The sequence below is a fragment of the Micromys minutus genome (assembly GCF_963924665.1).
Source record: "Micromys minutus genome assembly, chromosome: 1".
NCBI classification, from domain to species: Eukaryota; Metazoa; Chordata; class Mammalia; order Rodentia; family Muridae; genus Micromys; species Micromys minutus.
The window spans coordinates 215,093,925-215,207,924 of NC_137969.1; the positions used below are offsets into that span (position 1 = coordinate 215,093,925).

At 41.4% G+C, this 114,000-nt stretch overlaps 1 protein-coding gene across 1 annotated transcript; it reads right to left on the reverse strand.

The window, feature by feature from the left end:
• Positions 1–1,234: 1,234 nt before the first annotated feature.
• MAP4K5 (mitogen-activated protein kinase kinase kinase kinase 5) lies at positions 1,235–87,260 on the reverse strand. Its single transcript, XM_080942275.1, has 31 exons — positions 87,001–87,260; positions 68,952–69,009; positions 54,011–54,101; positions 53,527–53,591; positions 52,141–52,196; positions 50,414–50,461; positions 50,286–50,328; positions 49,173–49,245; positions 45,285–45,416; positions 44,020–44,082; positions 42,262–42,343; positions 40,678–40,794; positions 37,244–37,322; positions 31,293–31,351; positions 30,217–30,284; positions 27,805–27,847; positions 27,172–27,325; positions 26,056–26,153; positions 25,500–25,541; positions 24,271–24,355; positions 23,140–23,219; positions 22,710–22,770; positions 18,567–18,681; positions 18,190–18,248; positions 16,555–16,658; positions 16,181–16,358; positions 11,458–11,526; positions 9,597–9,689; positions 6,428–6,498; positions 4,603–4,658; positions 1,235–2,961 (listed from the first exon to the last, which is right to left on the reverse strand). Exons 1-31 carry the CDS (start codon positions 87,106–87,108, stop codon positions 2,874–2,876), a joined length of 2,538 nt encoding a protein of 845 aa, XP_080798401.1. The 5' UTR covers positions 87,109–87,260; the 3' UTR covers positions 1,235–2,873.
• Positions 87,261–114,000: the final 26,740 nt, after the last annotated feature.

The window sequence follows — 114,000 nt, forward strand, 5'->3', positions numbered from 1 at the left end:
TGACCCGCCCCAGCCTCCTGAGTGCTGGTCTCAGTGATCCGCCTCAGCCTCCTGAGTGCTGGCCTCAGTGACCCGCCCCAGCCTCCTGAGTGCTGGCCTCAGTGACCCGCCCCAGCCTCCTGAGTGCTGGCCTCAGTGACCCGCCCCAGCCTCCTGAGTGCTGGACTCAGTGACCCGCCCCAGCCTCCTGAGTGCTGGTCTCAGTGACCCGCCCCAGCCTCCTGAGTGCTGGTCTACAGGTCCGCCTCAGCCTCCTGAGTGCTGGACTCAGTGACCCGCCCCAGCCTCCTGAGTGCTGGACTCAGTGACCCGCCCCAGCCTCCTGAGTGCTGGTCTACAGGTCCGCCTCAGCCTCCTGAGTGCTGGTCTCAGTGATCCGTCTCAGCCTCCTGAGTGCTGGCCTCAGTGACCCGCCTCAGCCTCCTGAGTGCTGGTCTCAGTGATCCGCCCCAGCCTCCTGAGTGCTGGCCTCAGTGATCCGTCTCAGCCTCCTGAGTGCTGGCCTCAGTGACCCGCCCCAGCCTCCTGAGTGCTGGTCTACAGGTCCGCATCAGCACCCTGGCGAACTGAGCAACTGATGTTTTTTTTGTTTTTGTTTTTTTTTTTTTTTGCTTTAACTCTGAGACTGGCTATCGGGCCTCCTGAGCTATTTTCTTACCTTTTTGATTTTTAAATGTTATGAAATTCAAATCTAATTACGTCATCTCCCTGTTCCTTTTAATTTTCTTAATTTTAATTCTTCCATAGTTACATTATTTGCCAATTTATTTCCTGAGAAATTTCCTTGATTTTATATGCTAAAATCTCAACTTGAACTATTCATACTCTTTGTAAAAAGTCTTGCGGTGTCTGCTCACAGGTCACGGTCATGCCATCCTGTGATCTTCCAGCACTTCTGTTATCCTGCCGTGTTGTTCCCTCAAGAGCTCTCCCTCCCCCATGTGGGCGACTCTCAGCTGACCGCACGGGGCAGAGGACTGACTGCAAGCACAGCTTCCGCTTTTACTGCACCGTTTTCTAGCCACGCAGCTTATTAGGAGGAGGCCTGACACCAGGATCCTTCTTAGGTCCTTCCACCTTGTACAGCGTGGTTAGGCCGGCCGATGGGAGTTCTGAGAAGAGGAGGATGCAGTCCGTCTTCCTGCTATCCACTGCATACAGCACTCCTCATGGAGGATCTACTAACACATCCCATAGAAAGAGCCAATGTGCATTCTATTTGACTACTGTGGGGTCAGAGGACAGCACTGTGGAGTCAATTCTTTCTCCCTCCACCTTCACATGGGTGGGTTTTGGGGACCAAGGTCAGGTGGCAGTCAGGTTTGCATGGCAAGAACCTCTATCCAGTGAACACCTTGCTGGCCAGCCCCGATATGTACAGTTTAAAGAACAAATGCTTTATAGTTCATTTGTGTAACATTTTATTACTTGTATATTGCATAGTGAAAGAAGGAGAGTCCAAGGGACTCTCGGTCTGGCTCAAGAACTAACCATATGTCACGGGTAAGTAGCTTAACTTTGTTAAACTCTTATTTCCTCATTTAGAAAGTGGAGATGATCACATGTACTTTATAAAACTGCTGAAGGTGAGATAGGTACATTGTTTTCCTGTCAAGTATCCGGTCAGACTATTTCTAGAGTTTGCTGTTAGCCCCTTGTAACACCCCAGTGCCAACTGCTCTTAATAAATGCATGAAGACAGCTGGTGCCAACAGAACACACCAATTTGGAATACTAAGGATTGTAAAAGAAAAACAAACTAAAAGACAGCCCTATCCTTTTAAAATTTTATACTGTCTTTTTAAAAAATATAAAAACCTCATTTATCTATACTATCCCATCAGAAATTCCAATTTCTTTTAAAATGCTTTTTTTTCCCTTAAGCCTACTCACAATGAATACCTACATATGTGAAAACCCCAAGATTACACGTGCAATTACTTTGCAGTTTCCCCCTTGGCATAATATAAGTAAAATACATAATATGGGCAGTTAAATACTTTTCTCCCAAACATTAGGGATCATGATATATATGAAGATTAATTTCTTATGCAGTATCCCTAATGTAAAAAACAAAATCACAGGTATATTCTACTGCTTGTCAAAAATAAGGTAGTCACATCTAGACATTACACATCCCTGCTAAGGCTTTTTGTCCACCATCAGAATTTCTGCATGAGCCCTTACAACCATCTGTAGTTGAAAACAAATTCCCTTTAAGGCAACCCTGCATGAAACTGTGTCATAAAATATTTTGTTAAATGAAACTGCATGTGCTGGACCCAAACACTGCCAGTAACCCCTAAAGCACTACTCTGTAAAGGTAAACAAATTTTCACACATTATAAAAAATTTCAGCTGCTCTGCAACCTTCCTTTGCTAAAAGTTAGAAACATTACACCACTCCAGCAAGAGATTAATAAATAAGGATTAAATATTCTATCTTACAAAAACATACAGAACGGCCAATGTCAAAGTGAAAAGGCTTGTTTGATAACTTCTTATCAAATTATGTTCACTAAGAAGGAGTAAGACATGGTATAAAATGATAATGCTCACTAAACTCCCTCTCAAGATAATCATGAGTTATTTAAAATACCATGGCACCTTGTTACAAATATTGTTTCTTGGAACTAGAGGACTGTTTGTCTCATAGCTTTCATTAAGCAAACTTGATATACCCACCACACAGTGGCAAGAGATTGACTAGCTGTTTCCAGCTACAGAAAATACTGAATTCTATCCTAATGTACAGTTCATTTGATATAAAACCCACAATTAAAGCAAGTCATACTGCAGTCTGTATTGAATTCCCTTAAAATATCTTGCTTTCAATGGAACATATTCATTCATCTTCTTATCATCTCTGTTGCTTAGTAACTGTTTTCATGTCCAGCCAGGATGTAGAGATTGCTGTGTGCTGTAGGGTTTTCTGTCGGCCTACTTTCCAAAACAACAACCCTAAAAGAAACCAAGGAAAAGCTTAAGTATTCACATGGTACCCACCATAGCTAGTAGTACCAGCTCCTTCCAGACTTACATGAAACTCAGAGACAGCCAAAGCCATTAGTGTGTTCCATGACTTCAAGCAGAGCGGGACAGTTGTTTTATATAGAGCACGGACAGGGTCGGGGATTGTCTCACTTCATTCCAACTGAACCCAAATTTGCTCATTCAGTCAGGCCAACAGCAGCCGTGACAAATGCCTCAGGCGTCTACACCAAGAGCAGGGCTAGAGAATAAACTGGACCCCAAGAGACCTTTGACCCCCCGCAGGGTCTCTGAAAACAAAGAATGGAGTGCTGCCAGCTGCCTGCCCTGCCTTTCCCTTCTTCCAGGAGTGAAGACAGGGAAAACATCAGAGGACAGAAAGAAGGGGGGGATGGATCAAGAGCCACTCCACAGCATTTGAAGGAGGAAGGGTTTAAGAATAGAATAAGGTATAATCCACATAGAGGAGCAAGTCTAGAGGGCAAATGGGGGAGAGTACACGAAAATTGAATATTTTTTGTGTAAATTTTATGCAATAAAAACATGCCTTATACATTGAGGAAATGTAGAAGGAAAAAATAAAATTACCTATCTGCCTAGAATTAGCCACTATTAATAGATAAGCAGGCAAGGGGGCTTACTGAAAAGCCCAACTACCTAAGTTTTATTCTTGGGACCCACGTGGAAGAAAGAACCAGTTCTTGTAAGTTGTTCTCTGATCTCCACATGTGTGCACTAACATGTATGTACACATAGACACTCTAAAACATTAACTACAAAGATGTGTGTGTGTATATAAAAGAACCAAGGGACTGCCTAAAGAAGAAGATGAGCCAAAGAAGTAACAGTTCAAAATAAAATTTTAGAGCAAATTGTGACAGAAGAATAAGACATTACAAAGGACAGTCGGGCAAGGAGAGTCTGGGCAGAGGAGAGGCAAGAAAAGCATCAGCCATGAGGTGTCCACACCACCAGACTCCTCAGTTACAGGCCCATGCTTCACTGGTCAGTTCTTCCACAGCAGAACTTGACTTTCTAGTTCCTGCCGCTGTCTGGTTTCTGGCCACAGCACTTACTGTCATGCCCGTGGCTTACCTTTCTTCTCCATTAAGGAAACCACCATTTTTCAGAAACTCTTTTCTCCTTATTTATTTCCCCCTTCTGAAGAGCCATTAGCTCCATTCTCCTGCTCCTTCCTCACACATCTAACATGAAGGCAATGTTGAATGGGGCTGCCTAATGCCTTACATCAAGAATGCTCTCCAGACTGCGGTGAGCTTTTAATGACACAAAACTAAAACCAACAAGAGACACAGCAGTAAAACACTGTGGAGATAAAGGGATGTGAAGTCTTGTTGCAGTCTAAGGGCGTGAGCACCATTATCTACACATTTTGTCTTAGCTGAGTCTAACTGTCTCTCAAAACACAATTCTCACCCTGAAGACTGGTAACCCAACAAACTGAACATGAATCACTCTCTCAATACAATCATCTCTCTAAGTTGATGAGTCCTCTAAGAGTTTTAACTGTAACCTGACACGGGCTGACAGTTTAGTCAAGAGTTTGTTTGATCCTTGCTACTTTCACATAATTAAATGAATATAACCAACCTGTCTGATCCCAGCAGGCGGAAAACTCTCGTTTCATCTGAAATTTCCTGGGTAACCTGTGGGTGAAAATAACCATCAGTAGTAACGCTATGGCTCTGGTATTGCTTACACACTAATTTAACAACTGCTTAAATATAGCAATGAAAGGGAATAAATAAATTTTCAGAGATGTAATTCCTCAAATCAAATATTATTTAATGAGTTTGTTTTTTGACTGCCTATCTGTAGAAATGGGCCAGTATTTACAGAGGATCTCTGGGTCAGCTGCTCTCTGTAAGAGCTCTGTGTGATAAGCATTTGAATTTTTATTGTTGGGAAAAAACCCTGAGGTGCTTGCTATGGGGGCACCCTGTTGCTCCTCCAGAGCTGCCCCACTGTGCACAAGCTCTTCCCAAAGGGTGGGGACTGTGCTGCAGCCTCCACCCAAGGAAAGTGGCTGCACAAGACTCCTACCCCCTCTTCTCTCAGAGTTGCCTCTCAGGTGCAGTCAGGGAGCTCCCTACTTGACTGAGCCCAGTTGCACAGAAGACAGTTACATACTTGTGTGAATATGCTTTTGATGTCTCGCCTCTTTCTATTCTTATGTATGTGACTACATCACTTGCTTTTTAGAATCTCTTCATAGATGAAGTACCTCCACCTGGGTAGTTATCTTGGTCTGGCTCTTAGGGGAAGTCAAGTTAAGATTGCTATGGTGACTGTGAAAAGTCTGTTAACTGGAACTTGTCATCTATGTGAAAGACACCTGTTAATCTGCAAACAGTGTAGGTGCTGTATACTCTGGGGGGCTAATTTTCATGGCATGAAGATGAAATACTCTAATTCCTGTGGAATGCTACTTTATGGCAGAGGTGTTGTCAAAGGATGAGCTAGAGGTGCAGAGAGTAGTTAAAGTGAGATGCATTACAAGCCAGCTATGTGGCTGGCCATGTGGGTTACAGAAAACCCCTTCCTCGAATGCCTGAGACCCTGGGTTAGAGTTTCCCAAAGATGGACAGACACAGTGAAGAGTGTGTGAGAACAGTGAACAAGCTGGGTGTGTTGGCTGCACACATGGACTCTAGGGAAAGCCTGTCTTGAACACAAATCAGAGGACTACAGATTTCATTAAATATGGGGACCTGGTGACATTTAGCGACCTGGGTCAGTAAGTAAGCCAACACACTAATGACCGCTGGATTATAACATTTTTTCTTAGAAGTGTAACTATTTATTTACATACAAATAAGGGTATAGATAGCTAAGCTAAATTCAAAAGCAAGAAGAGCCCACATTTTCAGGCAGTTTCACAGATTTATGAGCCTTTGGTGAAGAATCAGACAACTGGGAAATGCTTCCATCAGGGTGGGACTGTCCCTCAGGAAGGGAGCCACTCCCACCCCTGCATGTAGGCATTCTGATCATCTTGGCTAAAAGTTATGCTTGAAGACCTTCCAAACCTGAGCTCTGCCATTTAACCAGTCATGTGTCTACGTCACTGGATCATTCTGAGCCTTAAATGTATTAATATTTGTAAACTGCCTGGAACATAATAGGCCTTATATGATATTTATAACAACAGTGGCTATGAAAAAATTCACTGAATTTTGAAAACTGCAGCAATGCTAGCAACTATATTTACAAAATGAAGTTGTACATACATTTATGAGTTCCTCACGGCTACTGGGAATTTAAAACCAAAGTATCAATGTGAACATACAGGAATAAAGAACGCAGGCACACACCAAAGGCACTAAGCAAAGCCATGTGACTCAGAGAGGACATGAAAAAAGCAAACATTTCACCATTAAAAATCTAGTGTAGGAGTCAATCAGTGCAAACTTACCTCATCTGATTTGAAGCTTTTACCCTGCATCCCGTGCTTCCAGAAAGCCAACACGCTGTCTTGAAGGCACACTGAGAAAGATGAGGGGAGATGTAATGGATGTAATATTTTGTTAAGAAAAGATTTACTTTTATTTCTTTTAACCATGTGTATGTTTGTGTGTGTAATGTGTGTATGTAGGTGTCTGAAGGAACCAGGGCAAGGAATCCCCTGGAACTGGGGTTACGACAGGAAACTGGTTGCAGCCTGTACTCGGCAGCCCCGAGCTGTCTTTCTGTCCCCTCCCTAACTTTTTAACAAATAATAATGTAAGGCTTTGCAAGTGCCCGGGGCAAAATCCCACTGTCAAGACCATTGCTGCTCAACATTTTTGTGACTAAGTAGTGTCTAAACTCAAGTAATTAGGTTAAGCAGCCTTCAAAGATGTGTGCTGCAGGCACCCCAACAACATGGGCTGACTGCTGACAAGCTGACAACTGGCAACTGACTTCTCTTCCAAATGCTGTATCTTCCTTTTTAAAAAAAAAAAGATTATTGATTATATACAATGTAGCTGTTTTCAGACACACCAGAAGAGGGTATCAGATCTCATTACAGATGGTTGTGAGTGACCATGTGGTTGCTGGATTTGAATGCAGGACCTCTGGAAGAGCAGTCAGTGCTCTTAACCACTGAGCCATCTCTCCAGCCCCCTCCTTTTAAGTGACTAAAACAATAAAAACATGTAGTGGGTTTTGGAGTATAAAAGAAGTTATTCAAATAGCTATCAAGCAGGTAACTTTTATGTTCATATTTTCATATTATAAAATTAAAAAAAATAAACCCACTTCATAATCCAAAATTTAATCACATGGTGAATATTATGCCTCAGTCAACTGCTAAACAAGTATCTTAGTATTCTGCTGACAATTCTTAACTAGAATTAGAAAACCACGAACATAAATAAACATAATGGTGGAAAAGATTCAAAATTACTTTTCTTTTTCCTTGTGCTAGGGAACACACACATTGAGGTTTGTGTATGCCAGACAAGCTTCTCATCAGAACAATAAGGACATGGTTAGTGCAAGAATGTCGGGGACAAAACTCAGCCCAACAGGGACAGGAGTATTTGACGACGACAGACCACATGCTTCACTAGAAGTGACAAACGAGGAATCTGGTTGTTTGTCTTTTTTTTGAGACATGATGAGAGGGCCTCTGAGAGGACCCTTGTCACCAAGGTTTAAGGTTTACTGAAATGAGGTCATGGCCATCTTAGAGGAGACTTCTGTGCAACAATAAAAATTCTCCAGACAATGGGGCACATGTGACATCGGTACAACTCAGCCACACTCCTTGAGAACACTATGTCCTGGAGCCCAGCATGCAGTGTGTAGAGTGTAAGAGGTAAAGAAGAAACAAGCCTCAAATCCTTTCCTGACTCTTCCTTTGCTGCTTCCAAAGTTAGATTTTCATCACAAGTAAGGGATTTTTCTATCATCTGTTACATAAGAGCACAACATACTTTATTCATTTTGGTGTTAGGATAGTGCCCAGGGTCTTCATATACTACCATTGAGCAAGCGATGACCTGTGCCCTTTACCCACTGTGTTATAAGAAAATTCTAGTTTAATGAGAAGCTCCAGTCAGGATAAAAAACAAAAACAAGGGCTGGAGAGATGACTCAGTGGTTAAGAGCACTCACAGCTCTTCCAGAGGTCCTGAGTTCAATTCCCAGCAACCACATGGTGGCTCACAACCATCTGTAATGAGATCTGATACCCTCTTCTGGTGTGTCTGAAGATGGCTATAGGGCACTTATATATAATAAGTAAATAAATCTAAAAAAGAAAGAAACAAAACAAAACCCCAAAAACAAAAAAATAAAAATTCAGAAAGTTTTTAACTAGTTAGAAACAAAATAAAAGCCATATACAATATAGGTAACTATATAATATACATATATATCTTTTCTAGTACAATAAATATTTAATTTAGATGTATCATATTTTTCTCACAATTTCTATTCCTCCTGGAGAAAATGCTGACATACTAGCAAAAAAGACAGAAATGGAATTAATTTGAATTCCTTTGTTGTTTGAAAGCTTGAAGTCACAGGGAACAATCTCTGCTACCCAAGTGTTGGGGCTTAAAAGCCTACACCACCACACCCAACCTTATAATGCTTTAAAAAAAAAATCAAAAGAGCAGTACAAAGTAAATACTAACAAGGAAGCAAACTAAAATGACACATTATAGTTTTATAAAAAAGATATACTCTTACTTTATGAGTGTAAATTTTGTTGTTGTTATTGGTTTTTTTTTTTTTTTTTTTGGGACTGGGTTTCTCTTTGTAGTTCTGGCTGTCTCTGGATTCGCCTGCCTCTGCCTCCTGAGTGTTGGGATTAAAGGCGTGTGCCAACACTGCCTGGAATGTGTATAAATGTTTTGCTTACAGTCATGTTTGTGCACCACATGTGTACCTGCTGGATGCCCAGGAACTGGTGTGACTGGTGGTTGTGAGCTATATGAGCAGAGAATTGAACCCAGGTCCTCTCCAAGAGCAACAAGTGCTGCTAAGACTGAGCCACTCCTCCTGCCCAGAGGTGTACAGATTTTTATTTTATATGTAAGAGTGCTTTGTCTGCATGCGTGTCTGTGTGTGTATCACATGCGCAGGTCCCTGGAACTGGAGTTACAGTTATAAGCAGCCAGCCTGGCCTTATAGTGGAATTGAACTCTGTGCTCTTATCCTCGGAAGTATCACTTTGGCCCCAAACTTACGATTTATACAGAAACAGATCTAAAACAGCAGCCATCAACAAACAGAAACTAGATCCTAGTGATAAGCAGTTACAGCGTGCCTAACACAATGGTCACTTCACACGAGCACCTTCATGACTTGGAAAGAGTTGGGAAAGAGTAATTTACTTGTGCAACACTGGGAATATTGAGCATATTTAAAAACCAATACCCTGGGAGGGGATGATGATCAAAGAGAATCCTAAGTATGAAACTGACAAAATTAAAACAAAGTGAAGTGAAATTAGTTGAGAACGTAGAAAGCACTCGCCACACGAAGTAGGTGCTGCAGTGAGTGCTGCCGGAGCTTCCCACACCCACACACCCCGGGAGAGCATGGTCAAAGGCCCCACGTATCCAAGGTCAGCAACAGAGGGCACTCACCCACAGACTCAATGCGGAAGTCAAAACTGAGCTCAGATGCCAGCTTCTTACTGGACTTCAGCTTTCCTTGTAGATTTACAATTTTTACAAATTCTTAAAAGAAAAAAAAAGTTAAGACTGGAGATGAAAATTTCTTAAAATAAATATAATGCATTTTTAATGGGTATCAAATAATATAATATCAAATAAGTGCAAAGATTTATCTTGGTTTGGGCATGCCCAGTAACAAATCGCCATTAGTATGTTTTAAAAGACAGTTTCAGTGCCTTTTTCAATAGGTGGGACTTTGCTGTTTTTAAAATTACAAAGCATATACTGAATATTTCCATTTTTTTTTAAACAGTGGCTACTTTAGAGCTGAAGAGATGGCTCAGCGGTTAAGAACACTGCCTGCTCTTCCAGAGGTCCTGAGTTCAATTCCCAGCAACCACATGGTGGCTCACAACCATCTATGATGAGATCTGGGTCACTCTCCTGGTGTGTCTGAAGACAGTGACAGTGTACCCACATACATAAAATAAATACAATCTTTAACAAGCTGTGACCTCTCCTCACACTCCCACTGTTTGTATCTAAAGGCACCAACAGTAATTCCTGGCTCACAGGAGCCGCGGTGTGTCAGGCTCGTGGGCCAGTGCTCCCAGGGCGGTAGGGTCTGGGACAGGGACATGCAAACTCTTCCCCTCTGCTTTCTGATTCCCTCACATTAGCTCAAGGAGACTTTACAAAACACTTCGATTATCCGATGCCCACTCCCAGCCTGAGATTACAAGCCTGTCTCCACTGCTGTCTGCCAAAACTAACTTATAAATCACAAGAGCTGGGAATGTATTTTTTAAAAAAGTTGGTTTATTCAGGGAGCAGGGAGTCTTGTTAATCTCTAAAGGCTGTCACACTGTCTGACATGGAGCTAAAGATGCGTTCACAGACCTATGTGCACAGACCTATGTGCACAGACCTATGTGCATGGACCTATGTGCACGGACCTATGTGCACGGACCTATGTGCACAGACGTATGTGCACAGACCTATGTGCACGGACCTATGTGCAGGGACCTATGTGCAGGGCTTAGCAGAAAAGCCTTAGCCCTCTGGGGATTCTTGTCACAATTATGTGTTATGCTTGTAATACATTTTGTATCTATTAGGATTAAAAAAAATTGATGCCTTACAGGTAACTTTTTAACACTTCCACCTGACAGCTATTTAGAGTCAAACCCCTCACCAAGGGATGGCACAGAGTGAAGTCCTGCGGGCTTTGGGTTGCTCACTCTGCTGTCAGATAATCTTACACATACAGGTAGTTCAGCCACTACAAGCAAGCTCTACAGCCGTGTTCCAAATAAAATCCTCAGGCTGGATCCAGTTCATCCTGTAACACTGACTGCAGAAAGGGAAGGTGGGTCTTAGGAACCGAGCACCTCCTCTGCTAAGCTGTTGTTTCCTGCCTTCCCTGATTACAGCATGCTCCCATAATAACATGTCTCCTGCCTAACTCATCAAGGGTAGCATGTACAAGAGTCAGCCATCTGCGTGCTTTACACCTGACAAGTCTCCAGGAGCTCATGTTAAGTGATTCTATGATCACAGTTTACTGCGGTCCACTCTCGGAATTACAGCGAGGGGACAGTTTATACAGATGCCCTACGAGAGCGCAGTGCTAATGTCTCCCTGTGAGTCAAGCCTAAGATGAAAGTGTAGCGCCTAGGGACAGCAGTTCAGCCTCTTGCAGTGAATTCAGCCTCTTAGTCAATACAACCAGCTCACTTAAAGGGGAGGCTGAATAACAGTTTAATTTCATTAATAAAGTACTTTATCAAGTAGTACACTCAGAATAAATAAACGTCAAAATAATACTCACTGTCTAAACACACCAAAACAGTATCTCTCTCCAACTGTGTCACGTGAATGGAATCCAGCTGTTGGCTGCCTAGGCGGGGAAAGGTTACAGTTAACAACACACTTCGGTAAAGCAGGCTTAGAACCAGCAAAGTCTGAATCTCCCTGTGACTTTGAAATACGGCAAATACTGCATCTTGTTATGCTATTTAAAAAAAAAAAAACTATGTACCTCAGTTTAGGAGAACAAATGTCAGCTCAGCTCTGATATGGGTCCCTGAGCTAAAAATGCAGTACTGCTTTAATTGCAACTTTTGTTCTAGAAAGGTAGGCCACGGTGATGATGATGATGATATGTGGAAGAAACACACACACACACACACACACACACACACACACACACACACACACACACACACACACACACACAATCTGCATTCACAAGAGATGAAAGCTATCAAGTCCAAAGGAAACTCCACTTTCCCGGACCGCAAAGGCAGTTCAAATATCCAGAAATGAGCTCCACGGCATACATATAGGATTTCTGTCAGTCGGTCAGATAGAAGCCAGCATTCCTCAGGAACTTGTGAAACTAGTTCTCAGCTACCAAAAGGAACCATTTCCCTTACCTCTCACCAAGGGACCTGCCATGCGGCTGAGCACATCAAAGCCGGTGCTAACCTCCAGGCTCTCTTGGTGCCTCCAAAGTACTTGTTACAGTCTTCTCGGTCCACGGGGCACCCAGCCCTTCTCACCTTCTCCCTGCCCTAAACTCCCTCCAGCCCCTGGGCTTCCCTCCCTGTAGCTACTCATTCTCCTCCTAACCCTGCTATTCTTGACGGGCTTCTGGCCAGGTTTTCTCTGCCCGCCTCCCTCCACCAATCTCCCCTCTCTTGCAGAGACAGCCCTGGCCATGTCTAGTGTGCTCTTTCTCTCTCTGCTCTGAACTCTTCCAGATGTGTCTATTCCCTCTCTCATATTTGCAATAAAAAGCTTTTCCTTTACCATGGAGCAGTCATGCCCTCAGTTTCTACAGCAGGCACGTGACCTCACAGTAGACAGCCTTGTCGAGACAACCAAGGAAGCATCTCCCAGACAACATACCAGATGTAAGTCTCCTCAGCTAATCTATGTTCACTCACTCACTCAACAAATACCAACAAGCAACCATGCTGAGGGCTAGCCTCGGAGTCAAGGACCATGCTGTAACGTGTTGGAGTTTGCAAGGGAAGGACTCCTAGAACAGAGCTCATTTCAAGGCTGAAGCTTCGCCAGCTAAAGGCTCTTGGCTCAACAACTGCATAGCTGGGGTTGGCTTAGCGATTACTGAGAAAATGAAGCCTAGCGTGGACAAAGGCTGGATTAGAGAGGGTGCCTCTCCTGTGTGTTCAGGAAGTACTTCTGGGCTGTTTTTACTTTAGCTGGGACAATGCTAGAGTGGATATAATATGACAGTAAGGCATAGACCACAACAGAATCTCAAAAACCAACTCAAATTCTGAGATTCCAGAGGACTCAATACACTTCTAGCATAAAGAAATGTAACCACCCACACTCCTTCCTGAAGAAAGGGGGTGTGAATTGCTGTGGGCTAACTATGCGACAATCCCAATGCTGGACATGGGGGTAAAAACCATTTGGGTTTTTGTTCTTGTTATTTCCAATTCTTTTTAGGACAGGCTTTTACTATGTGCCTCCAGAATGCTTGCGTTAAAGGCAGGCACCACCATCACGCCTAATCACATTTTTAATAAACTGATCCAATTCATAAGCCACTTTTTGTGGTACTTGCCTAACCAAGAATCATTTGCATTTCGGCTGCTTATCCTGGGGACAGGAACTTCACAGGAAGCACACACCCAACTACAGACGCCATTAAGGACACAGAGAGGGGTAGGTACAGGTGCAGACAGCTTTCTTTTCTTCCCTTACTGGGAATTACAGCTTGGTCTACACAGTGGGAAGTCACAGTTCAGGGCTTGCCCGCTTGTTCAATTTTCAGTAAATCTGCAAGACACATAATATCAGGCTTGTTGTTTGATACTGACCATGGTGGCATTGTTTCTTTTTAGGTAACCACAACACTGCTACACCCTAAACTCATGTTAGGAAACGAGGGCATCTCTGGGTCGCACTGAGTTTTCACTGTAATATGTGGGATCACAGTCTTTGTGCATGCTAGTCACAGACACTCCAAGTGAGCAACATGCTAATCTTACTCTGAAAGTGCCATTAAGGTGGGGTCAATGTTAGCACTCCCTGTCAGGACACTTGATGCAAGTTAGTCAAAATCAACAAGCGTCCATGCAATCCTTGGAACACAGTGAGGACTGTAACTGCGGCCTGTGATGAAACTGTCACAAGTGAAGTTTGCTTGAATTCTGTTTTAAAGTGGCCTAATGAATCAGGGTTGACAAATGGCAAAATAACACAGCACAACAAACAGGAAAATGAGGATTCCCTCTCAGTTCATATAGTCCATAGACTTAAGCAATTAAGTCTTCAAAGTCCTCACTGGTAACGCTTCTGAAACAGAGACTTGATTGTTGTTAACTAGCTGCCCTGTGGGGCTATAGAATGTCAGAAATCATTTTATCTGCCCACCCACAGCCCCAGACTATCAACCATGCAGACTTCCCGAGGAACCTAATCCTACGTGACTTGCAAGGATCATTGCTTTCAGTGTCTGCAGGTGAGAACACACAGCATCTGTCCTTTGATTACACTTCATTTAACATGTTACCTACATTCCAGTTAGCTTCATTCTTATTCTTCCCTGTAGCGAGGTCCCTGCAGGGAGCTCAAGGTGGCCTGGCTAACTGTCCCCCTATCTTGGCCTCCTAAGTGCAGAGAGGACAGGCATGTGCCATCACGCCCAACGTTTTAATGGTCGAGTAATACACCACAGTGTAGAGGCATCATGTTTTCTTTACCTCTCCAGCTGCCGACATCAATCTAAGGTGATTTGTTACCTATCTTGGTTATTGTGGAGAATGTCAGAGTGAATACGTGTATGCAGCTCTCTTCCCAATATACTGGTTTTATTTTCTCTGGAAAAGAATACCCAATAGAGAAACCACTGGGCGATACAGTTCTTAGTCCAGCCTTAAAGGCTGTATGACCGAGTCCCTGTGCTCAGCCCCTTAGCATCCTCACACAGCTTGCTGCTGTTCTACCTTTGTGGAGACAGCTGTTGGAACAGGCATGAGATGGTATCTCTCAGCAGTTCTGACTTGCACAGCCCTATTAGTGACACTGGGTACTGTTCTCATTCGAAAATGTATTCTGGCCTGATTTTTCCAAACTTAAACTGTAAGAAAAACTTTCCTGTCCTTCCAGAGCATTCACTGAGACACTCATGATCTCATGATAAACTCTCATATTAACCAGCCAATCATAGAAGCTTTTATCCATGTCTGCAGAGCCAGCTACTGAGGGTGAAGGTGGAGAGAAAAGGTGGAGGGTAGGGATAAAAGGGAATGTTCCAGATTGAGATGCTAATAAAAAAATAAGACTATATTACAAAACACATTTAGAAAGCCCAAAGACAAACTGGTAAGACTTGAAATATAAAAAATTATTTATGTGTGTGCATGTTTGCCTATATAGGTGTCTGTGTATCACAGGCGTTGACTGGTGCTCCATGGAACTGAAACTACAGATGGCTGCGAGCTACTTTGGGGATGCTGGGAATCGAACCTGGGTCCTCTACAGGAGCAACCAGTTTTCAACCATGGTACTAGCTCTCCAACCCGTCAACAGCTCAGATTTTTAAATGTCAAGAATATTTAAAACTTCTTTACTGTGATGGTTTTTATATGCTCAGCCCTGGAAGTGGCACTATTAGGAAGTGTGGCCCTGTTAGAGTAGGTGTGGCTTTGTTGGAGTAGGTGTGTCACTGTGGGTGTGGGCTTTAAGACTCTCATCCTAGCTGCCTGGAAGACAGCAATCTGCTAGCGGCCCTCGGATGAAGAACTCTCAGCTTGGATGCTGCCATATTTCTGCCTTGATGATAATGGACTGAACCTCTGAATCTGTAAGCCAGCCCCAATTAAATGTTGTCCTTTACAAGACTTGCCTTGGCGTGGTGTCCACAGCAGTAAAACTCTAAGACATTCAGTAAAATGAACTTATTTAAAATTTCCTTAGGCAAGGGGGTAATGATTCTTGCTGTCAAGCTTGACAATCTGAGTTCAATTCCTAGAACTCACACAGTGGAAGGAGGTATAAACACACACACACACACACACACACACACACACACACACACAAACACACACACACACATACACACACAAACACACACACACACACACACACACACACACACACACAAAAAGAGAAAGAAAAGGCCCTTGGGTAGTCAGAGATCACAAATTATATGTAGAAAATTTCTTATTATTTAAAAATGTAGATAATTTTTTACTTAGAAAATTATGCTTATGTTAGTTTTATCTTTTAAATAATTTATTTGTATCTTATATTCACTGATGTTTTGCCTGCACGTGTGTCTTTATGATCATTGGATCCCCTGCAACAGATGCTACCAACAGGCATGAGCTGCCATGTCGGTGCTGGAAATCGAACCTGGGTCCTCTGAAGGAGCAGCCAGTGCTCTTAATCACTGAGCCATCTCTCCAGCCCCGACGGTATATTTTTATCAGAAGCCCACAATGGTTGAACTTAAGTCTCTGCCTCTGATACAGGTATAAGCATGAATATAACATACTGTGAAAAACACTCACCTGCACCAATTTCTGTAAACCAGGAAGATGCAGAATTCAAGTTGATTGTCTCAAACTGAACTACTTGGTTTGAGTCTGTGCCTTTGCTGATGGCTACACAGACCATGGGGTACTCCTGCTCCGGTGTCACCAGCATCTCAAAAACATTCAGTGGGCTTGGTAAAGGGAAATCAAAATGCTGCAACAAACAAACAAGAGAGACATGGCAATCTCCCGATCACGCTGCGCTGTATAAAGTCAGCTGAAAGGCTGTCCTCATCCTGCCTCGTTCTTAACTCTCAAGGGGCTGTCCCTAATAGTAACTACAGCTTTAGCCGACTGTAGTTATACACAGTGCTTTCTCAGGAAGGAAAATGTAAGAAAACCATATGTACCTTTATCAACATGAATTTCTGCATCGGTTCATACCACTGGAGCAGAACAATTCCAGACTGCAAAGCCCCGCAGAGGTATTTATGTCCCGTGTAAGGGTTTCTAACTGAAAGAAAGAAAGAAAACTCCTGGCCATATACACATCACTGAAGTTCTTTTGGTGAGAAATTATAATCAGGTAAAGTAACAACTGAACTATATTCACCTAAAAAAGCCTGACTTTTCTTTCTATACAGGGTCTCTCTGTGTAGCTCTGCCTGGTCTAGAACTTGCCTGGAACACACAGAGGCCCCTGTCTCTACCTCCCGAGTGCTGGGATTATAGATGTGCACTATTTCACTCAGCTTGTAACTTACTTTTTATTGAAGAAAGACAGTTGCTGGCATGAGGAAATCCCAGCAGCACGTGATATGAATCAACACATGTATTAATCCACCTTGCCAGACCACCCTTGACTCAAATCTACGAACATTCATATTGGTCTGTCTTTCCCCAGTGACTGCCACCAACCGTAACACACCATGATCCTGTGAGCGGCACTTGCTCTAAGTTCTGCAGAACTGCATCAGGGCTTAAGACTATCGGCTTCTAGACCTTTCTGAGCCACAGATCATGGGGTGACAGCAGACATGAATCTCATTAACTCTCTCTAGGAAGCTGATGTCAGGGTATGTCGTCACACACTGTGTCACATGCCAGTCATGCTGGTCTCACAGATGACATTATTTCGTGACAAATCACTTGGCTTGTGTAGGTACAAGGTTAAATCACCCAGTGATACATACGCATGAAGTGACACATGACTGTCTCCAGAGCACCCTGCGGATGAGTATCTTTAGTTCTACAGAGTGTCTTTTCATGAAGATAAATATTGATCAGACAAACAAGTAACTCCTGGACATTAGAAATTCAAGATTCGAAGAGATTGGGTCTAAATCTGATTCTAAGTTCTGTCACTCCCTGTGACACAGTCAGAATCAAGCACTGTTAAGGGTGTGACAGTTCTGCAGCAAGGCATGTGCCTCTGCTTCACACCTACCCTCTATCATTTCTCTTCCAGAAACACCATGTCTTACATTTAACAATGTAACTTAGGTGGGACCATCGACCCCAGATAATTTTAGTATGAGGGGCTGGCCATGCCACAAGGACTTACACTGTGACTTTGGGTGGGGGCTTTGACTCAGTGAGCGCCAGCTAATCACTAGACAGGTTTGAGATTAGCTGTGTGGGCAGTCTCATACTTTCATGATGGATCCCCAGTAAAAAGTCTGAATGCTTGAACCAACACCTGACCGGTAATGTTATGTGAGCTGCCACCCAGCCATAGAACAAGGGACAACAGGATGTCACAGTGCAGCAGCCCCATGCCTGGCAGCCACGCGCTCTGCCTCTTCCTCCTCTTCACACAGCTGATTCAATCTGTGCTCTAATCACAGCCGTGGACTTGTCAGTGACTTCTGGAGCCCTTCCAGCAACCGCTGAATGGGGGGCAATCTGGGGTTTGTGTGGGTGATGCTATCCATAGCCGGGTAAGCTCTGATACTGACTTCTCTGATTTATACTATGAGATTCCTCAAGTCATCTGAAAGATATTGAAAGTTCTAACCATCTAGTTTGAGAAGGCATTTACGTACCTATACAGCATTTGTGGCAGCCTTTTGTATCCGGAATCTTTGTTGTTAAGGCAAATTTTCTGAAAATATAAGACATCATGAATGGATCTGCTGTGGCACCCATATGGCAACATATGAACCACTATCCTGAACTCAAACAGGAAGAGGTTTGAGAAAAAAAATCACCCTGGACTCTGACTGTAGACTATGACTTTATAGAATAAAGATTTCGCTATAAAACTTCCATATATGGCTTTCATGTATAAATATGAATTATTTGTAGTCTGGATGACATGTAAATTTAGAAAAGAAAGCTGTTTCTCTAGACAAGGAACACTGGCAGCCTAAAATGAAGACAGACAGTCTCCCCACAGGAGGGTCTAAATGGTGCGCTGTACCTTGGCAGAATTCGGTCAGGAAACCTGTGGGTCTGAATGTGGGCGGCTAACCCTGGTTTCTTGGCTTGTTCAAACAAAGCAATTAGGTTGTGAGAGTAGAGCTGGAAGGTTTTTCCTGTGAAAAGAAAGGAATTACTTTTACTATAATACATTCTATTAGAAAAAGACAGTTTTCAAGTAAAAGAAAATGCAACTAGCCAGGCATGGTGGTGCAATGCCTTTAGTTCCAGGAATCAGGAGGCAGAGGCAGGTGGATCTCTGTAAGTTCAAGGCCTGCCCAATCTACACGGTGAGTTCCAGGACAGTCAGGGCTACATAGTAAAGCCCTGTCTCAAAAAACAAAACAACACAAAACAAAACTGCCAAAAAGAAAAGGAAGTACAATTACCTTCTAAGGTGACGAATCCAGTAAGGTTCAATGACCAAGCAAAACAGAAAAACATGCAAAAACACAACAAACAGACCTGGTTAGTATTATTTTGAAAGTGATGGGTAAACTTATTTTTAAGCAAGTGGATAATTCTGTTTAGACATGTTTGACAAATAGGTCATCTAGGAAGAAATAAATGTAATCTGTTTGATACTCGTGGAGAAAGAGAAACTGTTAAGCTTTGTGCACACGTGTAACAAGAGCACAGACAAACAGAAAACTGCAATGCAGTGCTTGTCTCTTTGGGACAGATTTATCTATCAGTAACCCATAGAATTACTCTCAGTTCAAACTGTGAATGAATTTTAAATGCACAGATTGTAATAAAAAAGTGAAACAAGGCAGTGCTATGAGCCCTAGCATAGTGATGCACACACACACACACAACACACACCTAGCATAGTGATGCACACACACACACACCTAGCATAGTGATGCACAGACCACACACACACACCTAGCATAGTGATGCACCACACACACCTAGCATAGTTTTGCAGGAAACAGGCAAACATCATCCGAGTCTAACAACACTTACCCCTTTTAGAAACACACCACACAGGCATTTATCCTCACAATTTCTGTTTTCTCAGAAGAGAAACGTTCTGGCCAACCTAGCACCTTTCTTTCCCCTGCACCTTCCTATTCACATGGACTTGCTCTGATACGTATGCTCTGTTTTAGGAGTGATTCTAACTGCATTATAGAAATGAATTACTCAAAAACCATTCTTTGCCTCCCATGTTATTTCATAATTTCACATAATGTGTACCATGTGTGGAAAAAAAAGCTATGTCTAGTGATAAAAGTGGCAGGAGTTACAGAGATATTATTCTACTGACAAAATTTAGACTGCTGTTCAGATGTGCAGAGGGAGGGGCTGGGGAACTGGAAGGCTCAGGCTTGAGAGGCCATGGAAGTTTCCATAGTGACGTTTCCTAGAGTATTCCTAAAGGATGAGGTTCTAGAGATCCTGAGAAAGCACAAGTGACCTGGGCAGTGCACTGGACTAGCTTCAAGGCTTTTCTCATTAGTGGGGACTATGACGGTCACACTGGTCTTGGTGTTGCCTGCTCCAGGAGGCAGCCACTGCCATCAGAGGGGCTGTATTCTTGGCTAAGCTTTCACATTCTCCTTGTCCAGAGAGTACTCAAGGGTTAAAGACAGGCAAGCCCCACACCATCTCAGGCAATGTGAGAGGCTACTGTGGCTCTGTGCTGGTCACCTCATCCCTGCTCCCAGAGGCCTGGCATTATCTCCGCCCCTGTGTCCAAGAAGCTGCTGTTGCTTGGGGGTGTGGATGGTTGTTGCACATCAGCTAGGGGCTGTACTGTCACCCTCGGCAACCTCACCTCTGATGTCATCACCAAGTCTCTCTCAGGAATTCCCTGACCATCTGTGGAAACACACACCCCACTCTGGCTCAGAGAACCCAGGCTCCTTCTGTGGCTCCATAAGGGTTTTTAAATAAGAAAAATAAGTGAATTAAGTTTTCTTAAAAAAAAATTAGAAGTCACTCAAATAGAATTGGGATTGTTTCTTTTCACAAGAGTAATATGTGAATATTTGCTTAAAAAAAAAAAGACAGACCAATCATAATTAAATCTAAAGAGATTAAGTACTCTTGAGAGTAGCAGTTCTCAACTGGTGGATTGCAACCCCTTTGGGGGATTGAATGACCCTTTCACAAGGGCCACCTAAAACCACCGGAAAACACATATATTTACATTATAACAGTAGCAAAATTATAGCTATGAAGTAGCAACAAAAATAATTTATGGTTCAAGGTCACCACAACATGAAAAACAGTATGTGGTAGTTAGAATAGGTATGGTGCTCAAAGATTCATGTGTTTGAATGCTTTGCCCATAGGGAGTGGTACTTATTAGGAGGTATGGTCTTGTAGGAGGAAGTGTGTCACTGTGGAGGTGGGCTCAGAGGTCTCAGAGAGACCTTCAGATGAAGATGTAGAACTCATGGCTCCTCTGGCACCATGCCTGCCTGCATGCTTCCATGCTTCCCTCCATGATGAGAATGGACCCCCAATTAAATGTTAGCCTTTATAAGAGTTACTTTGAACATGATGTCTCTTCACAGAAATAAAACCCTAACTAAGACACTGAAAGGGTCCCAGCATTGGCAAGGTTGAGAACCACTGCTTTAGAGGATCTCTGCTTTTTACAAGCCATTTATACACTAAGATTGTATTTTTCATAAACATTAGCTCAAATACAGATTCCTAAAGAATTTCTATCAGGGAGAAATAATAATTAGAAACCTTGTACTACAAATGAAATCAATCAGTTAGCCTCCAGGTACCTATGTAAGTCTAGTGTGTAAGAAATATTGTGGTGGTTTGACTAAGAATGGGTCCCATAGGCTCATATACTTGAAAGCTTAGTCATTAGGAAGCAGTGCTAATTGAAAGGATTAGAAGGATTGTTTGGTTTGGCCTTATTATCCATGCTAGCCTAGTCTCCTGGTTGTGGTCTGCAGCTTCTGATCTGGTACCTTCCCGTGTGGTACCATGCTCCTTGACACAATGACAATTGACTAAACCTCTGCAATTGTAAGGAAGACCCAAGTTGATTGCTTTCTTTTTATAAGAGTTGTTTTGGGGGCTGGAGAGATGGCTCAGAGGTTAAGAGCACTGACTGTTCTTCTAGAAGTCCTGAGTTCAATTCCCAGCAACCACATGGTGGCTCACAACCATCTGTAATGGGATCCGATGCCCTCTTCTGGTGAGTCTGAAGACAGCTATAGTGAACTCATGTACATTAAATAAAAAAAGTTTTGGTCATGGTGTCTCTTCACAGCTACAGAACAGTGATAAGATACTGGATAAGAAGAACTACAGGACAAAAGTTTAAAGATATGGTAATATATCCGATCCTTTTATTACCACCAGCTACCAAAATACTTCCAAAAATGCTAAACTCAGAATAGGTTGTTCTGGAATCACCATGTTTAGATAAGCATGTGTGCCTGTGTGTGTGCACCTGCGCATGCTGGTGTGTATGATCCGTGTGCTGAGTAGGCTAGAGATCAATGTTGAATGCTGTTCTCTAGTCAATGTCTGTCTGGTTTATGAGACAGGTTCTCTTCCTGGTCTGGCATTCACTTATCAGTCTAGGCTTGCTGATCAGTGAGCCCAGGGATCCTCCTGCCTCTGCCTCCTACTATTGGAATTACACCACACCTGGCTCTTTACATGGAGGCTGGGGCTAGAACACAGGTCCTCATGCTTGCTGGAAAGCACTCTACAGACTGAGCTCTACTGCCCCAGACCCCTGGATGAGAAGAGTTTAAAGCACCAGTCTAAGGGACTTTATACTGAGCCAGAACAACATTTGTATAAGACTTTATAATTCAGCACTGGGCTGTAATTTTACTTAACCCTCACAATAACCTGACGAGATCTTTGTTGTTGCTTTTTATTTTAATACATTTTTTGGTAATTAAGAATACTGAGCCTAAGAGTAGGTGGTTTGCTAAAGCTCATGGAGAAAGGAGGTCACTTGACTCTCTGCTTCTTCCAGCTACAAAGGGAGGCAGAGTGCAGTCAGCAATGGTAGACGTAAGGAAAGGGTCAGCACATCAGTACCATGTTTCCCTCCCTCCAGAAGACTGGATCCTTTCTCAGACAGCAGTCATACAGTATGTACTGAAGTTACATTTCTCTGCCTGCCTCTGGTTTTCACCACCATGCATACCTGATAAGGACATCAGTGTATTATTGATGACGTAGAGCCATGTACATTTCCGTGGAAATAACTGAAGGAAAGAAGAAGATTATTGAACAGTAAGGCATCCACTCTCTCCTCTCACCCTGCCCCCAGAGCCCCCAGAGGGAGGTGTTGCTGGATGTGACTCAGAGGCAGAGCGCCAGCTTCCCATGCACAGGGCCCTGGTTTGACCCCGAGCACCATGCAAAACAAAACACACAGTACTGAAAAGCTTTCTCTGTGAAAATTCCCAAAACTGTAAGAGGAAACACAACAACACTAACTGGAACACAGTACCATGTCACCCCTTTAAATATTTAAACCACAAAAAGCAAGACTACAGCCCATGCAGATGCCAAACTACGATACTTTTGTCCAATTTGCTCAAACTAATTTTTTAAGTTAAAATTCTTATTACCTGTTCCATAGTTGCTTCATGTAGCTCATTGAGATTCAATGTGTAAATACCATCTTCAGTTCCAAAAATAATATACTGATCTATAATAGCAAGTTACCAGAATTTATTACCATTTTCTGAAACCGTTTACTCAGATAAGGGCTATACATATTGGTATTTAGCATGAGTTGGCTACACATTCACAGTCATTTTCTAACATTCGGGCCACCACGTCTCTTCCCCACATTTTAAGAGTAAGTTTCTGCTGTGAAGACACACTCTGATGTTGTTACAGCGGTGCGTTTCTGTAAGTCACTCCAAATTCTCAGACAGCCATCACATATAAACCAGGACAAAGCACTAATAATGAACATATTTCTTGTTCAGGTGTTGGTTTTGAAATACTATTACCACTAAAAAGAACCAGAGTTTCTGGGAGGGAAGACTGATTCTTTCTCTGAGGAAAGACAGGAAAGTAAGGGACTATCCCCACGCTGAAGGACACAGGCACAGACATTCCCCACAAATCCTAGGAAGATGTAAAGTGTCAAAATGAGTCACAGTGATAGATGCACCTTGGACACGTGAACCAGTCCAAAAGGACTGATGTGGAATCTTAAACTGAAGGTTAGATTGGAGAAATTAAAATGGTGGAGGCAGTGAAACAGAAATAAGAATCAGGGTAAGTTTCCTGATTTTTTTTTTTTTTTTTTTTTTTGAGATACCGTCCCAGACTGGTCTTGAATTACAGCTTCCTCATGCAGGCCAACTTGTGCCCCCAAGCTAAGCTATGAGCATAAAACCCCTTTAATCCTAAATATTTTAGCAAGGTTCTTTTGTTGTTAACAACATTCTCCCTGCCTGTGGACCTCAAGGGCTCGCTGTGAATCTTCTCATTCTGATAAACAAAGAACACAACAGACGTGATGGCCCTTTAGCTTCCTCACAAGAACATTTCCTACACACTATTCAACTTAATGGTCTTTAATCAAAGCCTACCAACTCGCTTAGCTTGTCATAGGTCCCTATACCATTTAGTATCTAAGGTGATAATTTTAAAGTTAACAATTTCAATTACTAATTATAACCATCTTCCTACAATAAATATTTTATAGGAGGTATACACACACACACATAATTCAGAAATTGTACCTTTTGTATCAGGGTGTATCCAAGATGTTGCACAATTAATTTTCAAAGGGCAGCCATCAAATACTTTTGAAAAACATGCTCCCATCTTTATAAAGAAAGAAATATGGCTTATTTTATTATGTAATTTTAATATTTCTAGAAAACCATGCAATACCAAACTCTCTGAGGAAAGTTTGTGGTTTTACCTCAAAACAAAATACAAATTTTTAACACAGTTAAATTTTCTTCCCCGAGAGTCATGGTATTCCCTTTCTTTCCATTTTAGAGTCAATGGATCAAATCTACCAATCAACTACATATTTAGTGAGCTGAATGAGCTTTAAGTTAGTACTTCAGGACTAACATTATTAAAGTGAACTAACAGTTCATTTTCTTCAGCATCACTCAGTGGTAGCGCTGCAGAGTAACTCTAGGATTCACGCAGCAGACTAAAGACCGAGTTTGTATCTTCACTGCAGAGACTAAAGACTGAGTTTATGTCTGAGAGCAACTGAATCACTGCAGAGACTAAAGATGGAGTTTATGTCTGAGAGCAACTGAATCACTGCAGGGCACTCATGAGGCATCCTGTTCACATGATGAGCAGCACATCTTCCAGACACATCTCACCGGAAGATGACAAAGCTTGAATCCAAGCTTCCTTTTGTTTTCTATTGTGCATAGCTCAATGTAGGAATGGCTTCAGGGCAGAAGGACATTTACCACAGAGGGAAGGAGGCCCAGCATTAACATCAAAGTAAAATTTAAGCTGGTGTTTACATGTTGGTCTGAGAACCATGGCCAGGATTTATGAATTCTCAATTGTTTTTTGTTCTTGCTTTTCTCCTCTTTCTGCCTGCCCCTCTTCTTCCTCTCTCCCTGAACTTATCCCTCTGCCTCCTCCTCTCCTCCTCCTTCTTCTTGGATATCTGATTGCTCAGATGTAGTTTGGAACTCACCATGTGGGCCAGGCTGACTTTGAACCTATGATCTTCCTGCCTTAGTATTACAGAATGCTAAGATTATATATAGACCTGGTATTACATCCAGCTTGGTCTCCAAATTTTAATCATTCCACTCAAGTTGGGGTGTGTGATTCAGACTCCAGTACATTCATATCTACCCATAACTTCGAGTTTATAAAATTGCTTTAGTGGCTGAATGTACTCGACAGGAAATCTACTTCTACTGCTTCTAAAGAAATTAAAAAAAAAAAATCAGTAAATAGGTCTCATGAAAATAATCCTTACCAGCACTTTTGGGGTGGGTGGAAGGCCATTGATGGTTGGTTTCTGTGGGAAAAAAACCTTTTAAAGTAATTTTTAATCCTGTAAGAAACCCTAGGTTTAAAAATAACACATGAGCCACTTAGTTATTTCTGTTACTAAACATAAAATATTTGTTTTAAAATTATTTATGTATATAGATGTTTTGCCTGCATGTATATGTGTGCACTGTGTGTGTGCCTGCTTCCTGTGGAGGCCTGAAGAGTGTGTCATATCCCTAGGGACTAAAATGACAGATGGGTGAGACCTGTCACGTGGTAGGGGTGGGAACTGAACCCAGGACCTCTGGAAAAGCAGCCAGTGCTCTCAACTGCTGAGCCGTCTCTGTACATGTAAAAGAAACAGTCTTTGTGTTGTCTCCATGGCCCAAAACTTCTGAGCTCTAGTGATTGTTCTTCAGCCTCTGTGAAGCTGGGACAACAGCCCCCACCACCATGTTCAACTCCTGCTACTTGGGTTCTTATCCTTCATAAGAGAAGCTGTGAGTTATAGACGATGTCTGAGTACCCGCTGTACTCACAGGGAAGTCCCGCTTGTCCTTTTTCCGAGGTAACTGTGGAGCTTGTGCTGATCCCTCTGTATTTTCACTGATCAGTTTTGAAATACCGTCACCATTTCCTAAGGGAACCGTGGTTAAAGTTGAACGAGCACACAAAGGACATTCTGTGAAAAATAACCTCTCTTTGCCCCCATTACTTCCCTTCCTCTTGGGTGTTTGTGGGAGCATGTTGGTGTGTGGGAGCTTCTGTCAGATGAGTTAACTGATCGGTGCTGCCCTGCAGACCCTTAGGCTGCGCTGCATTCTTAGTGATGCTCTTAAGTTGTGACAAACACATTGTGAACACAAATAACATCTACCCCACTGACAGAAACTCACCTTTCCCAATGGAAATCAATCTGCGTGCTCAGTCCTAACTTAAGTATCACTCTCACAGCATATTAGACTGCCTCACACATGATCCAGACGCTAGTGTATTTGCCACTCCTTCTTCTCCTAGAATGCCTCAGCACGGGCCCTCCCTCCTGTAAGCTCTCGAAGCCCTTCCGCACCCTCCAGGAGCCCACCTCACTATTCACCTATCCTCATCTCTCTCAGAAACGTCAGGGCTCTGCGAAATAGTTATTATTTTAGGAAACACCACACACCTGTCATTCTTTTCTTCCCTCCATCCTATTAATCTTTTTAAAAATTAATTACAGAGATCGGTCTTACTATGTTGTTTAGACTGATTTCTGCCCCTGGAGTACTGGGGTGATAGGCAAGCATCACCACGTTCAGTCTTTTATAATGTTATATGTATATAGGTAAAACTTCACAGCTTCTACCCTCCTATAGGGCAGAAACACGGGTTCTTCCTCTGGATCCTATAATATTTACTAAGTGACCGAACGAGGTTGAAATGGTCCAAATCTTTTACAGTCCATTTGTGTACAATTAAAACACAGAAATGCAGGTCTGAACTGCAAAAGGACTGACTGAAGGGAAGAGACAGTCTTAGGTCCAGGAAGAGAACAGCCTTCCATCCCATCTATCTGACTCATCTAGATCACGGATGCTGGGAGGCTCTGCACTCCAGGGAGGCTCTGCACTCCAGGGAGGCTCTGCACTCCAGGGAGGCTGGGATGCTGCTCGTACCTATAGAGGATGTCTCCGCTACAGGAACACAACTTGGGCTACTCTGTCTCCTGAGGACTTGAGGTGCTCTAGTTTCCAGATCAGGGCAACGTTTGATGGTTGAGGATTTCTCTTCATCTGGGAGGCTTTCTTCAGGGTAACTGTTTATCCTTGGCTAATGACAAAAGGGTAAGAAAGTATTCTTTAAAAGGTCACAGTAACCTTCAGCAAAGTTCTCAAGTGAGTCACTGCCCAACTCAACTATGAATTTAACACGTGGGATTTAAAATGAGTCCCAACCCCAAATCATAAAACTTTTATAACCAATAAAGTTATGTAAGCAGTTGCCATATATTTAACAAGTAGAAACTGACAAAGACAATGACTTAATAAAGAATGGTTTGACTGAAATGTCAAACTAAAGTAATAAATGGTGGTGATAAATAAATTTTATATCTCTGTGCGGTCAAATGAGCAAATCTCTTTCTTTCTGGCATCTATTAAAGTATTTTATTTCACATAAAATCATCTTTGTAAAGTCCTTTCTATCTTCACCTTCTAAAGAAAATCAATAAACTTGAAAACAAAGTCAATTAAATTATTTTGAAAATGTAATTATATAAAGTTATTGTTTAAAATTCTTCAGCAGCTTACCTTAGGAGGTAGCGGAGGTGGTATTGCACGCTTAGAGGTTGATCTAATCAAAGAAAAAACTCAATTTAGATGGTCATACATGACTTGAACTTACACGACACTATCATACATGCACTGAGAGGTTTACATCCAGAGGCTCTGAGAGACAGACAGTGATGGCGACCTCCGACCTCACATTCTAAGGCTCTGTGAGAACAGCTACTGTGAAGTGGTACAAAGTCTTTTCCACTTCAGTTTGGCTGTCCTTAATGTGTAATTTAAATTAGAGTAAGCTTAGTGGAGAGGGAAATTCAGGCTTTGGGTGCAGCTCAGGGCAAAGCACATGGTTAATATGGACAGATCCCTGGCTGTGTTTCCCAGCAACAAAACAAACAAGCCAACCCTCCACCATCCTGAAGCCTGTGGAGACCTGCTTGGAACAGAACTTCCGAAAGGCAAGTGTGTGTTTGGAAGTGTGCAAGCCCCTTTGCTGGCAACAGGCAGTGTCCCAGACACAAGGGAACATATGGACCGTTTTTATAACTGTCGGTGCTGATGCCTGAGATGAGGTGGGTTTTACTTTGTCAAGAAATGTACTGACTGGAGCAAAGAACAGTGTATGGAACTGGGAGAGGTGACTCGTGCACAGGGACAGTGACACGGGGCACGCCACACTCAGCTACCTTCTTGCTGACCTTTTTGCTAAATGTGTTGTGTACAGAATCCATGTTATGCAGTATCCCTAAAGGATCGAAACTAATGAAAAGTGAATAAACAAAACCAGGTTGTGCAGTTACAAATAATTAAAAAGTAAAATCAAACCTCCCTCCCACCAAAGGTAGCGTATGATGCACATGCCTGCAATCCTAGCACCAAGAGGGCAGAGGCAAGATTGACCAGGGACTCAAGACCAGCCTGGGCTATGTGAGATCCTGCCTTCAAAACAACGACAACACAACAAAAACAACAAACAAACCAAAACCCAAATGTCACAAAAGCACACAAGAACAAACCAGCCAACAATGAGACTCAGAATTCTGGAGCCCATGGATGCATGTGCCGGCACGATTAACCCTCTGTTATGGGGTGTGGGGGAGGGGGCTGAGACCAGTGACAAAGAACACTTGGAAGACCCCCTGCATCAGAACTGTAGCTTAAGAGCTCCAGCTGACCAGCTGGCAGATCAAAGCCAGAGAGACAGTGACATGCTCCTGTATGCTTCCCCAGAGTTTTTCAGTGACGTAGGAACTAAAAGGGTCTTTAGATTCTGGTCACTAAGACTGTTGGCAGGGGTTGGCAAGCTTTTTGTAAGGGAACAGACCTGAAATACTGAACACTTCAGATGGCATATAGCAGGCACAGCTCTACCAATACAGAGTGAAAGCAGTTATAAACAGTACATAAAGTGGTTAATATGGTTGTGTCCCAATAAATCTCGAAACTGACATTAATTTCATGTAATTTTTCCATAACAAAACTTTATTATTTTATTTTTATTCATTCAAAATGCAAATATTCCTTTCAAATGTAAAGTTCTATTTATTAATTTTATGTATATGTAGGCACATGTCCATGTGCCTAAGTCTATGTATTTATACCATATGCGTGCAGTTGTTTGCAGAGGCCAGAAAAGGGCATTGGCTTCTCTGAAAATGGAGCTATAGCAGTTACGAGCTGCCTGATGTGGGTGCTGGTGGGAGGAGGAGAAACAAGTGCTCTTAACTCCTGAGCCATCTTTTCACCTGCTTTCCCTACCTTACATTTCTCCATCCTCTCTGACCCAAATACCATTCTTAATGCATGGGCAGCAGCTAGCTTTGACCCACAGGGTACAGTTTGCCAACCTCAGCTCTACTGGCATAATGTGGGGACCCAGAAGTCTACATTTTCAATGAATTCTCTAGATAACTGAAATGCACAAACATGTAAACAAGTCAGTGACCCACAAGGTCAGCCCCTCAATTCACTGTTGAATAAAGACAGGTCTAGAATATGAAGAAACTACATTAGAAACACAGAACAAGGTTTCCTGACCACCACTACAGTATTATTTTCCCAATGACATTGTTGAATGCATCATCATTACACACAATATATTCAGACTAAATCAAAAACAGGAATGGTGGCATGCCTGCAGCCCTGGCACTTCAGAGGCAGAGGCAGGAGAATGACTGCAAGTTTGAGGCCAACTTGGCCTAACTAGGAAGTGCCAGGCTAGCCAGTGCTACGTAACACGATCCTGTTGCAAAGCAAACAACTGAAAAACAAATAAACAAACCCACCCCCATACAACAGAGACTCTTGAAAAATGTTACTCAACAGTTCATGACATTTTGTCAATCATGCAAGTCAGAGCTCTACACTGGTAACTTTAAGACAAATCTCCATCAAAGCTGTTCACATAATCAAGTTATTGATTAGAAAGCCACATACCTGCCTGTATTTGCACCATCCACAAAAGGATTCCAATGTAATATAAAGTTTGGTTCTGATGACAGCCCCTGTGCAGGTCACAGTTAGAGTGTTACTTCCACACATTAACCAAGTTGGTATCACCCTTTTGGTTTACTAATTACACATCAGCCAAATTATTTGGTTCTAGAAAACCTCGGATGTTGTGGCTGCTAGTTATCATGGTATCTAACTGGCTTTATGCCTCCACAATTTGTTCTATTGTTTGACACATTTAGATCAATGACTCATTATCATCTGATGTAAACTTAAGAACTTCCTCGGATCTACTAAATATAGCTTTCAATCTGACAAGTAAAAACAAAATAACCCACACAAATTTTAATTATTTTCATAACTACTCCATCAGCCAAGACAATTAAACAATTCATTAAATGTGTATAAAAAATGCTGATGCATCCAGAAACAAGCAGTAAGAATGACATTAAAATCCACTAGAAACTGTACTTGTATTGACCAGAAAACAAAAGAAAACAAGAACAAAAAGTAGACATTAAGGAACTAATGTTAACAATTTCCTTTTAGGCCAATTTTAACAATACCTTATTTATTGATTCCAGTACATAAAGGATTAAATATATGTTAATTTCAAAATGATGTCACTTTGGTGTGATGACATATGCCTGTCACCCCAGTACTAGGCAACTGAAGCAGGAGGACCATAGCAACTGAAGGGCAGCCTGAGCTACACAGTGAGTCCCCAACAAACAACAAAGCACACGAAGCTCTAGTAACAAACATGCTGGAACCCACAAGTGTTCCACTAACAGCCACATGTCCAACCCCACAGAGAAGATACTTTACACAGTAAAGCAATGGGAGTGTGATTACTGAACACTCCAGAGCCACTGAGGACAGAGTTCAGTAATTCATGTGCATCCTTCAAAAGACTGGGAGTCTTTTATAGGTTTCTCACACTTCAGAGTGTGAACTGGATTAGTAAAGTTAGTATGTATAAAAAGTAGTTACTTTATTTCTTCAACTATATCTTACTCTATGTTTTCTCAAACATGAAACTGTTTTAAAGCCACAGTTACCATTTCATCCCGGGCTTCTGTTTCTTTTCTCAGAGGAGGTTCAAACTGTAACTTGTCAACTGTAAAATATAGAACAGATATGTCAGTGTGTAAAAATACATACACATGTAAAGTCATCATCTTATGAGGTTAATCTAAGGGATGAAATGTGAATGTTACCACAGAGGAGGCACAGAGGAAAGAGTATTTCTCTTATTCCTACCACACAACACCTTTACATTCATCCAGATAAAGTAACAATCAGAGATTTCGCCTATCTTTTAGGCTTAATCCTTGGCTGGAACTAGGAAATTTAAAAAGCACTTTTGTATGAGAGAAAACCTTTATTGGAAGTAGATGACAAGACAAAACAAAAACCCAAACGTTAAGACTGCAGATGCTGTCGCAGATTAAGCAGCAACTCTGTGGTACAGAAAACCTAGCAACACTGCATAGGTCACCTGCGGAGCACCACCGAGAGCTGTGGGAGCACCACCGAGCTGTAGGAGCAGTGCGTCTCTTCAGCAGCCGCATCCTGCCTACAGATTATTTGATCTCGTCAGACTACTTTCAGAATCATCCCATGTATTCAAAGAGCAATTCCTTTTAGATGAAATAGTTTATAATAGAGGACACTTTTCCTTACCTACTTAAAGCTAGTATAATTTTAAAAATTGCCAGAAACTAATGTGATTAAACGGCCATTTTTTTCAACATTCACACTCATATACAATATTTCTAAATGCAATCTTAGCTAATTGCCGAAAACTTTTGAGTAAGGGCCACTTGTATTCATCCCTAAAAACAAGCCTTGTAAAAAGTAACAGAAACCACTAACATGATTTGCAATGTGGAGCTAAATAGTAAATCATAAGCTTTCCCCCCTCACTCTCGCCTTTTCTTCATTTTATTATTATTATTTTTTTAACACCCTGCCACATAACCCAGGTTGGCCTGGAACTCACTACGTACAGCTTTGGCTGACTTCCAACTCCGGATCTTCTTCCCACCTCAGACTCTTCAGTGCTGGGGGGGTAACAAGTGTGTACAACCATGTGTGGCTTAAAATTTTTGGCCCAAAAGAGGAGGACATTTCATAAAATGCCATCTACTTAAAACAACAATCTAAAACAAAAGCCTCTATTCAATGATTACAATTAACATAACCTAGAGTAGTTTTGAAAAAAGATTTGTTTCATGTGTGGCAGTGTTTTGCCTCCAGACATGTACAGTGTGCACAAGTGTCTGGTGACTTGGGGACTCTGGAACTGGAGTCACAGGCAGCTGTGTGTGTCTGGAAGACAGCTCTGTAAGCAAGGGACAGCCTGCAGTATTAGGACAGACATCTGAGACTCTGCCCAGAAGAACCTTGTATAAACAGTCTAGAGAAACAGGACGGGAACCTTGAAAGGGTCAGCTGGCTGCCAGGTAATTCATTCTTTAAAGGAAGAGGACAAAATTCAGATGCTCAATATGGTGTTAGGTTGTCCAAGATACAAACAAACAAACAAACAAAAGTTAAAAAAATCCTGGATGGCGCTGAAGGTAGAAAACAGGAATCAACGACAGTTGAAGAAAAGAAGAAACAGACAAAGACAATATAGGTGATTAGCAGACAGGATATCATAAGAGGACTTAAGAGAGAGAGACTGGGTGAGCAGTCTCAGCACAGAAACTGAAATTATATGTCTAAGTATGTGTTTCTATGTACACATGTAATCTGTGCATTACTAAAATTTACATATAAAAATAACTGTGCCTGAAATAAAACTCACTGAATGGCTAAGTAGTGGAGTGGACACAGGAGCAAGTTCCTGCCACGTGTGGATGTAAAGGCACATAGAGCAGAGCTGCAGTCGTCCATGAGATCAGCGTGTTCACATGTAACACAAGACTCACACTTGTGCAGAGACCACGCAGACATTTCGAAGGAACAGCAGCCAGCCTGAGATCAGTGTGTTCACAAGACTCACACTTGTGTAGAGCAGAGACCACGCAGACATTTCAAAGGAACAGCAGCCAAACTCGATGGAAAACATGGATCCATACACCCAAGAAGCTTAATGAATCCCAGTCAGACAACAGAACCTGAGTCCAACTGGCATAAAACTGTACACACTGAACGTGGCTCAGCTATGTCCTGTGATAAATCAGAAACCGGAGGCAGGGGCAGCATTTCCTGATGGTTGGTCAGGGTTTAGTTCAGCGAGGAAGTTTAATAGGCTTCACTGTCATTCAGGCAAAGGAAATAAAATACTTTAGACAGTGGAAGTGTAAGAAGTTTGTTAAGTCCACTCAACTTGTTTAAAACTTTCATTTATTTGTCTTAAAAAATAAAAAAACAAGTCAAGGGTTTCATCTTGGCTGGCCCTGAACTCCTGTCATCCGTTTGTCTCAGATTTGTGAATTCTGAGAGTATGTACCACAATATTAATATGGCTGTATCTTGGTCAGAGAGCGGGGAATCTTTGACAACTGGGAGGACAAACACATCCCGTGCCAGGTCAGAAGGAACATTTCTCCCACGGAGACTCTGCATGTGTCACGTTTCATGTAATGAGTACTCTCTCCGAGCGACATGGCTCTCTGAGAAACTGCTCCTTAAGTCAGACTGTCAGGAACCTCCCATGGAGAAGTCTTGCTCATTACCGTGAATCACTGAATTATGTCTGGAAGAGCTAAGTCACTGACTCAGATGCAACCCAGACACTAAGCCTCAAATGAAGACTCCTAAACACAGGGCCCAGCGGCAGGCTTTGGTCCACTTCCAGAGCAGACCCAGCGCTCCCCCTCAACACACACACTGCTTCGCTCTGAGTCACCTCAGTCCCACTGTTTTGTTAGATATGATGCCACATGGTTTCTATGGTACATTTTATATCACTGCAAGGAATTAATAAATATGAATTTGCCGGGCTATTTTTTTATCTTGGTCAGTTTAGTACAGGATCTGTTATGGTTTCGATGTGAAATGTCCATGAAAATCCTGTGTCAAGGCTGGTTGGCAGCTGATGGCTCATAGAGCTGTGACCTCAGAACTGATTAATGCAAGGCTGAGTTCGAAATGGAAAGGCTACTGGGAGATGACAGACAGAGGTGGGGCCTAACTGAAAGCAACGGGTAACTGTCTCTGGCCAGCTCATCTTACTTTTTCTTATTTCTCATCCCATGTGGGTAAGAGCTTTCTTCCATGATGAACCCCAATTATACTGTTCTGCCTCAGTACAGGCCCTGAAGTAATAGAGTCAACTGACCATGGACTGAAACTCAAGAGACCATGAGCCAAACCAAACCTTTCTTCCTTTGTTCACCTCAAATTCTTTGTTATATCAACAGACAGGCTTAGAAATTATTCATGTATACTAAAATATATATAGAAAGAATACGTAGAATGATCATAAGAACCCAATACAAAATCAACAGAAGAATGGGTGAGTTGTAATATATTCATAAATGTAAGATTTCGCTAGTCTGCATTCCTACACAATGGTGTGAGTGAGTTTCACAGATGTGACTGAATTAAAGGGTCTACGGTGTCAAGCTATTTGTCTAAAAGTCAAGAGCAGCTAAAAGGAAGCCTGAGTGACGGGGGTCAGAATACTGACTAGTCTGGATTCAGGCACACGTGGAAGGGTACTCAGTGTGATAGAGCACGGCCAAGTCTGAAACTGCAGCGGTGTTCTGCATAGTGAGCAGTCTGCATGGTGTATGTATATTTAAATTTTACCATGTGCCACATTTAAGACTTGATCATTTACTATATGTAAATTACTAGCTCAACTTAAAAAAAAAAAACTGAAGCAAAAACCAGCTTAGAACTGAAATCTATTGAGCAAGCAAGAACAGAACCATAAAACATTCTGGTGTCTATAAAAGGTTAAGTGTTTAAGTGCTAAGACAGAAGAAAATCATCAGTAAAATGATTCCAAGTTCATCCAAGGCATATCCTATGAAAATATTAGCACCCTGAACACTCATGAAAAATCTAAATCTTGACTATCTCCAAAAACCAAAACCAAAACAACTCCCCCCAAAGGGAGGCTCTTTAGTTAAGACTGAGCATCATAGTGATGTCAACTGGTAATGTATAATTTAGTCACACATCAGTGAAAATAAAGTTTAAAACTAGATAACAAGACTCTACAATTCATTTATATAATAATCAGATATAATTAAAAGAACAACAATGTGTGCCCCTGGACAGTAGATGAAGAGAAGCAGGAGAGAGAGAGAGAGTCCTGACAGACTTTAGCAGAGGAAACTCTCGAAAGAGTGTTGCGCATGGGGATTTAGTAATACAATAAAGAGGTTATCTTGAATCCATGAGCCAAGAGATCTCTAGTTTTAACAAATGGCACTGAGCCAAAGGACTGTAGCAAGCTACCCCACTGCAGCTGTTCCTCGCTTTACTCCTAACTTCCGGTCAACATGGTAAGTGTCTAGAAAGTGGAATTGCAAACTACAAGACATCACAGAACGTGCTTTTTGCAATTTTGGAGTCGGTGATTAAGATCATTGGTTACTCTTGTGCAGGGCCCAGATTTGGTTCCTAGCACCCACGTGGTGGCTCCCAACCATCCCTGCCTCCAGGTTCAGGGGATCCAATGTTCTCTTCTGGTCTCTGCAGGACCCAGTTATATTCATGCTGTACCCACATCCATGAAAGCAAACACTCATGCAGACAAATGAAAAGTGACTAGATTAAAACAAAGAATATAACAAAGTGCACAGGCTAGAAATAAAAGACAAATCAGAAAACATTAACAGAACATTGTATAGCTACACAAGGTAAATACAGTTGTATCAAAGAAGGTCATCTTTGGTAGGAAGCAGCAAGGCTCCGGCAAGATGGCTCAGCAGGCACATAATAAACAAGCTGGGCACTGGCAATAACAAAGACACCAAGTCTAGAGTTATCACTGGCTTATCCATGACATGTCCTGTTAAGCAATGGGTATGGGAAAGCATTCGGTAAAGAACCAGGAAGATTTGGCTTGAAGAAAATAAAAATAAAACGTAGACAACGATTTAATAGTTATTTGTAAGAATTCTAATTGGTTCAAATACTTAATGAAGCATCTTATCTCCTTATAGTTAAAAATCCATTTGTTTTGTTAGTCATGCGTCTCATTTTATAAAGGAAGAAATCGGACACAGTCAGCAAATCCAGATCCAAACTTCTTTCTCTTTTGTTTTTTGAGGCAGGTCTCTCTGTAGAGCTCTGACTGTCCTGGAACTCACTCTGAAGACCATGATGGCCTTGAACTCATAATAGAGATCTGCTAGGCCCAGGCTCCTAAGTGTTGGGAACCAAAGTTGTACACTACCACCACTCAGGCCTTCTAATTTTTTGTTTTAATGCAGCTGAGGAGACAAAGGCAGTTGATTATAAAATTTTTGTCTGTTTATGACTAATTCATTAAATAAAAATAACCAAAATTCTACTTAAAATATTTGTAAAGAGTCATCTTCACATTGATGTAAAATATTTAAAACCCACCCAAATAACTAATAATAGAAGACTATCTTCTACAGTATGAAACAAATATAACTCAACCTGCAACACAGCATGGAGTTATAAAGCCAATGTCAGAAAACAGAAAATGTCTCTTGGTAATGTAACAGTATATTGTTAACCACATAAAACATTCATGGGAAGCAAGAAGTCAGAGAATATTAACAGTGGGATGGCTGTAGGTTATGTGATGATGGGTAATATCAATTCTCTATTTCTTATTTCTTGTAAATTTCCAGCAATGGGCACAATTATCTTCATAATTAAAAATAAAAATTATTTAAAAACAATAACCAGCATAATTCCAGGAAAACTAGAAAAGCAACCTATATTTTCAATATATTCTGAAACAAGCACATAGCCACATGTAGTCTAAGATTTTTATAATCCCCCGCACATAAGAATACCCAGATTGACCCTCCAACTCCGCCAATGGAAATGTATAGCAAACACGTACAGTTTATTTCTGAAGCTGTCCGTTCAGCTCTGGAATTCCTGTTTGTCGATCTAATGGTGTGACGGATGATGGCATGGGGCTGTGAATAGAAGCATAACATACACACTGAAACATTCCAACAACAAATAAGACGCAGATGCTGGACGGGCAGATCCAGGTACCTCACGGTCATGCTGAGGGAAACTAAGAAGGAATCTAAAGTCAGACAAACCTGTCTTCAGAGCTCAGTGTGGGAACACAAAGAGCCTCGGCTGCAGCAGGCGTTGGCTGTGCAGTATTTGGAGATGCATTAGGCACAGGAGGCGATCACATGATGCACCCCAGGAGTGTTAGCAGGAAGTGTGGTTTGGTAATTATTCGACAGCACTGAAATTAGCTAAGCTGAGGGAACTATGTGGACAGACTGCATAAGTCAGATCACAAAAGGCCTTGACTGTCAGATGATAACTCTCAATTTTTATTTGTTGAGCAGAAGGAAGTGTTTGGAGACTTCACTGCAAGGGAGTGAGCACCAGGAACAGGTAGAATTTTTACAGGTGTGTAAGGATGCAGTATTAGGGGGAATTCTGGCTTCAGATAGGTTGAGTATTTTAAGCTATGGAGAAGAGTGCCTGGGGCTCTTCTAGAGGACCCAGTTGATGCTGCAGCACACACAAAGCAGCTCATAACCATCTGTTGCCCTCTCTGGTCTCCACGGGCACCAGACACACGTGATGCACAGATATGCATGTAGGCAGCAAGAACAACAAACGAAGGCCCTGATATGCATTTAAAGAGTGACTACTATAAACTAAATCAGCGATCCATCACTTCCACCTCTTAGCTAAGCTCAGGCTCACCTGAAGCTATGCCTCAGTTCAGCCCATCAGTTACTGACGGCTCTCAAAGTGGCTTGAGCAACAGCTTTTCCTTCCTCCATTTCGAGGTCCTACTGTGCCACAAGACCTCAACCGCTGAAGTGAATGCGCAGATCTGTGTTTGAGATACTGTAGATAGCCGGAAGCATTCCACCCTCAAGGTTCTCAGCTTCAAACTCCACACTATATGCCCACTCTGATTGTCAAGCCCATTCTCACTTCCATCACAGTGCTTTAAAGTCCCTACCCGAATACCAACTGCGCTGATCCGTTACTCTCTTGCTCATCCCTGGTATCGGATCTTCCCTTTTCTCCTTATCTAGCTTGTATCCGATAGTCTAAAATCCTAAGTCATCTCCTGTGACTCACATCTATACAGGCCTACACCCAGCATCTAACTCCTGACTAGACCTTTCCATATGGAAGTCGTTCAGTATAGCAGTAAACTCATCCTTCTCCCCAAACTTGACCTTGCTCATGTTTCCGCCTCAGGAAGTGGTTCTATCCACCAGGGTTTCAAACTGAGATCCGACAGCAATTCTCCTCCCAGCCTTCCATGTCGGCTGAGACTCACTCACTCACTGTTTCACTCTGGCTCTGATTCTGGTGACTCTGAAGTGACTGTCAACTTTGTCCTGCTCACTCTGGGAGTCAGCCCTTTAACAGGCCTTAGTCCACTGCCTTTGCATGGTCAGAGAGACAGTCTGGGGCTTTATGTCCACGACTATTTTCTACTCCAGCCAGACTGAGTTGTCTTTAGTTCCCTAAGTAGTGTACTTTCTCTATTACCGTCAGGTAGTATACTTTCTCTATTACCCTCAAGCTTTCAAAACAGCTTATGATTTCCTCTATTGAAATTACCCATTATTGGCTAGACAGTTGGCTCAGCAGTTAAGAAGACTGGCTGATTTTGCAGAGGATCCAAGTTTAATTCCCAGCACCCATGTGACACCTCATGACTGTCTATAACTCTCCTAGAAGATCTGCCACCCTCTTTTGGGTAAAACATAACCAACCAACAACCAACCAATCAACCCAAACCAACCCAACCCAACCCAACCCAAACCTTATTCTTGCTCTCTTTCTAATTCTCAGTCATCCGTCAAGCTTTTGGCTCTTTCCTGCCGTACCTATGGAATTCCACCAGTGTCCCATTCTATAGGAATTATCAGTTCTATCAATTTTGTGTTGGTGTTTCTGCATTTCCTTTGAGAGTAATCCACTGTCTCTGAGTGCAGGGACAGGGTCAGTCTCACACCACTGTGCCCCACGATATGATAGAAGGTTCTGTATTTCAAGGACTAGAAAGAATGGCATATCACCAAACTAAATCAAACAAACAAACCCAAAACAAAAAAGGACTCAGCAAGGAGGCAGAAGAAGGGAAGCCCAGGGGTGTGTATCTTTACGTAGTTAAAGATTAGTTGGGAGTTAAGTAATATCTAACAGCATTTATGTTGTACGTTTTAAGTTAAAGAATTAAGTCTGTTTGCTGTTTTCAGAAAAACAAGCACATTTAGTCTAATCATAAAGCAGCCCTGATTAGACTAGAACTGACAATGTAACCTAGGCTGGCTGAGCCCTTGGTTTACAAATTGAATGTCCCTATGCCAGGCATAAAATTTCATTAATCTTATTTTTAAAAAGAATTATATTTATTTATGTGTATGTATTCATGCACTACATGTGTATGCATGCATGAGCACCTGGATCGGACTTGGTTCTCCGGCCTTCAAGCTCACTTGACTAACCATTTAGACATCCTGCCTGCCCACGCCTTAGTCATCTTAAGGCTACAAATAGTGGTCTAAGTATTAGTGTGTATAGGGAAATTGTGTGTTGCTGGTTTATTTAATGTTTGCAATTCTAGTAAATTTAACATCAAATAAAATGATATAACAGGACTATAATTACAAGAAACACAGGGGGAACATGGATTGTCTTTTAAAGATTCTATTAGGACTACATTTTTTAAATACTCAAACAAAACATGGTACAGTCAATGAGCAGAAAGTCCCTTATTCCTAATTTACATGTTGTGCTATTACACATTGGTACACTCAAAATAACCCCATCACACTTTCAGAAAAAACACACATAGTAATAAAGCAGCACATGTAAATTATACGAGAAGCAATACATATGAAAAAATACTTTCCCGTTGAGGATTTCAACTTACTCCTTAGAATTACCTATATTCTGTTAATATACATAAATGGGAAAATGAAATGACCAACTCAATTTGTAAGGAGTCTCATGAATGAAAACTTCTATGCACATGTGTTGTGCCTAAACCTTTCCTTCTTGTTCCAAAGTGAGATTTTTAAAGCCTCTATTTCCTAGGCACCAGATGTCACGTCTGTATGTTTTTAGGAAGATCACATCCCACTACATGCTGAGAAGACCCGGGAGAAAGCACCCCAGGAGTTCTAGGCATGTGTGTGAGGGGTTGGGGAGGAGAAGCTCAGAACTCGGATGAGAACAGGATTCAGAAAAGCCTTAGTGAGCGTATAGACTGAGTGTGCACTGTTAACATGTCACATCTCCGATCAAGCATTCGCCTGCACCCATTCTCACCTCAAAGTCATCATCGTCACCTTCGCTGTAGTGAGCATGGTTGTCTGGATTGTTCACCTTATCCAACAGTTCAACCGCGAGGGCCCGAGACAGACCTGACTGCCCCACGAAAGTGTGCTAAGTAAAAACCAAACACAGTAAAACTTCACAAATGTGCCTTCACACATTTTATAGTTTATAAAAAATGCCACTTGTGATTTTTAAATCAGTAACTTGTGAAAAGAGATGAACAGTGGAGTCTAAATTGAGACATGGGGCATGCAGAAGTGGAGGCATCGACTGCCTATGATCACTACGATCACTATGATCACCTATGATCACTATGATCACTATGATCACCTATGATCACTATGATCACTATGATCACTATGATCACCTATGAACACTATGATCACCTATGATCACTATGAACACCTATGAACACTATGATTACCTATGATCACTACAAACACCTATGATCACTACGAACACCTATGATCACTATGAACACCTACAATTACTATGATCACTATGAACACCTATGATCACTATGATCACTATGAGCACCTACGATCACTATGAACACCTATGATCACTATGATCACTATGATCACTATGAACACCTATGATCACTATGATCACTATGATCACTATGATCACTATGATCACCTATGATCACTATGATCACCTATGATCACTATAAATACCTACGATCACTATGATCACTATGAACACCTATGATCACTATGAACACTATGATCACTATGATCACTATGAACACCTATGATCACTATGATCACTATGAACACCTATGATCACTATGAACGACTATGATCACTATGATCACTATGAACACCTATGATCACTATGAACGACTATGATCACTATGATCCCCTTTGATCACTATGATCACAATGATCACTATGATCCCAGCAGACACTTCTGGTGTGAGAACAGAATGTGAACCACTTCTTGATGGATAGTTAATTTAATCTATATTATGCTGTAAATTATAACCAGTTAAATGATGATGTTCATTTATATATTATCCGTATACAAATGAATACTGTGGGATGATTCAAAACAATAAAAGCATGTTATATAATCACATTCACTTAATTCAGATAAATTATAAGGTTTTCTTAGGTTGCTGTACTAACTACTTTCTCATACAAAGGTATTTTACATTACATATATATGTAGAATACATTATAAATTTGCATAAATTAAGAAAGCAACGAATTTTAAATAAGATTTCGTATTCTCATAGGCTAGGGTCATCAAACTGTAGTCTCAGCAAAATCTGGTGTCCTGGCTACTTTTGTAAATAAAATTCTTGGGGGTTAAAAACTACGCCTATGTATGTATACTGCCTATGGGTACTTTAGTGTCACAACGGCAGAACTGAATAGTTGTGACAGAAACCGTACAGTCCATAAATACATATGTAGAGAGAAATATGCAGCATCCGGTCCCTTACAGAAAGTTGGCCGATCCCTGCTGAAGAGATGAATAACAATCCAAGTTTTACAATGTCTACTTTTGCTGTGCTGGCAGGTCTAGCTGCCAGGAGCCTCTGCACCCCTCTGTGACCCAGTGACTTACAGTCAGAAGCCTTTCAGCAGTTGGTCTCTTCTTGGGGTTTTTAGTTAGTGCTATTTTGACAAAATTATGGAATGTCGATGACCTGCAAACGAAAAGAGACAGTGTAAAATATCTCACCTGTGTTGGTTTCCAGCTGTCAGTACACAGTCAACTCAGGAACCGTCAGAAGTGACACACACCATTCTGCTTTTCCCTTAGGCCTCCCACTTCCATCTGGGCCAAAAAAACTAACCACGAAACACAGTATATTCCTTGTGCCTATGTGCAGCCTGTCTTGTCTGAGAACCATGCAGTTACACAGCAACAGTAATAGACAACTTCAAACACCGCTCTACAGACATAAGTTGGTGGGCCATGTCTAATGCATGACTTTAGGTACCCTTTCAAGGTGCTGGAAAAGCCAAATTTCTCACTGCATAATTTACAGAGCACTTTTAAAAAAATTTCTATACTTAGATTTCATGGAAAGTAGAGAGATTATTACAAGACAATTTAAATTCTAAAAAAAAAAAAATAAATTTGGAATCCATAATAAAAAGGCAAAGAAAAAGGAATGATTTTAGCAACCAAAAGGATATCCCAGCTACCTGCTTTGATGAAGCGGGAGAGGGAGAAGCAACAATAAAAATAAAATTAAATTAAGTTAAGAAAGAAAAGAGAAAGAATTCTATTTTCATTACTAATAACAAACAGGCTTCTTTCTGACAGTGTCAAGATTCCACCAGGGGAAAATAGCTTAAGAACCAAGGAGGTTGCCATAGTAACTGGCCAAGACAACACAGCAGATCTCAGCAGAGAAATGCCTCACTGTTCTGCCTGTGGTGACTTGTGAGAGACACTCAAGAGGAACAGTACGAGAGACTGGTAGGGAACCTCTGATGTTAACAGTGTTGCTGGAATCTGACCATGAATTTAGTGTTGATATACAATACTGGCTGTCCCTGAGTGATTAAGGCATTCTTGTTCCAAAACACTAGGAGCTTGGGGCCAGTGTCGGCGCAGAAGGGCACACTACAGGGTGACTTGCCTGTCATTCTTGCCATCACCCTAGGATGACCTTGCTCCTAGATGAAGCTGTAACCCACCCGTAATGATACTTATCGCACTTCAGAATCTACTAGGGGGAGAGGCTACTAGAATCTGAAATCTCACAGTGTAGACTGTCTTATCAGAAAAATAATAAACATACACATTTGGATGCTAACAGACCTTCAAGAAATCTATACACCTATGTAAGAACTATGTTTATGAGATTAGAAAACTTTACTTGCTGGTTTACTTTATAAAATATATATAGATTTTAATTAGAAAAAATTTTACTTTTACCACCTAATATTCATGAACTCTAACAATCGCTGCAGAAGGAAAAAGATTAGGATAAAAACAAGTCCTTTGAGTACTATGGAAGGAAGAACAGAGACCAGAAGGACTGGTTTCAAGTGTCACAACACCTGGGAAACTTTTTCAGACATCACAGTCCAGAAAAGATAATATTTAATTAGTGGAAATAAAAAACACAGGGCAAAAAAGCAAAAAACAAAAAAAAACCCAAAACACGACTTTGCAAACCCTTCCCGTATTCATTTCCCCCCTTCCCTCAGCTTTCACCCCAGGCAGTAGCGCAGTGGAAAGTGGCTGCTCGTGAACTGCAGGGATGATTAGAAAGTAAACCTGGTTCACGGTGAGCCCTGGAGTGGTCATCTAGGACATAAGGAACTCAACTGTCGAATCTGCAGCACTGTGTAATCTGTAACTCACCATTTAGTTTTGTCCTTTAGTTTTGGAGGCTGGAAATTACTTTTTGACATTAAGAAGAGAGCCCTGAAATAGAAATTTCAGTAAAAGGCAATATTAAGACACTTCATCATTGCAATTAACAGAGTGAATATTCTTTTATAAATTTGTATAAAACTTCCTCATGGAAAGGCACCGAAGACATTGCTTTAAACATGGAATTTATTTTTTTTAAGATTTATCTTTATTTATAAGAGTACACTGTAGCTGTCTTCAGACAGACCTTAAGAGGGCATCAGATCCCATTACAGATGGTTGTGAGACACCATGTGGTTGCTGGGAATTGAACTCAGGACCTCTGGAAGAACAGTCAGTGCTCTTAACCACTGAGCCATCTCTCCAGCCAGGACATGACACTGGGGGTCAAATCCTGGTCTTTGTATAAGTTAGATATGCACTTCTGCTGCTGAGATGTGCTTGCAGTCTTTAGCTTTTTTATGTTTTGGGAAGGTTCTGGAATACTTCTGCTAGTTTTTTAAAAGTCTTAAAATGTCAAACAGGCCCTTACTTACAAAACAAGGCCTTACCTCAGTTACCTATAAAACTCATAGTATACTGCAGGCTTATTTACATAATTAGCTTATTACATAGCACTGACATGTAACTTTAAAATTAATTTATAGGTTTAAGCAAAGCCTGGCATTTATAATTATTCTGGCAAATTATATCCATTTCCGGATGTTTCCTTTATTTGGACAATAAATTCTCATTTATTTATTCTCATATAGTACTATATACAGGTTAACCTACAAGCATACTCTATGAATTCACCTTTGAGAGAGGAAGAACTTGCCCCTGAATGTACGCGCAGCACATGTGAGTGAATGTTCAGCCCTGCGCACGTGTGCAGAGGGCTGTCATCCTTTACTCTTCATCTTATTTTGGGGGACAGGGTCTCTCACAGAACCCGGAGCTTTGTTTTGCCTAAAAAGACTGCCCAGGAAAACTCTGGGGATCTGCCTATCCCTGACACTCCAGCACATGGGTTCAGCTATGTGGTGCTCACCCAGCTTTTAAAAGGGTGTTAGGGTTCCAAGCTTAGGTCTATAGTTGTGTGCAGAAAGCAATTTGCACAGTGAGGCATCTCCCCAGACCCCTGAGCAGGTTACATGACGTTATTTCTGAGCCTCTTACTGTACTTTTACTAGAGTGACACATGTGAAAATGAGCTCACAACCCCAGAGCAATCAGAATCTCATCGTCCAGAGCGTTGTAAGTAATGAGAACACCTCATGGGATGAAGGTCAAACATGGGCGGCTGCAGCTCTCCAAGCTCGATGGCAGTTATCCCAACTGCCCAGATGTCACAGAGCTGGTTGTAGCCACCATTCTTCTCCACCGCGGCAACTTCGGGAGCCATCCTAGAGGGAGGTAGCGAGACAGCATTCTTTACTTTTCTAAAAGACAGAAAATACGCTACTCTATGCTTATAGATGAAGGAAGGAAAGAAACCTTACCACCCTGCCCCACACCCCCAATTCATTTTTGGTGGCTAGAGAGATGGCTTAGTGGTTAGGAGCACTGCTTACATAGGGGCTCACCAACACTCCTGCTCCACGGCTTCTGACCTCTGGGCATACATGTGGTGCACTTACACACACACACACACACACACACACACACACACACACACACACACACACACACAGACCTCAAGCAAGAGTCAGCAGGAAGCTGAAGGTAAGGAGCCAGAACATACCAGAGAAAACCGGAGCAAATGCAGGGAGCTGTGGAGAGCAGAGGGGGACAGCGGGACTCACCTGTGACCCTGGGAAGGAGCCATACACTGCCTGCCATTGTTAGGGACAAGTACACAAACAGAACAACTCTTTCTTGGCTACACACATCACCAAGTTTTAGTAGTCCATTTTATTTTACAAAAGTATAAATCTAGTCTGAAATTAAAAAAAAAAAATCTTCACACCCGAGGGCTCGGAGGGTCTGGGAAGTAGAGAGAAAACAGACTGCCAAGGAAGGGTCTACACAGGACCAACCGACTTTTATACAAGTGAATTCAGAATTTCTTGTGAAAATGATGAGGGCCCACTGAAAGACGTACTTATGGAGGCAGCTTAATGGAAACCTCACAGCAACGTGAAGCACAGGGAGAGGAGGTGAGGCGGGCAGAGGAGCCGAGGGAGCCCAGAGAACAGGGTGTGGCAGCAAACACCTGTAACTACCGCCCCGAGGCTGAAGCAGGGGTTCTCTTGAGTTCCAGGGCAACCAGAGCTACAAAGAAGACTGTGTCTCAGTAACCACCACCCCTACCCTTCCACTCCTATACAAAACAAAACAAAACCAAAAAATCCCCAAAACACACAGTGATCATATAAGCTGTAGGTAACACTGTCAGGGACTATATAGTCATATTACATACCCCAAGTTAATATTGCTTTTACACGCACAAAACTATCATATACATTTGTTGAAATGTATAACGTATCTCAACGTAAATGAATATAGTACATGTGTTCTAAGGTGAAGACATAATATACTAAACTTCTTTCTTTCTTGCTGTGCTGGGGAGTGAACCCAGGGACCTAAGCATGTTAGCCAAGTACTACATGGGACTACACTCCCAACCCTTCAAAATACGAATATTAAAAAACACTAACATGAAAATGCATATAGCTATGCAGTGCTGTATGAAAGTCATGGGCATTGGACAAAAGAGAGGAAAACGGTTTCTATTAAGCCCGTTTGATACGTGGAAGGGACTGGGGTGGAGGTGGGGGGCAGCACCTGCAGATACACTCATCCCTCTACCCACTGGAGTTACTGTGTAGCTAACCGGGGTGGCACCTGACTGACGTGCTTCCCAGCTCTGGAGGGCCCTGAGCTTAGCTCCAAGGTGGTTGTGTGTGTACCTCTGAGCAGCAGCAGAACTTAGGGTGAGCACAGGAAAGGTTTTCCTGGGAGGCAGAGCACTCGGGCAGAGGAGTTGCAGATGTGTTTACAAGAGGACAGTCACAGAAAGTATTGAGATCCTATAGGTAATCAGATCTGTCTATACATCCATTGAATTTTTACTTAAATGACACCTCTTAGGGATTCTTCTGTGATTAAGTGGTATGTGTTAACTGAAGAAAACTATGAATATAGGAAAAATATAGAAGAAAACAAGCTGTGCCCTCAATCAAATACAGCTACTGTCTCACACATTTTCAACTGTGCTTTGTACTCAGAGACAGATAATCTTTCCTAAGACTGTACTATGGCATGTGCTAATTTTAACTTCTGATTTTTAAAAAATCATGTGCCTCTGAGCCTGACTGCTAACAATCCATCTTAGCCGGCATCCTATTTAACGCCACTGTGTTCCTCCTCGGAACGGACATGTTCAATTCCCTTAGCGGACTCCAGCCACCATTTTCTCAGTATTGAGGCTCAACACTAAAGCATCACTGGAAAGCACTTTGCATATAAATGCACAAGCCTCTGATAAACTACCACCAGTAAAAACGCTGAGACTAAAGGACAGAGGCAGACAGGGGCTCTTGAAAGCCGTGCTGACAAGGCTCTCTACCAACGAGAGGATGAAAGAGAGATCGAGAAGTGGGAGTTACTCAGTGATTCCAAGTCTTCCAATGTGACTGAAAAGAAAGTGATGTATTTATCTGTGCGCATGCTCACGGGTGGGGGGGGGGCGCATTTCCCACATTTTATGATTGCTTACATGTGTTACTATAATTGCTGCTTGAGGCTTTCTTTTTAGTGGCATATTCAAGATTTGAATAGTTTGGTCAGACCAAGCCGTCCTTCCTTTCACTTGCCTGTTAATTTTGCTCCAGCTGGCAGACATGAAGCTTTACCCTGTCACCGTGGGAACAATCTTTTCCTTTAAAGTATGACGCCTCCCTCCTCTTCCCTTCTTTGCTGTCCTCTGCCTTCTTTTTTGTTTCTGAGTCTCATCTACCCCCAGGCTGGTCTAACTTTCTTTGAGCTGAGGATAAATTTAAAATTCTCCTACACATCTAAGTGCAGAAGAAAATGTGTGTGCCTCCACCCAAAGTTTATGTGGTGATAGGGACCATGAATGCTGGTGAAGTACTCAACCGAGTTATATCTCCAGCCCAACTCATTTGTTGTTAGCTTTATTTTATTTAGAGACAGGGTCTCACTATGTAATGCTGACTAGCCTAAGACTCATTCTGTAGTCCAGGCTGGCCTCACACCCACAGAGCTTGCCTCTGCATCCCAAGAGTGTGGCACCATGTCCAGCCCCCCCCCTTTTTTTTTACTTTTATATTTAACTCTGTCTCTGGAAGAGCAGCCAGTGCTATTAATCACTGAGCCATCTTTCTAGTCTCCTATTTATTTTGGCATTACTTATGAGGTATAGAATTACTTTAAATTATTTTCAAAATAACAAATTATCCAAACCCCACATACAAACAAACCCAACATTTAACACAAACTTTGAATGTTGTCCATTATAGTGTTCATTACTCTATTTTAAATATTAAGCAGTTTTGTTGCTTGTTTTTTTGAGTCAGGGTCTCATAGCCCAGGTTACCCTCAATGAGGATGGCAGTGTTTTTGGAGAAATCTCTGTGGTAGTCACTAGTAGGCTACACTATCCATGTGGAGCTGCAGGACATTAGTGTGGGATGCATAGGCTTGCACAACCGGGAGTACAGTCCTTGATTAAAAGCGAAGATTAGAAGAGGTACTGGAAGTCTTTCTTTAGAAGACTCCATATTCTACATACACCCTTCATGATGCTGGATGCGATGAAGAATCAAAGTTCCCTAGCAAATGAAACCCAGGACAATATCAAGTAGCACACAAGTCTCTTAGCCTTTGATGGTCATTTGAATGGCCAAGAATTAAGGTTCAGATTTGCAAGTGAAGATGTGAGGACAGAGGGGTACACTGTGGGACACACTGATACACTCCAGCTTTCATGATAAGATGTTTTCTGTGCTTTGTTTGTGGGTTTTTTATTTTGGGGAGAGAGGCTGCATGGGCTAAGGCAGATATGAGAAGACAGGAACATGAGCAGTACTGGGATGCATGATGTGAAACTCAGAGAATCAATAAAAAGTTAACGAAAGGATCAGGGTTCGGTGCAAAGCACGAAGAAAGGGCAAGAGGACAGTGGTACCAGGCCTCACCAGTAAGGGGTGCCGATGAAGGACTTCCTCTTTGCAATGGTAGCTGTGATTTTTGCAGCCACACCAAAGTCAGCTGGCGAGGGAAAAGAGCAGAAAATTGGTTGAGTTCTTTTTGACACAACTAGCATTTTTAAGCTTTACCCTTGGCACAGCATCATTAATATATTAGGTATTAATGCCAAGAACTGTGCATAAATTTAGTATTAAGAAAATTTTCATTAAAAGAAAATTTCTTAAAATTTTACTAGAGTGAAAAGTATATTGCATTAGGCTAATTAAATTATTTTAATTAAAAGCACAATGAAGTTAATTTGGGGAAAAATGGCAAAATTAAAACATGCAGAAAACATATACCCACATTCCTTTAATTCTAAAACAGTGCAAGGTTATTACTTTGTTGCTACTTTTAAGAATATTTTCCTATATACATAAAATTTCATATTTGTTGTTAAACACGGTAATTGTGGAAGTTTGAATATGTTTGGTCCAGGAATTGGTACTATTAGTAGGTGTGGCCTTGTTGGAGGAAGTGTGTCACTGTGGGGGTGAACTTTGAGACCCCCTTCCTAGCCTCGTGGGAGCCAGTCTTCTCCTGTCTGCCTTTGGATCAAGATGTAGAACTTTTGGCTCCTCCATGCCCTCGTTTGCCTGGACACTGTCATGTTCCTGCCTTGATGATAATGGACAGAACCTCTGAAGCTGTAAGCCAGCTCTGATTAAATGCTGCTCTTTAAAAGAGTTGCCTTGGTCACGGTGTCTCTTCACAGCAATGAAACCCTAACTTAGACAGTAAAAAAATAACACATTATTTGGTTCATTGTTGTCATTTAATATACTAGATCCACTGATAATTTTTATAAATATTAATAATTTGCTGAAAAGTATTCCATGGGTTTGTATCTTTCTACCGTAAGTAACAGGACTGAAAGCTTTATGAATATGACTTTCTTCACCTATAAGATTTTCTCAAGTTCAGTAGATTTACTCCTTTAGGAATAAAATAGGTATCACAGGTAATAATTATTATGATTATATATTGAATAAAAACCTATTCAAACTTAAACATCATTTAATTTTCTTGGTTAAAAAACTTAAGAACCCAAAATAACATACCTAGTTTTACATCACCATGGTCTGTTAATAAGATATTTGCACCCTAAAAGGAAAGCACAAATACTATTAACTAGCAACATACAAATTCTTTCAAAATTCTGCAATTTAAATATATTAGGTGAACTTACTTTGATATCTCTATGCATTTTGCCTTTAGTATGCAAATAAGCAAGGCCCTGAGTTAAAAAAAAAAAACAAAACATGCATTAGAAAGACAGTATCAACTATCTACCTGAGTTACTGCAAAAGAAAGACTAGACTTTTTGTCTGCGGTGGCCTTCTGTCTGGCTTCTTGAAAACCAGTTTTACATATTTTGCTGAGTTTCTCATACAGCTTAGGGAGACATGGAGATTGCTATCCTCTGTTGCTCCATTTTGAATAAAGGCAGAAGTCTATTCGCTTGACGGGACATTAAAATTGGAACAGATTTGGGAGGTCACTGTTTAAAAAGCCTTGTATACAGGGAACTAGAATCATAAAACATGCTGAAGTCATAGTTACTGGGCCTGACTATAAATCCAAATTGCTGATCTATTGTTTTGGTTTATCATCCTGTTACTTAAAGAAACAATGAACTTCAGAAACTAAAATATAAAGAAAACTAATTTGTCAATAATTCTATGCTATGAGCCCATGATTAGGTTTGTATTTTATTAAACACAATATATTTCTATTTGGCTCGTACTGTGAAAAATTACATTTCTAGTCATTTCTCCCTCTTGTTTACATGGATTTAAAACAAAAAAAGATTAAAAATATTTGAGGAAAAATATCTACCACCAATACACATACAGACATCTTTGTTATCCCTGAACAGCAGTAACGCAATGACTTAATCAACATTTATGGTACACGAACTATTTATTGTAAGTAATCTACTAGTGATCTCAATGATCAAAGGAACATGTGGGTAGGTTATGTGTAAATATTCGCCATTTTATATAAAAGATGAATAGCTACGGATACGTATTCTTGAAGGTCCTGGAAAGAAACCCTCATGGACATGAAGGATAATCACATGTACAGAAGAGAATTAGCCTGCATTTGTCTCACAATAGACTGGGAACATCATGTCTTAGAGCACAAGGAAATGACTGTATAAACTAACTGGAATATTTCTCGGATCTGATCAATCTTGGTTCATTTTAAAATAACAACTACATAGACGTATAGAACATCAACCTCACTTCTAAACAAACTACACAGTCTAGGAAGCACGTGAGAGAAGTAATACTCAATAAATATCAGCTTTGACCCTTCCCCAAGCCTTGGAGCAGATGAACAATATTATTAACACTAATTTTTACCATGAGCAATCTTTAAGAGAACCGGAAAAACAGCATAGAGATGCCGAGTTTCTAGTGAAGATACACTTAGTATATTAAAGTTCTCCCAGGCTCTGAAGTAAAGAAACACAAGCGTGCTCTCATATGCTGATGGAGCTTGCAAAAGGGCGCTCGGCTACCATGACCTGTATTAATGCCATGCAGAACAAGATCTGACAAATGTCCTCCCAATTCTGTAGGAACGTTCTGTTAACACCCATGAAGTGTGAGGGGGAAGGTTAGACACCTTACAACTGACAAGTCTGCAGCCTCGCTCACACTTAAGCAATGCTGAGACATGGCTTTCCGCAGCTTTGGTGGCAATACCTGACCATCTGCACCTCAGCATCCCTGCACGCAGGGTGTCTGCCTGAAGAAATCCTCACCAGTCACTCACGAGGCAAGCGCTAGCTTTACACAACTAAAGCATGGAGTCGATCTGGGAGAGTACTGTCTCATTCCTCAGCTTTTGGACAAACCCCACTTTATAGTTACTAACTATCAAACTGCCCTTAAGCTAGTGTGGTACCTGTAAGGTCTCTCTGCAGACGTAGGCTATTTGCAATTCAGATAATGGTCCAGTAACTAGAAAGAAACAACAACAACAAAAAGCATATTGTTATTGGAGGCTAACATTAAAAACAGTCTAGCTATAAAATGATAAAGCAAGCATATAACTTCTGCATGCATCACTGGACGCCTTCCGACTCAGAGCAGACAGCATTTGCGTAACTACGAAATGAAACAAACACTGGTAATTTTAAAGTCAGTCCTGAAAATTAGAGGTTGATTCCCTGACAGCTCTGGACAGTGAAAATGTAGTGTGTCCAAGTGTAACACTTGGTGGAAGTTGCACGGGCAGGTCTGCAGAGAGCCAGGACTGTAAGCTCAGTCTCACAGTCTCAGGGACAAGGCCAGGAGCACGCTGACCCTGTTGGAGAACTACTTACAGAGGCACAGAGCACTGGGGGAAGATCAGCGTGACACTGATCTTTGTGAGAGAAATACTCAGGCCAGCAGTCATATTCTGTTAAGTACGGTTAGGTTCCCACCCCACTGGTCCCCCAGAGTCTAAAAGCAGAGATCTTCACAGGCCACGGCGCTGCACTAGCACTTTCGTGTTTGCCACGTTAACACATGCTGATGACTTTCAATGTAAAGAGTTTAGCATAGAAATGTTTTCAAGTACTTTGCATAATTCTGAATGAAGGATACGTATCTGCAATAAGTCTAATTAAATAAAAAATATTCCATCAAGATTTATCTTTATTCATTTATTCATTTTAAGCAAATTTTAGCAATTCAAGAAACTGCCAATCACACAAAATTTAAACTGTGGAGGCCCTGAAAAACTATTTCTAAAGCAGGTTATGGAGAAAAGCCAAGTTCAACTGGTTACAAGAATATTAAATATTCTTTCTCTTCAAACTCATAATTTAGTAAGAATTGTTAGAGTAACGAACTGATGCCTTTTTACAACTGCCCTATAACAAAGCTTAGGTAGCTCCCTCGGCACTTGCCTTTCTGCTTTCTCAGAAACTACATCTAAGTAGTATTTATGTACGTTTTAGGCAGAATGTCAGTGTTCAGTCCTGACTGACCTTAAACTCTGGATGTTTCTAACTGTGCCTCAAGCATTTGGGGTAACAAGAACATACACTATGTCCAGGCGGAGAGTAAAACTTACATTGTACAGTTATTTATGAATCTTTTAGTTCAGGCTCAAACAAAATTAGCTGAATAACTAAGAGCAATAATAAGAATTCCTAGTTTTTAAACCTGTCTCTGGGGACAGAAAGAATAATGCTGAAGACTAAACTCTACACAACTCATTTCCCTTGCAAGGCAGAAATGCCAAAGCACAAGCACAGAAGGTCAAAGAGGGCTTTAAGATGGAAAACCGTATTAACAGTACCGTGATAGATATCTTGAAGTGATCCGCCACCGCAGTACTCCATGCAAATCCACAGTTTTTCCCTACTAATATGAGAAAGAGAATTAAATGAGTGTGTAACCCTGACTACTGAAAGGTGTACTCTATAGGCCCATGGGTCTCACTCTCATAGCACACTGGGGTGTGGAGCTCTGCAGAGAGCAACAGGAAATCGGCAGAACAATCAATCCTTCCTCTGCACACACAGGAGCACATCAGTTCAGATTTCTTTCAGTTTGAAGAAGGACAGAATATGACCTGTTTTCCGTTCCCATCACTCACAACTCGTATCAGCAGAGGTGCTAATGTTTACAGAGCAGGGAAGGAAGATGGCAAGAAAACCTACCAGATTTAGAATTTCAGACAATGTTTTCAAACTGCACACATATGGTGGCATTTACACAAGAGGGAGAATGGTAGGAGAGAGAATATAAAAACAGGTTAAATGATGATGCTCTTATGTTACCTGAGGTAGCTCCCAAAGTAGGCTACGATGTTGCAATGTTTACATTCTTTAACCATAAATATCTCTTGTTGAATCAAAGAAAAATCATCACCTGAAAAACAAAGTAAGTTGGTCACCATGCTACTCCAAATATAAAGAAATATGAGAAGACCTGAAGTGAGAATTTCGGTTTCTCTAAAAAACACAGAAATATTATGGGAATATGCTTTCATTTTCATACCAGGTGTGGAATACGGGGCTGCTTCAGACTGTCCCTGGCAGCTGACTATGATTTGCCTCGTGTTTAGCAGGAGCATGATTTTGCTACCAGTGGATAGTTTGTGATTGTGTGACACTTGGAATCCTGGGAACTCTACAGAGGGCATATAAAGCTAGAGCCCTGAGAGTAGTGGTGGTGGTAGTTGTTGGTTGGTTTTGGTTTGTTAGGTAGTTGTTAGCAAAGAAATGAGAAGAAATTAGATATTGTGACAGTGAAGATCAAACTTGCCCCAAGGATCCTGACACCCCTAATCAGCAGGAGGTCGTCTGCCCCTTTCACCTTCATCCTTTTTTCTCTTCTATCTAGTGTTAGGGGCTTGAACGGGAGAAAGAAGGGTGGAGAAGGGGAAAAAGAAGAACTCATAAAGTAGCCAAAGACTGGCAGACTGTATTTTGCAGCTGTTGAAATGAATATTACAGTTATCTGGTGTGCCTATTTGATCTCTGGTAAAGTTTAACTGTTATGATTTTTAAAACTATTTACAGAATATACAAAATATAACCTCATGCATGTTAGGATAGTACTTCCACCGCTGAGCTATAGCCTATCTCTCTATGAGTGAGCTACATTAATGGACGTGGGGTAGCAAAGTCACCCACTTCTTTTACTGGACCAGGGAGAGGGAGGGTAGTGAGAATGTGTGTGCATGCCCGTAGAGTCAGTTCAGAGTCAGTGTTGGGTGTCTTCTTCCATCACCTTCACTTTAGTTCTGAGTACAATCTCTCCATGAACCTGGAGCTTGCTGACTAAGCAAGACCAGCTCCTGAGTCCCAGAGTTACTCATGTCTGTCTCCCAGTACTAGGTTACAGCACACCACCACAACTACCAGCAGCTTTTCATGCGGATGCTAGGGGTTCAAATTCAGGTACCTGCTCTTGGATAATAATTTACCCTCTGAGCCATCTTCCCAGCCCCAATTTCACCCACTACTACTCTAAGTGTACCTCAATGTCCCTTTATGTACAGCAGCATTTGTTTAATAAAATTAGGTTCAGTACTCAATATACATCTACTTACAATCATAACTCCTAGTTGGACTTGTTCTATTTGCATGAACGCACAGTTAGATCTAGATTTCATGTAATAACAACATGTGATGTTTATTGTTTTCTAGGTCTGGCTTATTTTACTTCAATGTTTGCATTTTCAAAAAATTACATTTGAGGGTGTGTGTGTGTGCGTTCTCGGATGTGCGCGCGCGCATGAGCTTGTGAGCACACACGTACACACATGGAGATGAGAAAACAGCTTTGTGGGGTCCGTTCTCTCCACGTAGGCTCCAGGGACTGAGCTCAGGTCATCAGGCTGGCTGCAAGTGAGCTCCACCATCTCCTGGCTCTAGTTCAATGGTTTCTGTCTAGGCCTCTCACCTAGTTGATCAGTCTTATTCTAGTTTAGCCTTACCCAATGTCTATCTCACCATGCTCATTACTGGGCTTTTATGTTGGGTTTTGAAGTATGCAGGCTACTTCTACTCTGGTACAAGTGACTTTAAAGTTGTGTTCTCAAAGTGGGTTTCATCATATACAGGCCATACTAAGGATAAAACTAATTAGCCAAGAGCCACAGAAATCCTTATCTCCAGTTTTAGCAGCCTTCTCATTCCCACCTGAGTATCTTGCAAGTGCTTTGACTTTAATGTGCACTATGGTTCCAATCACTCCTAAAGCCAGCTTCTCACCCTGACGCTTTCATTTATGATAAACACACTTTAAAGGACTCCATTAGCCATCTGCTCATCACCCCAGCCCTTCTAAGATGGTGCTCAACTCTTCAGCACGAGCTACTGTCTGTGCCAAGTCATCTGGCTGCTGAAGGGACCTGGGTGGACCATAGGCCAGGCAGAACTCATCTATACAGCCTAGCACAAGACCGCTTTGGTCTCTTGAAAAGTTGAACCATGAAAAATGAGTCTGTTTTTAGTTATTACCAGTCCCAGTAAAAATGGGATCTAGAATCAAACGCTGTGAATTACTATGACTGCTTCTTCTCAGTTCATCCTGGTGCTCCCCGGATAACCTCTGGTGTGTTCTCCCTGGATAACCTCCGGTGTGTTTTCCCTGGATAACCTCTGGTGTGTGGTCCCTGGATAACCTCCGGTGTGTTCTCCCTGACTCTCGGAACAGAGAAAGCTGGGAGTCATGAGATCACTTGACTGAAACCTGGTCTTTCAGTCTTGGGATTAGAGAATTTAGCCTGAAATCCCAAGAAGAGTGTTCATGTCAGCCAAGAAGGGATCCAAGAGAGATGAAAGCCCTTCATACTGTATTACAGATACTGGGAGCAGATATAATGTGACTAACTAAATGACTAAAAAGCTACAACTGGGCTGAGTCACTTTAAAACTTAACATATTTAATATTTCCATTAGATAGTTATTATTGAAAGCAAGTCTTTCCACTTATTATTTCATCAAATATCAACTAATTTATGCTTTTAAGGTCTATTGTGTATATATCTACTTTGTATATATAACACAGGTTAAAATTATTATCATGATGCTTCTGAATTACACATAAAGCTACTAAACTGTGTCCATCCTCTAAAGGAACCAATAACGGGACTATCACTTTTTACTAATAAAAACTTTTCATGCTTTAGTCTATATTATTGTATCGACATTAATGTAAATGTTTTGTCAATAAAGAGAAACAGTAAGAATGAAATAAAAATTACTTATCAACTTATCAACTAAATAGATACACATTGATCATTAGCATCTTAATGTTTGCTCCCATTTCTATAAGTATGTAATTATGTGATTCTTCCTACCATATCTGTGACTGGGACCCATATTCCATAGCTTAACAGACAATTTTCAGCCAATGATAAAAATAAGTACTGTTCACATCATTAAAAATCACTTTTAAACCTCCCAAATTGGAAAAGAACAAGGTAACAATATGTTCACAAATGACATAACCTTCAAGAGTTTACCAAAGATCATTCAGAATTAGTGGAGCCAGCACACCCGCAGCACAGTAAGCTAGTGTTTTTATACAGGAGCAAGGGTCCACCAGGAAACAATTTTATTTACAATAGTACCAATAAAACAAAACCAAACAAAACAAAAACCCTGGGAATAAAATGAACCTAGGAGCTGAAAATGTGCACAGCTTACTGAACATAATCCCCATAAAAATCCCAACATAATTCTTTCAGAAGCAGCAAAATAACACAAAAACAAAACTCTTGCGATTTCAAGGACCCCTCAACAACCAAAGCAATCTTTAAAAAGAATAAAACTGGAAGACTCAGCGTTTCCAATTTCATAGTGCCCTGAACACTACAATAACCCAAACAGTTCACTACTATCATAAGACAGACACACAGACAAAAGGAACAGAGCCCAGAAATAGCCCTCATGTATGTGGCCAATGGTAGGTTGATGTCAAGGCGATATATGATTGGACAGTAGAGAGTGAGGCAGAGAAAAAGTTCTTGTAAGGTGAGAGAGAAGGAGAAAGCAGAATATTCAACATGGAAGATGAGGAGAACCATATCCGTTTGTGTGGCTCTGAGTAGCCATGGGTAGATATGTATATTTTCTAGGGATGGATTTTTATAGGTCAATTTATCTTATCTAGGTGGGAGGCTTATATCTTTGTCAACTGGTTATAAGCTTATTGTGTGAATGAATTGTGGATTGAGAATTTAACATATAAATCTGTTTAATAAGTTATCGATTGTTGAGTCATGTTTTTACTGGGCTGTGGAGGACAGTATGTGAGAGCAATGGCTGAGAGGCAGCTGGGGCGTGCAGATCTGGCACGGGGCCTGCGGAATGAGATGTGTGTGGGCAAGGCTTGGTAACTAACTGCCTGGAAGACTGAGTGGTAGAGAATGAGACTGGGTGATTAGCTCCACACTGGAGCGACTCCCATGGAGAGACTGTGCCTGGGTCAAAGGAAGCCAGGGTCTGTGTGGGATAAAAGGTTACCACCTTCTTAATATTTACTGCAACAGCAAAAGATAATTTACTTCCTGCTGGGAAAGCTACATGCACACATGTAAAGAGTGAAACTTAAAACAGACCCAAGCAAGCAAACATGAATCAAAGACCTAAATGATCATAACTTAAACTCCTAGATGAAATCCTAGTAACAGACTTGGGACAATGGATTTTGGAATTTGCTAAGTATGATAACATAGCACAGAGAACCAAAGTGAAAGAAGACAAGAATACATCAAACCTAAAAATTCATGTTCCACAAAGGGCCCTGTCAACAGACTAAGCAGCCTGTGGAATGAAAAAATGTATGTGAAAATGATATATACAGTAAAGGGTTAATAATAAATTGTGTGTATGTGTGTGCGTGTCCTAAAACTCAACAATCACAAATGAAATAACCTCGTCAACTAACAGGCAACAGACAACAAATAATAATCATTGGAAGATTCAACAACAACATGAATCAGAGAAACAACTGAAATCGCAGAGAAATATCAGCTAAGCCCACAAGGATGGGCTCTTATTTTGTTTTAAGTAACAGTAGGGATGTAGAGAAGACAGAACCCTGTACATTGCTGCTGTGATCATAAAATGATGCTCTACTACAGAAAACAGTATGGTAACGCCTTAAAATTTAAAAATAAAAATAGAATTACTACATGATCCAATTATTTATCAAGTAGCCAACTTTAATTATGCATCCAAAGAGTACATTCGAAGTCTCAAAGACATGCATGCGAGCCCATGGCTGTAGAAATATCATTCACAGTGCCAAGAGGGGAAGCACTGGAAAACACCATTAAGGTTTCTACATACAATGGAAGCTAGCAGCCTGAAAGTGGGAGTAAAGGACCTGAGAGACAGCTCAGTTTGGTAAAGTACTTTCTGAGTTCAATCCCCAGTATCTAGGTAAAATGTGGGGTCTGAAGTGCAGGCCTGTAATCCCACTATTCAGGAGATAGATACCTCCTGAGGCTGTCCCTGGGGCTGGCTGACCAAGTTAGCAGCAAAGAGCCCCGGGTTCCAGAGAGACCCTATCTCAGAAAGTAAGGTAAGTGGATCCTGAAGAGCATCCTGTGAGGTTGACCTCTGGCTTCTTTATGTATGTGTATACATGTGTACAATGCATACTTGCGCACACACACAAGCACACACACACACACACTTTAATAATTAACTGCTTTCAGAAACCCGATTAAATCCAATGATAAGTACTGCATCTGCTAAGTTTCATATGACTGTGAAAAGAGGCTCAATGCTGGGGATCCGGTCACTCTGGTTAAAGTGGCGCTCAAGAAACATGGCTTTTTTATTGAGCAAAATCAGTGAGAAATATTTATTGCTATAATACCTTAAAAGTTTCCTTCCTTCCTTCCTTCTTTCTTTCCTTTCCCTTTCTTCCTTCCTTCCTTCCTTCCTTTCTTTCCACTACTGTACTAGGGTTTGAAACAAGGACCTCTTGGATTCTAGATAAATGCTCTTTTATTGAGCCACACCTCCAGTCCCTCCCTGCCTTAAAACCTATTTTAGCATGGGGTATGGATAAATTGACCACACTGTGGTGGTTTGAATATGCTTGGTCCATGGGAAGAGGCACTATTAGAAGGTGTGGCCTTGTTAGAGGAAGTGTTTCACAGGGGAGGCGGGGCATATTCATGCATACGTACTCAAGTCTGGCATGTGTGACCCAGACGGTCCTCCTGGCTACCTGTGGAACATATTCTTTTCTTGGCTGCCTTCAGGTCAAGGTGTAGAACTTGCTGCCATGCTTCCTGCCATGATGATAATGGACTAAACCTCTGAGTCTGTGAGCCAGCCCCAACCAAATGTTTGCTTTTTAAGAGTTGCCTTGGCTATGGCGTCTCTTCTCAGCAAACTAAGACACACACCAAGCTTGAACACCTGTAACCTGCACACTTTACACTTGCAATCCTCTACTTTAGCTTTCTTAGCCTAGAAAATCTCTTAAGTTTTAAAGCTACTAATCTATAATCTGACATTGAACATCAACTTAGAATCTCACATTGAAGGCCATGATTTTTATTATAAAGAAAAAAATAATTTTATTTGTGTTCAAATCCAAACTGAGAAACAGAGCGCCTTAAAAATACAATACAGGGGATTACCTATGTTTTTAGGGCACAAAAATTTCTACTTCACCTTTATTCATTTTCTGCTACTTAAAAACATAAAACTTTTGTGTGTGGAGCACATGCACATGTGGACGTGTGCGTACATGCACCCTGCAGAGGTGGAGGCCAGGGGAGGATCTGAACGTCCTATCATTATTCACCTTATTTCTTTGCAGGGCTTTTTCACTGGACCTGGAGTCAGGCTGGTGTACAGCAAGCTCTAAAGAACCTTCTGTCTCCACAGTGCTGGGGTTACAGGTTTGACATGTAGGCTTCTAGCTAGAAACTTTAAAAACATGAATAAACTCTTTAGGAAAGATTTACTCTGTGTATCTGTTCTGTGTATGTGTGCATATGCATGTGTGTGTGCATGTGCACTGTGTATGTGTGCATATGCATGTGTGTGTGCATGTGCAGGTACCCAGGAAGGCCAGAAGAAGCTGTTAGATCTCTGAGTTAGGATTTCTAATGATGTGATAAATATCATGGCCAAAAGCAACATGGGGAGTGCTCAGTAAATAAGAGTGTCTGTGGCACACGCACTAGGACCTAAGCTTCATTCCCAGAACCCGTATCAGAAAGCAGACGTGGTCATGTGCGTGCTTTTACCCACAATGCTGGGTACAGGGCAGAGACAGGATGGCTGGAGCCTCTTCGCTGCCAGTCTATCTCTAGGTTTACTGAAAGACCGTCTCATGGGAATAAGGGAAACAATCAGGGAACATACCTCCATGTACACACACACACACACACACACACACACACACACACACACACACACACACACACACACACACAGAGTTTCAAGGGCAAGAATGTCTCACGTAGCTAGAGCAGCACATCTCTATACCCGTCCTGACCTTTCCCCTCTTACATTCTCTTCTTACACTTCCAGGAAACAGGATTTCCTGGTAGCAAAATTAAAACAAAACTATTGAAAGATATTAGCACATTCCTACTTATTTAGAACACTTTAAGGAAATACACATAACCTTTTATTGTAAAATACTGGATTACTTCATGAATATTCCTAATCGCATTAAAAAGCAAAACCAACAACAACAAAAAATCAAGCAAATGAACAAAAAGTACATCATACTAATTATCCAGGACAATGACTTTCTTAAAATCCATCTTTAGAACCAGGTATAATGGTACCCAGCTTGAATCCCAGCACTCTAGGAGAGGCAAAGAGGATCTGAGTTCAAGGCCAGCCTTATCTACAAAGTAAGTTCCTGGATAGCCAAGGCTATACAGAAAAACCTTGTCTCAAAAACCAAAAACCAAAAAAAAAAAAAAAAAAAAAAAAAAAAAAAAAAAAATCCATCCTTGTAAGCAAGATTCACAACACTTAAGATACCATAAACTGCCTATTTTAAAGACTATCTTTGCCAGGAATGGTGGCATCCTTTAATCCCATCACCTAGGAGGCGGAGGCAGGAGGATCTCTGGGTCCAAGGCTACTGTGGTCTACACAGTGAACTCGGGCCAGCCAGCACCACCTGGTGAAACTGAATAGATTCTGTAGAGCCAGGTGCAGTAATTCACTCTGCTCACTTGGGAGACGGGGGGAGGGGCTACATAGCAAGTTTGATGACAGCCTGGACTCATGGGACCTTGTCTCAATGGCAAACCACAACTAACTACACAGAGAAAGTTTTTCTGGGCTTTTTGTTCCTGCTTTGGCTGCTGGTCACTACCAGCCACAGACCGGTTAAGCAAGCATCAGGCTAAGCTAAGCATTCAACACTAAGACACCCCAGCCTAATTTCCCAGAGCACTTCTGAGGCCTGACCAAAGAACAGAAAATTGCTGTTTAAAGCTCACAACAGTGGCACCAACATTTCAGTGGTGACCACACCTGAGCCAAATCCTATCTCGTGCCAATATCTGTAAGGTGGTGGCTTTATTGATTAATACAGATTCTACTATGAGACAGAAGTAGTCAAATCAATCCTGAAAATAATCATTTTTCTGTATATTAAAAAGATAAGAAGAACATAGGGACAAGGAAGACAGCTGATTTCACTCTAGTGGCCAATAAATGACTTTCTGTGTTTATCTTTACCTTTAAGGCTTATTACTTTTAGCCTTTTTGTAAGTATTAGGAAGAACCTCAAAAGCAATTTGTTTCAGTAAAATATTGACTTAAATATTATAAAACTAAACTGCCAAGGGCAAATTAGAAAGGCTGTTACAAAATTTAAGACTCTAAATTATCCTAAATCCTATTTTTATCTATAAAGGGAAAGTTATTATTAAGTCTCCAGATGGCATTTCATTTACTTAATGATAAAACAAAACAAAACCCTCTTTTTTTTTTTAATACTCTACCAGACAGAGGCTCCGTCTGGTCATACTGGCAAGTAATTACCGTTTCATGTCTAGCCATTTTAAACCAGTTCATCTGCTAAGTCGATACAAGGAGGGGCCTGTGTTTCAGTGGAACGCGTGTGCGTTAAGTTGCTAAATACAGTTAAGAATCTGATTTTGAAATAATGCTGTCTAGAGAATTTCTTAAGAATATCTGGACTGAATCCTCGGCAAATCCATGAACATGTTACTGTGGTTTTGAGTTAACATTCCCAAGTCTGCTACAGAAGTAGGGGAGCCACTGTCTGCTTTGGCTCCCCCGACCATGCTGAAAGAAAAACAGCAGCATTGCTCAAAATTTATCACGGAAAAAAATAACTACAGGATTCAAAAAAATGAACATTCCCTGTGACAAAAAAATTTAGACAACAGTGCTTTGACCTTTTAAGGAAATGAAAGGGGAAAGTGAATAGAGGGACAACCAGGCAGTAAATAAAATAAAATCAAGATGGTGCCGAGGAGGACAGTCCTGGTATGGAATCAGCCAGAAGCAAGTAGGAATGCTGAAGGAGGCAAGTAAGCCACGGTGCATGGTAGACAAAAACACTTACAGAAAGGATGCCTAAGACAGATATGCCTGGAGAGAAAGCAGGCAAGGTACAGACAGGTAAGGGGAGGTACTGTGAATAGCTGGCACTATTTATTTTTCAAGAGTATCCCCCACTCCCGCCATTCTCTGCGTATGCAAGTGTGTTGATCAGAAGAGGATCACAGATGCCCTGGAACTGCAGTTAACAGGTGGGTGTGAGCCGTACAATATGGCTGCTAGGAACTGAACTCAGCTCGATGAAAGCAGTATACACTCTTACCTGAATTCTCACCTGGCATTCTTAAAAACAACAAAGTTCTTAAATGATAAAAGTTGTAAAAGAAAGAACAGAATTTCAGGGGAGGGGGGTATCTTACAAGTTCTCAAAAATCAAAATGTAGTCAGTCCATGAAGAACCTGACTTTAAAGACAAGAACAGACTGCCAATCTCTCCTGTGATGAAGTTACAAGTTCCCAGTAAGGGGAGAGAGACACCTCCAGACCGGCCGTCAGAGGAGAGCGCTACAGCCTCTCCGCCGGACTAACCACTGAGATGACTACGCTTACTCAAGGGCCACAGAAGCGCACGTGCTTTTGTAGGAAGAATATGAGTGTGCGTGAGGAGCGTGCTCACACTGTCCTGTGTGCTGAAATACGGCGGTGGAGACCGAAGGTAATTGCTCTTGTGGATCATACATTGTAGGAGAGAAGCAAATATCCATACAGGAAAAGCATCAAGCAGTCACATGCCATGCAAAGCTGCAACCCCACACAGATGTGTGTGGGTGAAGTTACCACTGCAGACATAACATCTATTAACATTAACATTCTGAATGGCAAGGAGTCTTCTAAACAAAACATCAGATACTGCCATGTTCCCACCTCGATGATAATGGACTGACCCTCTGAACCTGTAGACCAGCCCCAATTAAATGTTGTCCTTGTAAGACTTGCTCATGATGTCTGTTCACAGGAGTAAACCCTAACTAAAACACGCATCAAAGTTAAAGTCAGGGTAAGGACAGCACTGGGAGCAGGAAATAGATGTCTGAGAACAGAACACTGGGAGGATAGACCATTGGGAACACCAGGAGTGGATGTCTGAGGACAGCACTGGGAGCACCAGGAGTGGATGTCTGAGGACAGCAGTGGGAGCACCAGAAATGGATGTCTGAGGACAGCACTAGGAGCACCAGGAGTGGATGTCTGAGGACAGCACTGGGAGCACCAGGAGTGGATGTCTGAGGACAGCACTGGGAGCACCAGGAGTGGATATCTGAGGACAGCACTAGGAGCACCAGGAGTGGATGTCTGAGGACAGAGCACTGGGAACACCAGAAGTGGATATCTGAGGACAGCACTGGGAGCACCAGAAGTACAGAAGTAGATATCTGAGGACAGCATTGGGAGCACCAGAAGTAGATATCTGAGAACAGCACTGGGAGCACCAGAAGTAGATATCTGAGGACAGCACTGGGAGCACCAGAAGTAGATATCTGAGGACAGCACTGGGAGCACCAGAAGTAGATATCTGAGGACAGCACTGGGAGCACCAGAAGTAGATATCTGAGGACAGCACTGGGGGCACCAGGAGTGGATGTCTGAGGACAGCACTGGGAGCACTAGGAGTATTGAGCACAGAGCACAAAAGTTACAAGGGAAACAAGTCACTTGCCAATATGAGCATTAGTGAGCAATCATGGCATCATACATTAATTCCTCTGCTCTGCCTCCCCTGTAAAATACAAATTCAAGTCCTGTGCCCTGTTGTTCTCCTCTCCATCCCTACACTCTGAATGGCTCTCTCATGTACAGCCGTTAGGAAATGACAAGACTGTGACTCTCATGAGCTAACTGAACAATGAAAGACACAGTAGACAACGTCAAAGACAAGGTGAAGTGGGCAGAGCCAATCAATACTTCATCAGCCCTTAATACTAATATGCAATACTGGAAGACCACCTAAAATGTGGAAGCCTGGAGCCAAAGCTCAGAACATGTGTCTATGTAAAAACCATGAGAACCTATAACACGTGTCCATGTAAAAGCCATCAATACCTAGAACGTGAGTCCACAAAAAAACCATCAGAAATGACATTAGTTCTGTAAGACTGCCAGAGACAAAAAAACTGCGTACGGGATTTCAGGATTTCCTCTCCACAGTCAGGCATAATAAGTGGCAGACTGCTGGAGTCCCAACAACTTGAGAAGTTGAGACAGGAGGATTGCCTGAGCCTAAAAGTTTGAGGCCACCTTGGTCAATACTGAGATCCCTGTCTCCAGAAGAAAAAAAAGAAACAAAAAGATTTCATGCTATTACATTTTTAAAAAAGAGAAAATTTGAATAGATAATAAAACGGTATATTACTCAAAACCAGGATGTTACTGAACTTGGAATAGAGAGCAAAAATGACTGTATCAGTATAACTAATACACTTCAAAACTGCCAATAAAGAAACCATGTATATTTATGGTTGAAAAAACTCTTCGGCAATTTGAAAACAATGATAACAACACCGGCCTAGAGCTTGCTGCTGTTTAGAGCAGAAGTGTCCTGAGGGAGAAGGCCTGAGACAGCTGTAAGATTCCAGATGATTTTTAAAGACATAGTTATCTGCCAGGCAGTGGTGGCATACCATTAATCCCAGCACTTGGGAGACTGAGACAGGCAGATGTCAGAGTTCAAGACCAGCCTGGTCCAGGACAGCCTGGACTACACAGAGAAACCCTGTCGCAAAAGGCCAAACAACAACAAAAGCAAAACAACAAAAAACATAATAAAAGGGGAAAGAGAACAGAAAGGAAGATTGTCTCTATGCAGGCAACAAAAACATCAGAAGCTGAGTGAAAAAATAAGGACACACTGAGGACACAAGATATGGGAAGTTACTAAACCCAAAGTGCAGGCAGCATCTAAAAATCAGCCAGAATAACAATAATTAATAATAGCCCAACAGAGGGCAGTCAGGTGACATGTCAGCTACCTGAGAAGCATGGCGGGACGCCTGAGGACACCCAGAGACCCGTCAGCTGCCAAGGATCTGAGAGGAGTCCCGGTGAGGACCCAGTGACAGTGTAGCAGAAGCCAGAGGCCTCGATCCAGACCAATGACTCGCTGCAATGAAGATTTGCAAGGAAAGGTGTGTGGACAAGAGGGCGTGCTGTATGGCACAGACAGAAACAAAAGTATTCTTTTTGTGGGGAGGTTGCAAGAGCAGAGGGCAATGTGGAAGGATGGGGTACATGATGTGAAATTCACAAAGAACCGATGAAAAGGCTTAAGAAATGGTAAAATATTGAGGGGATAGCTCACGGGGCAAAGTGTCTGCTGCACAAGGCTCAGGATCTGAGTTCAGATCCCCAGAACCCTTACAAGGCTAAGTGTGGTTACATGTGTCCACAATTCCTGTGCCTCAGCAAGATGGAAAGCGGGAACAGAAGCTCCCCAGAAGCTCCAGGGAGAGTGCTTTAGTTTATGTGTAGTGAACAGAGACCCAAGGTTGTCCTCTGACCTACTCAGACACACTCAGAGACACACACACACACACACACACACACACACACACACACGGGCAAAGATACAGACGCACACACTCACATACACATAATTCACACAAGCAAACAACGGTGACACACTAGTGTTACATCATCAGTGTTTACTGAAATCTGTTTTCTTTGTGAAGGAGAGTTAAAGATTACTCACTCTTTATGAGTGACCTCTCATAGGAAACCAATGGCTATTACAAAACAAGGAAGTGAGACTTCTAACCTTTCAAAGAGTCTTAATTTATTACCCCACATTTAACCACTAAGCTAAACAACATCGAACATGATACAGTTCTCTTTTTCTCGGTGTGCATACGTGTGTGACTATGCGTGTATGCAGACCAGAGACTGACAGTGGGCATCTTTCCTGATGGCTTGTTGCTTCATACAATGAGGCAGGGCCTCTCATTTGAACTTAGAGTTCAGTGGTCTGGCAGTGTAGCTAGCCAGCCTGCTCTGGGATCTGTTCTCTGCCTCGCTAGTGCTGGAATCGCAGAGAGGCCTCCACACCCACCCAGCATTTGAAGGTGCCGGGAGCCAAACACTAGTCCTTATATTTGCAAGGCAAGTAATTTGCCTAGTGAGGTGTCTCCTTAGCTTTGATCTTGTTTTTTTCCGGAATCATTTTTCTACACTATTTGTAACATGTAGTTTAATGATAAATGAGACCTGCAGATTTTTAAAATGTACTTACTAAGGTGAGTTATAATCAAAAGTAAGCCATGTACAAGTAAATCAGTCAGTACAGGCCTATGCTCTTCCCGTGGGCAGCAAAGATAAATATCTGTGCTTCCTCTTGAGATGCTTACTCAAACAACTCCTCCAGGGAACTTTGTTTGCTGTCCCATCTATTTAGTTGGCGACATTTTGGAGATCAGTCTCTACTTATCATATGGAATAGTAAAGTCACCCTGAAATACCACAATTTGTTACTGTGTCAAGAAAAGGTATGGTGTCATATGGGAAAACTTGGTTTTAAACTGTTCCAAAATAAGTTTTTTTTTTCCAAGAATCATCTTGAAATAATACAAATGATGATCCAAGACTGTATCTGAAATACGAACTTCTCAGATTAGGACTCGATTATGATTATAACCACGTACTGTCCTATATGCCTCAGTTTGTAAACCAGGAAATGAGCAAGCACCAAAGACTCACCTCCCTGGTCTAGTACTACTGTTCCTGTCATCAGACACTTCCAGGAACTGGCCAGATTTTATGTGGTCTTTGCTTTCAAAACAAGTATCTCAGTGTGTTTGAAAATAATCTTCTGAAATGTGAAGTGCTGATCAAGTAAGATCAAATTATATACAGAATATCATTATCTTGAATATTAACTGATCTTTCCTTTACAAAGCCATGGACTCTTCCCTAATTAGTTTTAAATTCATATTTATTAGTAAACTTTGTTCTTTCACATTTTATACATGTAGGCTGGTCATTCTCCCCACACCCCCTTCCCACACACCTGCCACTCCTAACAGCCTTGTCTCCTGCCTATAGTCTTTCTCCAATGTACTAGTTTTGGTTTTATTTAGTGTCCTGCAAAGTGTAAATAGGGCCGTGTGTGTGAGTTTTAGTTGCATTTTTAAAAAATATTTATTTATTAGTGTTTTGTGTGCATATATGGTACATATCAGAAGAGGGCGTTGGATCCTACGTGGTTGCTGGGAATTGAATTCAGGTTCTCTGGAAGAGCAGTCAGTGCTCTTAACTGCTGAGCCACCTCTCTAGCCTTTAATTGCACCCTTTTTTTTTTTTTTTAACAGCTAAAGATGAAGTTAAAATGTACACTATAATTGCAATAAAAATTACATTGTCACTGAAGTTGATGAAACTTAAAATTTTTGAACATGTACATTTCAAATTAAATTCACTTTAGCAACGAAACTGTCACATCAATTGTGACTATATTACAATTTAATGCAGATATAATTTAATATGATCACATTGGAAATATTTTATTGACCTGAAAGAACACAAAGACTTATTTTAGTAAGAAGGGAAAAGGGGCGGGGAGAGATACAGAATATTCATATCTTATAACTATATAAGATGAAAACATATAAAGTATTTTAATACAAACCCATAGCAGGTAGACGGTTTAAACTCGAGCAACATTCACATATACACATACATAAATACATACCAGGCTCCAATTTGATGATTTTTACTGCAGCTAATTCTCCTGTATGTACATTTCTGGCCTAAAAATGAAAATAGAAAAATTCAAGTTTGTTAGCTGTATAACTATTATTAGGTACTATGCTAAAAAATTGCCTATCAACCATGCTTTTAACAAAACAAAACATCACAATCTTTATTTACAGTAAAATAAACATACTTGTTTTCCTATTTAAGAAAAATAAAGACACAAAAATCTTTTTAAAAATTACTTTACTCCCATCTCTTTTAGTATTATTTCCTACAATATTTTTTCTTTATATGTGGCTTATTTTCTCAGTAAATGGAAAGAAAAAAGGATAGTTTATTGGGGAAATAAGCCCGGTATCTAGTGTCTAATACAGTGACTACAGGGAACTATGTGCTGTACATTAGATAGGTTTTATTTCCACAAACAACAAATGTTTCAAGTGACAGACAGGTTCACCCTGACCTACACATATACAATGTATCCACCTGTCAGCCCTAACCTCTTAAATATATAAAATGATCATGTATCAGTTTAAATAATGAACAGGAGCAGGGGCCATGGCACCAGCCTGCAGCCCTGATTACTGGCAGGCAGACATGGATCACCTGAACTCAGGATCTGAGACCAGGCTGGCAGGATAGAGTGATAATAAATGAATAAACAAATACAATTTCCATTCGGCAAAATTACAAAAACAAAACCTTCATGTTCATTTTATACTACAATTATAACCACAAGCCACTAAATTAAAAAAAAACCTGAATGATTCATATGTAAATACCCAGAGAAAGCAATCTTTCCTATGCTTACCCCTCCCCATCTGTACATGTATGTGACTGTGTATGCACGTATGTCATGGAAGATGATCCCATTACTGTCTTCTACAACATCTGCAATGCTGCAATCTTCTACCTATAGAATATAGTTTATATAACTTACTAATTCTGCAATTACTAACAAAGGGATGACTGTACTATAGCTTTGCATCAAATCCTTCATACAAATCCTCAGAAGAAAAACCACTATTTATAATGGTCATGGTCAAACTATACTTAGTGCTACAATGAATATCCCTGCAGATTTTTTAGCATCTATCAGCTTCTCAATAAAGTAGCCTAGACACAGAATTCTAACATAATAAAAATTTATGTCAAAGCTCATCAACACTTAAAGCTGTTGTTCACATAAACTGTTAAAACAGCATAAAAACATTATATTTTTATGATTAATATGAGATCTCATTTTCACTATGACTAGTTGTATTCCATATGTGAAAATTAAATTCAATTACTGATAACCTCTCTGCCTTTATATTAGATTGAAATGTCAACTTGTGGCATAAAAGTAAGTACTATTCAATCAGAGGCAAGAATGACTTGAGTAATTTATGGATGAAGTAAATCACATCACACTGAAGAAATAAGACAAAGATGCAGGAGGAGACTGTGAGAAGAGAATCTTCAGAAAGACCCAGAGGCCGAGAGAGCACAGTGGAAGACAGAAGACAGACAAGCAGCAGAGAAAACAACTGCAATGGTCAACGGTGTCAGTTCCAGTGACACGTGAGGAGCTCACAGTCCTCCTGAGGGGGACTAAGAAAATTCTTCAATTCCCCATTCGTCGTCACGCTCCTCAAACCTTGAACACATTTAGGAAAGATGGGAACAGAGAAGTTTCGTAACTTTCTTAACACTCTCTCTTTTTGACCTTGAATAGAAGAACTACCCATTAACTTCAGATCTTGTAGCTCTTGCTACAGTTCAGCATTTTGATCTGACCCGGTTGTAGGAAGACTGGTTTGCAGCCTGAGTGTGCACATCAGTGAGACATACGGAAACACATGTCAATAAGTAGTTACCAACTCCTGTGAGTCTTACTCAGTGGATTGCACGGGTTTTAGAACAAAGATTCACAATGTGAATGTGAACGATGGCTACTGCACCTGTATTGCTTTATGGTTTTTGAAATCCTTCACATGTTATTTAATTCAATTAATTATAAAAAGAGTCAGCTCAGAAAGTCAAATGACTGTGTGCTGATCACCAGGTAATGAGGTTCTTTTCAGAACAAAGTGTCCCCCTTTCCTTTTCAACTGTAACAAGTACTCGATAAAGTACTTAATTGTGTAATATTTAACAGACGACATTTATTGAAAAACATCCACTAGCATAATAATCATCTTTCACACTGAATTGATTTCTGTGAAGATTTTATTCACTCATTCATTCATTCATTCATTCATTCATTGATGCATGTACAGTGGAGATAAATGCATTCTAGACACGATACATTTCTAGGTCTTTGTGGTAATTTTTAATGTTACAGATTTGATGTATTATAAAGTCTTCTTTTAAAAAATCTTGAAAGTTTAACTTAATCCACAGAAAAGTCTTTTAAATATACTGGAAAACACACACACACACACACACACACACAGAACCAGAAACTTTCCAACATGTGTAAAATTCACCTTGAAGGATGGGATAAAGTCCAGACTGAATTCTTTTCTTATTAGCCTGTAGCAAATTGAGCCTGAGCACACGTGTGCTCCTTTCCTAACTTCCCTCTTCGTCTAGGACGCCCTTTAAACCCTTCCCTAGAATTCTCTAGAAAACAGGAAAGCAACTATGGACAGAGTGGAAGGATAAAGGCAACAGAGGACACCGGAGAAGCACACAAGGCGGCAGTCACAAGGTAAGTCAAGGCTGTGAGGCTCAGGTGAAAAACACAGGTTTAACACAGGAGACACTGCCTGCCGCAATTCCAGCCACAAACTTGCTATTCCAAGTCTTGCTGGTATCTCAAGGCTGGTTAAGCCTATAGTCCTGAACGCTGACATGTGGAAGGTACTCTTATAGATCCCATGAATACAGAGAATACAATATTCTGCCTTGTCACTAGGACATGTTAGAAGACAGAAAATAGACCGAACCACTTTGGTTTTGCTCTTGTTGATTCATTATTATTTTTATTTTCTCAAACTGAAAAACTTTTCTGTCAAAAAGGCTATAAAACTATCATAGGGTAAGATTTTGTTGTAAAAAGTAATTAAAACGTCAGCAAACATGGTACTCCTCTTTCTCATCTTCCTGAGGTAACCACTGTTGACAATTTAGTGTTTTTATTTTCTGTGCATGGATGTTTTGCCTCGTGTATGGCTTGTATGATCCACAGGCCTCGTACTCACAGATTGGAGAAGAGGGATTCAGATCCCTGGAACTAGACTGATATATAGCTGTGAGCTGCCATGTGGGTTCTGGGAATCAAATCCAAGTCCTCTTGAAGAACAGTCAGTGCGCTTGAAGGCTGAGCTAGCTCTCCAGTCTGCACTGGACTGATGCTTAAGAGTGCACATGCAGACATGGACAATGAGCATTTGTCTGTTTCTTACAAAGCTAAACAGTCTTAGCATATGATACAGCAATCTCTGCTCCTAGGCATGTACCAAACTGAACTGAAAACTTACTTCTGCATACAGATGTTTACAGCAGTCAATCCATAATAAAATAAGACATCATGAATGGCACTCAATAGACAAGTGGGTAACTGGTGCATCTACTGGTAATAAAGCCATTAGCACATTAGCACAGCCTTAAACATAGTGTAAACTGCAGAAGTCAACCTGAAGACACCATCAGTATAAATATAACAAGGTATATGTATAATATATCATAAGAGGCAAAGCTTCGGAAATGGGAAAACCGGCTACAACCATAACCACAACCTCCAAACCAAACCCAACCAACCACAACAAAGGCCAAAGGAAAAGATGTTATCAGTGGTTAGCAAGAGAAATAAACAGGTACCATGCAGAGGATTCTGGGGGCAGCCCAAGTTTTCTATACGAGGCTGCAGCATTGGAAGCACATCAGCATGAGCTTTTCAAAAAGCATTCGAAATGCTACGCTGGGAGTAAACCTTCACTTAAACGGAGGGATCCAAACACCACACAAATGCAGAACAGTGAAACAGGTGAGTTTGTATACAGACTAGGGATAGATAAATACATCCTACGCACTGTCTGATCAATTCTGTAACTATGAAAATGCACGAAGATTAAGTCATCTAATAAGACACTTTCAAAAATTATTTTTTAAAGAATATATATGTTCAGATATATCAATTTTTAGTGTATAAATTAATGACATGGTTGCTCCTTGGTATGATTAATGGGAGGTTTTTATAACAGATGAGAAAGAGACAGACAGATACACACACACACACACACATACACAGAGAGAGAGAGAGAGAGAGAGAGAGAGACAGACAGACAGACAGACAGACAGACAGATTCACACACACACGGAGAGACAGACACACAGAGAGAACAGTCAGAGCATATGGAAGAGTTCAGAGCAGAGACAAATCGATGCACCTGGCCAGGGCTGTGTACAGAGGGCAGATTTGCGGGGATAAAGAACATAAGTAGAGAAGCAGGAGCAGAGTGTGGGGGAGTGGGTTAGGAGAATGAGCAGCCCTGGAGAGGAAAGCATGGGAGCTAGAGGGCTGGGCTGGAGGGTGGTCAGGGTAGGGGTCAGAGTAGGGAGGAGGTGAGCAGGGCAGTGGTTAGGGTAGGGAGGAGGTGAGCAGGGTAGTCAGGGTAGGGGTCAGGGTAGGGAGGAGGTGAACAGGGCAGTGGTCAGGGTAGGGAGGAGGTGAGCAGGGCAGTGGTTAGGGTAGGGAGGAGGTGAGCAGGGCAGTGGTCAGGGTAGGGAGGAGGTGAGCAGGGCAGTGGTTAGGGTAGGGAGGAGGTGAGCAGGGTGGTCAGGGTAGGGAGGAGGTGAGCAGGGCAGTGGTCAGGGTAGGGAGGAGGTGAGCAGGGTGGTCAGGGTAGGGAGAAGGTGAGCAGGGCAGTGGTCAGGGTAGGGAGGAGGTGAGCAGGGCAGTGGTCAGGGTAGGGAGGAGGTGAGCAGGGCAGTGGTCAGGGTAGGGAGGAGGTGAGCAGGGCAGTGGTCAGGGTAGGGAGAAGGTGAGCAGGGCAGTGGTTAGGGTAGGGAGGAGGTGAGCAGGGTGGTCAGGGTAGGGAGAAGGTGAGCAGGGCAGTGGTCAGGGTAGGGAGGAGGTGAGCAGGGCAGTGGTCAGGGTAGGGAGAAGGTGAGCAGGGTGGTCAGGGTAGGGAGAAGGTGAGCAGGGCAGTGGTCAGGGTAGGGAGGAGGTGAGCAGGGCAGTGGTCAGGGTAGGGAGGAGGTGAGGACTGGGATACCCACATGGACTGTGAAATGTGTAACAGGTGCTCTGGGTGCTGAAGGAGCTGGGAGGCCAGCATGGGCTTCGATTGCTGACAGGCACCTCAGGTAGCCACAAGTCCCTTGGGCCTGAGGAAAGGAAAATCACTCCTTTTGCTAGAGAACTAGTTTCACAAGTTCCTGAGGAATGCTGGCTTCTATCTGACTGACAGAAATGCTCCTATACCCGGTTGTGCTCATTTCAGGATGTTTGGACTGCCTTCCGGAGCTTGAGGGAATGGCGTTTCATTTGGACCTGACAGGAACCAGTATAAACAAACTGTTTCAACCTAATAACTAAAATGAAAAGTTATGCCCAAGAACTTTTTTTTTCCTCCCCCAGAATGTCTCAGAAAGAAACAGAGCTCTGGAAAATTTGAAAACCACCAGGGAAACTCAGAAAGATGGAATTTAAAAATTCAGCTGCACTGTGTAGAAGCCTGAGTGTATGCAGTTACAGGAGTGAAAGCAGAGCCACAAACGACAGTTCCCGCTGACAGAGTCAAGCAAATGTCAGCTCGCGCTGGGAGACACATTTCTGTCTCCAAAGGAAAGAACTGATGGGCAAATGTTTGGACTCTGTAATTTTCCAGCTGAATTTTTAAAACAGAAAGCAGTACCAGGCTCTTTTATAATGAAAGGCAAAGAGGCTTTGGGGGTGGGGTGGTGGAACGCACATGCTCACACACAGAGACTGTTCAGATTAATTCAAATCAAGTGATCTTCCAGAAACTCGACTATGTAATTTCACAATATAATCAAAGCAGTACTGGGTTTTAGAATATGAATTTTAAAGTCCAACACTGCCCCCCCCCAACTGCTTTTTAAACTAACATACAGAATTGAAGATTTTTGTACTGCTTGCAAGATGAAATAAATCCCCATATCACTCTACAAAGAATCTTAATGTACCCATTCTACTTTATCAGGTTGTCTGGTATACAGGAAGCACTTAGAGCCCAATACAATGTAATTAGGATGGTTAAATGTCTCAGTTTATTCTTACTGATGGATTTGCTCTTCTTCACATTAGGTACCTCATCTTACTCCAAAATAACTTTCTTCTTGAATAGTTTTAACACTACAAAGCTTCATGAAGCTAAATGAAGGCTCTGACTTCACTTCCTTCATTTTTTTTTTAATAACTGGAAAACAGGAGTCTCAATATTCAGTAAGATTCTCTATGTCCAGAAAGTGCTCAGTAGGGTCAGGTTTAAAGACCTCAGATATAAGAACTGGTACAAAAATTAGCAACATAGCATCTCCGAGGTTTAAAAAAAAAAAAAAAAGGAACAGTAGCTGGTTTATACACAAAAGAAGTAGCTAATTGTGCCCTTTTAAAGTTCTATGAGCAGTTCTTTAAGGACATTATTTTTAACAAGTTCATCATACCACATACTATGTGCCAGGCACTGGTACTAGTGATGTAATAAAACCTGTGCTGTCTTCAGGGAGTTTTTACTGGGGTGGGGGGACAAGGGGGGGCTACAAAAGTAGAGGGCAAATACACCACAGTGTATGAAATCCTGAACATTCCGAAGCACACAAGTGCTCTCAGCCCAGGCTCAGTGGACCAGAGAAAAGGTTTCCAAGGGGAAAATAAAGCCAAAATGAGACAACAAAATCCATTTTCTGGGTGATAGGAAAAGGTGCCATTACTGGGTTATGGATGGCAGAGTTCCGTGCAACACTCAAGGACAGGAGACAAGATGGTCAGTTCCAAGAAATCTGTATCTGCCACTAACTGATCATAAGCCCACTAGAGGTAATGGTGAGAGCTAAGGACGGTCTGAGCTTCACACAGACTGTACCACTGTTTTCCTGTTGCCATTACCCACCAACTTCTAGGCTTTTACTCCTACAGCTTAATAAATAACCCAGGCTCTAGCCCCACCTGCCACCACCATTCCTGCAGATTTCAACGTTTAGCTCCACCCTCCCACCACCCCCCAGGCTATTGTGGGGTGTGTTCCCAAGTTCAGTGTATATTATACAGTGCTGCGGACTGAACCCAGATTTGTGTGTGCTAGGCTCTATCCTAAGCCAAAACTTCACCTTTTCTTTTTTTTTTTTTGTCTACTTATTTATTTTGAGATGAGATCTCACTCCGTGGTTCAAGCACGTTTGGAACGCAGTGGCGTCTCAGCTGGCCTTGGACTTGAAGTGATCCCCCAGCCTTTGCCTCCTGAGTCTGAGGATGATCATGTCACACAATGGCCCATCCAGCCTCTCACACATACTTTTGCTTTCCCTCCCTCTCCTCTAATCTGACAATTCCAGAGATTCTTTCACTGTTTCTGACGTGTGTCGACTTCTACACAGTTGGACAGATCTGGACAGGAGGATCCTCTTGGGAGAAGTCTGTACTTGCAGGGCTTCTCCCATTATTAGGCAAATAGACTCAATTCCCTAGCCAAAATCTGAGCACATTTTTTTTTTTAAAAATTTTAATCCAAAACATTTTTTCATATAATATACTAATTATGGCTGCCTTCCCCAACTCTTCTCAGATTCTTCTCCCCACCTCCTCAAACAGACATCCTTTCTTGCCTCCTCTCATTAGAAAACAAGTGTCTAAAAGAAAGAAAGAAAAATAGTATAGTAAGATTAAAAAGGACAAATCTAAATAGGAAAAAAGACCAATGGAACAGAAAAACAAAGATCCAAAGAAAAAGCCCAAGAAACATAGATGCAAAGACACACAGGGAAATCTCCTAAAAACACAAAATCAGGAGCCATAATACCAAAGAAAAGACCCGTTTAGTATGGGGGGGGCTGATAAAGCATTATGAGACAAAATAGCCTCCAAGAATCCCACCAAGTTTGTTGTGTCACTGCTGGTGCATTCCCGGAGAGCCTGTGAGACTATGCTGGAGAGAAAGCAAACGGTCCTCAACTGGAGAGGTTCTTACGAATGGGATGCCCACCTCTCTCAGCACTGGGACCCCATCTAGCGCAGAGCCGGACGACATGTTATCTCCAGTCAACTAAAGCCTTCTACTCAGTCTGCAAGGACACCTATGTGTCTCCAAATAGACTTCTAACTCCTTTCCAGTATAGACTAAGTTTGCTAAAAGGGAGTTGCTTCAGAGGATCATCTAATAACTTCAAAAGAATTCATTCAGTTAGTGTGCACAGGAGCATATGTACAATCCAGTGACCATCTATGACATTGATCCTCTCCTCCAAACACATGGGCCTGAACTCAGTCAGGCTGGTGCAAGTATCTTTACCCAATGAGGATCTTGCTAGCCAAAAGGGCTTAACTTTTTAAAAAGGAATGAGTCAAACATTTTTGGAGACTAATCAAATTCACTAAAACTTTAATTAAATATTAGGCTCTTGCTCTTGTCTTCATGTTCCCTTGTCCCTTCCCCCCTCCCTCCATGTGCTCATGGCCGGCCTCTACTTCTCTCCTCCCCTCCCTCCCTTCTTTCCTCTCTCCCTCTCCCACCCTCTTCCCTCCCCGTGCCCTGAACAAACTCTACTGTACACTTGAGAGAGAAACAAGAAAAAAATGTACAACCACATAAAGAAATCATATACCAAAGTAAATATGTGTATTTACTGAAACTAAAAGTTAGGCATAACTATTTAAGAAACATCCCAAATATGTCTGTATGACCTGCATTTTAATGATTATAATGTCTAGACTGCCATTTATGCCTCTTTGTTCTTTCTTGCTCTTTGTGACTGTGATTAAATATTCTAACCAAACAATCTGGGGAGGAAAAGAATCATTTGGTTTACAACCAGGTTACAATCCACCACTGAAAGACATCTAAGCAGGAACGCGAGGGAGAACTGAAGGAGAAACTATGGAGAACCAATGAGTGATTACTGTTCCCTGGCCTCCACACAGCCACGTTTCTTATACATCCCAAGATCTGACTTGGGTGGGACTGCTTACAGTGGGCCAGACATTCTACAGCAATTGGCAATTAAGAAAATGTCCCACAGACATGTCCACAGGCCAATCTAATCTAAGCAATCCCTCAATTGAGACTCAGATAACTCTAGGCCAGTGGTTCTCAACCCTGCTAAAGCTGTGACCCTTTAATACAGTTCATGTTGTGATGACCCTCAACCATAAAATTATTTCGTCACTACTTTATAACTGTAACTGTTTTGCTACTGTTATGAATCATAAAGTAAATACCTAATATGGAGTATATCTGATATGTGACTCCTAGGTTATGTCAAATTGACAATTAATGAAGACATATGTCCTTAATAAGAATGCTTTTACTATGTAACAATGTCTTTCTACTGGCTAAGAAAACACAAGGTTACTTTCATTTCTTCCTGTATTATAGGTTTCTAAAATGAACCTACAGTACTTAAATGTTTTTTTAAAAAGATGCTAAAGAGAAAGCAGTCTATCTACAGGGCAGGAAAAGAAGGACAACATGAGACTGTTGAGTGCCGCCCATGAACTAGTACCACTGTGGAAATCGCCCAGAGCGGCCCAAGCAGCTCTGCCACAAACTAGGCAGTTATTCGCGAAGAGCATTAATCTAATCACAGTTGTGATCAGAACTCAAAGTGGAGGCAGGAGGACTGAGAGTTTGAGGCCAACAAAGTAGCAAGTAAGACCTGTCCCAAATGTTAAAAAATTACCCATGTATGGGTGAGGAGGAGCCCCTGGTTCACAAGCTCACAGTGGAAGTCTGCTCAGGCCGTCCTGTTTTCATTAGAGACAAACAATACTCTTTGATGCAGAATAAGGATTTTGTTTGTCTAAAATACTTCGTGTCTTGTTTAATTTATAATCCCACTGACAACATGGTCTAGGGGACCCACTAACTTCAGTACAGTATCCATAAATCCAAAGTTCCAAAACAAGGAAGGCAAAAGGCAGCCGGATAGGAAGGGTCTCCCAGCAACAGCCTCACTTGCAAAAGTAAAGAACTGAGCCTAAGCTGAGACTGGAAAGCAGGAGACAGAGAGATGACCACAGAGTAACCAGGAGGAAGCGCCTCTGCAAACGTGCTTATGTGCACAGTCAAACATTAGTCCATAAAACATTCCAGCCCTCAGCAGGGGAGCGAGCCTGCTCACCGCAATGTGTATAGAGCTTCTCATGCACTAGGCAGTGTGTGAAGGGCTGTGTACTTAAAGGTTAACTAATGAATTGAAAGATGCAGTTTATAGAAGGCTGGGATAAAGAAGACAAGCAGGAACTGGGAGACTAGGAGACCTAGATTCAAGTTCTGATAGTGTGCAATCTACAGACAAGGCAGAGACAAGTTTCTTTTTGAGTGAAATAGATTAAAATACATCTGATCCACCTCCTTTATAGGATTGCTGCGAGAACGTACAGTAAGGTTATGCAAACATTAGTCACTCTTAGTCATTTTAATCCGATTTTATTTTTATAAAATTTTGGACGGTGGGGGCTGGTATGATTCGTGTGCTCAAACACCTGTGAGGATAGACCTGGCCCTCGGACATCAGCTGAGAGTCTCCTTGGGAGATAATGACATTCGAGAAAAAGAGAGCTACAGTAGCTATACAGTCTTGCCCTTTCCAAAGGTCACTGATTTCCCCAACTTAACTAGTACCCTGCAAAATCAGGACACAAAAGCCTTCTCAAAGTACTCCGACATGTGCCAACCCTGAAAATGGTCCAGACACGTGAGAAAAGGGCTTGCTCTGGTTTACCTTGTGGGGAAGTTCTCATACTGCTAAGGAAGCCCCCAAAACACAAGTATCACTTTTAACAGGCTTCGTCTTTCTTTTCCTGTGTTCTTGGTCCAAAACCACAATTTAAAGTTTAGAAGTGAAACTTTTTAATTTTTGAAAGCAAAACTGAAAACAGAACAGTTAATCTGTATTAATCTGTATTCTATCTTGCATATCTTCATTAAAACCACTGGAAATACTCAAAGTAACAATACTTCCTAAGAAAGGGAACAGGGTGGTCTGTGCTAGGCTGTGATGACTTCAAAGCTCAGAGCTCACGTCCCCAAGATAGGACCACACTCCCTCACATCTGCCTTGTCTACGGCGAAAGATTTCTTTCATCGCTTTCATATTTCTATGCAAGTAGAAAGACCTTTTGAAATCATTTGCTCCCAGCTATGGCTCAGAGACTCACACCCATCATTGGGTCCATGTTTCCTTTTCAGGCAGTCTTAAAACACTTATTTCTGAACAGTAAAAATAAATACTAAGTAAGATCTTAACCAGATGACTTATAAATAGTAAACAGTTACAACACTTCGTCTCAACAAAGCATATTTATTTTCATAGTAATATACTATTTAACATGGATGAGATTTTTGAAGCACATTCCTTCATCTTTTACAGTTGGCCTTACTTCCAAGATCCTCACTCTGCAAACACCAGTGTGAAGTTAGAGCCTCTAATGCCAGCGTCCCAGGACACTGAGGATGTACTTTAATCACACCCGTGTCAAAACCATTCTCTCCTAACTTCAGGGCTAAGGCCATTAGTGTTCTTGATAGACTTTATTAAGATTTAATGACTAGAGAATACTCAAAAAGCAAGACAAAGAGATAGTGACACATTCTTGCTCACAAAATCAGACTTTAAACACTTATATTAATGACAGTGACTTGTAGTTCTTCTCCCAAGTCATATGATGGCAATCTTTGTCTTGGTTTCAGTGCCTGCCTCTGAGCTTGCAGTTTAGCTGTGGAAACGGGATCTGAGGATTTGATAAAACAGAGAGGTACCTCCCACTCCTCTTATTCAGAGGAGCACCCGGCTGACTCCCTCATTTCCAAGGCTCTGCTCAAATCTAACTCAGTGAAGCTTACCCCAACAGTCTCTGTTAACTCCTTGACCTGCCTCCTGCATCCCTCCTGGCATTCTCCATCCAGTGCACATGGGCTGCCTCTCTCCTGTGGGCTACAGTCCCATGTCCCACGGAGGTAGCAGTCTACTCGCTGTGCTCACTTGATGTGTCCAAGGGCACTGCCCTAAGCAAACAGCCCTTCACCTCGTTCTCCCAGTTCCCATCACGGCTCTCCATCAGTCTGTGAACCTCACTCTACCATCCGAACAGGGAAATGGGCTGGCACTCACTGGAGGAGCTAGCTCTAGCCTTCCGCCATGTGGGTTGATGGGATCAAAGTCAGGTCATCAGGCGTGGCAGCAAGAGTCTTTACTTGCTGAGCCATCTTAACAGTCCCACACCTCTGTGCTTAGCAAACCTGTGACTTTCCAGGACATTGCTTTCTTCTTCAAGATATATGTATTGAGCAGACGCTGTGTACTGGCCCAATGCTAGACTAGCTGATACAGTGGTACACCTAAGGTCACTGTTTTTATGTAGTTTTATTAATAACTACTAATTTCATAAAAACTATTAACAAAATATTTAATAAGTAAAATTATTATTTTATTATTATTGGAAGATCCTCCATGTTTCCTCACTACAATCAGTGCATATGATAGCAGGAGATGGGAGATAGTGGGTCTCAAAACTCCTATGCAAAGAACCTCCTCAGCCCTTCCTTCTGATGCCACCAGTGTATGGGTTTTCTTCTGTCCCCAAGACGACAGTACCCTCAGCTCTCCTAAAAACTTCCTGTGTGAAAGCTTCCTGCCTCATTCCATGTCACGTGCACTCTCCATGCACTTATGATGACTCCTAAACCTGAATCCCCAGTTCAGAGCTCCCAAGGCTCCAGTCCAAGTTCCTCTTACCTAAGCAACACCGTCACTTATGAAATGTCTGAAGGGCAAACAGACCTGAACACAAAATTCACATCCCACAAAATTTGTATTTCCTGTTAACAGCACAAAAAAAAAAAAAAAAAAAAAAAAAGAAAGAAAGAAAGAAAAGAAAAAGAAAAAATCACCTAAGACAAAAACACACCCAAATGTCATCAATTACCTTCTCTTTCAGTTACAGATCATGGGTATTTTTCTTAAAAAAGTCTATTATTTACCAGTACACCAATGAAATTTTCACCTTAAAATACTTCTTCAGACTAAAGAAAAAACCCACACATTTCTTCATGCCAACAACAAGTTCTGCCATCTTGGCTTTTCCTGCCCTCCATTTCCTGGTCTTCTTATGGCAAGGGACCTGGAAGGAAGATGCATACTCTTTAAGACTCACCACTGGCTTGTTGCCAGTGCCAGTCCCTAGACGTTTGCACATACTAGGAAAAAAAAAAAAAAAAAAAAAAAAACCAAGTCTAGTTACTGCCTCTACTTTGGTTAATCTTCCCCAGGTGGCTCCCAAACCCCCAACCCTTAATAAAGACAGAGTTGAGGATTTCTTCCGTATCTGTTATGGCACTTACCAAATTATGACTGCGTGTCTGTTTTCCTGACTAGATTACATGCTCCTATTTGACAATGTATTTGCTTTCTTAGGCCTGTGTCTGGACCACGGCACAGGCTCAGCACCCACTACCACTATATACTAAGCTGCTTCTTTACCATTTGATCTTAGCATATGTTTCAAAGTGCCTAAAACCATTCCAGAATTCTGACGAGAAAAGGGAAGCCTTGAATAAAAGGATTCATTACAGCAGTTCCAGAAGAACTCACAGAAATGGTAAGACACACACACACACACAGATATGACAAAGCTTTCTATGCAAATTATGTCATTTATAATGACAAAAGAATCTTACAAATTAGAAATAACTAATGTCCTGGGGATCCACTACATATGGAGCCACCAAATCCAAGCACTATAGCTGATGCCAAGAAGTGCTTACAGGCAGGAACCAGACAGAGATGCCTCCTCAGTGACTGTTAGATATAGATACATATAGATACAGCTGAGCATGCTTGCAGCTAACCATCAGACTGAACTCGGGGACCCCAATGAGGCTGCTAAAGAAAGAACTGAAGGAGCTCAAAGGGGTTGCAACCTCATGGGAAGAACAACATTATCAACCAACCAAACACTCCAAAACTCCCATGGAGTAAAACACCACCCACTGAGCACACAGGGAGAGACCTATTGATTCAGTTGCATATGTAGCAGAAGATTCCAGTGTCTGGCATCAATGTGAGAAGAGGCTTTTGTTCCAGAGAGGGCATGTTTTCCCAATGTAGGGGAATGACAAGGCAATGGGGTGGAGAGGGTGTTTAGGAGGGAGTGCACCTTTGTGAAGGCAAATGAAGGGGGAGGGAGGATGGGAGTAGGGGGGATAACATCCCAAATGTAAATACAGAGTATCTAATAAAAAAAGAAATAACTAATGTGACACTTAGAGATTCATTCAATGGATCCTTTTAAAAACATTAATTCTAAAAAAACTGTTGGTCACTGTAGCATGTGTGACATCATGGCTGGCATCATAAAACAGTGTAAGTCATTTCAGAAACATTCATTTCAAAACATTTAAGAAATGGCCTGAAAAAAACCTGTATTATTAGCATTATTTCTTACATACATCTGGACAGTTTACTACCACTAATATCATTAAGCAAAATATTTCCTGTTTGCTATAATACAGTTGTAGGTTGTTGTCCTGTAACTAAACATGTCACTCTTCAAAGAGTTGAAAAGAAGTACATGGGTCCCCTGCTCTAGCTTCCATCCTAGAGAAGGTGAAGAGGCTGTGGACTTTCTCTGGACACTAGCCCGGACACAGCTGGTAGAAAATGGCAGAGGCACCCATGCTGCTGCTTGTGAACCATGACAATGACATGAAGCTGCTCTGTGGACAGGAGGTGGGGGGGGGGGATGCTTTATCTAGATTTCCCCTTCCTTTAGCAAGTGTTAAATCTTACAAACAGGATCTGCCCAGCTGGAACTTAGTCTTTCATCCTACCTTCACCTCATTCTTCTCCCTTGTGTTTGTCTCTCCTCCATCTCCGGCTTAGCTCTCAAAGATTCCCTCCATTTCCGGCATCTTTACTTTCCTCACCTTTCAAGCAGAGAACAGCCATTTAAGATGGTGTCTGCACCTCTTGGGAAAGAAGGTTCCTAGGAGACCTGTGTATTTACTGAATGTAAAAACTGCAAAGAATCTCAAGGCCAGGACCTTTTAAAAGTTACTACTTCATAATATAGCTCAGGCATAAAAACAAACTGGGATGGGTAAGAGTTGAAGAGATGTCATTATTTCTCATTAATTAGTTTACTAGTTTGCACCACGGATGGAAAACACTTCTAAAGTGTCCCAGGATTTTCAGTTTTGTAAAAATATAGTTTCTCAAAAATACAATCAGCTTGCTTTAAAAAAAAATTCCAAAGTTTCGTGTTCTAGGCATATTAAGGAGTAAGTATAAACTCAAAAAAATTCCACAGGACTTAGATCACTGATAATAAACATGCTATGAAACAGCTTTTCAGAAATGTTTTCCCAGAGAACTCGAGTTATTGAAATTTTTAATAAAAACAGACATGTAGCCATCGTTAAAAAAAAAAAAAAAAAAAAAACAGAACAGTGCAGGAACACAGAGAATTAAATACAAGCACTGTTGTGATGTCAAAATTAAATGCTCAGACAACTAGGTGATGGAATCACCTAGAGCCCTTTGTCACTTTGTCTACCTCTTAGGAATCATTGAATCCATGCCCTGCTTAATTCTAGGTGTTAAGATACAACAAAATGGGGGGTGGGTGTAAAATCCCTGTCTCTGTGGAGTATTTATATTATTAGTCAAAACAGACAAGTAAAAAAATAAGTAAAGCACTGCTGGCCAGCAGTGAGCACAGTGATGGCAGGTGTGTCTAAAGGGAAGGAAGCAAGGCCTGTCTGGGAAGACGGCACAGAGGAAGTAGCAAGGACAAAGACTCCAAAGTGGGAAGATGCTTCTTGTTAAGGAAAGCCTGCAGGCCAGTGTGGTTAGAGCAGGGTGAGGGAGGGTGGTGGGTAAGGTTAGAGGTCAGGGTGAGGAGGCTGGGGTTCACTAGGACTGAGTAATGTTTTCCTAGACAGCAATGGTGGCAACAGGTGGAAAGTGGGGGAGGGAGGCGATCCCAGGTAATTAGAGCACACCAAAGGGAAGAAAGGCACATGAGCTAAGGCTGTGTGGGACTCAGAGGCTGGCCTAGCCCTCAGGGAGCCCACATACTACTGCTTGTGGTGAAGGGTGGGAGGCTGAGGTGGGTGGGGAGCAGTCAGCCTCGGATCTGTCTGTTGAGTTGTAGAAGTGAGCAGCAGGCCCAGGAAGCAGCTGGGTAAGAAGCAGGCAGGCAGCTGTCCTTTTAATGTAAACACTGCTTTCCCAGGGAAGGATGCGATCCTTCCAGAGGGCTGCTCTGGTTGTTACTCTGTAAAGAAAAACGTAGAGCTCTTGGCAAGAAGAATTTAGAGAATTGTATAATTACCACAAACGGAACTGAACTGGTCTAACTTACAGTGAATCATAAGACAAAGATGATTTAAAATGGGACTAAGAAAGCAATGGGAGTTTCTGTTTTTTAAAGAGCAAGCATTTCCTAAAACGGGCAATGAGCAAATAAACAAGTTCATGCTAACTGCCACTAATTTTACATAAGGAAGGGGTCCCTTATAACTGTGCACTTAGCATCAAAGGTGCTCAAGTCAGAGTCAGGACCTCCTCTCTGCTGCACAGCTCGGTCTCTCAAACAGTGTCTCGTTGGGTCAAAGTGCCTTATCTTAAGAGGTAAAAAGCCAACCCAGAACCCTCACTTCAGAATCAAACACCCCAAGGTAGTACTACTAGCAGAAAGTTACTCAAAAACATGCAGAGGAAAGAGATGTTTTCCTTGCATAGTACCTGTGGATAGTACCTCAGTGGAGTCAAGCGATTATTCATGAAACACAGCCATTAGGGTTCTATGCAGATTGCTGTTGGAACATACTGATTATGAATATATATGATGCAGACAGGAAAATAAGCTTTTTCTTAACACTCATAAGGAACTGCACTAACTCTGCCCTTTTGGAACAAAGAACAAAAGCCATAAAGGAATATTGAACAGTCTCTTCCTCTGAACCCTTCAAAAATTTAGCTAATTTAAGAAACTGGTTTGCTTTGCTATGTCATGTTTTTTTGTTTGTTTTTGTTTTGTAATGGCGGATTAGAAATTTATTGTTATTTGTCTTAATATAAGAGACCAGTAAAACAGATAGCAGCAATTATCCACTCATGATTATGGAATACTATAAATCCCAGAGAGAGGAATTATTGGAGTAGGAAAACCCCATAAGTTATATTCATTATTATCAACAAATACTTAAACTTCTGCCAGGTGAAAAACGTCTTTCTCTAGATTTGTTTAAATTCAATTACACTTTGTTTACTTACTGGGTTTGTGTGAGTCTGTATTTGTGTGTGTACGGGGGTGCGGGTGTCCCTGTGGAGGTCTGGAGACAACTCGCTTCCACCACCGGGAGAATCCGGGGTCCTTTCTAGGGTCCTAAAGGCCTTTACATCCAGAGCCATCTCACCGGTCCCCAAGGACATCTTCCTACAGGCCGTCATGTTTACACACAAATCCTTTTACTCCAGAACCAGATTCCTTACAGTTCACAATTTAGAGCCCGGTTCCACAGGGATTTTTACAGTCAAGTTCACCCAAAACAATAATTTAGAGTGCAACTGTCTAGATTTACAATTTTCTTTCCCATCTACAGCCTTCCGCAAAGCATTTTCCCCACACGCTAACACCAGAACATCCTACAGAGTAACTTCGATACCATAAATACGCCTTAAAACCACAAAAAAAAGCTCAGCCGAGGTTTGGAAAGTGCGGTTAAGTCTGCCGGTCGGTAACTTAAAGAACCGATGGGGAACCCAGGGTGCTCGGAACGGTGCCGCGGGGTACGGGCCGCTTCCTGGCCGGACGCTGTGGTCCGGCGCATCCCGGGGGCGCCCCACGCTTGCAGGCCGGGCCGGGGCCTCACCTTGTACACGTCCCCGTAGGTGCCGCTGCCGACTCTCTGCACCAACTCGTAGTCGTGCTGCGGGTTCCGCCTCAGGATGTCGGCGGCAGGCCTCAGCGGGGCCTCCATCTTCACTGCGCCCAGCCCGGGGCTCTGCCCGCGGCACCCGTATCCCGCTAACGAGGGCGCAAGGCGCTTCCCAACATGGAGCCTCGGCCCGCAGCTGCGCCTGCACCGGCGAGCGCGGGGGCGTCACGGGGCGCGACCCCGGCAGCCTCCGGGCCTCCTTGGCCCCGCCAGGCCCCGCGCCGGCCGTACCCGAAAGGCTGTTCGTTCCTTGCCGAGCGTCGCGTCGGAAACCCCTCGTCTTCTCCGAAACGGCCGTGCGCACGGTCGCTGTCGCCGCCGCCGCACCACGTTCCCCACCCGCGGCTGCGTCACCGGGAGACACGTTCGCGGCCGGCGCGGAGCGAGCCCGGCCCGCCCGAGAGCGCAGGCCGCGGGCCCAGAGTGCCGCCCTGAGGCCCGCCGAGAGCACGACACCCTCGCCGCCGCCGCGCCCCGCCTCCCAGCTGCTTGCGGGGCGCCCAAAGCCTTCGTGCGGCGTCTGACCCGCCCAGGCTCGGCCAGGATTCGTCCAGTAGCCGGCGGGACTAGAGGAGGAGGAGGGCCTGTGCGCAGGCCTCCGGAGCGCTGCCTCCTACTTCCATTCGGTCAAGGTAAACTGAGGCCGCCTGGGCAGGAGGTGGGGGAGTGCCGGGTTAACTAAAGGCCGGCACACCCGACTGCACCGTCCTGTTCCACACACTGTTCCCGGTGGTACCAGTTCTGAGGCTGGACCTGACACCTGCATAACCTGTCTTCCACCGGGGTTTCCCCCAGCCATTTTTGAAAACCCCAGTTCCTACGAAGCTCCTGTGGTTTCTGCGCATCGCCACAATATTGCAACTCTAATGGGACCAGGAGTTCTGGAGATGCTAAAGCAAAGCTAGAGACCTTTGTCTGATTCTGGTTCCAAGACTTCCAAAGTAGGTGATCAGGGACTAGGCATACTTGGCAATACCTCAGTGTCCTTATTATCTGTACCTGGAAGAGAATAGGTTTTGCAATTGACACCCGAGAAATGTTTGTAAACCATTTTACAGCATTGTAAAGAGGATTATAAAATGTAAGAGGCTTTAAAATGCACAAAATATTTGGCAGGAGTTTTGAGACGTGATTTGGTAAATGTTTCCGTCTGTTTTGTAATTTGAGTTACTAACTTGTTCTTAAGGTAGAAATGAAGTCACCAGTCTTATGTATACTGCTAAAATTATTTATAGAGTCCTGCAGAGATTTTCAGTAGAAAAACCAGATAAGGACTGGAAAGATGGCTGCTCCTCAGAGGACCTGGGTTAATTCCTAGCACCCCCATGGCAGCTCGCTTCTGCTTGTTAACTCCAAGTCGGATCCAGAGCGGGTTGGAGGAGGTCAAACGCCCTCTTCTGGCCCGTGTAGGCACCAGGTATGTATGGTGTACAGACCATAAAGACAAAACACAAGATTTAATAAAAATGTAAGAAAAATAGGAAAAACAAGAAAATTTACAACAAATTTCAGATGACATGTGACTCCAGACACAGTCTAATTCTGTTTTGAGAAATACATTTCTTATAGCTAATAAATGAAGAAACTAACACCTTAACAGAATAGAGAATATATGCATGTTCTTGTGTTCCGCACACAAAGAGCACTTATTTAGGGAACATAAGTAAGCCCAGACTAACATGCTCCAGGGACAAAGCCTGTGTGTGTACTGCATTGAAAAAAATGGTTGAAGAACAGTTCCTCTTTCAAAGCTTCTTGGCACTTGCTTTGGTGGGCACATATTTTTGGCTTAGATGACTCAAAATCTCTTCAACTGTTCTATTGGTGTCTTAGTACTTGTTTACTGTCATGGATTCGTGTTGGTCATATAGTCAGACCCACCCTTACACTCTGGGACTAGGAGCATTGTGGAACATTAATGGGTTGAAGGCTCTCCATCACACTGGCTCCAGGATAAAGTCATCTTGGAGGGACATTGACTCTTTGTCTAGTGTGAGATGTATTTGTTCTTATTTATACCTGCATTATCCCATAGAGAGTTAAATACTTATTTTTACACACGATAAAAATGAGAGGAAACTGCATAAGATTTGAAAGGGGGGGAAACAGGAAACCAGAACAATGTAACCAAAAAAAAAAAAAAAAAAAAAAAAAAAAAAAAAAAAAAGGCCAAAGAAGATTTAAGAGTGGATTTTGTTTGTTTGTTTGCTTTTGAGAGAAAGATGAACAAACTGATCAAGAGAGGCACATCTCCTGATGCTAAGACCTCAGAGAAGGTTCGTTTGTGAGCCGTCACGGAAACCTGCGTACCCAGTTTGACACAAAGACAAATAGGCTCTGATAACCCTCCAAGTATATTATTGTAGAAACATACTGTTTAAAATGAATTAGGTAATAAAAAGTTTGAGGTCACAAGTGAAGGTAATTTATGTTGCCAGTAATGGCTGATCCATATGTTCTGACCATTAACCAAACAATGGCTAGCCTGGAGAGACAAGAGTCTGTGGTAGTGGAAAACTGTCTGCTACAGCCATCATTTTACTTGGGCCACAGATGATGTAAACAGGAAGACATTTGCTTTACACTAATGTCAAAGGAATTTTCTAAGATTTTTTTTTCAGAACTAGCTGAGTTAATTTTAACAAAGTCTGTGACATAAGTTGATTGATAAGGAAATTAAAATTCAATTTACTTATAAACTGTGAGTAGACTTCATTTTAAATAATTAAGCATATAATTTCAAGGTCGAAAGTTATATAATAGTAAGTCAGTGTAGCTAACATTGAAAGAACTCTTACAATAGCTCAGTTCCATTAGATGTGAAATAAGAAGAAACATGACTTAATAGGCATTTCATTCAAAACATACACACACATACACACACACAATAATACTCAGCAAGTAAATGTTTTTTAGCTTTTAAAAATTTAATTTTGATACAATTTATCTATTTATTTATTGGGGGAGGGGCAGTGCTAATGCCGTGGTGTGTGTATGTTGGACAACAGCTGTGGGAGTCAACTCTGACTTTCCAGTATGTAGATTAAACTTAGGCTATCAGGTGGAGGCAGCAGCCTATACAGGCCTGTGTTCTCATCAGCCCTAATTTCCAGCTTTTAGTTCTTTTCCATATAACAAACTATAGTGGTTTACTGTAGGTTTGTTATGCTTTTCCCCCTCTTTTAATCTTCTTCACTAAAGTACTAGTTGCGATTGGTGATCTCTACAGTCAACTTTAATTTTAGCCAAGACTAAATAGCAACTAATATCAAGACCACTGAATTTTTTTACATTTTATGTAGCTTAGGTTCAAAATTTATTATCCAAGCAAATCCTATCTAGTTGAAATCCTAAAATTAGACTGCTACATATGGAGGTGTGTGCCTTTAATTCCTGCACTGGGAAGGTAGAGGCAAAGGCTTGTACAACTGCAAGGGCTACACAGTTGTAAACGGAATAATAATTCCAAATCTCTGTCTGTTAAGCTAGGGTACAGGCACTGAAGGGAATGGTCTGGGCCCTGTGTCAGGGCCTGGGTCATTTGAGCAGATAGGAATACGGATAGAAGTCTGGAATGTGCATTAGATTTTCAGGATTGCCCAGATGGAGACCTTATAGCTGGGCTTGGATAAAAGAGTGAGTAACCTTGAAGATGCTGTCGAATCTTACCACATACTTGCCTACAGTTGAAATGTGTATTGACTTGAGCATCTGCCTTCCATGTGGCTTACTTGAAGCTCATACCTACTGATGGCAGTCTTACTATTTTTAAACTTTTTATTCTAAAATGCCATGTCTAAGGAGAGTTATAAGATAAAGGGTTTAATTTACCTACAGTGTTAGAAGGTTAGAGTCCATGCTGATGGCATGAAGGGACAGCTGAGAGTTTACATCTTGATCCACAACAGCCAGACAGAAAAAAATCACATGAGTTGTTTGAAAGATCAAAGCCCAAACCCGGTGACATACCTTCTCCAACAGGGCCGTACCTCTTAATTCTTCCTAAACAGTTTCACTAACTGGGGACAAAGTGGTAACATATATGGACCTATAGGGCGCTATTTTCATTCAAACCACTACAATGGCTTACGGTCTCTATATGGAAGTACCAGAATCTCCCTTATATATTGCAAAGGAAGGACTCTTTAGGTTCAGGAAGATAGAAATGTTGGATTTTGTTTTAGATACAAATTGTATTTCCAAATGCTAAGGTATGGAAGGTTTTAGTCATAGCTGGTAGATCAAGTCATTAATGATTGGTTCATGAGGGCTGTGACCTAAGTGATGGCTTGATTCATTGATAATGTCAAAATCTGAATGAACATTTGGGTATGTTGGAAACTGCAGAAGGTGAGACTTCTTTGGAGGAAACAAGTCACTGGAGACATTCCTTTGAAGAATATTTTTGTGCCCAACCCACTCCTCTGTTTCTCTTCCTAGCTGCTTTGAGGGGAGCAGCTTTGCTTCAGTACTTTCCCTTACCACACAACCAGAAACTATGAGGCCTGTTGACCAACCACAGCTTATAACCTCTAAACGTTAACTTTTAAGTGGTTTCTGTCCAGTGTTTTGTCACAATAATGCAAAGAAGACTGACATATGCTCTACTATGTTCATCCTGCACAGTAATGCTCCAGGCACACCTCCTCCAGGAGGACCTGTAGAATTTATCCAACCAAGACATTAAGTGAAGGAGAACAGAGAGATCCTTCCCAACTTCCCTGGTAACTGTTCTCAGTAGGTTGGATTTGATGTTGCCACAGTAAAACAAGGAGATTCTTGCAGAGGCCAGAAGACATAACTATCAAACACATGCTGGGTACAGTTATTAACTATAGCTATAGTTGATAACCCTCAAGAAGAAGTGATAGTCAAGGTATTTTGACTATAAGAGATTGGGATGGTGGCTTATTGATCCTCAGATCTATGGAATAAATGAAACCACAGTCAACCTAAGTAGCTACCCCCATAGCTACTGGATATATGTGAGTGGAAGGATTCTAGGAATAGTGAGCAGAAAAGGAATGGGAATCTATTATAGTATGATAGAGATGCAAAATATTATCTGACATCTGGTGGTAAGGCAGTTCTTAAATGTGGAATCCCTTAAATAAACTGAGGAATGTGAAATTCTCAGAAAGTCTAGAGGATAATGGCCTGAACAGCATTTCTGCAGTATCATTGTAACACACCAGCATCCCAGTGATCTCAGTAGAGACTGAAGGAAGTCAGATGTAGTCCTTGCTGGGGTGTTGTTCATGAGAGGTCTAGAAGTAAAGCTAAATGATGAGGCTATTTTCCCAGTTCCAAATGTATGTGAGAATGGGCACACCAAACAGGAGACTCATGAGAGGCTTGTGAATGTCAATGGAGGGATGTGAAATTGGAGGACTGATAGGCCTAGTGTGACCCTCGTGCCTACAGGAGAAAATCAAGTTTAAACCTTATTACAGAGAAAATTAGTTTAGTGTAACTGTTAAAGACCTGAAAGACATTAGTGCAATTGTAAAAAGTCTGAGAGATAGGGCTGGAGGGATGGGTCAGAGGATAAGGACACTTGCTGCTCTTTCAGAGCACCATGTTTATTCAGAGGACCCACGGTGAGTCATCATCGCTAACTCCAGTTTCAGAGAACCCAACACTCACTTCTGACCATGCCAGTCACCATAAGTGCAGGCAAAATACACATTTTAAAAAATCTTTTAAAACATTAAATCTGAGAGACAAGAGGTTCAGTAGAATCTTAATCCATTTTCTGTTGTTATAACACCACAGACTGAAAATTCATATCTCTTGGTTTTGAAGGTTAGACAGTCCAATACCAAGATGTTCACATCTGCAGAACAGGCGCTCAGGCCATCTGCCACCAGGAATAGCGGAGATCCAGGGACACAGGCCAGGCGAGAAGGCATTCTAAGTAGCCAAGGAGCAGAGAGATCTCTGCACAGCACTCAGAAAGTGCGCCCCCCCCAGTTGGTTTAGGGAAGCAGGAACCCTGCATTGGGCTGTCTGTTACCCCAGGGAAACCAAGACAACCTGGCAACACCAGAACCCAGCTCTCCCAACACAGCAAACAGTGGAATGCCAAACACTCCAGAAAAAGAAGATTCAGACCTGAAATCATACCTCAAGATGATGATAGAGATCCTTAAACAAGAATGGGAGGAAAAGCATAAAGATTTAGAAGCTTTTAAAGAGGAAACAAGAAAAACACTCAAAGAACTCAAAGAACTAGAAGAAAACAGAACCAAAGAGATGAAGGAATGGAAGAAGGAATTTAAAACGGAAATGGGCACAATAAGGAAAACACTAAAAGAGACAACCCTAGAGGTAGAAAACCTAAAAAGGAAATCAGGAGTCACAGATGCAAGCATTTCCAACAGACTACAAGAGATGGAAGAGAGAATCTCGGGGGCCAATCAGAATCACACCAAACTTCTCAACAGAGACTATGAAAGCTAGAAGATCCTGGACAGACATCATGCAGACCCTAAGAGAACACAAGTGTCAGTCAAAGCTGCTATACCCAGCAAAACTCTCAATCACCATAACAGAGAGACTAAGATATTCCAAGACAAAACTAAATTTACACAGTATCTGACCACAAACCCAGCACTACAACAAATTATAGGTGGAAAACCCAATACAATGAGAGGGACTACATCCTAGTAAAAACAAGAAAACTCCTAAGTAAGAAAACCAAAAGAAGAAAGACACAGAGGCACAATTCTACCTCCAAAAGCAAAAATAGGAAACAGCAACCACTATTCCTTGATATCTGTTAACATAAATGGACTCAATTCCCCAATAAAAAGATATAGGATATCAGACTGGATATATAACATAAACAAAACTCAGCATTTTGCTGCATACAAGAAACTCATCTCAGAGACAAAGACAGACACTATCTCAGAGTAAAAGGTTGGGAAAAAAAACTTCCAAGCAAATGATCCCAAGAAGCAAGCTGGAGTGGCCATTCTAATATTAAATAAAGTAGATTTTCAACCAAAAGTTATCAAAAAAGATAAGGAAGGACACTTTTTCTTCATTACAGGGGAAATTTGTCAGTAGGAACTCTCAATCCTTAACATACATGCTCCAAATACAAAAGCATCCATATTCATAAAAGAAATCTTACTAAAGCTCAAAAAATACATTGCACCCCACACAATAATAGTGAGAGACCTCAATACCCCACACTCAACAATGGACAGATCATGGAAACAGAAACTGAACAAGGACACAGTAAAACTAGCAGAGGTTATGAACCAACTGGAATCAATAGATATCTATAGAACATATCATCCTAAAATAAAAGAATACACCTTCTTCTCAGCACCTCAGGGTACTTTCTCAAAAATTGACGACATGCAGAGGGGAGCCTGGCCTACCTGCCACCTGGATCGGCGGCTCATAGAGGCTGAGCAACTGCGATTGGGAACAGAAAATTAGAACTTCTGTTTCCACCCGGAGGCGACTTCCGGACGCAGAGCGGAGCCTGGCCTACCTGCCAGGCGGAACGGCGGCTCATAGAGGCTGAGCAACTGGTGAGTGGGAGACCAAGACTGCAGGGGAGCAGAGAGATCTCTTCGGAGTGCACACGGAAAGTGCACACCGTAACTTGCCCTGCCCCGCCTTGCCCGATCCAGCGATTGGGAACAGAAAATTAGAACTTCTGTTTCCACCCGGAGGCAACTTCCGGACGCAGAGCAAAGCCTGGCCTACCTGCCACCCGGATCAGCGGCTCATAGAGGCTGAGCAACTGGTGGGTGGGAGACCTGGGCTGCAGGGGAGAAGAAAGATCTCTGTGGAGTACACAAGAAAAGTGCACCCCCTGCCTTGCCCTGCCCTGCCGTGCCTGATCCAGCAAACAGAAACAGAACATTGGAACTTCTGCTCACACCAGACGACTCTGAGGCATAAAACAGGGCTCGACCCATCTGACACCTCAACCAGTGGAGAACCAGGGACACAGACCAGATACAAGGGAAAGGTAAGAACATATCACTGACAACAAAATGGCAAGAGGAAAGAGAAAGAGTATATCCCAAGGGAACCAAGACAATCTAGCAACACCAGAGCCCAGCTCTCCCATAACAGCAAACATCGGAACTCCAAACACTCCAGAAAAAGAAGACACAGACCTGAAATCATGCCTCAAGACGCTGATATAGTTACTTAAACAAGAAAGGGAGGAAAAGCAAAAAGATTCAGAAGCTTTTAAAGAAGAAACAAGAAAAACACTCAAAGAACTCAAAGAACGAGAGGAAAACAGAACCAAAGAAATAAAGGAATGGAAGAGGGAAATTAAAACAGAGATTGACACAATAAAGAAAACACTAAAAGAGATAACCCTAGAGTCAGAACACCAAAAAAAAAAAAAAGAAATCAGGAGTCACAGAAGCAAGCATTTCCAATAGATTACAAGAGATCGAAGAGAGAATCTCGGGGGCAGAAGACAACATTGCAAACATAGACAAAACAGCCAGAGAAGATGCAAAAAACAAAAAGCTCCTAACCCAAAATGTCCAGGAAATCCAAGACACAATGAGAAGACCGAACCTAAGGATAATAGGAATAGAAGAGGGAGAAGAGTATCAACTAAGGGGCACAGTAAATATCTTCAACAAAATCATAGAAGAAAACTTCCCTACCCTCAAGAATGAGATGACCACGAGCATAAAAGAAGCCTTCAGAACTCCAAATAGGTTGGACCAGAAAAGAAATACCTCCCGACACATAATAGTAAAAACATCAAGCGCCCAAAGTAAAGAAAGAATACTAAAAGCAGTAAGGGAAAAAGGTCAGGTAACATATAAAGGCAGACCAATCAGACTCACACCCGATTTCTCAACAGAGACTATGAAAGCTAGAAGAGTCTGGACAGACATCATGCACTCCTTAAGAGAGCACAAGTGCCAGCCCAAGCTGCTATACCCAGCAAAACTATCAATCACCATCGATGGAGAGACGAAGATATTTCAAGACAAATCAAAATTCACACAATATCTGACCACAAACCCAGCACTACAACGAATTATAGGTGGAAAACCCAATACAATGAGGGAAAATACAGCCTAGTAAGAACAAGAAAACTCCTAAACAAGAAAACTAAAAGAAGAAAAAAACACAGACACAACTCAACCCAAAAAAGCAATACTGGCAGGAAACAGAAACAACTATTCCTTGATATCTATTAACATAAATGGTCTCAACTCCCCAATAAAGAGACATAGACTATCAGACTGGATACATAAACAAAATCCAGCCTTTTGCTGCATACAGGAAACTCATCTCAGAGACAAAGACAGACACTATCTCAGAGTAAAAGGGTGGGAAAAAAACTTCCAAGCAAACAGCTCCAAGAAGCAAGCTGGAGTGGCTATTCTAATATTGAATAAAGTAAATTTCCAACCAAAAGTTATCAAAAAAGATAAGGAAGGACACTTTTTACTCATTACCGGGGAAATCTGTCAGGAGGAACTCTCAATCCTTAACATATATGCTCCAAATAAAAAATCACCCACATTCATAAAAGAAACCCTACTAAAGCTCAAAAAATACATTTCACCCCACACAATAATAGTGGGAGACTTTAATACCCCACTCTCACCAATGGACAGATCAGGGAAACAGAAACTGAACAAGGACACTGCAAAACTAGCAGAGACTTTGAACCAACTGGAATTAATAGATATATACAGAACATACTATCCCAAAGTAAAAGAATACACCTTCTTCTCACCACCCCATGGCACCTTCTCGAAAATTGACCACATAATTGGACACAGAACGAGCCTCCATCGATATAAGAAGATTGAAATACTCCCATGCATCCTCTCAGATCACCATGGTCTACGGCTGGTCTTTAACAACAACAAAGACAACAAAAAGCCCACATACACATGGAAACTAAACAATGCTCTGTTAAAGAATAGCAGGGTCAAAGAAGAAATAAAGAAAGAAATTAAGGATTTTCTAGAATTCAATGAAAACGAAAACACAACATACCCAAACCTATGGGATGCAATGAAAGCAGTATTGAGAGGAAAACTCATAGCCCTAAGTGCTTCCAAAAAGAAACTGGAGAGAGCTCACATCAGCAACCTGACAGCATAGCTAAAAGCCCTAAAACAAAAGGAAGCAGATATACCCAAAAAGAGTAGACGGCAAGAAATAATCAAAATTAGGGCAGAAATAGACCAAATAGAAACAAAAAGAACCATTGAAAAAATCAACAAAACCAAGAGTTGGTTTTTTGAGAAAATCAACAAGATTGATAAACCCCTAGCCAGACTAACTAGAGGGCAAAGAGAGAGTATCCAAATTAACAAAATCAGAAAGGAAAGTGGGGACATAACAACTGAAACTGAGGAAATTCAAGAAATCATCAGATCCTACTACAAAAACTTATACTCCACAAAATTGGAAAATCTGGAGGAAATGGATGAATTCCTAGACAGATACAAGGTCCCAAAGTTAAACCAAGACAAAGTAAACCATCTAGATAACCCTATAACACCTAAAGAAATAGAAGAAGTCATCAAAAGCCTCCCAACCAAAAAAAGCCCAGGTCTAGACGGGTTCAGTGCAGAATTTTATCAGACTTTTATTGAGGATATAACACCAATACTCGCCAAACTATTCCAAAAGATAGAAGCAGATGGAATATTACCCAACTCATTTTTTGAGGCTACAATAACCCTCGTACCTAAACCACACAAAGACCCTACAAGGAAAGAGAACTTCAGACCAATCTCACTTATGAACATTGATGCAAAAATACTCAACAAAATGCTTGCAAACCAAATCCAAGAACACATCAAAACCATCATTCATCATGACCAAGTAGGCTTCATCCCTGGGATGCAGGGATGGTTTAACATAAGGAAATCCATCAACATAATCCACCATATAAACAAACTCAAAGACCAAAATCACATGGTCATCTCACTAGATGATGAGAAAGCATTCGACAAAATCCAACACCCCTTCATGTTAAAAGTCCTGGAAAGAACAGGAATCCAAGGCCCATACTTAAACATAATAAAAGCAATATACAGCAAACCAACAGCCAACATCAAACTTAATGGCGAGAAACTTGAAGCAATCCCACTAAAATCAGGGACTCGACAAGGCTGCCCACTCTCCCCCTACCTATTCAACATAGTACTGGAAGTCCTAGCTGGAGCAATTAGACAGCAAAAGGAGATCAAGGGGATACAAATCGGAAAGGAAGAGATGAAAACATCACTCTTTGCCGATGACATGATAGTGTACTTGAGTGACCCCAAAAATTCCACCAGAGAACTCCTACAGCTGATAAACAAGTTCAGCAAAGTGGCTGGATACAAAATTAACTCAAACAAATCAGTAGCCTTCCTGTACTCAAAGGACAAACATGTGGAGAAAGAAATTAGGGAAACCGTACCCTTCACAATCGTTACAAAAAATATGAACTACCTTGGTGTGACTCTAACTAAGCAAGTGAAGGACCTGTATGACAAGAACTTCAAACCTCTAAAGAAAGAAATTGAGGAGGATCTCAGAAAATGGAAAGATCTCCCATGCTCATGGATTGGAAAAATCAACATCTTAAAAATGGCCATCCTACCAAAAGCAATCTACAGATTCAATGCAATCCCCATCAAAATTCCAACCCAGTTCCTCATGGAATTGGAAAGATCAATGTGCAATTTCATATGGAATAACAAAAGACCTAGAATAGCGAAATCCATCCTCAACAACAAAAAAACATCTGCTATATTACAAGGCAATTGTGCTGAAAACTGCATGGTACTGGTACAAAAATAGGCATGTGGATCAATGGAATAGAATAGAAGATCCAGAAATGAGCCCTCATGTATATGGTCACCTGATTTTTGACAAAGGAGCTGTAAACATTCAATGGAAAAAGGACAGCCTATTCAACAAATGGTGCTGGTCCAACTGGCACTCAGCATGCAAAAGAATAAAAATAGACCCGTTCTTATCTCCTTGTACAAAGCTCAAGTGTAAGTGGATCAAAGATCTCCACATTAAACCAGATACACTGAAAGTATTAGATGAGAAAGTAGGGAAAACCTTAGAATACATAGGTACAGGAGAAAATTTTCTGAACAAAACACCAATGGCTCAAGCTCTAAGGTCAAAGATTGACAAATGGGACTTAATGAGATTGCAAAGTTTCTGTAAGGCTAAAGACATCGTCAAGAAAACAAAACGGCAACCAACAGAATGGGAAAAGATCTTTACCAACACTACATCAGAGAGAGGCCTAATATCCAAGGTGTACAAGGAACTCAAAAAGCTAGACACCAGAGAATCAAATAACCCTATTAAAAAATGGGGTACAGAGCTAAATAAAACGTTTTCAGTTGAGGAACACCGAATGGCCGAGAAACACCTGAGGAAGTGCTCGACATCCTTAGCCATCAGGGAAATGCAAATCAAAACAACCCTGAGATACCACCTCACACCAGTCAGATTGGCCAAGATCCAAAACTCAGATGACAGCAGATGCTGGCGAGGCTGCAGAGAAAGAGGAACACTTCTCCACTGTTGGTGTGGTTGCAAACTAATACAACCACTCTGGAAATCTGTCTGGCGATACCTCAGAAAATTGGATATAGTACTACCTGAAGACCCAGCTATTCCACTTCTGGGCATATACCCCAGAGACACTTTAATACACAACAAAGATATATGCACCACAATGTTCATAGCGGCTCTATTTATAATAGCCAGAAGCTGTAAGGAACCCAGATGTCCTTCAGAAGATGAATGGATACAAAAATTGTGGTACATATACACAATGGAATACTACTCAGCCACCAGAAACAATGACTTAACCAAATTCTTAAGAAAATGGCTGCATCTAGAAAATATCATTCTGAGTGAGATAACCCAGTCACAAAAGAACAGACATAATATGCAATCACTGATAGTGGGATGCTAACCCCAGAGGCTTGCACTCCCCCAGAAACAACTCACAGACTGTATGAAGTCCAAGAAATAAAGAAAACAAAAAAATATACATATATTTACAAAACAAGAAGACTTTGACTATTTCCATGTTGCGTTTTGTTTTGCATGTACTTTACGCTTATTGTAACTATTAGGTTTTCAATGCATACTGTCAAGCCCTTGAAAAAAATCAAGTACTGACTAAAAAAATATATTCACATGGTTTTATGTAAAAATTATTTCAATGTCTGAAAAAACAGTACTGACAAAAATGTATAATTTTAAGCAAAAAATGTTTAAAATCTATACATTTATCTTTGTTTTGTAAAATAAAGTCGTTAAAAAAAATTGACCACATAATTTGTCACAAAACGAGCCTCAATAGATATAAGAAGATTGAAATACTGCCATGCATCCTTTCAGATCACCATGGCCTAAGGCTGGTCTATAATAACAACAAAGACAACAAAACGCCCATATACAAATGGAAACTGAACAATGCTCTATTAAACAATACCAGGGTCAAAGAAGAAAGAAAAATAAATTAAGGATTTTCTAGAATTCAATGAAAACGAAAACACAACATACCCAAACCTATGAGATGCAATGAAAGCAGTACTGAGTGGAAAACTCATAGCTCTGAGTGGTTCCAAAGAGAAACTGGAGAGAGCATACACTAGCAACTTCACAGCACATTTGAAAGCTATAGAACAAAAGACAGCAGATACACCCAATAGGAGTAGACTGCAAGAAATAATTAACTTAGGGCAGAAATAGACCAAATAGAAAAAAACAAAAAAAGAACCATTCAAAGAATCAACAAAACCAAGAGCTGGTTCTTTGAGAAAATTAACAAGATTGATAAACCGTTAGCCAGTCTAACTACAGGGCAAAGAGAGAGTATCCAAATTAACAAAATCAGAAATGTAAGTGGAGACATAATAACTGAAACTGAGGAAATTCAAGAAATCATTATATCCTACTATAAAAGCCTATACTCAACAAAGTTGGAAAATCTCAAAGAAATGGATGAATTTCTAGACAGATACCAGATACTAAAGTTAAAACAGGACCAGGTAAACCATCTAAATAATCTCCTAACACCTAAAGAAATAGAAGCAGTCATCAAAAACCTCCCAACCAAAAAAAAAGCCTAGGTCCAGATGGGTTCAATGCAGAATTTTATCAGACATTTATTGATGACCTAATACCAATACTCTCCAAACTATTCCACAAAATAGAATCAGAAGGAACACTACCTAACCCATTTTTGAGGCTACAATAACCCTTGTTCCTAACCCACACAAAGACGCTACAAGGAAAGAGAACTTCAGACCAATCTCACTTATGAACATTGATGCAAAAATACTCAACAAAATCCTTGCAAACCAAATCCAAGAACACATCAAAATGATCATTCTCCATGATCAAATAGGCTTCATCCATGGCATGCAGGGATGGTTTAATATACGGAAATCCATCACTGTAATCCACCATATTACAAAACTCAAAGAAAAAAACCACATGGTCATTTCACTAGATGCTGAGAAAGCATTTGACAAAATTCAACACCCCTTCATCTTAAAAGTCTTGGAAAGAACAGGAATCCAAAAGCCCATACCTAAACATAATAAAAGCAATATACAGCAAACCAACAGCCAACATCAAACTTAAAGGTGGGAAACTTGAAGCTATCCCACTAAAATCAGGGACTCGACAAAGCTGCCCACTCTCCCCCTACCTATTCAACATAGTACTGGAAGTCCTGGCTGGAGCAATTAGACAGCAAAAGGAAATCAAAGGGATACAAATTGGAAAGGAAGAAGTAAAAACACTATTTGCAGATGACATGATAGTGTACTTAAGTGACCCCACAAATTCCACCAGAGAACTCCTACAGCTGATAAACAAGTTCAGCAAAGTGGCTGGATATAAAATTAACTCAAACAAATCAGTAGCCTTTCTATACTCAAAGGACAAACATGTGGAGAAAGAAATTAGGGAAAAGATACCCTTCACAATAGTCACAAAAAATATGAACTACCTTGGTGTGACTCTAACTAAGCAAGTAAAGGACCTTTATGACAAGAACGTCAAACCTCTAAAGAAGGAAATTGAGGTAGATCTCAGAAAATGGAAAGATCTCCCATGCTCATGGATCAGAAGGATCAACATTGTAAAAATGGCCATCTTACCAAAAGCAATCTACAGATTCAATGCAATTCCCATCAAAATTCCAACCCAATTCTTCATTTAATTGGAAAGAGCAATGTGCAATTTTATCTGGAATAACAAAAGACCTAGAATATCGAAATCCATCCTCAATAACAAGAAAACATCTGCAGGAATCACTATCCCTGACCTCAAGCTATATTACAAGGCAATTGTGCTAAAAACTGTATGGTACTGGTACAGAAATAGGCACATGGATCAATGGAATAGAATAGAAGATCCAGAAATGAGCCCTCACATATATGGTCACCTGATTTTTGACAAAGGAGCTGTAAACATTCAATGGAAAAAGGACAGCCTATTCAACAAATGGTGTTGGTCCAACTGGCACTCAGCATGCAAAAGAATGAAAATAGACCCGTTCTTATCTCCTTGTACAAAGCTCAAGTGCAAGTGGATCAAAGATCTCCATATTAAACCAGGTACACTGAAACTATTAGATGAGAAAGTAGGGAAAAATCTTAGAACACATAGGCACAGGAGAAATTTTCCTGAACAGAACACTAATGGCTTGTGCTCTAAGGTCAAAGATTGACAAATGGGACTTAATGAGATTGCAAAGTTTCTGTAAGGCTAAGGACACTGTCAAGAAAACAAAACGGCAGCCAATAAAGTGGGTAAAGATCTTTACCAACCCCACATCAGATAGAGGCCTAATATCCAAGGTATACAAAGAACTCAAGAAGCTAGACACCAGAGAATCAAACAAATTTTAAAAAACTTGGGTACAGAGCTAAACAAAAAGTTCTCAATTGAGGAATATCGAATGGCTGAGAAACATGTAAGGAAGTGCTTGACATCATTAGCCATCAGGGAAATGCAAATCAAAACAACCCTGAGATTCCACCTCACACCAGTCAGATTGGCCAAGATCAAAAATTCAGATGACAGCAGATGCTGGCAAGGATGTGGAGAAAGAGGAACACTTCTCCACTGTTGGTGGGGTTGTAAACTGGTACAACCACTCTGGAAATCAGTCTGGCGATTCCTCAGAAAATTGGACATAGTACTACCTAAAGACCCAATTATTCCACTCCTGGGCATATACCCTAGAGAAGCTCCAACATAAAACAAAGACACATGCACCACAATGTTCATAGCATCTCTATTTATAATAGCCAAAAGCTGGAAAGAACCCAGATGTCCTTTAGTAGATGAATGGATACAAAAATTGTGGTACATTTACACAATGGAGTACTACTCAGCTATCAGAAACAATGACTTTATGGAATTCTTAAGAAAATGGATGCATCTAGAGAATATCATCATGAGTGAGATAACCCAGTCACAAATGAACAGACCTAATATGCAGTCACTGATAATTGGATACTAACCCCAGAAAGCTCTGAACACCCCCAGAAACAACTCACAGACTATATGAAGTTCAAGAAAAAAAGAAAAAGAAAAGAAAAGAAAAAACCATTATGCTTAATCCTTACACACCAAGAAAACTTTGACTAATTCCAGGTTACATCCTGTTTTACATGTACTTCATGCTCATTGTAACTAGTAAGATCTTAATGCACACTATCAAACCTTTAAAAGAAAAACCAAGCACTGATAATAATGAATTTGTATACTTTTATGCAAAAATGTTTAAAATATGTACATTTATCTTTGTTTTTTAAAATAAAGTTGTTCAATAAAAAAATAAACAAAAACAAAAAAAGATGTTCACATCTGATATTGGCATTCTGACTATATTATCAGTTAGGAAAAGGCAACAGGACAGGAACTTACTAATTTGAAATCGGTAGATAAAGGAAACCCTTCACTAAAGAATATAAGAGGGCTCAGCCTTCAGGACCTAATATCCCTTAAAGGGGTCGTGTTATGACACGGTTACAATAGGGATTAAGTTTCCAACATATGAACTTTGATGGACACATTTAAACCATCTCAAATAGACAAATTAGCTTGGAGATGTTTGTGAATTATTACAAAATATTCCCCAGTTTTAGGGCAATACTTGTACAAATAAAGCACTTGCTGAGCAAATGTGACACCCTTAGTTCAGGTCCCCAGCACTCATCTGAAAGCCAAGCATGGTGGCATCAGCTGTAGCTCCTACACTGGAAATACAGAGACAAGCGGACCTTGGGGATTTTCTGGCCATCCAGTCTGGCTGAAACAGTGAGCCTGGGGCTTGGGGAGAAACCTTGCCTCAAAGAAATAAAAAGGTAGAAAAGCATTTGAGGAAGACATTGCCAGTTCCTGGCCTCTACATGCTCACACAAGAGTGAGCACACATAGGGAAGCATATTTGTACATGTGCATACGTGTGTAAACTATATATACACACACACAGTCAATTAAGTGTTTATGCGAATTAATTTGTAATTCTGCATCTAGGACCTTAACTAGAACCAATGCCTGAGCACAGCTGCCAATTTGAAGTCTAAAATGTAGCTTTCTCAGTTCCCGTGAACAAGGATAGTCTGAAGCATTTGCCTTCCTGAGGCTGTGACAGGCTTTTCAGTGCAGAAACACAGTATAATTCTAGACTGACCTTTGTTTCCTTTCTATCAAGAAGAACATTATGGCAGTTTATCTTGATTACATTATAGAAAAATAGGACCAGGGAACAGGAAGTAGCTACCAGCCTACATATTTTAGAAAAACTATCCAGGCAGATGTGATCTCATAATATAGTGATGGATATTAGGGACTTAAGACAGGACATTCATGAGGCTAGGAGTTTGGGACCACACTGGGCAAAGTATTTTAACTCATCCCTTAAAACAAAACCAGATTATCCTTGTGCTAGAGGGTGACATATAAATCCATTAGCACCTTATTGAAATTTAGCCCTCTCAGAGGATGAGTTGATGTGTTTAGCTGTCCTATTTGAATTCTGAAGACAATGTACTACATTCACTGCTCTTTGATCCTTTCCCTCATACCTCACGACTGTCACTTTTTATGGGACTTTGAACAAATAACATGGCAGATGACCCTTGCTATGGCATACATACAGTGTCTTGATACTTACTTAGGTTTTAGGACTCAGCAGACCTGATGGGAAACACAAATATTATACAGAGTCTCTTGTAAACCCAAAACGAGAAGGTCCTACTAGAGGTCCTACCTAGGCTTTTGGAATATGAGCATGCCCTATCTGTGATCTTTACACTACCAAAAGCCAACTCTTGGCACATATTTAACTCCAGACTTTGAGATTCTAAGTGACAATGTGACATAAGCTGGTCTTTAAGAACTGTTTGTTTTCTAGTTTACTGAACTATAAATGCAGACAGCAGAGTTCTGTTGTTGAATGGAACAGTGCATACTGGGAAAGCTTGGCATGATCTGGAAGCACAGGTAGATTTCTAACAAACTTCGATGGCATCTTTCTTTCTCTCGACACCCAGTCCCTCTTTTCTTCTCTTACTTATGCAGGCTCAGGATCAGTTAGCAGAGGAAGTATATATACAGGCCTTGTTTATTAATAATCAGTATTCCGTGTTGGCACTAATGTGAAGAAGTTTGCTGCTGATTTATGGCCCTATTCCACAAAGAGGAATGAAGACAATGAAGAAAAGTTCTCCAGTGGGCACACTGTTGAATAATATATTTCATTGATCTTCTTGTTAGGAAGGTAAGTTGCTCATTGACTTGGAAAGAGGAAGGTTCAACTTAAGGATGTCAGTAGATAAGGTATTATGGATGGGTTATTAGAAATACACAGAATGTAAAATTATTTGTGAACTATACTACGCCCAGACCTGAGGTTATCTACCCTGATAAGTGATTCTTCAAGATGATATGCTCTGTAGATGTAAACTTGCCAGTCTCTGCCCGGTCACTGAACTACTTGCTTAGTTGCCTCATGTGACTACGAGAACTTAAGCTAAGTAGTAGACTCAACAGTAGGGATTTCTGTTTCCAAGTATAATTCAGTTATTTCCATTGTGGAGTGTTTAACCTACTTATGTCAGAGGCCATGGCAGAGACTCAAGTCTGATATTGTCTATATCAGCCTGTCATCTGATAGTAATTTAATTGTACTAGATCTTTTCTATTTTGACGGGAAAGGATTTGCATATATTTTATATTTTACCTAAGCTCTCTATGCTTGTTCAAAATGCTCTTCATGAGACTTAACCAGAGAGCGAAGTCTATTTCTGAGACTTCCTTTGTCAATGCAATTAATCTGAATCTGTTCATGTTAGCCTCAGGCAGATTCTTTGGGCAACGGCAAGAAGCAGCCACATTCTTCACCAAACAAGAGCAGTCTCTCCACTACATATTAAAATTCTTGTCCTCTAAAACCTCTAGAACCAGGCTTCCACAGGTCAAGTCATCCTCAGAAACAAAGTCTTCCTTATTCCTACTAGGATGGCTCATTAAGCCCCACTTAACGCATAATATGGTTTTCCAAACCCAAAATCTCCAAATCCACATTCTTCCAAACAAAGCATGGGCAGGCCTATCACAGTCCTGGAACCAACTTCTATCTTAGGGTTTTACGGCTGTAAATTGACACTATGACCAAGACAACTCTTATAAGGACATTTAACTGGGGCTGGCTTAATAGGGTCAGAGGTTCAGTCCATTATAATCAAGGCAGGAACATGGCAGTATCCCGGCAGGCATGGTGCAGGAGGAGCTGAGAGTTCTACATCTTCATCTGAAGGCTGCTAGCAGAATACTGACTTCTAGGCAGCTAGGATGAGGGTCTTAAAGCTGATACCCACAGTGACACACCTATTCCAACAGGGCCACACCTCCTCATAATTCCACTCCCTGGGCTATGATGGTCATGGTGTCTGTTCACAGCAGTAAAACCCTAAGAGACCAATAAAGACATGGTGATGTAGCATACAAATCAATCCATTATTCTCATACACACATACACATATAACTCATGGCCTGAATTCATGGACCTGTGAACTAAGGGGTAGAAGTATCATTGTCCTTAGATTATTCGTAACAATTTTTAGAGAATTTTTGTCCCTTTAACTTATTATCTACACACCGGGATTGGTGAGTCTGAAGGCCTAACTGGCCAAGGGACAGATGCTTTCTCTCATATAAGCAAGTCACAATTTTATTAACTGGAAGATGAAACTATTACATAGCAGCTTTTTTGGTCTTCATGCCACAGAGTCAGAAATTGGTTGGTCTTCTTGGCCCTAATTACTACAGGGAAATTGGTTGTTGTTTCACAAAGAGAATAAGGAAGACTATGTCTGAAGTCCTAGGTGTTGGGATTCTTCCAAACTCCACCCAATGTTAGGAAAAAGATAAAGAGAGTGTGTGGGGGGGGGTTATGTTCTATAGATGTGTGGTGAAGTATGGGGGTAAGGGGGATAACGACTCTCTCTGGTGAACCCATGTTGGGTATCCCTTCCCCCTGTGGAACCAGCCACACAACAGTATAGTATAGAATAGAGTTCATTCAGGGCATGGGGAGAGGAGTTAAGAGGGTAGTAATGGCAGAGAGAGAAGAGAAGAGGAGTAGAAAAGTAGAGGCCGGCCATGAGCATGTGGAGAGAGAGGAGGGACAGGAATGGGGAGAGGAGGGACTAAGGGGTAAGAGCAAGAGGGCAAGAGAAGAGAGCAAGAGAGAGAGGAGGGGGCAAGCAGCCCCTTTTATAGTGCCTGGTAACTGTGGGGTGGAGCATACCTGGCTGTTGCCAGGTAACTGCAGTAGAGTTTGGAAGAATCCTAACATTCCCCCGTTTTGGTTTAATTACAAAGAAAAATTAGAGGCAATGGTAGAGCAGGAATAGGTTCGCCGTAATCTCTGACTACTTTGTGCTTGCTTTATGGTGACATTTCTTCAGTGAACCTAGAAAAGTGGGAATGGGGATGTTTGTTCAGTTTTAGTGTTGGCTGTTTCCTTGTTATCCAGAGTCTATGGATCCATCTGAGGATAGGTCAGAAGGAACAGGTCTAGCATCTGTGTCTGAGAGAAAGTTGAAGCATCTGTAGGTTGTTTCTCTGGAGCTGATCTAGATGTAATAAGTTCCTGGACTTGACAAGATGCTGGAACACACACACACACACACACACACACACACACACACACACACACACTTTATAGGTAGAGATTAAGTATGTTTGGAAGAAAGAACATTTTTGCAGGAGTGGTCCTAGTGCTAGCACTAGGTACATCCTTTAATATTCAAATGTTAATTGAACATGATAATGTGCAAGCTAGATAAAGGAAATAGCTTGGATCTCATGATAGAAGCCCCAAAGTAAAGAATGGAAGAAAATACAAATCTTGTTCTTCGTGTTGAAGATGCCATCTTGGATGTTCATGTTATTTCATTAGAGTGAATTTTTTAAATTTAAGTCATTAGAATTTGTTTTACACAGCTCAATTTACTTCCTAACTATAATAATCCATATGTTGAAGTTAACTACCAGGGTCAACCTATTTCATGTGAGAGTTTGTAAGCCTTTTTGAGATACATGTAAAAGTATGCTAATGGATACAAATACCTCTTCAAACTGCGTGTTATAGATTCACTTATATAATACAAAGGGAAGCAACAGTTTGGGTACCAGTGATGGGAAAACTAAATTAGGAAAGACTTTATGATGAGGTGATATAAGTATGAATAGGACAAGTAGAAGAAAAAATAATTGAGGATACAGAAGAGAAAACAGTTTAAATTTTAAGATTTTTGAGATGCAAAAACTTTACTTCAAAGTTTATTCATATTGTAGCACGTATCAGTATTTTTTTCCCTCTGACTAAATAGTATTTCATAGTATGGCTATCTCAAAATTTGTTTACCCATTAGTTATTTGGTATTTGAGATGTGTCTTAGCTGGGTTTTATTGCTGTGAAGAGACACCATGACCAAAATAACTCTTCTAAAGGAGAACATTTAACTGTGCCTGGCTTATGGTTCAGAGGTTTAGTCCACTATCATCATGGACACAGGCAGACATGGTGCTGGAGAGGTAGCTGAGCATTGTACATCTGCATGGGCAGGCACCAAGGAGAGAGTGACACTGGGACTGGCTTGAACTTCTGAAACCTCAAAGCCCAACCTAATGACACACTGTCACCAGTAAGGCTATAAGGACTCCAACAAAGGCACAAGTCCTAATCCTTTCAAATAATGCCACTTTTTATGAGCTTATGGGGGCCATTTTCATTTAAACCACCACAGGTTGCTTCTGTTTTTTCCACATTATTGACACTAACATTTCTAAACAAGTTTCTGTGTAGCCTTCCATTGTAATTTCTTTGGGATATACATCTAGAAGGAAAATTGCTGAATCACATTAGTAATCCTGATAATTTTAGTTTGAGGAACTACCAGACTTTTTTCTCAGGCTGCTGTAGCATTTTCTATTTTCACCTGTAGTGTGTGAAGGCATCACTTTCTCTACTTACGCACAAGTGCTTTCTGTTGTCTCTTTTGGTCATGGTAGCTGTAGATGTTGACGTGATAACATTTGGTTTTGATTTTCATTTCTATAATGACTAAATATGTCCTACTGGCCATTTACATGAATTCACTTGGGACATACAAAACATTTGAGAACTTTTAGCTACATAACATTTCACATTATTTGTGTTTTTATTATGTCATACCAATACCTTAGATTATGCTTTGGTGTAAGGCAAAAGACGCTGTCAATAAGACAAAATGTCAACCAACAGACTGGGAAAATAGCTTTACCAATCCTATATCCAATAGAGGGCTAATATACAATATATACAAAGAACTCAAGAAGTTAGACTCCAAAAAACCCTATTAAAATTGGGATACAGAGCTAAATAAAGAATTCTCAACTGAGGAATATCGAATGGCCGAGAAGTAATTAAAGAAATGTTCAGCATCTTTAGTCATCAGGGAAATGCAAATCAAAACAACCCTGAGATTCCACCTCACACCAGTCAGAATGGCTAAGATTAAAAACTAAGGTGACAGCAGATGCTGGCTAGGATGTGGAGAAAGAGGAATAATCCTCCATTGTTAATGAGATTACAAGCTGGTACAACCACTGTGGAAATCAGTCATTCAGTGCCTCAGCAAATTGGACATAGTGCTAGCTGAGGACCCAGGTACATCACTCCTGGGCATTTACCCTAAAGATATAATAAGGCTCCACTATGTTCATGGCAGCCTTGATTATAATAGCCAGAGGCTGGAAAGAACCCGGATGTCCTTCAACAGAAGAATGGATACAGAAAATGTGGTACATTTACACAATGGAGTACTACTCATATATTACAAACAATGACTTAATGAAATTTCGAGGCAAATGGATGGAACTAGAAGCTATCAACTCAGTCACAAAAGAATACACAAGGTATGCATTCACTGGTAAGTGGATATTATCCGTAAAGCTCAGAATACCCAAGATACAATTCACAGACCATCTGAAGCTCAAGAAGAAGGAAGACCAAAGTGTGGATGCTTCAGTCCTTCTTAGAAGGGGTGGGGGGACAAAATACTCCCAGGAGGAAATACAGAGACAAAGTGTGGAGCAGAGACTGAAGGAAAGGCCATCCAGAGACTGCTTCACCTGGGGATCCATCCCATATACAGACACCAAACCCAGACACTATTGTGGATGCCAAGAAGTGCATGCTGACAGGAGCCTGATACAGCTGTCTCCTGAGAGGCTCTGCCAGAGCCTGACAAATACAGAGGCAGATGCTCACAGACAACTATTGGACTGAGCACATGGTCCCCAATGGAGGAGTTAGAGAAAGGACTGAAGGAGCTGAAGGGGCCTTATCTGGCATCAATGAGAGGAGAGGCTTTTGGTCCTGGGAAGGCTCAATGCCCCAGTGTAGGGAAATGCCAGGGTGGAAAGGCGGAAGTGGGTGGGTGGGGGAGCACCCTCATAGAATCAGGGGGAGGATGGGATAGGGGGTTTCTGAAAGGGAAACTGAGAAAGGGAATAACATTTGAATGTAAACAAATAAAATATCCAATTTAAAAAATGAATATGGATCCTATATTTAGTTCTTGTTATAATTTTTATTTATTTATTTATTTTAGGCACTTACTTTGGCCCTGAGTATATTTATTCAAGACTGGCCTTGGACTTGAAATCCTCAATTTTCAGCTTCTCAAGTGATGTGTTAAGTTCACTGTTATTTTATTGATTAATCTTTACATTTATTTATTATTTGGAGGAGAGGCTGTGTAGAGGTCAGAGAATAAGTTGCTGGAGTTGGTTCTTCTACAATGTGAGGATTGGCCCCAGGCTGTCAGGCTTGGCAGCAAATGTCTGCCTGCAGAACCATGCTGCTGACCTTGACTTTTGTGTTAAATGCAGTTTTGCAGTTGAACATTAGTTCCTTCCATGTCTTGTACTTGACATTAGTCAAAGGGCTAAAACACAATTCTGTCCACATGCTGGTTACTTTCCTTGTTCATCTTAGGAATGTGAAACTTCCATAACTGTAAGCAAGTGTGTGTATGGGCTACACTTGGAGAACATCAGTACCCCAGCCCTCCTGCCATTTTCCTTATCCTGGTCCCATCTCATGGCCTCCTGGTTTATTTCTACTGTGTTTATTGTACACATACACATAACATTATTTTATAGCCATTTCTACTTTATGGAAGAATATATTATTAGATCCTTGAGCCTTCTTTCATCAAAATGGATGGAAATCACTTATGTCAGTTTAGAATGATTTCCTGAGTTTTTATTTTAAGGACACCTACTGGAACACTGTGCAGTTGTATTACGTCTAATTCAACTTCGCTGCTACGTGTAAGTATTTCACCTGATTCTAGTATTTTACAATTATAGCTCTCCAAATACAACAAATAACTTTGTCATTATCTTCATATAAAGGATTTCCTTCAGGTTTATTAAGTTCATGGTTAAAAAAATAAATCCAGAGCCTAGGCATGGTCGTGCACATGTTTAATCCTAGTACTCAGGAGGCAGAGGTAGGAAGAGCTCTGAGTTGGAGGCCAAGGTGGTCTACATAGTTCTGGACCAACCAGAATTGCATAATGAGACTCTGTTTCAAACTATAACATAATGTAAAGTAAATTTAGGCATGACAATAGCACATGTTTATAATGGATTACTCATGAATTGGAATCAGGAAAACCAGGATCAAGTCCAACCTGGGCTGTGAGGCAACATCCCATCATAGGTAAACTATTCTAGAAATGCCTACAAAGAGAAGCAACGAACAGTTGCACTCCAGCAGCAGTGAACACAACCTGAAAGGAGCCAGAGGAACCTGCAGAAGCGCCTCATTCCAGTTCTGAGGCAGGTAAATAGGAGGGAACCCTGAAACATTTTCTTGTGCCAGAAAATAAGGAAGTGAATAAAATAAATTAGGCAAATATTAATTTAAAATACAGGAGCATGGGCTGGAGAGATGGCTCAGTGGTTAAGATCACTGACTGCTCTTCCAGAGGTCCTGAGTTCAAGTCCCAGGAACCACGTGGTGGCTCACATCCATCTGTAATGGGATCAGATGTCCTCTTCTGGTGTGTCTGAAGACAGCTACAGTGTACTCATATAAAATAAATAAATCTTAAAAGAAATACAGGAAGAGACTCAAAGAGTCTCCTTTTGGCTAAATCTAGGGAATTTTGAATATTTGAAAGCAGGAGGGCTGAAGAGATATTTCATTGGATAAGAGCACTGGCTGTGTAAGCCCGACAGCCCGAGTTCAGATCTCTAGTATCCGTGAGGAAAGCCAAGGAGCACTGGAACCTATAACCCCAGTGCTAGTCAGGGAAGAGACAGAGGATCTCTGGGCTTTGCTAACAGCTAGCCTAGCCTAATTGGTGAGCTCCAGGTTTGATGAGACTTTGTCGCAATAGAACAAGGCAGCAAGTGACAGCAAAGGACACCAGGCATCCTCCTCTGACCTCTATGAGCACAAACATCTATGTGCATCATTTTAAAAATAAATGAGTTTGCATGGAAAGACCTATGGCCTGAGGTACATATGCAGCAGTAGATAGCATTTTCGACATCAATGGGAGGAGAGGCCTCTGGTCTAGCATAGGCTTGTTCTCCCAGTGTAAGGGAATGCCAAGGTGCTGACATGGGAGAGGGTGCCAGAGGGAGCATCTTCGTGGAGGCAATGGGAGGGGAAGGGCGAATGGGATTGTGGGAAAGGGATAACATCTGAAATGTAAATGCAGAGAATTTCCAATTTAAAAAATGAAAAAAAAAAAAAAAAAAAACCAAGGGTGTCATTGAACAATCATTTGAAGAGTTCATTAATCTATAGGTATTTTTCTGTTGCTGTGCTAAACACCATGACTGTGCTGGCTCCTTTTGTGTCAACTTGACACAAACTAGACTTTTCTCAAAGGAGGGAACCCCAATTGAGAAAACTGCCTCCTTTATATCTGACTATAGGGCATTTTATTAATTAGTGATTGATAGGGAAGGACCCAGCCCATTCTGAGCGGTTCTGTCCTTGATCCTGGGTTCTAAAGATAGTCAAAACAGGCAAGCACACACAAGAAGTGCATGGCTTCTTCATCAGATCCTGCCTCCAAGTTCCTGCCCTATATGAGTTCCTGCCCTATTTGAGTTCCTGTTCTTTCTTCAATAATGAACAGCAGTATGGAAGCCTAGCCAGATAAACCCTCCTCAACTTGCTTTCTAATTGTGATGTTTCATTCTAGCAATAGAAGCCCTAGCTAGACAATGACCAAAACAACTTTTGGGAGAAAGGATTTTTTTTTGGGTCCAGTTCTAGAGGGATGAGTCTATTACTATCTATGCTGGGAAGCATGGTAGCAGGCAGCTAAGTGTTCACAT

What these genes read in the sequence shown, in the direction of transcription:
- MAP4K5 (XM_080942275.1), bottom strand. Translation starts at nt 87,108, where the DNA reads ATGGAGGCCCCGCTGAGGCCTGCCGCCGACATCCTGAGGCGGAACCCG. An exon ending in AGGACAAGCGGGACTTCCCT is followed by an intron (nt 25,542 to 26,055) that starts GTGAGTACAGCG and finishes TTTTTCCCACAG; the next exon opens with AAACCAACCATCAATGGCCT. An exon ending in AGAAATTCATGTTGATAAAG is followed by an intron (nt 16,359 to 16,554) that starts GTACATATGGTT and finishes TGTTTGTTGCAG; the next exon opens with CATTTTGATTTCCCTTTACC.